At 36.7% G+C, this 112,404-nt stretch overlaps 1 protein-coding gene across 1 annotated transcript; it reads right to left on the reverse strand.

Moving 5' to 3' along the window:
* Nucleotides 1-4,157: 4,157 nt before the first annotated feature.
* On the reverse strand, nucleotides 4,158-62,400 carry LOC118197684 (uncharacterized). The gene is made up of 5 exons (XM_085814228.1): nucleotides 62,115-62,400; nucleotides 44,680-44,766; nucleotides 34,152-34,343; nucleotides 29,613-29,822; nucleotides 4,158-4,399 (listed from the first exon to the last, which is right to left on the reverse strand). Exons 1-5 carry the CDS (start codon nucleotides 62,398-62,400, stop codon nucleotides 4,386-4,388), a joined length of 789 nt encoding a protein of 262 aa, XP_085670354.1. The 3' UTR covers nucleotides 4,158-4,385.
* Nucleotides 62,401-112,404: the final 50,004 nt, after the last annotated feature.

Consider the following 112,404-nt stretch of genomic DNA (forward strand, 5'->3'; position numbering starts at 1 on the left):
TACTGGGAAACTTGGATGAGAACTAGATATGCATATAAAAATGGCAAATACACCTGCGTCATATGCGTACCAAAAGAGAAGACGTGTTGACTCAAGCATATCAGACAAATTATAAGGAACGCAAGCAGTTAGATAAAAACAGAATTACAAAATATGTAAGTATTAAAACAAATCGTAGTTAATATAATAATTAAAAATACATGTACTATTTATTTTAATTTTGTTTTTTGACAATCTTCTAAAATGCTATACCTAAATTGCTTAATATTTTGCTTAATTCTTACAGTCTGTTACTCACCGTCTGTAAGAATGAAAACGATAGATTTCTGTCCTCTCCCACCAAGAGACTCTCGTGTAACAGGAATGAAGGTAAATATTAGGTCTTCTAAAGAAGACACAAGTGTCGCTGTTCCATTACCTACAAAGAGACATAAATACAACAGATTAAGAAATTGAGACACTGCGAAGAAACGTACTTTGAGTTATGCAACAAAGCTTTAGAAAGACGCGCTACCATCAAATTAGAAATAATTTAAACGCTGAAATATAATAAAAATCATAAAAGGCTTAAAAATTATCAATAGGCTGCCAGGGCTGAACTTCACAATCCACTGCAGTGAAACTTCCTTACCATTCGGATGGAAACTCAGCATGCCAGCGGATAGTCCAAAGTACTCCTCAATAATGCCTTTTAGAGTTCCTCACTCTTATTCTACTAAAGTAAATACCGATGAACCTAGTGAGCTGTTAAGCGACTTATTTCAAACAACAGAAATTGTAAAATCAAGAAGGGTTAACTATCCTGGGCTCACAGCAAAGCCTCCACTCGGCTTGAAGTCAAAATAGCAAATGAGAGCTAGCTGTGATGAGCTAAGAGACTTAGCCGAAGCTAAAACAAATCTAACTTAGTTGGCCCTAAATCTAAACTAACTCGCGAATATCAAAAGGCACGTAATATACCGGCAGAGCTTCTAGCAAAGAAAGTCTATATTCTTTGCTTCAAGCGAGACCAAACTCATTAGCATTCAACGCGATTCTAAAAACTCATTCTTGTAGAGAGTTGTAAGTGAGGAACAAGAATTGATAGGAAAGGTTATGTAAATTAAAATAACTGTTATAAAATTCAAGTACGCCTTAAAATCCAGCTAAGCGCAGAAGAGACCAACAATGAGAATCTTCTGTTGCTAATCTCCAGCTAACAAGCGGCGATAACGGAACCCACTTGCGAATGGTCTACATTTGCGTAACCTTCTCTTCCGAGGGAATATTTGAGCCAAAAGTAAGCGAAAATAAGACTAGGCCTGACTGTTAATAAAATTTAAAAGTAATTCCAACAGACATGAAACATTTTTACTTCACCAGTATACTTGATCTCGTCCAGGGCGCGGAGAACATCTTCCGTACTCTTGTAGCTGGTAGGTAAGAATGCTGTTTCCGCATTAGAACCGAACGTCAAAACTCCAATTCTTGCCCCATGCTCGCTTACGCCAACCTTAAAGAAAAAAAAAAGAAAAAAAGAAAAAAAAAATAGAAATTAGAAGGAAATACTTATTTGTGTTCTTAGTCTGCGGGCTTTAAATACACTCATGTCCATAAATTAAGGATAATTCGGAGTCACGCGGAAATCGAACTCTAAAATAAATATATCACCTGTAAAATCACTACACATATCTTCAAGAATTATATGCAAATTTCAGGAAGTAACCAGATGACACCGATGGTACGTCACAATGACGAGAGTGTAAGAGAGTGATATATAAGGAATACAGGCAAAGAAGTAAAATTGTTCGCAGGCGCTTTATAAGCATTTCAGTGCAATAACCGAATAGTTATGACCCAAAGGACGCATTTGGATGATTTTTTACGTGGTAGAATTATCGGCCGTCTGGAATGTGGGCGTACACAACGGTAAGTATCAGACGAACTTGGAATTGCCCAGAGTGTCATCTCCAGGCTTTGGCAATGATTCCAAGATGAGAGTAATGTGAGTAGACGTTACAGCACAGGTCGCCCCAGAGTTACAACGCCGAATGAGAACCGGTATTTGGCATTTACTCCCAAAAGAAACAGGCGGAGTACAGTCTCAGACCTGTTTCGTCAACTCTTTTTAGCCACTGGTACGACAATTTCAAGGCAGACCGTGTACAGACGCTTAGAGCAGATTGATCTATATGCTCGTAGACCTGTCAGATGCGTTCCACTTACTGCAACTCACTGTCGCCTGCGGTTAGCCTGGAGTAGAGAGCATGCATTGTGGACACCGCAACAGTGGGCTTGTGTGATGTTTTCCGACGAGTACAGGTTTAGCTTGCAGTCTGATTCTCGCCGGACGTTCATATGGAGAGCTCCAGGTACCCGTTACCACCAAGAAAACATCATTGAACGACACCGTTACGGTGGTGCAGGAGTGCTCGTTTGGGGTGGAATTATTCTGGTTTCCAAAACTGACTTGCACATTCAAAGTGGAATCATGAAAAGCTAAATTTCATCTTCCCGATTTAAAAAATCGGGACGTCATTCTGGAACAACATGTACGTTTGTTTCGGGGCGCCACGGGCGCACAATTTGTGTTTATGGATGACAACGCCTGTCCTCACAGTGCAAACATCATAAGCGAATGCCTTCAGTCGGAGGATATCCCCCGTATGGACTGGCCAGCATTCTCACCGGACTTGAATCCAGTAGAGCATGTGTGGGACATGCTTGGCCGACGAGTTGCAGCCCGTCAACCTCCTCCTAGATGTCTACCGGAACTTCGGAGAGCATTGCTTTTTGAGTGGTGTAATGTCCCCCAAGATCAGATGGATAATTTGATACTCAAGCATGCCTAGGCGTTGTACGGACTGTATTGCATCGTCTGGGAGACATACAATGTATTAACAATCATACCAACCATATAATATTGGTTTTTTGTAAATAGGTTTTTTTTGTAATTTGCACCAGGGAGAAAAAATCGCTAATTTTTTTAATAATATCAAACATATAGCATCTTTTTTTTTTTTTTTTTTTTTTTTTTTTTTTTTCTTTGCCTTTTGTTTAATAAATAAGCTTTACAAATAAGTTAAATGTGTTTTGCTTATTACTCTTCTTTGCCTGATTTTGCATTATCCTTAATTTATGGACATGAGTATAAATGCCGAACTGTTAAGCGACTTATTGCTTATTTCAAACAACAGAAATCGTAAACTCAAGAAGGGTTAACTACCCTCTCTTTCGCTCGAAATAAGATGAACAATCGGCCCCTTTCTTCGGGCTCACGGCAAAGCCTCCACTCGGCTTGAAATCAAAATAGCAAATGAGAGCTAGCTATGATGAACTAAGAGACTTAGCCGAAGCTAAAACAAATCTAACGTAGTTGGCCCTAAATCTAAACTAGCTCGCGAATACCAAAAGGGGCGTAATATACCGGAAGAGCTTCTAGTGAGACCAAACACATTAGCATTCAACGCGATTCTAAAAACTCATTCTGGTAGGGAGTTGTAAGTGAGAAACAAGAATTGATAGGAAAGGTTATGTAAATTAAAATAACTGTTATAAAATTCAAGTATGCCTTAAAACCCAGCTAAGCGCAGAAGAGACCAACAATGAGAATCAAGACTATTCATTATTCCATATACAATATTAAGAAATCATAATGAATGATTATAATGATGCAGAGAACAATGCATTGAATATTAAAATTTATCACCCTGAAATAAAGACACTTACTAGTTTTTGCTCACATATTTAAGAAATAATCAGTGTGCATACCTTTTCTGATGCTGTGTACATGACTGGGATAAACTATTCAATCCCACACACATTTATTAAACGCTGGCAGCAGATGTCCGCACTGCCCAAGATTCAGTAACTATCAAGTAAACTTAATAACTGATTTTCAACGATTTTCGGTTTAATATCGAACAGCTGTTGAGATTACCCAGAATTTACAAAACCAAGCCGATAGGTCAAGAAAATCTACTAGCACAGAACTTCACAAACCACTGCAGTGAAATATACTTACCATTCGGATGCAAACTCAGCACCTCTGTGGACAGTTCACAATATTACTCAAAGATACCTAAACACAGAAGAGACCAACAATAAAAATCTTCTGTTGCTAATCTCCAGCTAACAAGCGGCGATATTGAACCCACTTCCATAACCTTCTCTTCCGAGGGAGTATTTGAGCCAAAGGCAAGTGAAAATAAGACTAGGCAACTTAAAGCCTGACTGTTAATAAAATTTAAAAATAATTGCAACAGACATGAAACATTTTTACTTTACCAGTGTACTTGATTTCGTCTAGGGCGCGGACAATATCTTCCGTACTCTTGTAGCTGGTAGGTAAGAATGCTGTTTCCGCATTAGAACCGAACGTCAGAGCTCCAATTCTTGCCCCACGCTCACTTACTCCAGCCTTAAAAAAATTAATTCAGAATTTTTAATTTACTAAAGAATTTTCTGACGCACAAATGAAAATGTGATAGATGATAATTAGTCACCACCAAGGTTTAACGATTGTTCCCTTCCTCCTAAGTTACATTTTAAGCGAGAAAAATATAAGGTCTTTTCTCCTTCCTCACTACATGCTTTTGTGAAGTAATTTAAAAAAGCCTTGCCAAAGCATCGCAAACCTAATAGCCTCTAGAAATTCTCTAAAAAAATGAAGACATTTACATTTCTTAGTATAAAGGCATCTTGTACTCTTATAATATGAAATATCTCTACCATAAAATTAACTATTATTTTTTTTTACTTAATTTTTTTGGTTCTATTAGCTCGTTACTTCATAACGAAATGGCGTCTGAGAATTTTGGACCAATGTCGTTTAAGAAGAATCTGATGTTGAAAGAATCGATTGATAAGTAAATGTGATGTATTTCTTATTTTCCGGAAGTTATCAAATGTTAAAAATATTTTCGTATTGTAACATTAAACCTCTAGTGTTATTTTAAATTTAAAAACTGTACATTTAGTTAAAACTTAACAATTTGCATACACTTGTGAAAAGAAAGGAAAATAAATATTTGCGCGAGATGAGATTTTGTGGGGTATTAACTAAACTAGCCATATGGACTGTTGCATTTCGTGCATTTGATGTCTAGTAAGTTTGTAAGGATTATGTTAATTTTATTAACAGTTAAATTTTAAGTTACAGTTCCTTTCCTGTCAAATTCTTAACTTCAACTTACTACGTTTCGGCCAGAACGTAGTTTTGGAATCTTTCTGAATACTTAATGAGGAGAAGCGGTATTTAAACCGCAAAGTCTACTTACAGAGTTTTACTTTGACCGCGTCTGGCATGAGGGGCTCGTCTTCAAGCTTATCAACTTGGGACTTCCTAGAGAACTTATTCTTCTGATCTTCTCCTTTTATGCAGAACCGCACTTTCTTCGTCGCTCAAGGAAATGAAAAATCCAATTCAAGACCTATAAGATCCAGCGTCCCACAAGGAAGTATTCTCAGTTCAGTGCTATATGTTTTCTACATATCAGATTTTCTTCACCCCGGTTTGGACAATTACTCTCTTTTAGCAAGTTATGCCAACGATACGGCGTTTGCAATTAAATCCGTCCGAGCTAATCATGCAACAGACAAAATGCAAAATTACCTCTATGCCGTAGAAGACTGATGCACAAATTGGCGCGTAAAAATCAATGCTAGCAAGTCACAACTTTTAATTCTTAGCAAAACTAAGAAAAACATTGCTTTTAAAGATCTCTCTATCTTTTTCAGGAAGCTGTTCCTCTGGTCACAAAAGCCAAATACTTAGGAATTATTTTGAACCAAAGGCTCACATGGTCTAACCACATTAATAGTGTCAAGAGCAAAGCCATGGGCATAATATGCAGATTTCTCCCGGTCATTGGAAAATATTCAAATCTTAGCTTGTGTACCAAAAAACATATATATACCACTTGCATTCGACCGATACTTTGTTATGCTGCTCCTGCTTGGAACACGGTCACTCAAACTCAACTGCATCAATTACAAGTAGTGCAAAACAAATTTCTGCGCATTATTACTGATTCACACTATCTTATCCGCAATAAACTTTTACACAGAGACTTAAACTTTGAGACGATTCCAGATTACATCAGAAGATCTAATGAAAAATTCTTCAACAAAGTTGTGCAATGTGACTTTGTTAATTACTCCCAAGTCTTTATTAATTATGAAATTCTTAATTATGAAATTATCTTCGAAGATAGAAGCGTCAGACCACTTGCAGCTCACACCTTCATGGGAGGAGACGACAACTTTTTCACTTAGCTCCTCAATTGGTAGTTGTTTATACTTCCAATGCATCTGATTTTGATTGAGCCCACCAGCGGCCGGGCGGTAAAGTCGCTGAACACTGGTAGTTCGGTCCGAGGTTCGAATCCCGCGAACGGGCTGGCTGCATGGGCGTTTTCGTGGTTTTCCCCATGTGTAACGTGTATACGAGCCAGTTTCCCTTAGAAAGTCCTCCACAAAGGCATCCCTCCTCTTAGGCAGATAGCCCTCGAGGCTTTGCCATAATCACACACACACACTGATTTTGATTGAAGTTTTTCTGTAGCTTGAATATTATTCTTGGTGAATTATAAAACTAATGCTGTGAGATTTTTCGCATTGTGATGATATAGTAGTGTTGTAAATAGGTTGATACAGTAGTGTTGTAAATAGGTCAACAACGCACGTTGTTAAATTTGTTAGGTTGTAAGTTGCTTCATTACTTAGAGTGTAAATATCAATTGTAAACTACGCAAATTTTCATTTAAGAAGTATTACAAAAAAGGATATGTTACAAGATATATTAGCTGAATGTTTATGGATTATACTTCTGAGAAAGGAAAGCAATTGAATATTAACCATACTTTCCATTCGTATATACTTTCACAAATTAAGGAATAAATCTAGTAGTTTAAACTACTGAATTAACGTCAAATAAATGATATAAAATGTAATGTTTATGAACAAAATAAACCAAAATGAAATGAAACAGAAGCACATGCAATAAGCACACAACAAATTTCCGTAGTATTGCAATTGTAAAAACAGTAAAACCAGCATGACTAACTTGTGTAATGTTGTTTATTCCCCCTTAGTCGCCAGTATTTCCTCCCACACCAACGGTACACCATTGAACATGCGCAGTAAGCGAAATTCGTTAACACTGATCAACTCAATGTGCGGTTTGCCATTACGCTTCCCTGATCAATTGCGGCTAACAAACCTAAAGTCAGTTCAAGTAAATACAGACGCCATACAAAATAGTAGAGAAACTGTCAACGATAGCTATCGGAAACTTTTATACTTAATAACTTTTAGCTTAAATATATTAACTAATTGGCCTCTTGGTATGACTGGTTGAACTTTCTGTGCCGCCATTAGAGGCTTAACAGGGCTTAGTCGAGCTATTTAATTAAAGAAACATTGAGATCTAAAACAAGGCCTAAATCAAGCCCATTAAGCAGTAGAACTACCACCTTACTACCTGAAATAACTTAAAATAGAATAAACAACTAAAATATGAACTTACAGTCTAGGAGCTGGTGAGATTTACCAGCTATACCAACAAAAGCACATTATTGCATACTTTCTAAAATATAACACACGTTACTTGCATGCTACTTAAAATAGAATAAACAACTAAAATATGAACTTACAGTCTAGGAGCTGGTGAGATTTACCAGCTATACCAACAAAAGCACATTATTGCATACTTTCTAAAATATAACACACGTTACTTGCATGCATAAAAATATGTTACTTACATATACAAAGAAATAACATAACAGAATATCATAAACATTCTAGTTTTCCTTTAAACAGACAGGTAAATTTTAAAAACAATCAATATATATAAATTCATTTCATTTGCAGATACATATTTTATGAAATTTGTCAATTTAGTCACTGTATTTTTACATAGATCCTTTAGGGCAGTGGTTCTCAACCGGGGATGCCCGCACCCCTGGTGGTGCGGGAATGTATTTTTGGGGGTGCAGGAGAAGCCCCTACCTAGCCATAAGAATTATTAAATATCATTTATTAAATTTCTTATAACAAAATATTTGAAATCTGCAATAGTGTCCCCAATATTGAAGCTCATAAAAATTGGTAGCACGTAGCTCACTTATCGGCAAAAGACACAGGAAAGAGCCGGTGCCGATGGGCGTATACACTACGCTACGAAAAGGCATGAAACGCTACAAACGAACGCGAACAGGCAGCTAGTCGACGGAGAAAAGAACAAAAATGTGGGAATACAAGCGGAGAACGTTATCCCAGCTTGTGCATACGCTAAGTTCAATATGTGCTACTCCAATGGAATCTACGGATTCACAGATATGTATCTGCATTTTCTGCGCCTGTGTTAGGCTAAGTCAAGTTGAGTCAACTATTGTGTCTGCGACATGTGTATTGTGTATTCTGACTTGTCCAGAAACCTCTTGAGACTAATATATTCTTAATTGCCCGTTCAAGCCGAATAGGATTCAATGATATTACAAACGTAAGAAAATTATATATTTTATATTACATTATTTCTAAATAATTAAATCGACTATAGTGAACCCCACTATGTCAAGAAAACGACAACGGAACGATAAGTATCTCGGTTATGGATTTACCACCACAACCGAAAAAGATGGCATGCAACGACCAAAATGCATCTTGTGTTCCAAGATACTTTCAAACAGCAATTTCAAACCATCAAAGTTATTAGAGCATTTCAACAATCTACATGGTGGCGAAAAAGCGCATAGCATGAACAGCTTTGAAGTCAAAGAAGGCTTGGTTTGATACCAGTGGAACTATCCTAAAACTGGGCGGACCAGCAATTCAAAAACCATTATTAGAAGCGTCATATCAAGTGGCATATTTATGTGCAAAAAAAAGAGACCTCACACGATCGCTGAAGAGTTGATTAAACCTTCTGCTTTAATTATTGCTAAAATAGTTTTAGATTCGGAAGCACGTATAAAAATCCAACAGGTTCCATTATCGAATGATATTATACGATCGCTCAGTGAAGATATTTTAATGCAAGTAATTGAAGACATAAAAATCAGTCCACTAAAAATAAGCATGCACCTGGATGAGTCAACTGATGTTGATAATTGTAGCCAACTTTTGGTATTTGTCAGGCATGTGAAGAAAAAAGAGGTGATAGAAGAATTTCTATTTTGTGAGCCACTGGAAGTGAATACGAGAGGAATTGATGTTTTCAATCGCATCAAAGTTTTTTTACTAAATATCAATTACCAATCAATGTGATTGGCTCAATATGCACTGATGGAGCCCCAGCAATGTTAGGCAAAAATTCAGGATTTTTTTCACACATTAAAAGAGAATTATCGGAAGTTATAATAACGCATTGCATGTTGCATCGTCATGCACTTGCGTCGAAAGCATTGCCAGAAAGTTTAAAACAACATCTGACTACAGCAGTAAATGTAGTAAAATACATCCGAGGGCGAGCGCTTAATCATCGCATTTTTCGTGCATTTTGCGAAGAAATTGGTGCTGATCATACCTTGCTCCTATATCACATCGAAATACGATGGTTATCTAAGGGTCGCATGTTTAAGAGTTTTTGAATTGCGTAAGGAAATTATTTAATTACTGACTAGTCAAAACTGTTATTTAGCAAAAGATTTTGAGAGTAATGATGCAGTGCTGAGGCTGGCCTACTTAGCAGACATGTTTAGCCATTTAAATGAATTGAATCTATCAATGCAAGGATTTGGTATAAATATAATAATATCTAGTGAAAAATTATCTTCATTTATCGCAAAATTAGAAATTTGGATACTTCGAGTAGAAAAGGGGAATTTTGCAAACTTTTCCTTGCTTGATTCTGTTATTGCGAAAAATGAAAAGAATACAATTATACCCGACATTGCAATACATTTGAGACGATTAAGGGAATCATTCTATGGATATTTTTCTACCGAAAATATTACCAAAACTCAGAGATGGATACTGGATCCATTTCTATTTGACTTAAATTTGATGGATGGTAGTGATCTGAAAAAAGATCAACTTATTGAAATGCGAGCAAGTGGACATGTTCAAATGGAATTCGAACAATTAGAATTGCAACACTTCTGGTGTTCACAGTTACAACGTTATCCAGAGTTGGTGAACGGAGCACTGCAGTTACTCTTACTTTTTGATACCACCCACTTGTGCGAAATGGGATTTTCATCGCTTTTGCATATAAAAACTAAAGCGAGAAATCGCTTAAATGCAAGAGATGACCTACGCGTATGTCTTTCAAAAAAGGAACCTCGCTTCGCCAGTATAATAATGAACAAACAACAACAGACTAGTCATTTAATAAAAATAATATTGTTTTGTATTTATATAAAATGTACAATGTTTTTCAATAAACAATAAGTTTCGCAAAAGATATATTTTTCTAGACTAAAAAAATTAAAACACATTTTTCAATGGGGTGCGGAAATATATTTTCAGATTCAATGGGGTGCGACTCGCTAGAAAGGTTAAGAAACACTGTTTTAGGGTATTAAATTTAGCAATATCTGGAATAAATCTAAGAACAATATTTTTCATAGAAGAGCATCTAAACAACAGGTGTTCACTATCGACATTACTCCTGCCACATGGACAGGCACAATATTTAATGGAAAACCTACTATAATAAAAGGGAAAATGCCCATGATTTGTTAAAGCTTGGTTTCGATACTTGTCACTTAGGCATCTTTTCTCAATTACAATTGAGATTAAATTATAAGTGAATCTTCCTTTAGAATCTGGGTCATTCCATTTTGCTTGCCATAGAGTCAAACTTTTTCTTTTCAACAAGGATTTCAAACTGTAAAGGAAGTCTTTACTTCAAAATCAATAATTTGATTTTCATTGCCAGCTTTTGACAATCTATCTGCTAACTCGTTAGTAGCATGATAATGGGGGTTCTGCGACAGGTCGATCAGTGGATCAGGGGGCGTGGTCAATGACATCACAGAGGGCGGGGCCAAAGGCAACGCCATCACACTAGGAGGCGTGGTCTCAAGCGGAGTTGAGGTGTTGGTAGATTGCTGATTGAGTTGTAGATCTCCTGCTTTTCATTTAAAGTTAGTTTTTTTATATTGGCAACGGGAAATATTTTCTGCATCTTAATTTTGATGATATAGCGATGCTGCCCTCTATTAATGAAAAAGTGAATTATATGTTTTAGAAATATATTTTTTAATTAGTTTTTTTATATTGGCAACGGGAAATATTTTCTGCATCTTAATTTTGATGATATAGCGATGCTGCCCTCTATTAATGAAAAAGTGAATTATATGTTTTAGAAATATATTTTTTAAGTCTGGTGTTAAAATGATTCAATGCGCGACTCTGAAAACAATGTAAAAGAAACAAATATAAAAAAGACTTTCCTTTAATGATAGTTCATCATGTCATGAAAATGAAATTACAAGATAATTTGTTTTTATTACTCAATTTTATTCTGATACTTTTATCCTTTCTAGTTTTAAATGAAACTTTAAGTTATTTCTTAGGTTTTCTGTTCATAATAACATATTCATTTACTGTCATATTTTTTTAATACTTAACGTTTCTAATTTGTAATATTTTATTTAATTTCCAAATACTATTTTTTTTTCCATACCTTTCATAAATTTCAGCATACCCTGATTTTTAACTTATATGTTATATTTCACAAACGTTCCCGCACATGCTGTTTATTTATATTTGTTACACTACTTAATTTTAGATGCAATTTCACACTTTTTTTTAACGTTATAATGTTCAATATATTCTGAATTTTAACTTCATTTACTTTTTTTAAACCATTCTAGTATTCTATACACATTTTAACTTAGTGGTATGAAATTGTATTTAAAAAGAAACGTTTATTTTTCGTGATCTTAGTTCTTTTACTAAATTTTCTACAGAATTTCTAATTTCTTTCACGTGTTTAACAATATCTTCCTTACATTACCGAATATTTTTAAAAAAAACTTATGTCTATAACTGTTAATTGCTTTTCTTACGTTCATGATTTCCCTTCTGTGTTTATATTTCTTAATTCTAGCTTAACTTATTTATTATAATGTTTTTATTTCTGTCTCATCACTCGTAATTCCAACATTTTATCCCTTTTTATTCATTTTAACGATATGGATTGTTTTCATTTACTCCATATTCAAATATTTCCTTACAATTTTTATAATACTTGTTTTATTCCTCGATCATAATAGATCATCTACAGGTTTTACTCAGAAATTTCCAGTCACAACTTTACAGTTTAATACCATTTATATCTAAATGTATTTCTTTCTCATATAGTTTTATGGTCTTCAAAGTTTCTAACATCATATTTAGGTTTAAATCCCGATTACCTTTAAGTGTGTTGATAATTTTCATTTCTAATTTTACAACCACGTTCAGTGTTTCATCCACACATACCAAAATATTTCTTACATTTTCTGATATTTAGTCTATGTCATATTTCAGTACTTCAAATGAATTTACACTGCTCACACTATTATTTTTTCATGTTTTAGAGACACTAACTATACTAATTTTACTATTTTTCTGCACTAATTGCATCTATGTCAGCACTCATGCTAAACTAGCAATTGTTTTGCATCACATGCATAAAGAAATTCTTAAACCAACTTTTTCAATATCGTACTCAAATTACTGTTTTCCAGATGGGAATTACCAGTATTCTTTGGTTTTACTCTGTTACATCTTTTTAAATTTTAACATCTTACTTTTAATTCTAACATACATCTTTTAAACAGTTTTTTCTTTTAATGATAGCCTTACCTTATTTGTTCAAATTAATTCTTTCATTCACCTTCTTTACTACCTTTCAGTACCTTCATAATTCACTATGCAAACGCAATGTCTTTCACTGACATTCTGTTTAATAATACCACAAGTTTCCTTAATTGACAAAAAGCGAATTATTTCTCATTTCAAAATAGAACTACTATATTTTTGCACAAACATTACCTTTATCCATTCAAGCCACCCCTTAACCTGTAACTGACGTAGCGATAGGAAAGGAGATTCTTATCTTATGGTCTTTCGACATTTGAGGTTTCTAGAACTTCTTTGACAAGTATATCAATACCATCAGAAAATATACTTAACACTTTTACCCAGTTTAAAGGCAACATACTGTTATAAGAATGGTTTTAGTTAAATTTATAACACAAATAAACGCATTTTGTGCTAAATAGGCATAAACATTTAGATTCAGAATATTTCTTTTTAATCCGATGTAAGACTTGAATTTCATTCATGATACGGATTGTCTCTTGATTTTCTTTTTGTTTACCTTACACTAATAGAAAATTTTTATTTTACAAGTTCAGCTTTTAATGAAATAGAAATAAAAACTACGATACACCTGCTGTTTTTAAGAAAAGGAACTTTGATATATTTCTGGAAATGTAAATGCTTTTAGAGTTTTCTTTCAATAACGTTGATTTTCATTACTTTACTAACTTCAATAATTCTCTTATTAGCTAATATGAATGAAAGAAGATTGTCAAAAATGTGACACAGTATAATTCTTACGAACATATGTACCTTTACCAGCATACAGATATTACCGATTGAAATGAAGAAAGATACAGATCTTTTACTCCAATCTACATTAAATTAAAAAAAAAAATATTTAAACTTTCATACATTCCAAAGAATAAACGAAAACTCAATAGATATTGTCATGTTTGTATATATGAGATAAAAGTTTTATGAATGGTATCTAAAGTAATGCTTAGAACTTCATAAAAGCGAACATTCACTATGTTAATACACATATCATCAGTTATTTACATTAATCAATGTAATATTAATCATTACATGTACTATATGCATATATATTTAAAGTTTAGTTGTCTTACAATTAAATAATTAACTATTGAGAGAAAGAGGTTCATATCTTACACTATTTAATTCACATGGAACAAATTTTTCCATCAACCACATTGAACCACGTTTATTAAATTCGCCAAAGCTCTTTTATTTCTGCATTTTCACACTCACGACACATTTTAAATGTAACTATTGATTACCATTTCAAACACCGATATCATAACTCAGTGTTAACTCAGTGTAACTACATCATGACTCATTTTTTCCCTACTAACTACAATTTTATGTATTCAAGAAGTACATTTAAGACATGATCATTTTCTATGTTCTAGCAAATCGATTCAATTGCGAACATACTATTAAGACTTGCGATTTTAGAAGACTTGCATGTATTAACGATGTCAACGTTTCTTCGTTTTTGTAAGATTCGTATCAAACCATGTCGCATTCGAATGTGGTGTAAGAGATCACTTTTTCTTTTAAACACTTGTAAACAATGGATGCAATTTATAAGAAGAGAAGTATCATGCTGTTTCAAAACATCATCATCAGCATATTTCTGTTTCTTTTGACACCGGCAACATTGAAAAAAAAAAAAAAAAGGTTCGTGAGATTTTCTTCAAATTCTGTTTTACTTGAAAAAATGTCCGAACATTCAATACGATGTAAAGATTCATATTGTTTTAAATTCTTATGCTCACTAAATATTTTTTATCACGATTTACTCTTAAAAGTAACTTTATAAGTTTTCATATCCTTTTTACATGAAAAGAACTTGTGATTATTCACTACAAAATTCTAAGACGAGAAGCTTCGCGACTTTTCAAACTACAAACTTAAATTTCTTAGGACATACACTACATCTGATGTTTCTTTCAAGAGATTTCAAATATCTCTTCAGATTACTCGTATTCAAGAAACCTCGCAAATATATCACATAAGTTCAGCGAATAATCGCTTCATAAACTGGCTGCAACATGGCAAGAATTTTCCTCAAAAATGTATGAATTTAATCTTGTCTATACGAGTTCCAGCATCATTTGCAATAATGAGTTGGTAGTTTTCAACAAAGAAGGTGAGTGTATTTTTCAACAAGTTTTTAAACAAGATGAAAATTCTTTTAAGCTAAAACCTACATACCTAAAAGTAAACTGTGATATTTTAAAAAAATTGAAAAAATTATTCCTGATGTATCTAATACTTTATATAAAAGTATTTTTGAAATTATTTTACCGTTGCAAATCAAATGTAAAAACAATTGTTCGGATATGGTAAGTGATGATGATGAACATTTTAAAGAACTCATAAACTCTATCAAAACTGAATTAAATTCAGTGATAAAAAAGCTATATAAATGCGAAGGTTGCATTGTAAATCATCCTTCACAAACAAGACATGATTGCATTATAATAAGTGTTGAGGATAGAATTAAATATATTGGTGAAGATATATTTTTATGTATTAATTTTAAAAATATAAGAGATTCTTTAAGGCAGAAAAAAATGTTTCATTTATTTTGTAATAGGTTTTTTGAATCAAAATGTTATGAAGATTATAAAAATGCACTAATATAAGTACAGCTATTGTATTTAAATTTCTGTCTTTGGTTGATGTTATGAGTATTTTTTTTCCTTATGTTTTTTTAATAGAAATATATTGAAATTTTAGTTTTAATTTTAAAGCAAACATGTATATCAAATATCACTAAATGGATATTGTTGTTAATTTGATATTAACTAATGAAAGAAAATTCTAAGTATATTTTATGTATAATACAGAAACTTGTTCTTTGGAAATAAATAAATGTATTTAAATAGAAAAGCTTCTTGGTGAAATGAATGTATTTTTATTTTTTATAACAATTTTTTTAAGTATTGTATGTTTACAGTGCAGTATATGCTTCAAGTGATTCACTCGTGTTGAAAATTTAAGAGTTTATGAAGCGATTATTCGCTGAACTTATGTGATATATTTGCGAGGTTTCTTGAATACGAGTAATCTGAAGAGATATTTGAAATCTCATGAAAGAAACATCAGATGTAGTGTATGTCCTAAGAAATTTAAGTTTGTAGTTTGAAAAGTCGCGAAGCTTCTGGTCTTAGAATTTTGTAGTGAATAATCACAAGTTCTTTTCATGTAAAAAGAATATGAAAACTTATAAAGTTACTTTTAAGAGTAAATCGTGATAAAAAATATTTAGTGAGCATAAGAATTTAAAACAATATGAATCTTTACATCGTATTGAATGTTCGGACATTTTTTCAAGTAAAACAGAATTTGAAGAAAATCTCACGAACCTTTTTTTTTTCAATGTTGCCGGTGTCAAAAGAAACAGAAATATGCTGATGATGATGTTTTGAAACAGCATGATACTTCTCTTCTTATAAATTGCATCCATTGTTTACAAGTGTTTAAAAGAAAAAGTGATCTCTTACACCACATTCGAATGCGACATGGTTTGATACGAATCTTACAAAAACGAAGAAACGTTGACATCGTTAATACATGCAAGTCTTCTAAAATCGCAAGTCTTAATAGTATGTTCGCAATTGAATCGATTTGCTAGAACATAAATGATCATGTCTTAGATGTACTTCTTGAATATATAAAATTGTAGTTAGTAGGGAAAAAATGAGTTATGATGTAGTTTTACACTGAGTTATGATATCGGTGTTTGAAATGGTAATCAATAGTTACATTTAAAATGTGTCGTGAGTGTGAAAATGCAGAAATAAAAGAGCTTTGGCGAATTTAATAAACGTGGTTCAATGTGGTTGATGGAAAAATTTGTTCCATGTGAATTAAATAGTGTAAGATATGAACCTCTTTCTCTCAATAGTTAATTATTTAATTGTAAGACAACTAAACTTTAAATATATATGCATATAGTACATGTAATAATTAATATTACATTGATTAATGTAAATAACTGATGATATGTGTATTAACATAGTGAATGTTCGCTTTTATGAAGTTCTAAGCATTACTTTAGATACCATTCATAAAACTTTTATCTCATATATACAAACATGACAATATCTATTGAGTTTTCGTTTATTCTTTGGAATGTATGAAAGTTTAAATATTTTTTTTTTAATTTAATGTAGATTGGAGTAAAAGATCTGTATCTTTCTTCATTTCAATCGGTAATATCTGTATGCTGGTAAAGGTACATATGTTCGTAAGAATTATACTGTGTCACATTTTTGACAATCTTCTTTCATTCATATTAGCTAATAAGAGAATTATTGAAGTTAGTAAAGTAATGAAAATCAACGTTATTGAAAGAAAACTCTAAAAGCATTTACATTTCCAGAAATATATCAAAGTTCCTTTTCTTAAAAACAGCAGGTGTATCGTAGTTTTTATTTCTATTTCATTAAAAGCTGAACTTGTAAAATAAAAATTTTCTATTAGTGTAAGGTAAACAAAAAGAAAATCAAGAGACAATCCGTATCATGAATGAAATTCAAGTCTTACATCGGATTAAAAAGAAATATTCTGAATCTAAATGTTTATGCCTATTTAGCACAAAATGCGTTTATTTGTGTTATAAATTTAACTAAAACCATTCTTATAACAGTATGTTGCCTTTAAACTGGGTAAAAGTGTTAAGTATATTTTCTGATGGTATTGATATACTTGTCAAAGAAGTTCTAGAAACCTCAAATGTCGAAAGACCATAAGATAAGAATCTCCTTTCCTATCGCTACGTCAGTTACAGGTTAAGGGGTGGCTTGAATGGATAAAGGTAATGTTTGTGCAAAAATATAGTAGTTCTATTTTGAAATGAGAAATAATTCGCTTTTTGTCAATTAAGGAAACTTGTGGTATTATTAAACAGAATGTCAGTGAAAAACATTGCGTTTGCATAGTGAATTATGAAGGTACTGAAAGGTAGTAAAGAAGGTGAATGAAAGAATTAATTTGAACAAATAAGGTAAGGCTATCATTAAAAGAAAAAACTGTTTAAAAGATGTATGATAGAATTAAAAGTAAGATGTTAAAATTTAAAAAGATGTAACAGAGTAAAACCAAAGAATACTGGTAATTCCCATCTGGAAAACAGTAATTTGAGTACGATATTGAAAAAGTTGGTTTTAAGAATTTCTTTATGCATGTGATGCAAAACAATTGCTAGTTTAGCATGAGTGCTGACATAGATGCAATTAGTGCAGAAAAATAGTAAAATTAGTATAGTTAGTGTCTCTAAAACATGAAAAAATAATAGTGTGAGCAGTGTAAATTCATTTGAAGTACTGAAATATGACATAGACTAAATATCAGAAAATGTAAGAAATATTTTGGTATGTGTGGATGAAACACTGAACGTGATTGTAAACTTAGAAATGAAAATTATCAACACACTTAAAGGTAATCGGGATTTAAACCTAAATATGATGTTAGAAACTTTGAAGACCATAAAACTATATGAGAAAGAAATACATTTAGATATAAATGGTATTAAACTGTAAAGTTGTGAATGGAAATTTCTGAGTAAAACCTGTAGATGATCTATTATGATCGAGGAATAAAACAAGTATTATAAAAATTGTAAGGAAATATTTGAATATGGAGTAAATGAAAACAATCCATATCGTTAAAATGAATAAAAAGGGATAAAATGTTGGAATTACGAGTGATGAGACAGTAATAAAAACATTATAATAAATAAGTTAAGCTAGAATTAAGAAATATAAACACAGAAGGGAAATCATGAACGTAAGAAAAGCAATTAACAGTTATAGACTTAAGTTTTTTTTTAAAATATTCGGTAATGTAAGGAAGATATTGTTAAACACGTGAAAGAAATTAGAAATTCTGTAGAAAATTTAGTAAAAGAACTAAGATCACGAAAAATAAACGTTTCTTTTTAAATACAATTTCATACCACTAAGTTAAAATGTGTATAGAATACTAGAATGGTTTAAAAAAAGTAAATGAAGTTAAAATTCAGAATATATTGAACATTATAACGTTAAAAAAAAGTGTGAAATTGCATCTAAAATTAAGTAGTGTAACAAATATAAATAAACAGCATGTGCGGGAACGTTTGTGAAATATAACATATAAGTTAAAAATCAGGGTATGCTGAAATTTATGAAAGGTATGGAAAAAAAAATAGTATTTGGAAATTAAATAAAATATTACAAATTAGAAACGTTAAGTATTAAAAAAATATGACAGTAAATGAATATGTTATTATGAACAGAAAACCTAAGAAATAACTTAAAGTTTCATTTAAAACTAGAAAGGATAAAAGTATCAGAATAAAATTGAGTAATAAAAACAAATTATCTTGTAATTTCATTTTCATGACATGATGAACTATCATTAAAGGAAAGTCTTTTTTATATTTGTTTCTTTTACATTGTTTTCAGAGTCGCGCATTGAATCATTTTAACACCAGACTTAAAAAATATATTTCTAAAACATATAATTCACTTTTTCATTAATAGAGGGCAGCATCGCTATATCATCAAAATTAAGATGCAGAAAATATTTCCCGTTGCCAATATAAAAAAACTAATTTTAAATGAAAAGCAGGAGATCTACAACTCAATCAGCAATCTACCAACACCTCAACTCCACTTGAGACCACGCCTCCTAGTGTGATGACGTTGCCTTTGGCCCCGCCCTCTCTGATGTCATTGACCACGCCCACTGATCCACTGATCCACCTGTCGCAGAACCCCCATTATCATGCTACTCTCGTTACCAATGGTACCAATAGGACTCTTCTTCTAAAAGAGTTTAATATCTCTGAATGCGCTAAGAAAAAAGAGCATGTCTTTTATCTGTTTAATTAGATCGTTATTTGGACAAACACCCGTAATTAAAACAATTACACTTTCGCAGTCACTATAGATTTCTACAGGATCTATTGCAGAATTAGAAATAAGCCAATACAAGGCCTCTCGCAGGGCCACTAACTCTGCCCGATAGACAGAGGCATTGTCAGAAAGTCTCTATTTCCTTTGTAAGTTTAGTTTCTCATCTCAAAACACACAAAAGTCTGCCCCCACATGACCATTTAATTTAGATTCATCTGTAAAAATCGTGTAACCTGCCATATTGGGGAGGCCTTTATGCCAATTCAACCGTTTCAACAAAGATGGATGAATGGCTAAACCTTTTTCAAAGTCAAAATCTTTAGCTGAGAAGATCTCACTGAAACATTCGACAGTTTTATTACCAGCTTTTAATTTAAAGACAGCATATTCTTTTTCCGCTAAAATATCGATCGGAGGACATCCAGCCAAAATCTGAAGAGCTACTGTGGAAACAGTTCTAAAACACTTAGTAATCCTCAGTAAAGCAATTCTTTGAATTTACAAAAGTTTGTTACTGATTCGGACTGTTCCAGTCCACTATGTGCCACATGCATACAAGATCTTTCTCTCAAGAGCATTTTTATATAAACTCTTAAGAACTTTACTTTGCAGATTCATTTTACTAAGTCTATTAAGAATATGGGTGCATTCGATCTTTATTTGATCTAGGTGAGGTATAAAATGGAGCAGTTCATCGATCGTAATGCCCAAATATTTGATATGCTTTGAAACTCTAATTGGTTGTCCATACAGTTTGTACCTAGGATGTATTGATCTAGTATTAGGTTCGGCAATACCCAAAAGAAAGCTCTTCTTTGGATCAAATCTGAGTTTAACATGGAAAGACCACCTCTCCAATTCTTGAGTGGCGAAACTTAAAGCTTTATCAATATTATGGCGACCACTTCCCGTGGCCAATAAAACAAAATCGTCAGCATAAGCTTATGTGCTAACATTTTGTGGTAAGGTTTAAAGCTATATTAGCAATAATATTCCACAAAAGTGGACCAGATATTAAGCCTTGGGGACAACCTCTTTGGTAATTTCTGTGATACCACTTATTACCATCATATAATGAAACTTTTCTTTCATTCAGAAAATCACATATTAATAAAAAGATACGGCTAATTTTTGGAATATGGTAACAGGTAGTTTGGTATAGTATTCAGTCCTCCCGATTATTTACCGGAAGAATTTTACTGACTACTTTAAAGACATTTGGCGACATTTTGGTAAGGCGATAAAGGTTACTAGGTAGGCCTTTAGCAATAATTTGAGAAGTACACAGTTCGAATCACAGATTATTTTGTCTCAGAGAAATGAGAGATCATGAGACATGTCATGTGACATTTTCCGGAAAATTCCGATCGTGATTTTAGCTAATAAGCACTTAGAAACAATTTCGCTGCTAAAGTGCAGAATCGCCAATTATTTGTTTGGCGCTTTTTACAAGAGTAAGAAGAATTGGATTTTTGCCAAATTTCTTTGACTTTTTAAGTGAAAATAGGTCGATGTGTACATGGATAAAGTCAAGCGTGCGCTCAATGCCATTTTTGTGCAATTGTGGGATTTTTTTTTAGTGAAAATAGGTCGGCGTGTACATGGATACCGCGTATGTGCAATTCTTAAAAACTCGCGAAGCAGTGGGCGATTCTGCACTTTCTCCTAATTTCGTACCTAATCTTCGTCATGATTAAGCACTTTTGTTCCATAAAAGTTCTAACATAAACGTAATTCGGCTAGCAGATTGTTGGGGGAAAAAATGCCTTTACTTCGTGAAAACAAAATGGCCTCAAAAAAAAAAAATAACTAGCAGGATGCTGTAGCAGGGTTGGTCGCCAAATTTTCGACAAAAAATCGCCAAGTTATCATAATCCGAAGATTCACCGAAGATATTTCTTGGACATTTAATATTTTTTAATTCCTTTAATAAGATTGATCACCAAACATTGTTGAAAGCGCTCTTTACATCTAAGGATAAAATTGCAGTATGTTTACCATTCCTTCTATTTCGAAGGATGTCAGAAATTAAATTATCTATAGCCTGGGTAGTACTTTTACCCGGCATAAAATGGCCTCTTGGTATAAATTAATTAGGTAATGGAAGCCAAGCAAATGTTAAGTGACAGTAGAGGCAAAAATAATAACTAGTAAATAACTGTAAATTCCTGCAGTCAAATCGTCATTAGACTTTACTGAATGGGATACGGTCTCAATGGCCTTGGCAGATAATTTTAGAAACCTAGAACTCATACCGAGTTAAAATTTGCGCACATCTTTTTATGTCAAAGAAGAAAACGTTTTTCATTTTTCGTTCAAATCAGAAAATTCAGTTTGGCATACTTGGACCCTGGAAGGTAAAAATGTTTTAAGAAAATATACAAAAACTTTAATCGCACAAATAGTGCACATAGCTATTACTAGAAAGCCTGGCGGTCATACGAAATGACCGCTGTTCTAGATATTATAAATTGTAATTAAAATGATTTGTGGAAAGGTGCCTGCTAATTTTAACTGAATTACCCATGGCAGGCGGCGAGGATGCGAGTTTCGCCCTTCTACTTGCTTAATTGCTTAAAGTAGAGTGCAGTGACGGAAACCACTGGCGGTACATTTCTTAGGAGCCCACCGCCAGCTCAATCAGTAAAGTTAATTTAAATAATGAAATGTTAATTCACATGTCAAAGATCTCTTTGTACACAACATTTCTTGTAAGTTGAGCGTCTTCAAATGCAGGCTCAGGTAAAAAAATGCCAACGCGCTTAAGCGTTTGACCCTGAGATATATGGATGGTCATAGCAAAGGCAGGTTTTACAGGAAATTATCTACGTCTCAATTGAAACGGCAACCCTGTGCCGTGGCAACTTCACCCCATTGGCTAATACAGTTACGCAAGCAAGCAATAAACGATCGGCGACAAATAGACACTTAAGCCGCATATATATATATATATATAATGGGGTGAAATAACATCATCTCCTCCGAAACGGCTGGCTTCCGGGCTTAGCGAAGCAGACCGTTGGATTTCGCAGGTCCGAGGCAAGTCATTTTGACCATTAGCGTTTTCGTGGGATTTTATTTAGCCAAGAAATTAACTAAAAACTAATTTTACCCTACGTTTACCCTATCTTTTCCACTTTCTTTCTTGTTTTTTCCCTATTAGAGGTATTTGGCTATGGGCCAAATTTGGTTTTCTCGAATATCTACGGAACGGCGCCGAGCAGAAATTCGAGATGCGTATCCTCGGATTCCAAAATATTCTCCGAATCCATCGATACCGTTCTCGTCTTCGTACGACTTTAATCGGCCGGAATATTAATTAAAAACTGCGTAAACGTTAATTTCCGAGCTCATTTTTCCGAGTTGCGACAATAAACTATCGACGACACACACTTTAGCCGCTTATATATTACCTATTATATGCACAACAGTTTACTTAAGGTCATCTGAATCCTCTCGCTCTCAACTCATAAAGTTATGAGGTTTACTTAGAAGCAAGAAACAGAAGACACCAGCAGTCCCGTCTCCAAAATTTGAAATACAGTCCTCCCGATTATTTACCGGAAGAATTTTACTAACTACTTTAAAGTTCTTAAACAAAAGATGTTCCAGGTACTATTTAAAATTCCAAAGTTTCACTTATTACGAAACAAAGATGAAGTACTGGCATAAAAAAGTGCCATTTGAATAGAAAAAAAAAAAATACATTTTCCTTACCGTTGGTTTTTAGCTATTCTGATTCTCATTGTTGTGCTCAGCCATTCATTTGGCTAAATTCGCCCCAAGTTGACCACCGCAGCTCGTAAATTGTTATCCTGAGCTTTTGCGTCGTTGCAGCTCATCCTCATGGAATTCACAGAAGTGCGAAGTATGTGTGTGTGTGTGTGATAATGGCAAAGCCTCGAGGGCTATCTGCTTAAGGGGAGGGATGCCTTCGTGGAGGACTTTCTAAGGTAAACTGGCTCGTATACACGTTACACATGGGGAAAACCACGAAAACGCCCATGTGCCAGCCCGTTCGCGGGATTCGAACCTCGGACCGAACTACCAGTGTTCAGCGACTTTACCGCTCGGCCGCTGGTGGGCCGCGAAGTAAGAGGAGAGGACTTAACTGGTTTTCCCCATTAATTGCTTTGAAGCAGTGGCGATCCCTTCGTGAAGACCAAAACATTTTGTAATTACGTCATAAATATGCGTATTTTAGCGTATATATTTTCTTTTCTGCAATATTTTAGAATTTTAAGTATGTGAGAAGTACTCATTTTTAAACAAAATTTCATTCTGAACGGAATTCAATATTATAGATTTTCCAGAACAGTTTAATTTGAATGAAATATTTTCACAAGTTACATTAGGAAAACAAATGTTAAAGTAATTCGATTTTATTCGGAGCAGGACTACGAAAATTAAGATCAAGGTTCATTGCATTATTAATATTTAAATTACGCATTATTTCTTTACTATTTATAGAGCTTATTCTTAAAATATTTCCTCAAATATGTGATGATTTTTTACCTTCTGAGGCATTTTTTTTGAAATCGAAAATCTGAGTCAACTTATAATTAATTTTCTGTTTGGTTCATTTCAAATTCCAAACAGAAACACCTTCTACGTATTTTAATAGTGAAATATGTTAAATATTGGTGCTTATTTCCATGTACTTAACTTTCTATAAGTATTTATGAAAGGGATTAAAATAAGCCTTTTTTTTAATATTATTTTAAACTTGTAATTCAGTTATCATAAAATGTAGGGAAATAATTCTTTTAATACTTATCAAATTTTTTCCACACTTAATTTCAACAATATATATTCTAAAAACTCTTCCTTATCTATCGGTTACTAATTTTGACACAATAATAGCAAAAAGAAACTCAGCATGGCTATATAGTTCGTGATTTCGGGATATGCAAGTTTATTGGTCGACAGCTATCATAGCGTTAAGTCGACGACAGCTATTTTGTTTTTCGGCGTGCTGATGGTCACTCTTCCCTGCGCAGGCGCTGGCAGCATATTCCTGTACACCGATAAAATAGTTCCATTTGTAAAGAGAATGAGATAGGCACCCAAGACATCCGGAGAAACATATTCGGATGTACTGCTAAATATAATGTAATTCTGCAAATCAGTAACAGCAAAAACATACGTAACAGCACATCATAAATCGTCAAAATTGAGTTGCTAAAGTATCAATACAACTATACAATAATAGCTCACCGCTAGCTCAATCAGTAAAGGTAATTTAAATAATGAAATGTTAATTCACATGTCAAAGATCTCTTTGTACACAACATTTCTTGTAAGTTGAGCGTCTTCAAATGCAGGCTCAGGTAAAAAAATGCCAACGCGCTTAAGCGTTTGACCCTGAGATATATGGATGGTCATAGCAAAGGCAGGTTTTACAGGAAATTATCTACGTCTCAATTGAAACGGCAACCCTGTGCCGTGGCAACTTCACCCCATTGGCTAATACAGTTACGCAAGCAAGCAATAAACGATCGGCGACAAATAGACACTTAAGCCGCATATATATATATATATATATATATAATGGGGTGAAATAACATCATCTCCTCCGAAACGGCTGGCTTCCGGGCTTAGCGAAGCAGACCGTTGGATTTCGCAGGTCCGAGGCAAGTCATTTTGACCATTAGCGTTTTCGTGGGATTTTATTTAGCCAAGAAATTAACTAAAAACTAATTTTGCCCTACGTTTACCCTATATTATCGTCAAAATTGAGTTGCTAAAGTATCAATACAACTATACAATAATACTTAAATTTGAAGCTTTGTGAACAATTTCTAACTTAATTCTGATAGTAAACACTGGTGCAAACAGATAATGTTTGCAAAAATTATCTGTAACGTGGAAACATAACGCCTGTATCCACTGCAATGTATAATGTCCTGAAGATTGGTTGGAGTCACAATTCATCCCGACTCTAGGATGTTGCCGGAATGTTGTAGGTTTTCTAGAAAAAGGCTCATGCTATTGAGTAAAAGCTCATGCTGGTACTCAGGGCAATGAGCGAGCAAATGTCTTGGCTAAAGAGACGGCACAAAGTATCAACACAACCCATAGTGCGTGCAATTCCGCTTCCTAAATCCTATCTGAAATAAAACAATAACGACAGCTGCAGTCCTAAAGGTGTGGCAAGAGGACTGGGCAATGACACAGAAAAGCCGAAGGACCTACGAATTTCTTCATAAAGTTAGCACGGATTGGTTTATTTCAGCAACTTTTCTTACGAGATTCATAACGGGACACGGGCCTTTCCCATCCTACTTTGCGGAAAGAAGCATAAGCACAACAGACATACATCTGCATATGTGACAATTCAGGACTTCCAGACCACTATCTCCCCAAGTACCCCCTGACTAAGGACTGGCACATTAAGTTGCTTACAATGGAGGTAGCCGCTTTCAAAATCTTCCTGATTTAGCAGCCCTCATTGCTTCAAAAACTGCATAGCATCATAACGAAGCTTGAGACGCTGAAGCAGGACCTTCGTCGTCCAGAATAATAGTAGTATCTTTGTCTTGGAATCTGCTGACATTCTTCTATGCTGGTAATCCCCACAAATTAAGATTAACACAATAGGTGCTAGCCGTTCAGAAGTGTGCACGATGAATAATGTCATGAATTCAGTGCAAAGTATCATTTACCATTATTACAATGTATCATACTCTTATCAAGTAGAACTGTTGAACTCTTTAACTCTAGTACAGCTGTGCGCAGATTTAAAATTAATACATGCCACTGTGTAATTCTTGTGAATTCTTGCCACCTATGAACTACTATAAAAGCTCATACTGTAGAACTGTAAAGCGGCCAATGCATATTTATTCCAGTAATCAGTTTCGAATGCTCATATAGTAACTCCACTAGTAGGGTTTAGTCGAATGCTACGAGAAGGGTTGTTTTCCTTATTTTGGAAAAATAAATTTATTTTAAGTTTGATTCCTATTCTGAACTTCTTAACTTTCCCTCACATTCTCTCTCCAGGATGTAAATTTAAAGTGAAGTGAAGTGCTTATTTAAACTGGTGAATCTCTGAGACTACTCAGAGCGTGTTTCGCTAGCCAATCGTACGTTTCGTTGTTGTTTCGCCGTCACGCTAGTAAGCCTCCTCGCCCTATCGGATTAATCCTCACTCCGGTTAGGTTTTTCTGAGTCCACCTGTTACGCGTAACTTAAGTTCTATCTAGCACTATTTATTTTAGGTTTGATTTAAATTATATTCTACGTTTTAGTGGTGCTACTTTGGTAGACGATCGCACGGATTTTGGTGATTTTTCTTTTGGCGAGTAATGCGACTTATAGTAAACCCCTTGCTGGATAAGTTATTTATGGTAACCGATACTTTGTTGTCATTTTATTTAAAAAATAATGCGTTTTATTATGCGTAAATTCCGTGTTTTAAATATTATTTACGCCTTCTAAATATTAAAAATCAATTTAATTTTGCATTTTTATTTGAAATAAAAATTTTATTGTTTATGATATTTTATGAAATTATATGTTGTGGATGATGTAATCAATGACGTCACCTTACTTTAAAACACAACCAAAAGTAATTAGTTTTAATATCTATAAATTTAATCTAATGTTTTAAACATTATTTACGCTGTTAAATATTAAAATACAATTTATTTTGCATTTTTTAAATGATTTTATTATGTATGATTATTTAAATAATTTTAATTCTAGGCGTGATGTAATCAGCTCTCTGATTGGTTATAGAATATTTGTGCATTAACGAGCTGTAATTAGCTCTCTGATTGGTTACTGAAAATTTGTGCATTACCGCGCCATTTTAAAATTTAATTCCTATCTTCGAATTCCTTCAAAGATAATTGTTTCAAAGATGAATGCAGTTATTGGTAAGTACCAAGAATTATTGGTATCGGAATAAAAAAATTGTCCTTTGTACTTCAGGGAGGGGCGGTTAAAGGATCTTCGAAATCTTAAAAACAATACATATTATTTGAGTTTTTTTTTTTTTTTTTAATCTTCATGATCTATTGATTTGGCTCTAAATTGCTTTATCTATTTATAATTTAATTTTTTTATTCCTGCCCTTGATATTACATTTTTCAAATTTTTTTCATTGATATCTAAATTATAATTCCAATTTTGTGGTACTTATCAGTAAACGACAGGTTGAATGACTAAAAAAAAATGTAAGTACATATTTTTTTTTTATTTTATAATTGCATACTTCAATTTTCGTTAAAAAAATTAATACTCTATTTTCAAAAATTGTTGAGATAATTATTGTCACATATGTTTTAATGTTAATTATATTCTATATAACGTATTTTAAAGTATTTGAAGTTAGTAATATTTTAAATCTTTTAAATGTTGGTATAATGTTTTTAATTCGATATTCAATTTAAGTAATATTTTAATCTAATTAAACGTTGGCATAATGTTTTTATTATCTTTCTTTGCTATATGAAAGTAATAATAACCTTACTTTAGTATTTTATACTCATAGTAAATGTATTTATTTACACCTGGCTGCCATCTTAAAAAACGACATTTTCAACAAAAAATTAATCCATTACTTTTAACGATACTTACTTTTTTTTAAAGTTTCGAATACTTTACTACGCGTAAAAACAGCGTTTTTCAAGATGGCTGACGATTATAAAAACCGCGCCAACGTAAATCGCCAAAAATCCGTGCAACCGTCTACCAAAGTAGCACCGTTTTAGTTTTCATCCCAAATTGGACGGTGTCTTTGTAACTCACGAAGGTCGTGTCTTTCTGTTCACTGTTTTGGATTAATAAAGGGTTAATGCTCACCCTTTTTCTGAGTCGGCAATTTTCTTTACACCTGTGCGAGAATTCGCCAGATCATTTTAGGATCTACTCTAGTTTATGTGTAACAAGAGAAAAAGACCCTATACACTCGCTTAACAAGCGGGAACAATATAGCCTTAGATATGTAAAACTGCCGTTAAGCCTCTTCACGGCAACACCTGGCGTTGCATTCCGGTATATGTTACAGTTACTCCCCCTGTCTGTCTTTTAAACTCTCCTAACTGTCTTCTACCTTTCTTCTGTTACCTATATATCTTTTAAACTATCTTCTGTACTGTTCAATTTCATAACCTTCTAGTCTGAACGAATTTGTAGGACATGAACAGAGAGAAGATAATAGTGTTTAGCTTAAAGTAAAATTTAGTAAAACCAAAATAATTATCACACGCTTATCAGTATAGAATATGGAAGAAAAGCGTGTGATAAAGACTCCTGCATTAAATGTGATAAATACTTTGTTCTATCAATTTAATTTATCGAATATGGAAGAAAAGCGTGTGGTAAAGATTCCTGCATTAAATATGATAAATACTTTGTTATCTTCTGTAGTGTTCATTTTCATAACCTTCTAGTCTGAGCGAATATGTAGGACATGAACCGAGAGAATATAGTAGTGTTTAGCTTAAAGTAAAATTTAGTAAAGCCAAAGTAATTAGCACACGCTTATCAGTATAGAATATGGAAAAAAAGGATGTGATAAAGACTCCTGCATTAAATGTGATAAATACTTTGTTACATCAATTTAATTTATAGAATATGGGAAAAAAGCGTGTGATAAAGACTCCTGCATTAAATGTGATAAATACTTTGTTATATCAATTTAATTTATAGAATATGGAAGAAAAGCATGTGATAAAGACTCCTGCATTAAATATGATAAATACTTTGTTATCTTCTCTACTGTTCATTTTCATAACCTTCTAGTCTGAACGAATATGTAGGACATGAACCGAGAGAAGATAGTAGTGTTTAGCTTAAAGTAAAATTTAGTAAAGCCAAAATAATTATCATACGCTTATCAGTATAGAATATGGAAGAAAAGCGTGTGATAAAGACTCCTGCATTAAATATGATAAATACTTTGTTACATCAAATTAATTTAATGTATCTTACTTTTGCACCTCGGAGTTGGATTGCTCCATTGAATGTCATTCGTCTTCATATCCAATTCACATGCTAAAACGTCTGAAGTATCGTTTTCTATTTCGAACCCTGCATCACATGTATATGTAGCGGTTGATCCGATTACCTTCCTGCCACCCTCGCCTGTTTTCACTGTATATTTGCCATTACAGATAGACGGGGGCTCTTCACATTCCATCTCTGGTCAATCCCGAGAAACAGAAAAATGTGCAGTATAAGAAACTATGTCTTTTCCAGTACTGAAAGTTTTGTTACTTACCTTAAACATTCCAGAAATGTTAAATATACAGTTAAAAATGTACTTCTTCAGCTTTATATTTCATTGAAAAACCTAAATCTCTGTAACTCCGAAAAAATATCAAGTGACTCATAATTAAGAGTTATTATTCAAATAGTGAATATTTTTTTTTTCTTTTTAGGATAGTATAGTTAATACGAACGATATTATGATAGAAAGTTACACTAGCAGATGAAAGACTAGAACTGTTCAGTTTTACTTTGAAAATTAATACTCGGTTACTTAGACTCAAAGAGCATACCGCAACATGCTTAATGTTCCGAAATAGCCTAGCTCTTCAACTAATTTGTTAAACTTAGAGCTCCTACTAATGTGTTGGAGTATTGAATTCAACTTTTCAGCTACAAATAATAGCTATCTCAAGTAGATGAATAGTGACAAACAAGTGATTCTTAAATGCATGGATCGGATTGTGTAACTGGAAGCACACTTAATACGTGTTCAGTGTTCGAGACCCGGAAAGGGCATTGCATAATTTTCCTGTCTCCTGCTTAAAAAAAAAATCTGATGTGTACACCACATGACTTCCTTGTACGGAATATTAAATTATACGCATTTTTTCTTGCATTTCATTTAAACTTATTGGATTGAATTAAATCTACTTCGTCGACAGCGTATAAACCACAATAGAAAAAATGCACTCTTTAAAATTCACTCTATTTGCTTACCATAGCGACACTCTGGCGCTCGATTCACTTAATATTTCGTTCATATTATAACTCAGAATGCACAAAATTTATATCTTTTGAAGAATTATCTTATCGTTGCCACATGTTATATTCAAATACTATAATAATGCTAGAACGATGTATAAAAGAAATTAAGCAAGCAAAACAAGAAAGAAACAGTTTTCACAGACGATTGAGTATTTCTCAATGCCGCCGTGCCGAAGGGTCCGGGTTCGAATCCCGGAGAAGGCATGGATGTTTGTATATGTTTAATAAAAATTTGTAAAAACGTTTGTTGTTAATTTCAATATTAACCCTCACGAATTGGAGGAAACGGTGTTCGCCAAAGTCCTCATCATCTTTCTTCTTGTCTAAAAGGCAAGATTGATACTGATACTGATACTGAGTATTTCTCATTCAATTAATTCAGTTCTCACTTCGCGAGATGGCAAAAATACATAAAAACTCAAAATATCTGCATTAAAAATTACGAAGTAAATCTTAAACACTTATTTCTTCGAAAAAATTTCATAAAGGATTAAGCATGATTTAATTCCCAATAATAAATCAAGGCGTTATTTTTGTTGTTGCGATGCTTAGTCTCTCTAGATTGGCAACAAATCTACTGTTCCGCTATTTCAAATGTAAATAAATATATCCGACATGTTATTTAAAACTTAACCGCACTTAAACAGCTTTTAAATTGCTGATAATTGTACAAATAACAGAATTGATTCTTCCAGATTTACGAAAGGCATAAAACCCTTAACCGGAAGATAAGAACAACATAATTAAATCATTTTTAAAGCAAAAAATGTACAATTTACAAACATATAAGAGTAAAGAAACTGAGATCACTGAGCCGAGTAAAAGAGTAGATATATATATATATATATATACGCTTGGTGCGGCCGATTGCAATCAAAATACGCGGTGCACATCTACATGTTATAGCATTCCTATATACAAAATTCCAACGTTCTGAGGCTACTCGTTTTTGAGTTATGCGAGATACATACGTTCGTACAGACGCCACGAAAAATTCTCTTCAGAACTCATTTTAAAGCAGTTTTATAATTTTTTAGGAGGAAAAAAGTCTTTTATTCTGTCCTTACGTACAGATGTCACGCAAAAACATCGTTAAATTGCATTCCATAGCGGTCAAAATGGATATTTTCGTTGAAATATGCTGCCTGAAACATTTCGCGATTACAATACTTCCATTTTACTTCGTACAAGGAAGTAAAAAATAGTCACTCTACATCTTGAGTGGATGAATCTTAACAAAAAATAGCTCAAGTGATTTAAACGTGACAAACAATAGCTCTTTTAAGTGAATGAATTGTGACAAACAATGGCTCTCTTCAAGAAAATATTTGGAAAAGGCATATTTTTTCTCCTCTTCGGATTTTCAAAATGAATGTGGATGCACGAACCATACAACAGCTTCAAACTGGTACTCGGACAGCAATTCACGAATTAGAACAGAGAAAAGTACGGAAAATGTGTTGGACAGAACACCTCAGTTCGAGGCTAATAATGCCCGCCTTTTGCCATACATTATTTTTTTAACATAATGTAACCATATATCTATACATTGCATTTAATTTTATAATGGCAAAAAATAAATAATATTGAAATAAAATACTACTCATTGTTTAAATTATATTGTTAATTATCTGTCACTTCCTATTAAAAAATAGTTTGTGAAACATTTTCAGAGCAATAACTTACAAAATCGTGGCAGTATCTATTTGCATTCCTTCTGTATTGAACTGTGATACTAAAAATCTTGAATAAGGCTATAGATCTAAAGGAAATATTACCGTCAAAAATAAAACAGGATCCATTAACAAAGAAATGGCCATATGAAGAAAATATTTCGTGGAACTAATACTAAGAACTTACAAAGAGCTTGATTCCGAAAATGAAAATATTTCTCATTATAATTTAGCATACAGAAAGTTGATGTTATTCTAATTCGAGTTACAGTCTTCTTTTTTAATTTGAAGAAATTTGCCAACTCGAAAAGTACAGCTGAAATCCATTTAGTTAACTAAAAGCTATTTTAGTTAACTAAAAGCTAATTTAGTTGACTAAAAGCTGTTCACATTGTCAAAGTACAGCAAAGCTATTCTAAATACATTAAGTTTCGAAATATGATCATGTTTACAATATATAACTTAGTATAGAATTTAAGAAGAGGTATTCGAGTTCCAGTTCATGAAATCAATCTTTATACCTCACAGCTGAATTGGAAGTGGATGGAATAAAGCTTTATTCCAGGACTTGAGTAGATTCATAGTGTAATGTTTATTAATCAAATGAAATTGCTTCCAATCGAATCGTTATCCTGGTGGGTGCAATGGAACTGCCTCTAACCAACTATAATCTTGAGGAGATGAAAACAATTTAGTCTTTATCAAGCAGCGGTTTTACTTCCTTGCACGAAGTAGAAAGGAAGTATTGTAATCGCGAAAAGTTTCAGGCAGTATATTTCAACGAAAATATCCATTTTGACCGCTATCGAATGCAATTTAACGATATTTTTGCGTGATATCTGTACGTAAGAGCAGAATAAAAGACTCTTTTCCCGCAAAAAAATTATAAAACTGCTTTAAAATGAATTCTGAAGAGAATTTTTGGGGGCGTCTGTACGAACGTATGTACGTACGTATCTCGCATAACTCAAAAACGAGTAGCCTCAGAACGTTGAAATTTTGTATATAGGACTGCTATAACATGTAGATGTGCACCTCGTATTTTGGTTGCAATCGGCCGCATCAAACGTATATAAATATATTTGTATATATATCCACTCTGCTACCCGGCTCAGTAATCTCAGTGTCTTTACTCTTATATGTTTGTAAATTGTACATTTTTTGCTTTAAATATGATTGAATTATGTTGTTCTTATCTTCCGGTTAAGGTTTTTATGCCTTTAGTAAATCTGTATGCAATATTTTTAGAATTATCAACAATTTTAAAGTTGTTTAAGCGACGCTAAGCCTAATAATGTTTTTGATGGCGGCCATTGCTTGTTTACAGTTGAAACAGCAGAATAGTGGATTCCTTGCCAATATAGAGAAACTTAGCTTCGCAACAACAAAGATAACGCCTTCATTTCTTATTGCGAATTAAATCATGCTTAATCGTTTCTGGAATTTTTTCGAGGAAATAAGTGTTTAAGATTCCGTTAATAAATGTTAATATTCCGTAGAAGACTTCCTTGTACGGAATATTAACACTTATGTGGTGTACACATCAGATTTTTTATTGCTGTAATGATAAATCAAACATTGCTACATCTTCCTTTCATATCGAATAAAATTGTTTAAAAGTAAATAATTAATTGAATAATTTAAACAATTTCCAGTTTACGAGTACACGAGAAGTATTAATTAACTAAGTCATTGAATGAATACGTTCTTTCAGGTCTAAAGTCAGAAATTATGTCTGCTTTAGTTCACTCGTCGTTTTCGCAGCCGCTTTATATATGTACCACAAAATCACAAAGTTTTCATTCGCAAATAAACTACTTACTAACACATTCTGGGAATTGCGCCGTCCATTCGTCATTTTTGCAGAATATTACTTTTGGTCCTACTCTCGTATATCCACGGTTGCATCTGAAGCTCAGAATGTGTGCTTCCTGATCCTGTGTGGACTTCAAGGCTCTTCGTTTCTGGTACCGGATGCTGCCGTTGAGAACTGCCCTCTTCGGAAAGATGCAAGCTGTAGTAGATATGATGCAGTTCAGGCATAGCGTTTTAAAAACAGAGAAACTCTTAATGAGAGATTATTGACAACATCTCTTAAAGAGAGGTTATTGACAACATCTCTTAATGAAAGATAATTGACAACATCTCTTAATGAGAGATCATTGACAACATCTCTTAATGAGAGATTATGACGACAAACTTTGATTCATAATATCTTTACACTTTACGCTCCACAAGTATACAATGGAAACACAAATATTACGTATCGCAATTTCACTGGTAATTCTAAAACGACAAACTAATCAGTCTGGAACTCAGATCGCTGATTTCAAAATTTGACACTAGGAACCAGAACCTTAAAATGTCGAAATGAGTTCCGAAAAAAAATTTCTAATATCCAGTAAGTCATTGCCACTAAACAGTCGCTATGATGAATGATATTACATTACTAAATATTAAGGTATAAAATTATCTGATACTAGCAGAACATCTTAAGAGTCTCGGAGTGCAAAGAGTTACATTTTTAAAGTATGGCAAGAATAGCATTCCCAAAGTCGTATGAGAAACATATGCTTAGAAAAATTAAATTAAAGAAATGGCAAGCTGAATGGGGAAATGTAGAAGAAAGAAGCCCGCATATGATTCAATCTCATACATCTTTCCCCACACACTACTTTGCAGGAAATCTGAGCGACTCAGACAAGTGCGTACGTGGAGAAAAGAGAGACCCAGAGCACTTTATTTTCAAGTGCCAGCGTATAAAAAAGCTGCACTGCAAAGAAAGGACACAAACTACGCCGCAGTACATTAAATGCTTACTGACGATCCCTCAATAATAAAAAAGATTCCGCTTTACGCATGCGCGCGTTGAAAGAAATATTTAATAAAGTAAACAAATAAATATTAAGCTTTTCTTTTGTAAAATTTGATATCCTTTATATCATAATTGCTCTTTATTTCATAAATTACGGTTTCATATTTTTAATTGTATAATTTCTGCATACCATCTTACCAGATTTATATTGATGATCTATAATCCGGAAAAACCCCTAATCCGGAATCGCAGAAGTCCCGACGAGTCCCGATTACGGACTTTGTACTGTATCCCACAATTTACAAAAAATAATGAAAGTTCAGAAATTTTACAAACGCCTGGAACAGGCTAAATATGGCTGGTTTCTGATGCAGGCCAAACGAACATCCAACGGGTACAGTAGTGTGGAGGAGCAATTACCTGTAAAAGTCACTGACGAAGTACTGGTGCTCCGTCCACTTTTCCCTGCTCCAGTCTCTGTACCCGGCACTTATTGTAATTTTTCACATTTTGCTTCATTTCATTTTGGGGCTGCTATGGGGGATAATGTTGTCCATCATTTGCATTTGCCCAACCATGTATTTGGGAAAATTACTCATTATAAAATGTTTGACTCTCGTACAATAAAAATCGGACAGGGTATTTAATTTCTGTTTTCCGATAGTCGATGCCGTACTGAACTTGCCTTGAGGGATCAGGTATTCAAGTTAAAATAATTCGAGGAAACGAGTTTCAATGAATTGCAGCAAAAAATTTTTGTAATTAAATAGGCCATATAAGATTTCTTTAACATAAGAACCGTAATCCTAATAATTTAACTAATCAATAATCGTTCATGGGAAATACTAAGGTAACAAAAATCAGAGCAATGTTTATAAATTTGCAGGACTAGTTTCGTAGGTTTAAATTTAGAAACGCCGTCAGCTTTTTTACGCGTTTATGAGCAAATAAGTGAAAATTATGCTGATTCTTGTTCTCTTAGCACCTTTATAAAATCGTTATTTAGTGTGTTGTTTTATCTCAGCTAATCAATAATCTTTCAAAGGTTTCTGAACTAACCAGATAAACTATAGCTCTGTTATTTTACAGGATAATAAAATATTGAAAAAAAGTCGGCTCCAAGCACAGGCGACACTGGCAGCCGTGTACAACGGCAATTTTTCAAAGACGTAAAGCTGAGCTGTCTTTCCAGGACGCAAGCTGAACAGTTTATTTAGTTGCCACATTAGCGGCAAATAATGTAGTCTAGTCTAGTCTGCACGGCTATTGCCGAAGTGTCGCGCAGCTGCGCAACTTATCTGGCTCTTGAAAATTAAGCCCAAAGGGCGCATGACTTTGAATTTTTCATGACAAGTTTTTAGGAGGTCAAAGGTGGTTACAGGGGGCGACCATGAGTCGCAAGGCCAAAGAGTGGCGCGCGCATCAAGAAATTCGTAAAGCAGGAGCCGTGAGGATCTGTATGATATGTTTGTGTTGTATCATCAAAGAAGACACAGACAGAATCCAATAGTTTCAATCATGACATCTGAATTAAAACACTTCATAATAAATTAAACATACTCATACATTATTACATAAATACAAAGTGAAAGAACATACAAATTAAACATACAAATTACAAATGAGAAATAAAATTATATACACTATATACAATATATATAAGCACTATGCATCCCCTTCATGATTATTTTTACGTGGGAAAATTTAAGTCCCTGGCGAGGTGGGCCGCGAGTGGTCTTAGCGAAGCATCTTCTTCAAGAATTACATATCTAAAACATTGAGATCGGTCATATGGTTGCATTCTTGTGCCTTGTTGAAGAATTTGTTATTTGCTTTGTGTAGATATGTTTCTACAGATTCCATTTTCAGGTCACGGTGCAGGGTGTGATTCGAGACATAATAGTGAGCATTTGTTATCATCCTAAGTACTTTATTTTGAATAATTTGCAGCGTGTTTAACTCCTTTTTCTGAACTGTTGCCCAGGCTGGAGAAGCATACGCAAAAATAGGACGTATAATGGAGTTATAAATATGTCTCTTCCTCTTGATATCTAATTTGGAGGTCGCAGACAGGAGTGGCTTAAGACTTTGAACTACCCCGATAGTCTTACCTCTGACACATTTTATATGCTCTTTCCAGAGGAAATTAGCACTATATTTTAATCCTAAGTATGTAGCAGTTTTTACAACTGGTACGACAGTATCAAATAGCAACAGTTGTGCAGTTAAGGGGTGGTTCATTTTATTCTTTTTAAAAATCAGAAGCTTGGATTTATCAGCATTAATTGCGATTTTCCAGTTGGCACACCAGGTTTCAAGTTTCGGCATAAATCGTTGAAGTTTCTTAATCGCAAAATTTGGCGACCCAGACTTCACTGCAAATGCTGTGTCGTCTGCGTAGCAGCCCATGAAAAAATTTTGATCTAAATGTTCTGCAGGTTGGTCTGCCACGTAGAATAAATAGAGCCCGGGCCCTAAAATAGATCCTTGAGGGACCCCGGCCTGAACTTGCTTCTTATTTGAAGTGCTATCACCAATGTGAATACTGAATGTTCTGTTTGAAAGAAACGAGTGGATAATTTTGATTAACTCAGTGCTGAACTGCAAACTGATTAATTTATAAATTAACCCCTCATGCCAGACGCGGTCGAACGTCCAGCATGAGTAAGGCAACATATCTTTTGTTGTGCAGTGCACTACCTATGTATTCATTCAGCCTAACCAGCTGCTTCGTCGTGGATAGGGCTTTCCTGAAGCCAAACTGTTCAAGTGGTAACTTATCCAGATGAGGTTGTATTCTGCTAAGGACAATTCTTTCAAGTATTTTTCCCATACTGGGCAGCAGGCTAATGGGCCTGTACCCATCCGTTTTTGTCAGGTTCTTTCCCGGCTTTGGGATCACTATCATTTTAGCAGACTTCCATATATTCGGAAAGTAGCTATTGTACAGGCAAGCATTCAGAATACCTGTAAGACGATTGATCATATTTATTGGCAGCCATTTCAGTGCTACATTATTAACATTATCCTGCCCGGGGGCCTTTTTATGATTTCCTGTGGTGAGGTAAGCTCTAAGTGATTTTGCAGGTTGTTTTTGTAAAGCCATTCTGACACTGTGAAGTTCACATGAGTTGTAAAATCCTGATTGCATGGGTAAGTGTTTGTGATGAATTGCTTTTCAAAGTGCTCAGCGAGCGTATTGCACTTTTCAATATTTGTGAGCGCAATGCCATGCTCATGGTAAATCGGCCTATTAACTGTGGGTTTATTTTTAAGACGTTTAACAAACGACCAGAATGAGCTACTAGGGTCGTTAAAACTCTCAATTTTCTCATCCCAGAGCTCTTTGCGGTGGGAGTTTATCTGTTTTTTAATTTCCCTACCAAGTCTATTCATCTCTTTTTTGTTATCAGGATTGCAAGTGAGATGATACCTTTTTCTAAGCTTTGATGAGACTTTTAATCCTATGCGGTAACTTATTAGTAACCTGTCTTCTAGGAATTTTTCTCGTGGCCGCAGTGGTAGGCACTTTGTATGTCCATTGTAAGATGTTTGGCCGCAAGCTCAATGTCCTCCGGAGTGCGAAGTTTACTGTTGGTTTTACATTCTAAGAGAATTTCATTGAAAACTTTCCAGTTGGTTGTATTAATGTGTTCATCCATAACATCTTTGGTTGTACCTAGGGTCGCAATGACCGGGCAGTGGTCAGAATCTAAATCTTGAATCACCTCTAGATTGAAAGAGAGGGAGATGGTCGAAATAAAAATATCCAAAATGTCACCTGTATTGGGATTATTAGGCAAATATGTGTACTCACTTGGTACATGAAAATAGACTGGGTGATTATTAATGAATTCGGAAAGCTTGATTCCATTTTTATTTGTCCTCCTGCAATTCCATTCCTGATTCTTGGCATTTAAATCCCCTGCAAGAATGACCTGTTTATTTGTATCAAGTATTTTCGCGAGATAATTTATATCTAGAATATTCTTCGGTGGATTGTACATAGAAGTGAAGTATACGTTACCATATTGCGGCAGAAATACAGACACAGTTACAATTTCATGTCCATTAAAGCGCTCTTCGCTGATCAGACAGGATTGGAGAGAGTTGCGTACAAAAATCGCGACCCCCCCACCTCGGTGACTTAGACGGTCGCATCTATAGCATAAATAATTAGGAATCTTCATTGGAGTACTTGGCGTAGCGAAGGTTTCGGTAATGAGAGCCACGTCGATATTATGACACGTGAGGAAGTTTGATAGCTCTGTGAGCTTATAATGAATGCTACGGGCATTCCAAGTCATGATAGAGATGGGAACTTTTGTTGGTCTAGCTTGACCCAGTATCTACAGTAGAAGAAGTATTTTTCTCTTGGTTATTTTCTTTTATTTCTTTGACTTGTTGCGAAATCTGAAATCCCGCATTTTTTATTACGGAAACAAGTTCCGCAAGGTCCGTGAAAACCTGTTTGGCTTCACTTAATATGTCAGAGTATAGGCCTGTGGAGAGCGCCTGTGAATAAGATTTATTTTCAATCACCCTACTGGGGAAACTGTTTGGTTTCTCAGATTTTCTTTTAGGGAATTTCTCACACCCCCTGAAACTGGAGGTGTGGGAACCTCCGCAATTAGCACAGAGTGGAGGTTTGTCATTGTTATTCTTGTCAGGGCATTCATTAACAAAATGTCCTTTGCCACATCTGACACATTTGGGTGCATAATTGCAACCCGCTTGTGTACGATTAAACCCCTGGCAACGGAAACATTGCAGGGGTCCTTGTCGACCTAAATATTCTTTAATCTTAATTTTCATGTGACATAGAAATCTCTCATTGTATATTTTCTTGGACTTGTCATTTTTTGGTAGCGAAATTAAAAACAGAGGGAGTTTGGTAACCTCTCCGTTACGCCGTCTTGTCATTTGTTTTACATCTTTGATATGATAATCAAGTTGTTCAAGTTCAGATTTGATATCCTCGATCAGAGTATGTTCAGTAAGTCCTCTAAGGACAACTTTTAAATATCGGTCTTCCGGTAGGATGTACGAATGGTGTTCGACTTGTTTAAGTATTTGGACTACAGTCCGGTAATCGTCAGGTGTTTCGGTGATAACTTTGATGCTTCCCATAGGAATATGCTCCCCGTGAAATTTGATATTTCTGTGAAGGAAGATAGATCTAATTTCACTCCATTTCAATTTATTTTCTTTGAGAGTAATTGGCGGAATTTTTGAATTCCTACTATTTTGTTTTTGTTTATTTGCATTCGTGTCAGTGGGGTTTTCGTTGTCCGGTGAGGTGGTATCCATTGTCTCATTATTTTGTGTATGAGTATTTTTATTGACTGCTACCGCGGTAGCTGGTGTATCTGAGGTACTATCCTGATTTTGTTGCTTTTGTGTAGTACTTTTAGGGGGACTACTAAGCTTAATTTTCTTAAAATTTTGTCTTTGAGATCTTATTCTGACTGTTTGATCACCTTTAGTCTTTGGTAAATCATCATCTGAACTCGTGGGCTGATCCAATGATATTTCATTTAGAGTGTTAAAGTTTTATTGTGTAACTTAATAGGACTTCTGTCCCTATCATTATCTACATTTTTACCTTGTGATGATTTATCCTGAGATTTATCCTGTTGTGTTAACTGTGTGTTAACAGAAACTAGCATTTCGATCATACTTTGTAAGAAATTGTACATCTTATTTTCAGTATCAGTGAGTGTACCATTCTGCTGGCGGATGGTATCAAGTTCACTAATTTTTACCCTCGCGGCATCCAAAATCGTGTCCATAATCGCAATACAGAATCAAGAAATCCTGCGCCCAATCAGCAGTCCAGAGTCCCGCGCCCCGGAACCGGACCCACTCGACGGTGTTCCGGCAGACGGATGAGCGGGCGAAAGTCTACTAGGCCCCTATCTCACACCTGACAGCGTGAGCCTTGGGGAAGGGAAACTAAGCAGACACAACGACCAAAATCCGAAAAAATTTAATTACGCGCACGCAATTAATTTAAAATCTGATAATTTAATTTAAATTGCAAAATTAATACGCAAAAATAAGCGCCGGAAAATCAGTATCAATAGCGCGGTATCACTCGTACCAGCAATTAAGCTAATTCGCAAGAAAAGGCAAAAATAATATATAAATTCTTAAAATAATACAAAATAATAAAATAATAAAAGCATCCAGGCTTTTAAAAATAAATACAAACCGAGGATTAGCATTTAAAAATGCTGATGCATGCGGATAGTAAATTTGCACGTGGTCGCACTCCGCAACACACGCAGAATCGGACAGGGCGTACACGTGGTAACAGGACCGGAAGCAGGCACAATATCTACGACGAACCTTCTCCTATGGCGTCCACCCCTCGAATGATGAATTATGCAACTAATGTACGTGTTTCGCTTTTAATTTATACCCCCGCCAACTGTGCTATTATCCTAAGGAGCAAAATGTGTTGCAGCGTGCCTGTTGCAGAACCAACACTTAAAAAATCTTTAGATATATCAGGTATAGCAGAATTGATTACCACAAGTTTACGATGTGGTAGAATACACTACAAGCAAACAGCAAACAGTTTTTGCGTGGGTAGAACAAAGTTGCTCTTTTGCTTGTTCTTTACGGTTCTTCTTTACGGAGAATAAAATTGGGGCTGACAAATAATAACACACCAAGTAAAGCTATGTAAACGCAAAGCTAATTTACCTGCCTGAATGATGTGCATGCTTACTCTTAGACCTACGTGAGGTGTTTCAAGATCAAAGAACATTTATCAAAATATAGTTCCTACTACACATTTAGCACACGACAGTGCTTTAATCTTGACAGGTGTTTTTCCATTGCACTTGTATTTTCGTTGCATTGTACTGTTCCTCGCCCTTTTATCTGTTAGCTAAGTGTTGAGGAACCTAGTGAACTACTAAGCGAATAATCATTCAAATCCCAACTCAGGAAGCGTTAATTACCTTTTATTGCTCAAAATAAAGATTCACAAACGAATCGCTTCTCAGGACGTACAACAAAGCCTCCACTTGGGCTGAAAAAAGAAAGAAAGAAGAACATAACTAATGACTAACTAAAGAGATTTAGCCGAAGCTAACACAATTTCTAAACCAGTGGGCACTTAATATTAAATTAGCTAGCGAAGCTATCAAGGGCACTTAATACGGCCGAGCGTAGTAAGAGCTTAGAGAGATGTCGCCAAAAAGGCAAACGCGCGCTATTCAGGAATTCTAATTCTCTCTCTCGAAGTCTTAGGTCTTAGGTTATAGTCATAAAAGTGGTGTACGATCCAGAGGTCTTTACCTTGTCCTATTTTGTCCTTTTGAAATCCAAAATGAAAAAAAAAATCGAAATCCAGAAATTTCGAATACCTGTACACAGCCTTGTTGATCTCCAAGTCTCTCTCGAAGTCAGTGAACCTTGATACAAATCCGCTCCTCATTTACATTTAACGCGATGCTTGAAACTCATTCTGGAAAGGAATTGTAAGATGAAGCTAGAAGAGATAGGAAAGTGCTATAAACTTAAAATAAGTGTTATGAAATTGGGATATACCTTTCAACATAACAGCATTTCTAACAGCATATCATAAAAGAGTTATTTTCTATTTGAATTGGTCAGTAAAGTATACTAAAACTCTGAAACAGAAGTGACTTAAATCTGCATTCCTTCGCGCCTGCAAAATGCCTCCTCGCTAAGGTATCGCTACCTGTATACACTGGTACATCTAAATTTTTCCGAGCTCACATATAAGAAATTATTTGGCAATAAATTTCTTTTTCAAACATGTAATGGCAATACTAAATGAATTTTAAAACTTTGTTAGTGTAGCCATTTGCTGGTCTTTTTTATTGTTTATTGAATGAATGATGTGCTAGATTTTTTAGAAAATGTTTAAAACTGAGTATACATTCTGTGATTAAATTTTCAGTTAGAAGAGATATTACTCTCAAAGAAGTCAAACAACATGTGATTCCGTACGTTGATTTGCCTTTTTTTTTTTTTTTTTTTTTTTTTGGTTGTATAGTCAAAGAATGTGTAAAACAATATCGAATAGGCGAGAATCCGTTCAAACTGATTCTCGTGAAGATTAACTATTAGGCTCATTATCATCAAAAAGTACTGCTGTTGTCTAGAAGGAAATATTTAGAGATAAAAGATTCAAAGTAAAGGAGATAGCAGCAAGATCGGATTTATCTAAAATAACTTTTTTGAGCCTTCGACATGAAGATCTCTGCAAGGAAAAGTCTCTACACGATGTGTACCCAGACTTTTCTAAGAATTCAAAGCAGCGAAATGATGTTTTCTATGAACAGTGTTTTGCAATTATACAATGCGCGCAAGTGAAGTGTTCTGCAGTCCATTGTAGCTGGGATTAAACATTGGTCCTATGTTACGATCCTCAATCGAAATGGGAATTACTGGAGTGCAAGAGACCTGGTGAAGCTCTACGAATAAAGGATATGCTTCAATAATCAGTAAAACGGTAAATTGTAACCATTCGTTTCCGGAACACCGAATTCATGTTCTCCATGATAACATTCCTGCAAATTTAGCTGTCATTTCCAAAAAAAAGTATAGAAATGTGGATTGAAAGATCTTCATTATCCCCTTTGCTGTCCAGATTTTGCTTCAAGAGATTATTAGCTATTCTCGAAATTAAAATCTGATCTTCGTGGAAAAAGCACTCTGATTAATTTTTCGGGGTAACCACAGGATTGTTATTCAAGAGATGTGGAAAACGCATCGAAGTACAACTGGACGATATTGAAAAATAAATTATTAAAATTTTTTGTATTTCCCCACAAAAATATATCAGGCAAAAACCTTTTGGACCTGCCTATGTCTGTATTCCTTCCTGCCTGTATATTTCTGCGTACAACTAGTAAAGGCTCTAGTGTAGAACTGGGTGCCCCTCCGATTAGCGATTTTTTTTTTTTTTTTTTTAATTTTGGCGATGAAACCTCATTTCTGGTTACCTTGATAGTTTTAACGTTGTTTCAGCTTCCTTATTTTTTTTTTTTTTTTTTTTTTTTTTTTATGAAAATAGATTGATGTGTACATGGACAAATTTAAGGCAGTGCGCAATGCCTAGTTTGTGCAATTCTAGGATTTTTTTTTAAGTGAAATTACATCGATGAGTACATGGACACAGAGTTTGTGCAATTCTTTGACTTTTTATTTTGGTTTTGTGTAGCGGCCATCTTGAAATTTTGCCTTCCTGGCGCCAATCTTGGCGTAAAAAAAGAATCGCCAATAAACAAGGGACACCCAATTGTAAACTTTTACCCTAGTAAATACACAAAAATTTCATGGTCGTTGTCATGAAAGTTTTTAACTAAATAATTTGCGTATATAACGTCATAAGTTAATATCACCATTGTAAAATAAAACAATATATTAAAGAACGGAAGAGAAAAAGCATTTTCTTTTATACAAAACAATTAAAAAATCGCGCAATTTTAAATCAAGATATAAAGAAATTTATAGTTGGAAGTTCCTTACGGAATTAAATATAAATTCATACCGCTTAAGGCCATGTGCAGCAGAACTATGCCCACACAGATCTCAAACACCAAGTGATGCATACGATCTTGCGACATTATAACTCCATCTAAAAAAAATTTTCGAGAGTTTAAATATTTTAGAAATATGTATTTAATATTGCACTGTAGTGAAATATCAAGCATATATTTTTATAGTGAACTTTTTATATTTATAACCCATGGTAAGAAAGAAACTGAATTTTATTGTTACGAAATGTACAAACGCGGTAAGATGGCTTCCCCGCAAAGCAGTTTTCGGGTTGCCATAAAATGGCAAAGGAAGGCATGGTTGCCACATTTGGCGAGAAATCGTTCATTTGGCGGTCCTTAGCAAGAAAATCTTATGGCAACCCTAAAACTGCTTTGCGGGGAAGCCATCTTACCGCGCCTGTTCATTTCGTAACAATATTTTTACCCTGAACAGTAACAGGATTGAATAATCGCATGGAATATTTGGGCAAACTTTAATAACGAATGAAACTCGCACACTTATTTTTCATCAGTCATAGCTTTATTTTGCAAGTAAGAATAAATAACAAATTTTCTCTAAAAAAATCTTGAATTCTTGAGTTACACCTTAGTCAAAATGTACGAAGTTGTATTCTTCGAATGCAACTAAAATTGATGTTACATTAAAATGCGATAAATAAGCTTGGATAAGATACAGAACAGGGAATGCTACTTAATTACAAAAACTATAATTAGTTTATAAAGAAGTTGCAAGAAATTTAACATGAAAAAGAAAAGGCAAATAACATGAATATAATAAAATACTGAAATAAAATTTTAATTAAAACAAAACAAATAAATAACAAAAGTTGACAATTCTTTGATATTTGTTGTGGAGACTCAAGGAAATCGGAAACATAACTGGATGACCTGCGGTAAGGGAAGCGTAAAAGAACAATAAGCTTAAGTATAAAACAGAAGTTTAATTTTTAATGAAAACTTAGCATTAAAGCTATATATATAAAAGCGCTCATCAAGATCTAACCTCTGCCGATTTGACGCGAGAGCAAGATATGTATTTTACGCCTTGAAATCAATTATAAATCATAAATACACAGGTAAAATGAGTAAACACAGGGTTGCCAATGAAGTGCGGAATTTTAAAGCACCCAAATTTTTCGTCAAATTTACGTCAGTTTTCAAATTACGTTTCCAATATTAAATATACTGTTTATTAGCACGAGAATCGCAATTAAGTGGCAGTAGAGCTGAACTTTGGTCATGTTTGCCGTATTCAGTGTAAGAAATCAAGTTAACCTGAATACTTAACGTATAAAAAAGACTACATTCGCAAATGGATGTATCGTTTATCTGGCGGATAACGAGTTACTGTAACAGTAACACGTTTTAATTTGATAAGGAGAAACGGCATCTTATATCCTAGCAGCTTATATCTTATATCTTAGCACCATTAATTTTACGCCTGATAGAGTTTCTAATTTAGATTCATACTCTTAATCTGATAGGGCAATACGAGTACAGAACAGATTTTTAAAATAAATAAAAGCAGGCTAATTAAAATAAAGCTTACGATATAAAAAAGGTGTGAACGATTTTTGGGAAACATAAATTAGGACGAGACTGAAGCTGAACCTAAACGACTTATCGTTATGTCCGATTATCAGAAAAAGAAAGTAAGAAGGGTGTAAAATAATCTCTTATCAAAACTCAGTAAATTAACATAAAACACTTCTTGTGCTTACAGAGCCAGCCATCATTAATTGCGTAACTCTAAAAGTAATGTCGTAAGTTAGCAAAATGCTACGCAGCATAAATAACGAGCGTGAGTTGTATCAAATTTAATACCGGGGTGACAAATTTGATGGGAATAACGCAATGCCGCAGACGAACAGCTATCGAAGAAATTCAACTAGTAATGTGTCAATCAGTCTGAGAAACACGCTGCGATTAAACCTGATGAAGTTGGCACCCTGATTATCAACAAATATGCTTTGTGGAAAGTTTAAAAAATGTTCTCCCACAATTTCTTTAAAAAAATTTTGGAACCACAGTACTTCCTTGGCTGCGTGGCACATTGAGAGGTACTCAGCTTCAACTGTTGACAATGCAGTCGTCTGTTGTTTCTGATTACTCCATGAGACAGCTCCACCTGCTCGTAGCACCACATAGCCACTAAATGATCGTCTGTCAATCTTATCACCAGCCCAATCAGAATCACAAAACACTTCCAAATTCTTTCCTGTCTTTTGGTAAGTCAGCTTTAATTCCTTGGTCTGTTTTAGGTAACGAAGGATATGTTGTACACCATCTCAATATTCCTTGCTTGGGCAATTATTGAATTGGCTCATGTAAGTAGTAGCAAAAGCTAAATCTGGCCTTGTTCCTCCTGCTAGGTACAAGAGCCCTCCAAAAGCCTGCCTATATTTTAATGCTCCTTCAGCATTCAACATGTTATCCTTAGTGGCTGTTGTATATTTCATACCTGGATCTAATGGTGTTGATGCTCCTTTAGCATCTTGCATATTAGTTGTTTCCAAGAGTTCACTAGCATAGACACTTTGGTCAAGAGTCACACAGCTATCTTCCCTTCTGCTTATCCTAATTAAAAGAAGGTGATGTATTTCTCCCAAGTCCTTGATTTTAAATGTAGCTGCAATATTATCCTTAAATTCCTGAATGATGAATTCTTTGCTGGACATCACAAGAAGATCATCCACATACACACCTACAATTAACTCCTTTTCTTTATTGAAGTAAACACAAGGATCTGCTCTGGGCTCTGGATCTTGTTAGGCTCGTTGATTTCAGAAATTTATCGAGGCACATATTCCATTCTCTCCCAGACTGATGAAGTCCATAAAGGCTTCTCTTTAGCAAGCAAACTTCTCTGTGTGTTTTCTCATGCAGACTCACGCGTGGCTGTTCCATGAAAATTGTCTCACTCAGTCTTCCATTTAAATAGCCTGCAGTAATATTAAGTTGATGAACCTGCCAGTCTTGCTCAACTGAGAATGCTAATAAAGTTCTAATTGATTTTGTTTTTATTACAGGAGAAAACATCTCTTTGTAGTCAATTCCTTCGACTTGGGTGTAGCCACGAGCAACTAAACGAGCTTTATATCTTTCCACTTGTCCATCTTTGTTAAGTTTTCTCTTGAAGACCCACTTACATTTCACAACTTTCCTTTCCTCTGGCGTAGGCCCTATGTCCCAAGTTTCATTTCGTTTTAAATTTTCCAACTCTTCTTCCATGGCTAACTTCCATTTTTCTGCATCTGGACTAGTTAATCTCCTTTTCTGGTATATCCTCCACCTCCTTCTTTTCCTGTTGAGGGCCTTCGTCTATTACTTTATTTTCAACTTCAACATCTTGAGATGAATTTCTTCCAGAAACTTGTTGTGGGTGCAATGTTATAATGTTTCCAGTCATGGAAGGTTTCTCTTCAAATATGACATCTCGGGAACAGATTACTGTACTGGTTTCTTTGATGTAAATGCGTAACCTTTCATCTCCATCACACCCAAGGAGATAGCCTTTAGTTTCCCTTTTGTCCATCTTTCTCCTCTTCTGAACTGGGATATGAGTATAGCAAGTCAATCCAATGATGCGCATGTGTTTTATTCTGGGTTTCTTTCCCATCCATAATTCATAAGGGCTTGAATTAGGAACTGAAGACTTGCCTGTCCTATTCAATATATAAATTGAAGTACTGACGAACTCTGCCCATAGGAAAGCTGGAAAGTCCACTTCCTCATTCGAGTATTTGAGAGTTCTGGCCATTTCTGGGACTGTTCTGTTCTCTCGTTCAGCACTGCCATTTTGTTCTGGTGTATATGGAGCTGTGAGCCTCTGGGAGATTCCATGCTTGTTCAAGATCTTGCGAACGGCTTGGTTGTCAAATTCTCCACCATTGTCACTGAGCATTTCTTTAACCGTATGCCCTAAGTTCTTAGCGTGATCTTTGAAATTTTCAAGCACATCTTTTACTTCTGATTTGTGCTTTAAGAAAAAACAGTATCGAAATTTGGTGTAGGCATCTTTGAAGATTGCAAAGTAAGGTATTTCCTAAATGACTGATCAAATGGCCCACAAATATCTGTCGAGAACAATTCTCCAGCTTTTGTAACCGCTTTCCTGGTTCCAAACTTTAAACGGTGGGATTTTCCGTATACACAAGCTTCACATAATTTCATATTAGATTTAATCTTAATATTCAACTCTTTCTCTACAATGGCCTTTACATGCTTTTTATCTTGGTGACCCCATCGTTCATGATAAAGTTGGAGAGTTGATTCATTATTCTCAGTCATGTTGATGTCAGTGTGAGTTTCAGGAACTAAGGTCTTCATCACGGCTTTGAAGAGACCCCACCAGCATTTCTTGTTCCATGCAGAACTATTTCACCATCTATTTTTAAATAGCAGTCCTTAAATGTTGATTCAAACACACTGTTTTGATTTCTATCTTGAGATGCTAACACAGAAAATAGATTTTTACTTATTTCTGGAACATAACAGACATTTTCAAGATTTTTGATTTGATTCATCCCATTTACAATGGTCATTATCTTGATGGTGCCTTTTCCAATTGCTGGTAATGACTTTCCATTTGCCACAGTGATGCTATGAGGAAGCTTAAATCTTTTGAAGTCTATAAAGTAGTGACTGTTGTTGACGACATGCTTCGAGGCCCCATTATCAATAAACCAATCATCAGAATTCGTTTCTGCAGAAAATATTGTGTCATCTACAGCTAGAAGTGTCATATTTGCAGCAACACTGTTTTTACTTCCCTTGTTTGGCCCTATATGTGGACTGGGTTTCGGCGGTTTTCCATCAGCTATCCATTTCTTGCATGTTCTGACCCAGTGTCCTCTCTGGTGGCAATAATTACACTTGCCATTGTTTTTCTTGTTAATAGATGATTTCCGCTTAAATTCCGGATTTGCTATCAATGCTTCCTGATCTAAAGTTTCTAAAAAATATGGATCTTTCCTTAATTCTCTTTCATGGGTGCACAATTGTGTGGTTAATTCATCTAAAGTTCTCTTTTCATCACTAAGAAGTAACCAACTCGATTTGAATGTACGATAACTGGGAGAAAAAGTATCCAATATTTTACAAATCAACAGCATTTCTGGCAGTCTGTTTTCTTCCTTATTTTCAAGCCCACTGTTCAGTTCATTCCATAGATTTTTCAATTTTGACAAATGAGCTGCCATATCATCATTTGACCAACTGAATTTGAAGAACTGTAAACATATGTTATAAAGTTGGTTATCGGACGAATCTTCGAATACTTTGTGAAGTTCCAGCCAAATGTCTCTTGCGCTGTCAAATCTCATTACCTTTTGTAAAGTGTCTTCAGTCATGGAGTTCGTAAGAACCATCATAGCGCAATTATTTGCTTTATTAAAAATCTTCATATAATCATCCTAACTCCCTTCATATAATCATATGGTATAACCTTCATATAATCGTTCTTCATATATTCATCCTAAATCAGTATATATAACCTTCATATAATCATCCTTCATATATTCATCCTAAATCTCTTTCGAATCTCTTCGGCGGCCGCATGATCAGGCTTCTCTGGCTTCTTCAGTTTTCCTTTCACGACTTCTAAAACGTTTTCGTGATAATTTAATACGAACTTAATTCTATATTTCTAAATAGGCCAATCACTTTTTTCGTATAACGGCTGAACCAATATCTTTGCAGCTTCCATTTTTGCGTACTAATTTGCCGACTCACGTAAAGCTTAAGAACTGCCGTGTTAGGCTTACGAACTGCCGGTAATGTTTATCTCCACTTCGCTCATAAATTTCCCCGCACAGTTATATCATGCTGGTACCCATAACCTGATGAAGTCTAACGTTAGGAATGGAGACAAATAAATAAGCAGAGATTCATCTAAATTAACATATATTGAAACACAAAATGGCACAAGTACAGTAAATTCTACATGGTAAAGTAAAACAGTAACAACAACAAAAAAAACGTTGCCAAGAGAAAAATATAAAAAGCGTGTTGCCACACATGTTGTAAAATACAAATGGGAAATATAATCACAAATAAAAGTTATTTGCAACAAAACCTTCCTTTAAATATTATCTCTTTCTACCTGGTTTGAATACAAGCTAACTAAAATTTGTATACTGGCAGGAAAACGGAAAGCGAGAACGACAGTAAAGGTATTGAACGTAAAATGACTGATTTTAAATATAAATAAATCTTTGAAACTTCTTGACATGAACTTTCGCTAAAAAATGCACTTCCGTTGTTTCAGTGGACTTAGAGCTCCAACTCCAACCCCCCCACCCCACCCCCGCGATAGCCCTCAGAGCATCATTGCTAATTTCTCGGAGAAAACTGAGTTTCCATGTTTAAATGGTTACTTTAAATTTTGAAATAATTATTATAATAAATTTAATGCAGTTAGACAACAGCAGTTCCATATAAATGAACATAAAAAAGGGTACAGAAAAAATCAATGAATTGGGTACGTCTTTAGAAAGTGTTTGTTCAATTCAACGATAGATGGCGTACAAATTTCAGAAAGCAGCTTTCGTTCGAATGTAGAGATAAGTTCATTTTCCTTTCCCTTTCCTTAGAGCCAAACTTGAGCGTTAAGTATTTCTGCGTAGCCTTTGGCTTACTTACTTAGATTTAATTCAAATTTGAATTCTTTACTTTTTCATTACTTTCAACTATTTGATATCTTAATAAAAGAGTCTTTTACATCCTTCCAATGAGCCTATTAATTGTAATCTCTTTCCTATCTGCTTTTTGCTTTAGTGTTTGTATTGTGTATAAAAATTTAAAAAAAAAAGGATAAATTATAAAAGTACAAAAAAATTACAAAATCCTAAAAACTTATTAAAATATTAACGATGTTTAAGTTTCGTATTTCTCGCTATCCCTAACCTTTCTTGACCCTGTGGCTCCCTCTATTGAGCATCAAGTTAAAGACTTATGCATTTTTCCTATTTCTGCTCACTTTTTATTAATTAGGCTTAAGTTTCTGCTTGATTAACTAGACATAGCGATAAGTCGGTTATATCTATTCAAGTGTCTAGACTTATTGTATGCTACAAAAAGACTGAGACTCTACAAGCTTTTTGGTATATCTAAGGGAAGAAAAAAACTTTTCAGAGTTATTGTTCAAATGTGTCTGCACTAAAAACTTATTTGTGCATGCCAATCTAAAATTGATTTACTCAGTCTGTAGCTTGAACTAAACGAAGTCTTTCAATTCTAAAAGTAATAAAAAGTTATTTACGATCTTCAACATATGAAAGCCGATTAAAACCGCTTGCCTGATTATCCCGAGTTATCTCGGGTTCGTATATATTGCAGTTAATTATTATCCCGAGTACGATTTCTTTTATCACGGTTTTACTGGGTATGGAGGAAATGAAAGGAAATATATAGCTTTGACTGGCAGTTTGCCAAATTTTGTTGATTGCGCGGTTCTTTTGGAGGGACTGGTCGCATGTTTCCCTATTGTATACTATACGTTGGCTTGTGGATTAGTAATGTATATCAGTATATCTTTTTGGGGTCCATCTCCGACGCTTCTCTGGTTTTAACCACGTGAATTTTTCGAAGTACGTCCCTTGCCTCGTGCGTTATCGCTATGCCTAACGAACATCGTTCGGTCCTTGTGGACCAGTCGTATGCTGTATTAAAGAATTTTGGTCATGTTTTGGATGATCCTGCAATATACGAAGCTCTTAACAAAGTGGATGTTCTGCAAGAACAATTACGAAACGGCAGGCCGTCTAAGTCAGCGCTAAGGAAAGCGGAGAAGATTTTCCTTGCCCTTATGGAGAAGGAAACCTTTCGTTGGATCAATTCTGTGATAAAGATTTCATGAAAGAATTTCCGAAAAAGCATCCGATTGTGATTGAATTTCACCGAAGGCAAGCTGAAAGGAAGAGAAAGCAGTTTCTCATATCAGATAAAACTACAGATGATGAATGGCAAACGCCTACGAAGACTGCTAAAATTTTCGCTCCTCCTGTTAAGGAACCGTTGAAAACCCCTACGAAGAAGACTCCCGCTGCTCCTGAGATTTCCAAAGTAGTAACGTCGAATTGTTTTGAAGCTCTCGTTACAGTTCCTGATCCAGTGGCTATGGACTGTGCTGATAATTCCGTGAAAGCTGATAAAGATCTTATGTTTGTTTCTAACGCTAAGACTGATCATAAAAGTGAACGACTTTCACCGATTTTCTGCCCAAGACCGGATGTGAAATGGAGCGAATTGAGAGGACAATTTAACAAATTTCATGTCAAGGATTACGTTGGTGTTTTGACTAACGATAAAATCACTCTGATTTTTAATACAGCCGATCAAATAGATAGAGCACTAGCTGTGCTAATGAAAGATGAAGTGCAATTTAGCACCTTTCGCCCCAAGAAAGATACACCGTTGAAAGTGGTTATTCGTGGATTGTCTGACGACTCGTCTGTGGAAGAAATCAAGGTTGAGTTGGTTAAAGATGGATTCCCTGTATTAAACGTAACGCAGTTTACCAAGAAAATTGATGGTAAAGAAATAAAGTTACCAGTTTTCTTTGCATCATTCAAGAGGAACGAAGTGAGTAGAAACATCTACAGAAAGAAAACTGCTGGACCTTAGAGTCAAGTTTAGAAGATACAGATGCAATCTAAGCAATATGATTTGCTTCAGATGTCGATATGGACACGGTCAGATGTTTTGTATCAATCAATCAATCAGACAAATTATTGCTGGGATAGCGCGCGAAGCGCGCTGTTTCCAGCTCATGAAGAGTTGCGTATAAGCACATGACTTTAAAAATTCTGAAGTTGTAGCTAAACTATTGAAAAGATGAAAAAGAAGGCCTAAAACATGGCAGGCGTAGAGGGAGGTGTCAGTCATGAGAAGTAGGCGTGTCTACGAACCAGAGCAGGAACGCAGAGTCCGGAGGGCGGTGCTATTCCCTGAAACCCGAGCAAACTCGAAATTAAGCAAAGTTAATATCAAATTCATCATGCAAAAGAATAATAGAAAAGTTACAAGTCTATTTTTATCATCTGTTCAACCATTCCTAGGGCAAGTAATACTTTGTCCTGCGGCGAATCAATTTTCTTACATTTTTCAACAAATTCTAGGAATTTGATTGCAATCTTCTGAAGGTTTTTAACCATCGCAAAATGCACTTTAGCTGGAGTACTAGCATCTGAGTGGGAGTTTGATGGCATACTTTTATCTTTCTGTAATGGTATTCCAGTCAACGGAGACATATTCATAGACTGCGACTTCCGCGCTGAAATCCTTTTCCTCCTGTCAGAGACAACACGAATTTTTGGTTTAAATTCGCATAACTTCGAAGTAGCAATATTATCCTTTTTACAGTTCGCGCAAGGAAGTTTCAGTTCTTTGGCTAATTTGCATGTGTAGGTCAGGTGTCCCTGCCCACACTTGAGACATCTTGGCGAATTGTTACAAAACATCTGACCGTGTCCATATCGTTGACATCTGAAGCAAGTCATGTTGATTAGATTGCATCTGTATCTTCTAAACTTGACTCTAAGGTCCAGCAGAATTTTCTTTCTGTAGATGTTTCTACTCACTTCGTTCCTTTTGAATGATGCAAAGAAAACTGGTAACTTTATTTCTTTACCATCAATTTTCTTGGTAAACTGCGTTACGTTTAATACAGGGAATCCATCTTTAACCAACTCAACCTTGATTTCTTCCACAGACGAGTCGTCAGACAATCCACGAATAACCACTTTCAACGGTGTATCTTTCTTGGGGCGAAAGGTGCTTAATTGCACTTAATCTTTCATTAGCACAGCTAGTGCTCTATCTCTTTGATCGGCTGTATTAACCAACGTAATCCTTGACATGAAATTTGTTAAATTGTCCTCTCAATTCGCTCCATTTCACATCCGGTCTTGGGCAGAAAATCGGTGGAAGTCGTTCACTTTTATGATAAGTCTTAGCGTTAGAAACAAACATAAGATCTTTATCAGCTTTCTCAGAATTATCAGCACAATCCATAGCAACTGGATCAGGAACTGTAGCGAGAGCTTCAAAACAATTCGACGTTGCTACTTTGGAAATCTCAGTAGCAGCGGAAGTCTTCTTCGTAGGGGTTTTCAACGGTTCCTTAACAGGAGGTGCGAAAATCTTAGCAGTCTTCGTAGGCTTTTGCCATTCATCATCTGTAGTTTTATCTGATATGAGAAACTGCTTTCTCTTCCTTTCAGCTTGCCGTCGGTGAAATTTAATCACAATCGGATGCTTTTTGGGAAATTCTTTCATGAAATCTTTATCACAGAATTGATCCAATGAAAGGCTTTCCTTCTCCATAAGGGCAAGGAAAATCTTCTCCGCTTTCCTTAGCAGGCCTGCCGTTCCGTAATTGTTCTTGCAGAACATCCACTTTGTTAAGAGCTTCGTATATCTCTTTATTTGCAGGATCATCCAAAGCATGACCAAAATTCTTTAATAATACAGCATACGACTGGTCCACGAGGACCGAACGATGTTCGTTAGGCATAGCGATAATGCATGAGGCAAGGGACGTACTTCGAAAAATTCACGTGGTTAAAACCAGAGAAGCGTCGGATATAGACAATCTTCACGTATGAAAACCACACCTCGAATGAGATATGATATACTGTAGATGTTTTGTAACAATTCGCCGAGATGTCTCAAGTGTGGGCGGGGACACCTGACCTACACATGCAAGTTAGCCAAAGAACTGAAACCTACTTGCGCGAACTGTAAAAAGGATAATATTGCTACTTCGAAGTTATGCGAATTTAAACCAAAAATTCGTGTTGTCTCTGACAGGATGAAAAGGATTTCAGCGCGGAAATCGCAGTCTATGAATATGTCTCCGTTGACTGAAATACCATTACAGAAAGAAAATAGTATGCCATCAGACTCCCACTCAGATGCTAGTACTCCAGCTAAAGTGGATTTTGCGATGGATAAAAACCTTCAGAAGATTGCAGTCAAATTCCTAGAATTTGTTGAAAAATGTAAGAAAATTGATTCGCCGCAGGACAAAGTATTACTTGCCCTAGGAATGGTTGAACAGATGATAAAAATGGACTTGTAAATTTTCTCTTATTCTTTTGCATGAGGAATTTGATGTTAACTTTGCTTAATTTCGAGTTTGCTCGGGTTTCAGGGGATAGCACCGCCCTCCAGACTCTGCGTTCCTGCTCTGGTTAGTAGACACGCCTACTTCTCATGATTCAGATCGATGATTCTTTTTTTAGTGAAGTAAACTGCTTCGGATTTTTCCACATTCGTTTTAATTTTCCATTTTATCATCCAGGACTCTAATGCATGGATGTGTTCTTGTAGTGTATGTACGACTGTGGCCATGGACGCATCTTGGTATAGGATCGCAGCATCGTCTGCATAAAGTGCGAGTGTAGTGTTGGGGTGGTGTGGGATGTCGTTCGTATAAATTGAAAATAATGTGGGCGAAAGTAAACTTCCTTGAGGTGTTCCTTGAGGTCCTGAATAACCCCCTAATTGCCCGAAACTCTGTTTTATCTATTCATAACAAACTTCATGTATTCAGATCCATGCTGCGACCAATTGTTACTTACGCCTGTCCCGTCTGGGGTTATGTTTGTAAAACGCATATGCAAAAAATCCAACAATGCCAGAATATTACTTTAAGAAGAATTACTAAAAGTCCCTGGTATTTCAGAAACGAAGCCATCCACAACGAACTGAATATCGATAGCATAAGTATTTGTATTGCTAAAATTGCAAAAAAAATGTTCAACAATATAGAAAAAGTTAACAATAGCTCCATTCCCAGGCTGACCTACGACTATACGATCGAGGAAAACAAAAAGAGACCAGGAGCTGTTCTCCGGCTTTTATTGTAGTTTGTTATCCAAATTTTAATTTAACTTCGCACACTATATTTCATAAAATCTCAATTATATTGTAATACTTCTTCTATGAATTTTTAGGACACGCATAATTTTAGGTCGCCATCTATATGCGCACACACGAATTTCAATTTATATTTTCCCACTATTACGACCGTATACAATAGTTATTTAGGCCACATATTATCTCAGCACATGGTCCTTTCACTTTATTGCATTCTACATAATTTTAGTCTTATATTTTTATTCTAATTATTTTGTATCCTGATATCTTATTCCTAGTTCTGACTTTAAAGCATACCCTCAATAAGTTTCAACTTTAGCTTAGCCCCTCGCCCCAACCAATGCCTGACAAGGATCAAGGATCAAAGAAGTGCAATTTACGGAGTTCATAGGCAATTACGCCTTTACCTCCACATCTTCAAAGGAAATTTAATCGTCCGAAAGAGGGTATTGTCAAATAAGGTAAAAATTTTGATAAGCCGAATGACTTGGAGTAAGTGCCTTCACACTGAGTCAAAAAAAAAAGGCAAAAAACTCAGAAGGTCTTAATTTTGTGCCGAAAAAGGGCCAGAATAATTTAGATAGGGGCAGCCAGAAAAATTTTGACTAGAAAAATAAAAGGTGAAGTTTCCTTGAACCTTGATAATCATTTTCTTTGCATACGTCAGATGAAGGACACGCAGGGGAATTCCGATGCGTGCTCTTCGAGGTGGGGGGGAGGGGGGAACCTGTTTACAGGTCGAAAAAGTGGTTCTGTCAGTGATCAGCTGGGAGGGAGAAGTTTCATTTTTTGACCGCTATTCATTGCGGTTTTTAAAAGCCAAAAAGGACGCTGTTAAGCGCCTAAGAAAGTTCCTTCTTAAAGGAAGAGAGAACTTAAAGTTAAAAGAATCTTTTTCAGTTTTTAAGAGATCTTTTCCAGTTTTATTGTAGTTGAAAGATTAGAGTGTGTTAAATCAGTCCTATTTGACTGTGGTGTTTCTTGTTAAAGAAACGTTAAGGAGGTTCCTCGAGTTAATGCCGTGTGCATTAAAGAACTTTAGAGGCGGGGGGGGGTTAAGGAACGAGAGGTAGTTATTCACGTGGTTATCAGTATGCTCATATCTAGCCCGTTTAAATGGCAGAGCCGAATATTCCCTATTAAGTACCGCTCTGGGTCTTTTTCGGGAAGAAGCAACTGCAGGATCGTATACGGGTAGCATATGAAGCACCGGATTTGCGACACGTTGAATATTTTTGAAAAATTTTTCCGAAAGTCGCTGTATATAGCGATTAATGGGCATAATTTTGAGGTCGTTATGAATCTCTTCGTTCCGTACAAACCACGGAGCTTTTAGAATTTGCCGAAGCATTTTAGATTGAAAAATTTGGACATGTTTTCTGTTAGTCAGTGCGCATGGGCCCCATACGGGACACGCATACGTAAGAACCGGCCTAATCATTGATTTGTAGAGCAAGATTTTGTTATCAGTTGACAGGTCGCTATGACTAGCTAAGAGGGGGCGTAGGGCGGTTTTGACAGCTGTCGCACCCGCTATGATTTTGCGGATGTGAGGCTGCCAAGTTAATTTTGAGTCTAGTAAAACACCTAGATATTTGTAAGAAGAGACCCAGGAAATGGGTTCACCGAAGAGCATTAAGTTGGGTAAATTTGGGATATTTCTTCGGATGAACATGGTGGCAGCACATTTTGCGACATTAATTTTGATTTTATACAGACCGAGCCAGAGTTCTAAGGTCGAAAGGTAACTCTGCAATTGTGAGATTACCTGGAGGGTGTTGGAGTGTTGAGAAATGATGGCTGTATCGTCTGCGTATAATGCAAGATCGATATTTGGGGCCTTAGGAATATCATTTACATAAAGGTTAAAGATTGCGGGGGCGAGGAGACTTCCTTGAGCCACCCCAGCATAGATTGGGCGGGGAGAGGAGAATTCGTGGTTAACTCGCACGCGGAAACTGCGTCCGGTCAAGTACGAGTTAATAATTTTAATGAGATGAGCCGAAAAACCAAGCCGCATGAGCTTGTAAATAATCCCGTCATGCCAAGTCCTGTCAAAGGCTTTGGCAACGTCTAGATAGACAATTCCAGTTCTCTCTCGCTTACGAAAGCCTTCATGAATGAATTCCACTACACGGAGTAACTGGTGTACCGTGGAGTGTTTAGGTCGGAAGCCGAATTGTTCCGGGATTAGTAAATTTTGATCCCGACAGAATTCATTCAGGCGATTAAGTAAGACAAATTCGTAGATCTTAGAGAGAGAGGATAACAGACTGATGGGTCTGTAATTGACGGGCAGGTTTAAATTTTGTCCCGGTTTTGGAATGGGGATGACTGCTGCAGTTTTCCAGCAGTCGGGGAAATAGCTTCTCCTGAGCATTAAATTTATGAGTACCGTGATCCATACGATAAACGTAGGGGGGGAAGTTTTTGATCATGCGATTCGAAATAGAATCTATGCCAGGTGCCTTGTCAGGTTTCAGTTTGTCAATGAAAACCATGACTTCAGAAGGGTCCGTCGGCCTGAGTTCAGATGTGATAGGTTGTGTTAAAAAATCTTTAACCCGTGCTTGTATGCGCCCCTGTGTAACCGGGCGGTTACAATAGGAGTCGTGGTTTGTTGTGAATTGGGTTGCAAGGCTGTCTGCTATGACATTTGGCTTTTCTGAGTCAGTGTAGGCCATCTGCGCGCCATCGGTCGTTTGAAGGGGCGGAATGTGTGTTTTATGTTTGCGTAATCGGGCGGCTGCGCGCCAAATCGATTTGTCTTCAGTCGTTAGGGACTCAATGAATGTTTTCCACTCCGCTTGTTTTAATAAGCGGGTTTCGGTCCTTATCTCGTTCTGTATCTTGCGAAATTGGGCACGGATATTGGGATCTCGTGACCTTTGCCAAATTCTTCGCAAGTAATTTCGCTGCTTAATTTTGAATTTAGTCTCAGGTGGGAGCCTAGCACCTGGATGTTTACGTGGTTTTGAAGCCGCAGCTCTCGCTTCTTTCAGTAAAGACTCCAAACTTTTGATATGCCTGTCAAAGTCCGAATTGCTGGAAATTTTGATGGGAGGGAGTGAAGTTTTTTCCAAAATAAATCTAAAGTCGTCCCAATTTGTTGAGACTTGCTCCTCTAATTTTGAGTATCGATTTTGAATATCTAGGGATATCAAAACAGGGTAGTGATCAGAGTCCAATTCCTGAATCACTTTTATCTCATGCCGAAAGAATATGTTATAAAAGGCAGCCAGATCAAGAACTGCAGGGGACCCTCTATGAGGGTAAAAAGTCGGGAGGGTAGGAGCTATGATCTGTACATGGTTACTCTGGCACCATGAATTTAGACTAATACCATACCTGTTCCTGTTTGAACAAAACCATGCGGTATGGCGTGAATTTAGGTCACCAGCAATTATTAGGTGATTTGAAATATTCAAAATTTTATCAAAATCACTGACAGGAAAAGCTGGCCTTCCACGTGCTGTAGACAGTGGAGGTAAATATGCTGAGACTATTGTCAGCGGGGGGGAATTTTGAAGGAAAATTTTGACGATTGTCGCTTCCAAAAAACTTAAATCAGGGGGCGGTATCATGTGGTGCTTTAACGAACGCTTCACATAGATACAAGTGCCGCCACAGGGATTTCTGCCCTGTGACACCCTGTCAGTACAATAAATGTCATAATTCCCAATTTTGGGAGTATTCCCTGGGGTAAGGTGAGTCTCTTGGACTAAAAACACGTCAATATCGTGCTCTACTACAAAATCACGAACTTCGTGAATTTTTGGAGTTAAACCATTGGCGTTCCACGTGCAAATGATCAGTTCTCTGGTGGTATTTGAACTGTTATTCATACAATTGAATTTTAAGCCGTTATTAAAGGTTCGTCACTGAAAAACAGAAGACATGGGTCTAAAAAAGCCGAATTAGGTTGAAAGCTCAACATAGCTTTCATAAATATAAAATGCCCTCATTAAAGCATCTGCTTGCCTGAGTTTAGGCATTGCTTTTTTGAAGGCAAGGAGCAGAATATGCTTGTCTACCGCTGGGTCGCGGGAGAATTCAATTAAGCATTTTAGTGTAGATGAGAAGACATCGTCTGAATCATTGCTACACTCTGCTGTGGCTGACACCGCTGGGGCTGCAGGGGCTTCTGCAACCGGCAGTCTTGGATTCGTGGATTTGAATCCGTGCTCAGTGGTGTTCTTCACCATCTGTGCATAAGATGGTGAACTGACGTTGCTCGGGGGAGCAGGCATGGGACGTCTTGTCTCAGCATTTGCTGGAGGCTTAGAAGAACCCTGAGGGGGGCTGTTTGAGCAGCTGCCCTAGTCCTAGGCGCGGAATTTTTACCGCGAGCCCGTTTGTTGCCTGGGTATCGGGGACAAGATTTGTACGAAGCTGGGTGATCTCCACCGCAGTTGCAGCAAGTGGCTGGTACATCTAATCCTTTGGTACACTCACGTGCCCAATGGGGTCCAGAGCATCTGACACAACGGATTGGAAGGGTGCAGAGTTCCGAAGAATGGAAAAAGCCCTGGCACCGAAAGCACTGAGTAGGGCCCTTGCGGCCGCGGTAACGCTCAATGCTGATCTCTGTGCCCCACATGTCAGTGACGGCAAACAGATGATCGAGGAAGGGGTGAGGGATAACTTCTAAATATACAAGTGGCATTGGATGTCTGGAGCCAGGCTGAGTAAGCCGAAAGATGCGATGCACTTTAAATCCCATCGCCTCAACTTCCTCTTTGATATCCCCGATTTCAGTTTCAACAGGGAGGCCTCTGATGACAATTTTGACTGGCCGGTCCTGCTTTAAGTCGAAAGTTTTGAACTGGATGCCGGCTTGTTTCATCCAGCGGGTAACCTCCCTGAACTCCAGCTCTGTCTGAACAAAAATTTTGAGGTAAGGTCCAGTCAGGATGCTCCGTAAGTTTGGGGCAATTTCTCTCATGAAAGACACTTGCGTCTTCCAGTTTTTGCTGCTTTTGAGATGTATTGCCGGAATCTCAGACTGCGGTGGGGGGGGGTACGTTCCGTGCCTGCTCGGGATTAACTCCCTCACTTTTACTTGCAGTAACAATTTCTGCTTCATTAGATTGCTCATTGATTAATGAGTTTTTGATTTTCTCATACTTGTTAGTATTCCTCTCCTTTTTAGGAGTAGCATTTTTTTCCGTGGCTGTCAATTTAGAATTTGGAATAGTACTATTTGTATCTTTAGCGTTCAAAGCCAAATCATCTATTGTGAGATCCACAATAGGCGCCTTCCCTTGCTTTCGAGCCGCGGGGGTGATAAACCCGTCTGAGTCAATTGTCTGTGTCTTTCGCTTCCGCGATGACGTCGACTGGACTGGTTTCCCCCGCACCTCGTGCGTGGGAATAGATGCCTCGTGCTTACAAGGATCTTCTGCGGATTGAGCGGCGGCCATCTTGGCTAAGCGCTCGCTCTCCAATATATTTAAAAATTCCTCTCTGGTTGAGGGAAGATGAAAAATTGGTACATCTAGAGCGTTAGCAATGTCATTAATCTTATGAAAAAGAGACTTACCCGCCCGGTCGAGCTGATCGTATCCATTTGTATCCAACGGAGAAGGAGTCCGCTTCATGAAGCTCTTCTGCCTCTGTATAGCTTCAAACTGCTGTTTCAAGTCGTAAAACTGTATAACGAGGTTCATGCGCTCGTCATCTGGCGACGCCGATTGCACAGAGGGAGCCTGATCCCTTAATTCATTCATTTCCTGGTCAATAACAATATTGTTTTCACCAAAACTCTGAGAATTACCCTGCGTTGGCGGGAGCTCGTTACACGAGCGACCGTCACCCTCGCCGTCCATCCTCGGAATCCAATGCCTGACAAACAAGATTGTGCACTTTCTTTACAGACCAACCATTGGCGCACGTGACCAGTAGCTCCTCCCTTCACCTCCTCGACCATCTCTATGCCACTCCATCGACATATGAGCGCCGGACACCGTAGAAGTAGCATCACCTAGGCCTTACTCGCAACTCCTGCCATGAACGCGACTAACTGCCCGTGCCGTTTATGCGAAAGGCTCATCCATCGACTATCACGCCCACTGCTTATCATGAGGAATTCTCCTCTCCTAAGTAATTTGCCATGATATGCCAACTTTCACGGGATAAACACAGGATACGGCTTTCCAGCCGAGGAGCCTGAAGAAGTGCACAGCACCTGAGCCTTCAATAGTTCAGCTTCAACTTCAGAATTTTTAAAGTCATGTGCTTATACGCAACTCTTCATGAGCTGGAAACAGCTATCCCATGAGCTATTCATTAGCTATCCCAGCAATAATTTGTCTGATTGATTGATTGATAGTAATGTATAAAGAAGGATACATGCGTTGGAAAAAAATAAAATCATGGCAATGATGGAAGATAGCGAAAGCAATGATTTTTCGGATAGTGATTATGAAAAGGTGGGGGGGGGGAAATCAAATCCAACGAGACAGTGTACTCTGTGCTCCCGTGAAAGAGATTCCAGCGGTAAGCCAGTAAGAAAAGAGACCAGATACCAGTGTAGAACATCAGGTATCACTATATGTTGCCCCTTGTTTCAAAAACTAGCATACAAAGATTAATATTTAACTTTTTTTCGTTTGCCCGAGATAACTCGGGATAGTAAACTAATATTAAAAATAAATGCTTTTACACCTTCAAAAAATTAAAAATTCAACTTAAAACCTACATATTTTGATTTGTTTCGTTTTGTCGTATTTAATAATAAAATTTTAAAAATGTGATGATTCTTTGCAAATTTTTTCAAAAAAAAAAATTTGTAAGGGAAGCGGTTAAGAGGTCTTTTTATAATAACAAAAGAATAGCATCGCACTTTCATTGTGCATTGAAAAATTAGTTAAAAGCATTTGGTGATCAAAAAGCAAGAAATGTGAAGATTTAATTGTGTTATGCTGAAAAAAGTATTCTACATTGGATAAAAGGTCGAAAATAGATAGACAAAAATTATTCACATAATTTTAAAATATAGAATTACGAGAGCCCCGAAAAAATTTCTGAAAAGTGATAAAGAAATTTAAGAAATAAATCAAGTTATTTACTTTAACTGAAAGTTAACAGCAATGGATTATAAAATACGGAAAGGATTAGAAAAAATATGCTGTAAAATACGGTAAATTATTCTAGCCCTTTTGTCATAGGTTTTAAAATTCTTCATGTTTAAATTACCACTTGCATCGTAATTTTGAATTTAGTGAAAATATGCTACATATTTCAGATTCCCCCCCCCTGAAAATATTATCATTTTTAATTGGTATTATGCAAATGCCATATTTCCGTTTCTTACCGCGCTTTTATTCCATTTGACTATTGAAAAGTACATAACTTTGAAAGTTATTAATATGCAAAATACATTACATAAGTATATATAATTTTTGTTTTCGAAATAAAATAATTAGGGGGAATAAATTGTACGATACTCTGAACTTGTTATAGAAAATATAATTTTAAATGCAGCCCCGTTCGAAAGCACTCATATCACAACCTTGGTGTGTGGGGGGGGGGAAGCACTATTCTGTCGTACTCAGTTTCGTAAGGAATTGCGACGTTATTATCATAATTTATTAAAAAATAAAGCTTAGCTAAAAACGCAAATAATTTTGACCTTTGGTATCTGCAGCGATTTACTTATTATATCGGCGTTACTTGAATTTATGACGTTATTAGAATATTACCAATGCCAATGATTAAAAATTACGGAGTGCCTATGGTTCAAAACCATGTACCTCCCCATCATAATTAATAAATAGCGAGCAGAAATATTAAAAATGCATAAGTGTTTAACTTGATGCTCAATAGAAGGAGCCACAGGCTCAAGAAGGGTTAAGGATAGCGAGAAAAACAAAACTTAAACATCGTTAGTATTTTTATAAGTTTTTAGGATTTTGTAATTTTTTTGTACTTTTATATTTTATACTTTTTTTTTTTTTTTTTGGTTTTTTAAAATTTTTTATACACAATACAAACACTAAAGCAAAAAGCAGATAGGAAAGAGATTACAATTAATAGACTCATTGGCATATGGCGCGTGTTGGTAGTGCAAATAAAAATATTAAATCGCGGTGAATTAGAATATTATTAGAATCAGACACGGAATATAATGTACAATGTGTCGTTATACTCCGTCGAAGCAGAGCTTAAATTGCGCCGGAGCCCGACTCCAGTACCTCTTAGCTTTTGGGATAAATTCTAATTCTATCAGCAACGCACCGGAGTCCTAAACAAGGGGGGTTCGGCACTTCTTATATGTAACTGAACAACAATTTCAATAGAAATTTGATCTCGAAAATTATATTTTTAGTAAAATAATTATATTAAAAATCGCTTATTAAATTTTAATTTATCTCGTTGCACTTTATTTAATTTTAATCATTCAATTATTTTAATCTTTAATTATTCAATTGTTTTAATAAATAATAATTCATTAATTATGAACTAAATAATAATTATCAATAAAATAATAATTAATAAATATTAATTATTAACAGCAATTAAGTAATTATGAATTGATTTGATAACCATTAACTATTTATATTTTTTAATTATTAATCATTTTAATAGTCATTTTATTTATTTATTTACTCTTGTTCCTCTTGTGATGTATATTTAAATTAACTACAACTGTAACTGTAACTGAAAATAACTTTAACTTAGCATTCCGTTGTTGTGATGCACGTGTTACTGTGCTAGCTGAATGTCATATGAACTGTTTAAAAATGTAATAATAAAAATTTTGAATTCTTGAGTTATACTCATTAGTTGAGTCTTCTTTTAAAGTACAGAAGTAATTAAATTCAACAAACTACACAAGAAGTTACATGGTGTCAGGAGCAAAATGGATTTCAGACCACCTGCTCCGCTAACATTCTCCGTCGGAAATGTTAAAGAAAAGTGGAAAAAATGGAAACAAGAGTTAGAAAACTATTTACTTGCAACGGAAAAAGATGCCAAGCCAGATAAGACTAAAATTGCAATCCTTTTGAATTTACTCGGTACTGAAGAACTCGAAATTTATAACACGTTTCGATTTGAACCACCTGAGAATAAGGAGAAATACGAAGAGGTCTTGAAGTCTTTTGAAGATTATTGTTCACCACGGCAGAATGTCGTATATGAACGTTACAAATTCTTTTCGTGTAGCCAGCAAGAAGGACAAACAATTGAATGTTATGTCACTCAGTTAAAGACTTTAGCGTCAACTTGTGAGTTTGCTGAACAAGAAAATGGATTGATTCGCGACCGTATTGTATTAGGCATTCGGGATAGGAGCCTGACCGAACGTTTGCTCCGAGAATCTAACCTAGGATTAGAAAAAGCTATAGAAATAGTCCGTGCCGCTGAAACAAGCAAAGAGCAACTCCGGAATATGAAAGATGATCCAGCGACTGTGAACAGCGTGAAGAAATATAGAAAACAGCAGCATCAATCAAAACAGTCAGTGCCACCGAAATTATCGTCTCAGCAGAAGCAATCAGCACTAGAATATGACTGCAAGAAGTGCGGAAGAAGGCACAAATATCGGGACTGTCCAGCTTTCGGAAAAACGTGTGCGAAATGCAAAGTAAAGAACCATTTTGCCGCGAGGTGTCCCAAGAACATTTATGAAGTTGGAATACCAAATAATGAACTTAGTATATATAATGAACATAGTGTATTTGTTGACTCTGTAATGATGAATCCACCAGTAAACGGGCATACTGAATTTAAAATAAGTGCAAAATCAATTAAAGATCTAACAAATTCTATTGATGAAGTAAATAAGGATATTCACAAGGTAAGTGAAACATGGATCAAAAGTATTACAATGTATGTATGTAAATAATAAGTATTTCAAGGTTGATTTTAAGTTAGATACTGGTGCAGAAGTAAATATTTTGCCTTTGTATGTTTTAAATAATGTTAAACTTAAGCCTAAACTTAATGAAACTGATTTGTTCTTAACTGCATATGGTAATTTTAAGTTAAAACCAGAAGGTACTCTTATAATTAATTGTTCAACTGAAAGGCTTAAGAATGTACCTTTACAATTTTATATTCTTGATGTAAGATCTAAGCCTATATTAGGGTTAACAGCTTGTTCTGCATTAAGGCTAATTGAAAGGATTGATTCATTAAAGTGCAATATCATTAATAAAAATGATTTAATCGCTCAGTATCAAGATGTATTTACAGGCACAGGGCAATTTCCTGACGAACCATATCATATAACCCTTAAAGATGATGCAATACCAGTAATACACCCCCAAGACGTGTTCCTCAGGCTTTACAGCCTAAATTAAAAGATACTTTAGATAAACTTGAAAGAGAAGGGATAGTATCGAAAGTAAATAAACCAACTGATTGGGTTCAAAGTTTGGTTATAGTTGAAAAACCTAATGGGAGTCTGAGATTATGCTTGGACCCTAGAGAAATTAAAAGGGAGCACTATCAAATTCCTTCTCCAGATGATATAATTAGTAGGTTAGAAGGTAAAAAAGTATTTTCAGTTGTAGATTTAAAAGATGGATTTTGGCATGTACCACTAGATGAAGCTAGTTCTGAACTATGTACATTTAATACGCCTTATGGAAGATATAAATTTAATAAAATGCCATTTGGAATATCCTCCGCCCCAGAAATATTTCAGAAAAGAAACCAAAAATTATTTGGTGATATTGAGGGTGTGGAAGTTTATTTTGATGATATCATAATTGCAGGATCTGATGAGGTTACTCATGATATAATTTTCTCTAAGGTTCTTGAAAGAGCTAGGTCTCTAAATATAAAATTTAATCCTGATAAATTACAATATAGGGTACCGGAAGTCAAATATGTAGGCCAAATTATTTCTGAGTCAGGTGTAAAAGCCGATCCTAGTCATATTAAAGCAATTATTGATATGCCAACACCAAAATCAAAAACTGAAGTAAGGAGGTTGTTAGGAATGTTAAATTTTCTGTCGAAATTTATACCTAATGTATCTAAAGTTACTGCTCCTGTAAGAGAAATCATTCAAGAAAAGGTAAAATTTAATTGGGGAGAAACTCAGAAAGAGTCATTTAACAACATCAAACAACTGCTAACCAAAGCTCCAATTTTAAAAGTTTTCAGTGGTAATGAAGATATAATTATACAGTGTGATAGTTCGAAGGACGGCCTAGGATCGTGTCTAATTCAAAAAGGTAAGCCTGTATCATTTGTGTCTCGCAGCTTAACAGTGAAAAAACCTATGCACAGATCGAAAAAGAGCTATTGGCCAGAGTATTTTCTTTTGAAAAGTACCACAATTTTGTTTATGGACGGAAAGTCACAGTACAAAGTGATCATAAACCGTTAATGGCAATTGTTAAGAAACCATTGCATAAAATTTCGTCTAGAATGCAAAGGATGATCTTAAAGTTACTAATGTATGATTTTGAGATAAATTATGTTCCAGGTAATCAAATGCTTTTTGCTGACACTTTCTCACGAGCATATCCTGTGAATGAAACTATTAGTGATGATCCTGAAATGCTAAATGTTGTTCACATTATTTCAAAATATTTGCCTATGAGTGAAAGCAGAGTGGTGCAATTTAGGAAAGAAACTGAATCAGATCCAGATTTGCAAATAGTTATGAAATATTTTAAAGAGGGTTGGCCTAAATGTTACAAAAAAGTAGATAGTAGTGTAAAAACATACTTTAAAGTTAAAAATGATCTTTATATTAATGACGACTTGTTATTTATTAATGAAAAATTAGTTGTACCTTATGGTTTGAGAAAAGATATGTTGCAATTAATTCATGAAGCGCACTTTGGAATTGAGAAATGTAAAAGTAGAGCCCGTGAAATTTTTTACTGGCCTGGTATGACAAATGACATTGAGCAGCTTGTTTCCAAATGTGAAATATGTGAAAAATTCAGAAATAGAAATCAAAAAGAACCTCTAATGCAACATGAAATTCCAACTAAACCATTCGAAAAAATTGCCCTTGATATCTTGCAATTTGGTAATCAAAATTACTTAGTAGTTATCGATTATTATTCTAAATGGATTGAGGTTTCTAGCATAAAAGATAAGACAGCAAATGAAATTATGATAAAGTGCATTTTTGCCAGGTATGGTATTGCAAATGAAGTCGTTTGCGACAATAATCCCTGTAATAGCTACTTATTTAAGAAATTTGCTGAAGATTGGGATTTCGAACTTAAATTTAGTAGCCGCAGATATCCTCAAAGTAATGGATTGGCTGAAAAAGCTGTAGGAATAGTGAAAAATATCATGAGGAAAGTGCAAGATATAAGTGTAGGCTTAATGGAATATCGAAATACTCCAATTAGTGGAATAAATTTGTCTCCTGCACAACTGTTACTTAATAGAAGATTAAGGACAAAATTACCTATCAGTAATAAATTGTTAATTACTAAGATAAACAAACCTTATTCTAAATTTCATGCACTTCAAGCTAGGCAAAAATATTATTATGATAGAACCGCACAGAAACTACCTGAGTTAAAACCTGGAGATAGTATAACCTTGTTCAACTTTAGAACTGGGCAATGGGATAAAGGTGAAATAATTTCAAAACATAAAGCTCCTAGATCCTATATTGTAAGAAATTCAAATGGGCAAATATTGAGAAGAAACAGACGCCACATAAAATTTTCAAAATCACCTTACAAAGTTAATAATGATTATGATGATATAGTATTAGATAAAGAGGAAAATTCAAATGGAAGCCCTGAGAATGTTTCTGTGCCTGTTAATATAGGAAATCAACAGAATAATCTATCCAATAGTACAATAACAAGAAGTGGACGGTTGATTAGACAACCTTCAAGATATAGAGACTTTGTCATGGAATAAAATAATGTAACGTATTGCATATATAATTTTTATGTAACTTTTTTGTTATTGTATGTCATATTGTAAATATACTTGTATTGATATTATTTGGTATTTTTATATTGTTTATAAACTGGAGGAAGGGATGTGATGTATATTTAAATTAACTACAACTGTAACTGTAACTGAAAATAACTTTAACTTAGCATTCCGTTGTTGTGATGCACGTGTTACTGTGCTAGCTGAATGTCATATGAACTGTTTAAAAATGTAATAATAAAAATTTTGAATTCTTGAGTTATACTCATTAGTTGAATCTTCTTTTAAAGTACAGAAGTAATTAAATTCAACAAACTACACAAGAAGCTACACCTCTTTCCTGAAAGTCTTCCATTTTGCTCCAGCCCTTCTACTTTTAGAAATTAAGCCCTGATTAGAATATTATTACACTGACAGAATGCTGTACTGAAAGGTATCGAACGTTAAAAATGAAATAAACGTGAAACTCACCGGCGTTTGCAATTTGTGATTTTCTCCGAATATATGTCTTCGTCTTCTCTTTGAAAAAGGAACGTTGCCAGTAGCAATGAGCAGCAAACTTTTCCGGAAACCAGTTTGACTTTATATTATTTAAATCTTATCGGATGGGAGATTTCTTTTCTGAAGTCAAAAGTAGGAGGTCAAGAGATGAGATGTGCGATATAACATCACTTAACACTTCAGGAAAATATTTCCCGTCGATCATCTGATAGCCTCGGAATCAAAGGAAGCAAACATATTGCGAAATTTCGCTTTCACATTGACTCTCAAATACTAAGTTTAATTAAAATATTTATTCTTTATGGGAGGCTCTACTCTGCTAGACGAAATTCGGTATTAGTCTCCTGAATGAATTAAACTCTTCTAACCGAAAGTGAAAGTATCTCACTAATATTTAAAGATAGTACGAATCCTATTTTTTTACTTCCTTGTACGAAGTATAAAGGAAGTATTGTAATCGCGAAAAGTTTCAGGCAGCATATTTCAACAAATATATTGTTGCGTGCGTACGGGTTCGTTACGAAATGAATGCACAAGTCCGATGAAAAAAATGAACAAAAATTTATTATTATCACAACAAAAATGCTTAAATTTTCTCAAATTATCACGCAGTATTACAATATCTCTCAGTAGTTTTCTTTTAACTACTCAAATGTCCAATAGAACGTAATTCAAAACAGCTAAAGAACGCGAATTCGCTACAATCAACAACAGTAGTTTTCTAAACAACAAACTAAGCAACTGCTACAAACTGAGATGTTTTCCTCCTTTTATAAGATTTTTAAAATCACGCGCTAGAATTTTCCAGTACTTTCTCGAAATCAAAAACAGATATTTATTTATTTAATGCACGCGCTCTTCTATTTTCAATTTTCCGGCTTAGCTTTCTTTTAATATTCGTCACGCGCTGCACTGCGCGAGAAATAAAACCATTTAATTTATAATTGAACTAACATTAGCTTTTTAAATACCAAATTCGTAACACTGCCCCCTTCCCAAGGACTGCACGTCCCGGGCAGTACAATCCCTGGACAGGAAGCTAAACTTACAACTGTGGCATAAACATTACATTACAATATCAAACAACATGAACAATAAATGCAATAACTAACTTAAACAAATCAAATGCTATCAAATACTAAATACAAAACAAATACTAAATACAAATCAAATATTAAATGCAAATCAAATACTAAATACAAATCAAATCAAATACACATTTATAAGCACACAATAATAAGCATTACATTACAATAATAAACAACATGAACAATAAATACAATAAATAAAACAAATCAAATGCTATCAAATACAAATCAAATACAAAATACACATTTAAAAACATAAAGGACCATAGTCTGATACTATTTACAATTATTTACATTACGTACTATGGCCATAGTAATGAGTTAACCTGTCGTAATGACCAACTTTACGTTTAGAGTTCGAAGACTTACGGAGACGTCATTCAGTCTGTTCCGCACTGTACATGGACCATCCGAAGGTGACTGTAGTTTAGGACTGAGACCTTTTCGTTGAATCCGGTTCCACAACCTCACCTTGTCTCCTTCGTTGGATCTATGTCCAGTAGCTCTCGTGTTGTATCTGGTCTTCACTTTCTCCGTCGCCAAGTTCACTCGCTTTCGTGCGAAACGGGGCATCACTTCAAAACGGGCCTGGACATCTTGGATGTGTTCCTCAGGCGATGAAGGCGCATCCGTACGGCGATCAAACTGGCGGTCACAAGGCAGACGAAGGTCTCGACCAAAGAGCATCTGGGCTGGAGAAGAGCTGGTAGTCTTGCGTTTCTTTTCGACCCTAGTATGATTTCGGCAGCTTCCCAAGCTGGATCTTTCGGACAAGGCGTCGGCATTTCCAGGCGAGGATCATTTTTGAGGATGGATAGTCATGCCATCAGATGCTGAAAGCAGTTTGTTGTTTTTCAAGTCTAAGGAAAAATTGTATTTCCTTAAAAAGTCCAATCCGAGTATGCATGGATCTGTGATATCCGCCACATAAGCCGTGTGATGGTAGGCGGCATTTCCAAACGTGATGCTTACGTTTAACTTCCCAGTTATGTCGATCTTATTACCAGACGCAGTCTGAAGGGTAACACAGGATGGCGTCCAAATAAGTTTATCTTTAAACTGTTCAGCTAAATCTTTCCTAATGATGGTAACATTAGCTCCTGTGTCAATGATCATATTGCAAGGAACTCCATCGATATTCCCATTAATGGACAGTCCGTTACTGTTGCCACTCACTGTATACATTTTAAGCGCTTTAAAACAAGGTTTTTCATTATCTGGCAACCTCCGTTCCTCGATATGGTCACTAATTTGTTTACTGCGTCGTTTCTGGGAAATGGTCTTATTTTCCGTACCTCGGGGTGTTTTGCAGTTTCTTCGTATGTGGCCTTCAACTCCGCAGTTCCAGCACTTTAGAACTAGTTTCTTTTCACTTCTGTTCCGTCTCAAGCCACTGACTTGTCTGGTAAAATCATCTGCTTTATATTCCGTACCCTGGGGCGTTCTGCAATTCCGTCTTAGGTGACCTTCACTACCACATCTCCAGCACCTTAGAGCCATTTTCTTCTCGCTCCTACTCCGTATCAAATCGTCGACTTGTCTGGCTAAATCATCTAAACGAGCCATCACTTGATCCACTGGCTCATGGACTCGCACAGCTCTAACTGGGTAGCGATATCTACTAGTTGCTTGCTGGGCTGCCTCGAACTTCATGGCGTACAACAGAGCTCTTTTTATGTCCTTTACATCTGCCATTCGAAGAGCTTTCTGTATTTCAGGATCCCGGATGCCGTCGATGAAATATTGCAGCGACAGGATTTCTCTTGTTTCTGTCGGGCACTCCGAAAAGGCGTGATGTGACAGCCTTTCAACATCCGTGGCGAGCTCCTGAAGTGTTTCGGTGGGCTTCTGCTGACGGGATTTTAGTTGAAGCCTGCTGTAGTCTTTCAAACACTTTTCACCAAAGCGCAGCTCCAATGCGCCGGATAGAGCTTCAAAGTCTAGCCTCTGATTTTCGGGAAGCGTCTGCAGGATATCCGCTGCATCTGCTCTCAGAGAAGCGACGAGATAACAGGCCTTAGCTTGGGAATCCCATCCATTCGCATCCGCAACGATAGAAAACTGGGTCTTATACACTTCCCAGGATGTCTTCCCATCATATGTGGATAGCTTCAGAGATGGACGAGCAGGCATCGGTAAGAATTTAAAATCATCACTCTTGCTTCCTGCCGTCGCTACGAATTTCTTTAAAGTATCCATTTCTTTGGCAACTGCAGAAACTCTCTCATCAATTTATTGTTCGATTTGGTGTTGGACGGCACAAACTCTTCCTTCAATTCGTTCCTCCACAGCAGAAACTCTCCCTTCTATATGTTCTTTTACAGAAGAAACTCTTTCTTCTTTTTCTTCTTTCATCGAAGAAATTCTTTCTTCAATTTGATCTTTTACGGAAGAAACATTTTCTTCAATTTGTCCAACTTTATTTTCAACTGCGTCAATTCTGCCTTCCATAGCTTCAAATTTATTTTCTATTTTGCAAGTAATTTCTCTTTTCATTTCTTCTTGACCAGCTTGAACGGCTTTCATTTCGTCCTTAACGGAGTTGACGGCCCCTTCCATCTTTCCTTGGCTAGATTTCATCTCCTCTTTCATTTCTTCTTTAAACGAGGCAAAGGCTGTTATCAATTGCCTTAACTGCTCTTCCATCGCTCTTGTTATTGGCATTCAAATCCCACTTCTGACACCAAAATTTGTTGCGTGCGTACGGGTTCGTTACGAAATGAATGCACAAGTCCGATGAAAAAATGAACAAAAATTTATTATTATCACAACAAAAATGCTTAAATTTTCTCAAATTATCACGCAGTATTACAATATCTCTCAGTAGTTTTCTTTTAACTACTCAAATGTCCAATAGAACGTAATTCAAAACAGCTAAAGAACGCGAATTCGCTACAATCAACAACAGTAGTTTTCTAAACAACAAACTAAGCAACTGCTACAAACTTAGATGTTTTCCTCCTTTTATAAGATTTTTAAAATCACGCGCTAGAATTTTCCAGTACTTTCTCGAAATCAAAAACAGATATTTATTTATTTAATGCACGCGCTCTTGTACTTTCAATTTTCCGGCTTAGCTTTCTTTTAATATTCGTCACGCGCTGCACTGCGCGAGAAATAAAACCATTTAATTTATAATTGAACTAACATTAGCTTTTTAAATACCAAATTCGTAACAATATCCATTTTGACCGCTTTCGAATGCAGTTTAACGATGTTTTTGCGTGATATCTGTACATAAGGACAGAATAAAAGACTCTTTTCCTCCTAAAAAGTTATAAAACTGCTTTAAAATGAATTCTGAAGAGAATTTTTCGTGGCAGACGTACATACGTACATATTACCTACATACGTACGTATCTCGCATAACTCAAAAACGAGTAGCTTCCTCAGAACGTAGTAGTCTTCTTTACTCTTATATGTTTGTAAATTGTACATTTTTTGCTTTAAAAATGATTGAATTATGTTGTTCTTATCTTCCGCTTAAGGTTTTTATGCCTTTAGTAAATCTGTATGCAATATTTTTAGAATTATCGACAATTTTAAAGTTGCTTAAGTGTCGCTAAGCCTAATAATGTTTTTGATGGAGGCCATTGCTTGTTTACATTTGAAACAGCAGAGTAGTGGATTTGTTGCCAATCTAGAGAAACGTAGCTTCGCAACAACAAAAATAACGCCTTCATTTATTATTGCGAATTAAATCATGCTGGACCCTTTCTGGAATTTTTTCAAGGAAATAAGTGTTTAAGATTTACTTCGTAATTTTTAATACAGATATTTTGAGTTTTTATTTTATTTTTTTTTTTTTTTTCCCCTTGTCGCGAAGTGAGAACTGAATTAATTGAATGAGAAATACTCAGTCGTCTGTGAAAAACTGTTTCTTTTTTGTTTTGTTTGTTTAATTTCTTTTATACATTGTTCTAGCTTTATTATAGTATTTGAATAGAACATGTAGCAACGATTAGATAATTCTTCAAAAGATATAAATTTTGTGCATTCTGAGTTATAATATGAACGAAATATTAAGTGAATCTAGCGCCAGAGTGTCGCTATGGTAAACAAAGTGAATTTTAAAGAATGCATTTATTCTATTGTGGTTTTTGCGCTGTCGGCGAAGTAGGTTTAATTCAATCTAATAAGTTTAAATGAAATGCAAGAAAAAATGCGTATAATTTAATATTCCGTACAAGGAAGTCATGTCGTGTACACATCAGATTTTTGTTTTAATCCTCCGGATGATAATAAAAATAAGAAGTTTTCTTAAAGTTTTTAATGAATACAAAATTCAAAACCTCTGGTGAAATACCCAGTTAGAAAGCAGGTTTTAAAAATGTACTTGTATTTATTAAAAAACATAAATTAAATTGATTAAATAAAATATAAGTCTATTCTGGGTTTTTTGAAACATTTTGACAAATAAAATCTGCTTGAGTAGCAGTTTAGATTATTTATATTTTCCAGAAGATTTTAATTAAAAAGAAATGGAGAGGTGAAAGAATTATTTCAAAAGTAAACACAAATGCATTTAACTCTTCATTAGCCGAGGCCGGGTCAACCGGGCTGGGAGTTAATTGGCCATTTCCGAAAAAAATAAACTTTAATTTGTTTATTTATTGTATAATAGTGAAAACAATTATTATCGCAAACCATCAGAATTAGATGAATTCTACCGGACATGTAAAAAAAGATAAGAATATGTGTTGGATAACAGCAAGGGTAACAGATAACGTCGCAGTACTTAGTAAACATATTTATGCAGAACAATACGTAATTTAACTACACATAATAGCGTATTTCCTCGCGCATGCTATCCCCTAGCTTTTAAACGTGAAGTTCTGAAAATTTTAAAAATATTCGGTAATATTCCCCTTCCTAAATGCGTTTAGTTAGCAAGCTCCCCTAAATTTTAAAATGGATTCGTCCACAAAGTAATTGCTTTCGTTTCACTAACAAAAACAAACCTTCGTAAACTACCTGTGAAAGTCACGTCGAACCTTTCCCTCCTAACTGCTGATAAGCCAGCCTAATATAAGAACCAATTCATCACAGCGAAGCAAAGGAGAACTGGCATTAAGTCTCCGGTTTCGCTCAATCAGCCTCACATTCACCTTCTCTATTAATTTGTGAATGATTTAAAGGAGTGGCAAAGACACAGCAAGAACGGATGTGATTCAGGTTGCAGGATATATATATATAAAGCAGAATGTACATTTAAAATAGAAATGAAAATATCTTTAATGTAAATGCGTCTTTAGAAATGGAATTATTCGCAAAATTTTCTTCTTTCGATTTTCGGAAGGTAAAATGAATTAAAAATATTTCATGTAGGCGTCACATGACTTCCGCGTACGACTTGTTAAATCAAACGTATTTTTGGCTGCATTCCATTTAAACTTTTTATTTCCTCGAATTTCATTATAGATATACTTCTTATTTAATCAATTCAATTGTCACTTCGCGGCAAGGACAAAATACATAAAAACTCAAAGCATCTTCATTAAAAATTCTCAAATACAGAAAATCCTAAAACATTAAATAAAACTAAACAGGGATAAAACGAAATTATAGACAATCTAGAGTTTCTACGCAAAAACAAGTAATTCTGCCAGTGGGCACAAAGACACAGTTTTTGATGCACAAAACTGAAAGTTAACTTTTGGCCCCACTGGGGTAAAAATGCACTGAAATGGGTGCACAAACTGATTTAATTCGCTATTCTACTATGAGTTTCAAATGTAAGCAAATGACGGCTTCGATAGGCTTAGCGTCACTTTAAATTTTTTATAATTCTACAACTATTGTATGCAGATTAACTAAAGGCATAAAAACCTTAACCATAACTTAAAAGTAATATAATTCAACCATTTTTAAAGCAAAATATCCACAATTCACCAATATATATGTATAAAAACCCCGAGTTTACGGAGCTGGGTAATAGACTGAGTATGTGTATATATATAATAACACATTTTGCTTTTGGGGTAAAAAAAAAAAAAAAAAAAAAAAAAAAAAAAAAAGAGTCCTTTATTCTATCTGTACGTACAGATATCACACAAAAATATCATTCAAATGGATTCAAGAGTGGGGAAAATGGATATTTTCGTTGAAATACGATAAGTGATGAATATATTTTAAGCTCCCCACCTTTTTGACCTTCTTGACTAAAATTAACTCAAAAGTTTAAATTAACTCAAAAGTTAACTGGGTTTTCTCATACCTGCATAGTGCATAAGTGCAGAGGGACCGGGAAGGGGAGAACGAATTGAATTCTACTTTTTTCCAATGTCGCAATCAGTTGGCAAGGGAATTTGTGGGTGTAAACCTCGTGACTGGTTGGCGATAAGCAGTGTTTTTACAGTTGATTTAAATTAAATGTAGCTTATACTTGTTTCCAATTCTGATGCTACAATAAAATTCCGCCTCTTAAAGGCCCTACGAGGATTCACTACACCGAAACTGAGAAAGCAGCATTGTTAGCACAGCCGCTGGAATCTCAGTTTCCAGCAACAGAAAATCTTGTCAACACCTTTCATAACAGCCTCACAACAGAAACAAACATAAACAACATCCCTCCAGTTATGCCCTTCGGCCCAAGGCCCAAGGCGTTTGACTTCCGGAGTACCTTTGCAACTTAATGCAATTACCTCCACAACATCGATAAGGAAACTGAGTTGGATAAGAAAAAGCAATGGCTAAAGGAGAGATGAACAAACCATTAAGGGTTTAAATAGAAAGAGATGAATAAGGAGTCCGCATATGGGACGAGCAATTCTCTCTGCTTTCAGCTTGTAATTTAAGATTGAAAGAGAGAAAGGAGTTAGTTGAGGCGAATTCCGGAACGCATTGCGTTTATGGAATCGGAAAGGTTGGAAGACAATCAGCCGGGAAACATAATTTTCCAGGGCTTGGGAAAGGTAATATTAGGTAATACGGACAGCCGCAGTGATAGCTAATGCCTTGGGGATGAGCGAGGGGGGGAAGTGTCTTACGACTAAAACTGAATCCAGGGAAGAAGGAGCGAAGGGGAGGGGGGGGGAGAGTCTATTCAGGAAGGCGAAAAGTTCTCCGACCGCCCGTGGCGAGAAGAGAATAGGAGCAGCTACTGGAGCGGAAAAGAACCGTGAGGAAGGTTAACTGTGAAAAAGACGGAGAAATTATTAGATGAGGAATTAAAGGGACAGAAATAGAGCAAAGGAAGGGAGTAAGGGGAATTAAGGAAGCGAGATTAAAATCTAATTATTGAAGAAGGTCTTGTAGTGATGAAATGCAAGCTTGTGATACCTGTGCGAAAATAAAGAATTGATAAGTTGTATTTAGGTAAGAGGGAGCACTGCAGGAATGATTATAGAGTAGCGTAGCTATTGCAATATTATTTAAGTCTAAATTTTTAATGGATTTAATAGTAGTTAAATAATTAAACTATTGCTGCTATTTTTTAATAATTTAGTTTAATGTTAAAAGTCTGGTCCGTGATATGTGAAAAGAGGAGGTCCTGATAAATGGGGGGAGGTCATGTTTAGTGGTACAGATGTGGGTCGCGGTAAACGAGGCCAGATTAGGTCTAGCGGGCAGTGATGTAAAAAAGAGAGTTAATTAAGGGTCGCCGGGTTAGGCCCGTGAAGTGCTGGTTAAAGTTTAGTTTTAAGAATTAGAAAGAATTCCTAGTCAAGTAAGCACCTCCGCTTAGGCTTCCTAGGAAAGATGTTAAATGTTCTATCAAGAACGCTCCTAGGTCGCTTAGCAGAGCTAGGCTCTGCTGAATTATAAGCAGGAAGTGAGTGCAAGACTGGGTTTTCAATCTGAGATAGTCTATTGAAAAACTTTGCCGAATTTTGCCGAAAAAAGGCATCCAGGGGTAAAATTTTGAGGTCATTATGTAGCACTTCATTCCGGACGAAATAATGAGCATTGGTGAGTATGCGGAGCGTAACACTCTGGAATACTTGGAGTTTCTTTAGGTGACTGTTGGCTGCGGTTGACCAGATGATAGCTGCATAGGTGAGGATGGGGAAGATGGTACTGCGATAAAGTAGGATCTTGTTGCTGAGGGAGAGGTTGCTGGTACGGTTGATCAGTGACATTAGTTGAGTTCTGACAGTTCGTGCTTTGGCTATTGTATAGTTGATATGACTACTCCAGAGTAGTTTCGCATCCAGATAAACTCCGAGATATTTATAGGATTCCACCCACGGTATCTCCTCATCAAATAACCTGAGTGGTTGGAGTTGACTATGGACATTCCTCTTTCTGGAAAAGAAAACGGTGGCGGCACTTTTTGCGACGTTGATTTTGATTTTCCAGGTAATGAGCCAGGACTCCAAGTCTGTTAAATAAAGTTGGAGGTGGTTAAGAGTGGCGTTAAGTGTTGGGTGCTGAGAAATGATGGCTGTGTCGTCTGCGTAAAGGGCTAGATCGACACTTGGTGATTGTGGTATGTCATTTACATACAAGTTGAAGAGCGTAGCGCTAAGAATTCCTCCCTGAGGCACCCCCGCCAGGATAGGGCGAGGAGAAGAGACAGAATATTTTACTTTAACAGAAAAGGTGCGATTATTGAGGTAAGAGTGCATGATGTGCACAAAATTAGCCAAAATTTCAAGTCGCATGAGCTTGAATAAAATTCCGATGTGCCAACATCTGTCGAAAGCCTTTGCTACGTCTAAATAGACTATAGTTGTAGGCTTTCCACTGCGAGATCCTGTGCGAATGATTTCTACTACCCTCAGTAGCTGGGTCTGAGTTGAGTGTTTTGCGCGAAAGCCGAATTGTTGAGGAATAATGATATTTCGACTTCGGCAGAAATCATTCAGGTATCTAAGCAGTATAGCTTCGTAGATTTTACTAAGTGAAGACAGAAGGCTGATCGGTCTATAATTTTGAGGGACCTTAGGGTCCATGCCAGGTTTTAGAATAGGAATGACTAAAGCATTCTTCCAGCTAGTAGGATAATATTTTAACCTTAGCATTGAGTTAATCAAAACTGCTAGGTAAAATATGAATTTAATAGGCAAATTTTTAATCATGCGATTAGAAATCCTATCAAGGCCGGGGGCTTTTGCAGGGGTGAGATTTTTGACAATTGCAGAAATCTCAGTCATGGTTGTGGTGATGGGTTCCTCAGAGTGTGTATCTGAGGAGAGAAATTCTTCAACTTGGTGTTGGACTTCATGCGTGTGCGGTGCACAGGTATCGAACATGGGTCCAGTGTTTAATGAGAATTGTGTTTGAAGACTGTCCGCAATGCGTTCAGCCTTCTCAGTGTCTGTTAATGCCATCCGGTCATTGACCGTGCCCATTAGGGGGGGAATGTCATGTTTGGGTTTGCGAAGCCGTGCGCTGGCAACCCAGAGGCTATTGTCAGAAGTCTTTAAGGACTTAAGGTAATTCGAATATTTTTCGTCTGCAAATTTTTTAATGTCTGACTTGATCTCATTCTGGATTCTTCGCAGTTGCACTCGAATGGATTCTAAACGGGTGTTTTGCCAATCTCTGCGAAGACGGTTTTTAATTTTGATTTTATTCTTGATGAAGTCAGGTAATTTATAGTGATTAGGTCTGAATTTGGGTTTGGAAGCAGCTGTGAACGCACTTCCCAGGGTTTGGTTGAGCCTGTCAAGGGCTAAATCAACCTCCTGATTATCGTTAATTTTGATAGGGGGGAGAATACCATTTTCCAAAACATACCGAAAGTTGTCCCAGTTAGTCGAGACTTGCGCCGGTAAATTTTGATTGATTTTGGTTGTTTTAAGGGTGAGGTGAACCGGGTAATGGTCAGAGGACAATTCCGGAATCACTTTGATCGAATAATCTAATGGGATATTTTTAAATAAGGCCAAATCAATAATGGAAGGAGCACCTAACCCCCCAGGAAACTGGTAATGGGTAGGTGAGTTCGGCGCTATAATTTGGATTCGGGCGTCCTGAGCCCAAATTTTGAGTTTATCGCCATAATTGTTGGCAGTGACAGAGTCCCAACTTTTATGACGGGCATTTAAATCTCCTGCGATAATCAGGTTATTTGCAACACCACTTAGTTTTCTGAGATCAGAGAGAAATGCCGGTCCCTGTCTCGGAGGCATGTAGCAGGACGCTACTGCTATTGGGGGGGAATTTTGAATATGAATTTGGATAATTGTCGCTTCTAGGGCCTCCAGTGGTGGCGTGGGTATTCTAGAATGCTTCAATGAGCGTTTTACATAGATGCTAGTACCGCCACTAGCACGAACAGTGTCACTGATGCATACCTCTCTATCATTTCGGTAGCAGAAATAATTCGCGATGTTCGCGCTAAGTCCCTCAACCAGATGTGTCTCCTGAACGAGGAAGAGGTCCATGTGATGCTCATTAATAAAATCCCGGACATCGTGGATCTTGTTTTTTATTCCGTTGGCATTCCAGAACGAGATCAGGAGGTTTTCTTCTCTGTTGGAGCTGTTGAACTTGATGCTTTAGTTGAGGAGTCCAACGTAGGCTTCATAAATGAAAAATGCTCTCTCAGGTCCGGTGGAGACTGTCCGTAGCTGAGGCAGGGCATTTTTGAAGGCTTTCAGTAGTGTTTTATGTTCAATTCCGAACTCTGAAGAGATCTGGAATACACAACGGAGGGTATCAGTGCAGCTGTAGTCCTCTGGGGTTGGGGCTAAAGCCTGGGCCGGTGGTGCTGGCTGTGGTGCAGGATGCAGTGCCGGGGCTTGCTTGAGGGCTTGCTTCTGACCTTGCTTCTGCTCCGAAGTCGTATTAAGTCCGGGATTTTTTCGTCCGGAAGCGATTTCACTAAATAGGGGATCTGTACCACTAAGGAGAGGTTTAGCTGGCGCCGGTATAAATTTTGATTTCCCGCTATCCTTACGAATATTGGGGTTTTTGCCCTTGTTCATGGGATTCCTGGGACAGTGGAACCAGTTGGCCGCATGCTGACCAAGGCAGTTCGCACATGTGTTTGGTTCCTCAGGGTCTTTGGTACACTGGTACGCAAAATGCGGGCCAGCGCACCGTAGGCATTTGATGGGGAGCGTGCACACTGCTGAACTGTGGAAGTATCCTTGGCAGCGCCAACACTGACTGGGTCCCTTTTCTCCATGGTGTTTTTCCACTTTTATTTCGACTCCGAACATGAGAGTCTCCTCGAAGATGTCGTAAACATTCAACGAGGGGTTCAATTGAATTAAGAACAAGGGCATTGGATAGCGGGATTTATGCCGACGCAATAGCCAAGAAGCTGAAGTTCTGCTTTGATTTTTTCGGGCTTTGCATTACTTGGCAGTCCCCTTAACATGGCCTTTACAGGGCGATCTTGCTTGAGGTTGAATGATTTATACTCGGCCCCCTGGTTATTTAAAATTTGGGCGACCGAGCGGTAATCATTTTCGTTTTGCATCTCTATTCGGAGATATTTGCCTTTCATGCGGCATATGGCTGTTGGAACTTCCGACTGCACTAGTGAAGTGAGGAATTCAAAGTCTTTAGGGTCGACGAAAAAATAGGGAATTCTCTTTTTCGACCCTTCGGACGAGCTATTGCTTGGGGGGGGGAGTACCGGTTTCAGCGCTCTCCTCGTTGATCTGAGTGACTGGTTGCCTAGGCAACGAGCTTTGCTCTGTGGGTTGGGTGGGGGGGAGATCGTCAGAGTTTTCGCTCCAAAATGGAGGCAGGCTATTGTTATCGGCATTACGTGCGATGAGATGGCGGGGTGGCTGTTGAAAGCCATCTTTGTCCACTTTCCTGATTTTTTTGTTTTTGGGCGAGGTAGGAGTAATTTCTCGTTTACTGATGGTTAATTTTTCTAATTTCTGGCTATTGCTAGCAATGATTTTGTCGGCTTGTAATTTTGCCGGTTTTAGGAGGTATTTTTTGACTGGGGAGTTTTTCCCGACATTTTTGTCCTGGTATCTGACTTTAACGTCAGTTTTAGAATTATTACTAGTAGTTTTAGTGACATTTACCAGCTTTTGGATGCATTCCTCCTCTGTAGGAGGGATGCTGAATAGAGGCAAGTTTAGGCGCTTCGCAAGAGAGGTTAAGGAAGAGAGAGTTACCTGCGACTCTTGCTTGATGCACTTGAGGTCAAATGAAGCACATGGCGTCGATCTTCTGGCTCTCGATAGATGCTGTTCTAGTTCTGATGCCCTTCGGAGATTGTTGGCTATGTCAACAAACTCAAAAAGAGGAAAAGTCCAGGACTGAATGGCATCACGAACAACATGCTCAAAAGACTTCCTATCAAAATGATATTTCTGCTCTCTAAAGTATTCAACAAGATGCTCCACCTACAATCCAAGTTCATGGAAAACTGCAAAAGTTATCCCAATTCTTAAACCTGAAAAGCAAGAAATGGATCCAGAAGCATACTGCCCCATCAGTCTGCTATCCTCTCTCAGCAAACTCTTCGAGGCCATTATACTTCAAAGAATCAACAACCACCTTGATAACAATAACATAATCATCCCAAGCCAGTTTGGATTCAGGAAAGGACTTGGCACTACCAACCAGCTCTACAGGGTTGTGGAGATGATATCTGATGGACTCGCAACCAACAAAGTCACTGGAAGACTGTTTATTGACATAGCTAAAGCCTTCGACAGAGTCTGGCTGGAAGCACTCATTTACAAAATACACAATCTGGGATTCCCAGGTTACATCACTAACATCACAAAGTCCTACCTAACAGGTAGAAATTTTTTCGTTCATGTCTCTGGTACAAATTCCACCAAACATCCCATTAGAACCGGGGTCTCCCAGGGGTCCTTATTAGGGCCCACCTACTTCAACATCTACGTGAACGACATCCCTACAACACACAACACAACACTTGCTATGTATGCAGATGATACAGCAATCCTCACACAAAGTGCATTTGCTGGTTCAGCTATTCAACATCTACAAAATTACATACAAGCATTAGAGGCTTGGCTAGTGCAATGGAAAATACAAGTCAACATCAACAAGACGCAAGCTATACTCTTCACCAGGAAGAAAAAATTCAAAAAGAACCTACTGCTCTACGGAAACTCAATTCCCTGGGCCAAGCAAGTCCCTTACCTTGGGGTGATCCTCAGTAAAACTTTGTCATGGAACCCACACATAACAGAAATTATTATGAGGTTTCGAGCACGTAAAGCTAGACTCTTCCCCTTAATTGCTCGAAACAGTGTTTTATCCATAGATAACAAGTTACTTATTTACAAATCCATTTTGCGTCCATTACTATGCTATGCATGCCCTGTATGGGCCTATTCATGTAATCGATACAGAGGCAAACTGCAAATTGCACAAAATTCTACTCTGAGGCAGATTACTAATGCACCCTGGTACATACGCAATAACAGAATACATGAGGAACTGGATGTTCGCCCCTCAAATCCTTTTACTATAGAATTGCGAAGAGATTTCACAATAGGCAGCTCATGATCAACAACCCAACCATCAAAATAGCTACGTATGACCAGTATGACCTAGATAACAAAAACAGACCACTGGCCATTCTCAATGAATGGATAATGTAATTTTTTATCCTTTCTTTTGTAAGCATAGCATAGTAATGCATTCCTTTTATGTTCTGTATAATGTTATACATTGAGTATTGCACTATTTTTGTTATTAATTTTACTTCTGCACTGCATAATGATTTCATATGAAAATTGATTACCTTCACCAGTATCCTCTCTGCCTTGTTTCTCTGATCAAGGGCACTTATAATACTTTGCACTTGCTTGTATTTTCTTGTATTTAACTTGCTTGTATTTAACCACTTGCTTTTCAGCATACCGTCACCAGCTCGGTAGCTTTCTGATCTTTACAGCTACACAAAAGAAATAAATAATTACTTTAAAAAAAATTTTTAATAATAATAAGGGGAAAAATAAATAAATAAATATATGTATATTTAGAAGCATATATGCAAACCAATGCTATTAGCTATCTTCTTAAAATAAGCTAACAACTATTACAAGTAAATAGTAAAAAAAAAATTACATCCTATTAAGAGGATACCTGGCTAATTATTCGAATATTTTAATCTTTCTACAAGGGGTAGGGCCTTCGGCTTAGGTACCCTGGTGTACCAAAGCACCGTTCTACCATGAACCTACTTCCATGACAGAGGCATGTGCCCCACGGATCTCTGCATATGTGGCGAAAGAGGTGACCCTGATCATTACATTTTTGACTGTAATCTAACAGACGGCAAACATCTGATTAAGCCTAACAACAATCTAATACCATTTAAGAAATATGCAATAAAGAATAGACACTTTAGGGCCAAAATCAGAGACTTTCTTATACATATCCAAAGACTCGGACTGGATATTTGTTATATCTAATGCTTATTCATCTCCATATGCTACTAAACTATATTTGTCTATTTTTTATTTTTTTATTTCCTTTTAACGTTCCAACAATTTCATTTATCTACGCAATGCTGATGGACGGGAGCTCCAAAGACTTGCTTATTACATCTCTCGCCTTAGAAAAGACATTTATTCTTACATTTAGGCTTTTGGAAGCATCAGTTGTTGAACTTTTCAAGGAGAGTATTTTTCCAATATGATTTGTGTACACTATTAATACCAGAACTCAGTTATTTCAGAAAGTCCTCTCAAGTGGTTGATGGTAAAAAAAGAGAGGGGCGAGAGAACCTCAGACCACCCCCCGGGGTGTTCTCCCTCAAAATTGGGGTGGAAAGCTTAACAGTTAGCTAGGTTCAGCAATACCTCAATTACCTGTGTTACTACGGAGGTGCTGGCCCAGATTCTACCTGTACCTGTACCTGATGTTTATCATTTAGAGCAGTGCGAATTCGTCTGAATCATTGCGCAGCTCCTCAACGTGCGCTTATTGTATTAGATAGACGTTCCTCTGTAATTAGAAACATTGTGTCGCTCCTCAACTTGCATTTCAGGTGAAGTGCATCAATTAGAGCAGTGAGAACGCTTCAGAAACATTGTGCAGCTCCTCAAATTGCACCCATTGTATTAGATAGAGGCTCCTCTATAACCAGAAATATTGTGTAGCTCCTCAGCTTGCCACTAAAATATCCTCACTTGAAGCAGAAACTAGTAGCAAATGTTGCACTTTAGACATAATTAAAAGCTGAATACTTGAAGAAAATTAAATTTCATTTATCTTTTGCTTCCTGATAGTCGCTCATCCGTTTGGCGAGAAATTATTCCAAGATAGATAGATTGTTATATTTTCCTCCGTCTCCACAGCCATGCATCCAATGTCTGTGTGACCTGCGTTTCTGCGATCGTTCCTCAAACCTCTTGAGTTTCGCCTGGTGTTGGGGTAAATCTAAAACTAAGTATCGCTGAAATGGCTTCCCATGAGTTTTGGGGATCTGTGGGTACCTCTTTTGAAACTCAACTGCCTGTCCTTCCGGAGGAGGTAATTTCACAGACAGACAGACGCGCACAAATTTTCATAGCATAGATTTTTTTTCACCCACTCTGCTATATTCTACTGCGGGAATCATTTTTGATGTAGGGTAACCGATAGGGAATCGTTTTTAGATGTCGTATGCCAAGCCTTGCACATAATTCCTCAAAAATATGTCTAGCAAATTGCTTTCCATTATCCGAAATTATCGTTAGTGGGGCACCATATTTCAAAATAAATTTATTTAGCAAAGAATCTTTTGAGCGAAATTATTTCTACCCGCTTTGAAGAATGATTCGCGATAACCAGTAAACAAACACCTATTATTGTTAACTTCACTACATTAGTATGCGCTTAATAAATCAATTCCTATTAATTCATTTGCGAATGTAACTTTTATGCTATTTAGATACCAGACCGTCTTATAACTAACGTCGTTAAATAATTGAGTATGGCAAGACGTGGCACATTTCGTAACATGAAATTGGTGAATCATACAATTCATGCAAAATATTAAATGTTAAAATATCTGGGATAACCGGTCTTTATACGTTATTTTGATTTGTTGCTTTAACGTAAAAGAAAAAGATTGTCAATAATCTTATAATTTGCAGCTCTATTCCTGATAGCCGTTATATCGTGGTGTTCGAAATCGTCAGGATCTTTCTGATGACTTTTTTTTTTTTTTTTTTTTTTTTTTTTTTTTTTTGAAAACATACAGAATCCCCGTGCACCACATATGTACAACACGGGGCTTACAGAAGTAAGTTAACTAAACCATTAAATGTTACATGCATAAATAAAACTAACAAAAGCAGAGAACAGCAGTCTGGACTTCACGAAAACAGATAAGTTCACTCCGAATATTTTGAAATCGTTCTGTAAGCATAATCTAGGGCCATCAAATGTAGGGCATGAGAAAATCAAATGTTCCACATCCTGAGGCACTCTTTTTGAACATTCTCATAAATTGTTTGATCTTAGGTTAAAACGAAACACGTAACTTGCAAATTTACCGTGATCAGATAAAAAACTGAGACACTTTAAAACTTATAGACACGAAATACTCGGAATGCAGTCTATGGTAAATAGAAGGAAAGAACTTTTGGGTGACCTCAGCATTACAAGATGAAATATATTCCTCATTCCACTTAGCTAAAAGCTTCTTATTATGAAAGGACTTCCAATAGTTGTTTGGAATGCTCATGTTGATATCAATGGGCAAACTGAAGGCATCTTTAGGTAAGAAATCAGCTCTTTCATTTCCATAGAAACCATGATGAGCACGCACATAAGCAAAGCGGATATCAATTCCTCTAAGTGAACTAACAGTTACTAGGGTTTCGATAACTAATTTGTCGCAGCGGGTAATACTGCTCAAAAGTTGAAGAGAAGAAAGAGAATCAGAACAAATAAGGTACCTTGAGGATGTTGTCCCATTACCCTTGATCCATTTGAGGGCAAGATAAATGCACAGTTCTGATTGAAAAACTGTGCAATCATACGGTGTCAAAAAAAAAAAAAAAAAAAAAAAAAAAAAACCATGGGGATGGCCTTCAAAAAGAACAAATGCGAGGCCAACCTTGTTGTTCATCTTGCTGCCATCTGTAAAGAAAACCATATGAAAACTCATTTCAGCAGTCTCTTTGTAATCGCAGAAATTTATGGGTTCTAAAGTAGCATGATGAGGAACTATCAGTGAAGGGGACAATTCCATTAGCACAGTCTTCCAAATTATCAGTTGCCAATGACTCGAAAATATTATTCTTTTTTACAGTTTCAAAATCAATAGGCGGAACTCCTGCAATAACAAAGGTAGCCTCATAGCTTTAGGTTCTATAACCACTAATAATACGAAGAATTCTCCGTTGAATTTTCCTTAAATTTCTTTTGTTAACCTTCTTGGCAAGAACATGTCCCCAAGCACGGCCCCCCCCTTCCACCCCTCGCCCCACGAAAAAAGTTCTCCAGTTATTTTCGCAGTTAAGCGACTAACGGTTCCCCTTCGGGCGGTCGGAGTGCAAACTCCCCCCCACCTACCTTTTCGCTCCTCTCTTCTCTCCTCTCCTCCGCCATCTTTGGCCCCTTCTCTGCCATCTTTGGTCCTCTGACCGCTGCGCAAAATTTCTCCAATTATTTTCGCAGTTAAGCCCCTAACGGTTTCTCCACGGGAGGTCGGAGTGAAAACTCCCCCCCGCCCACCCCTTCGCTCCTCGTTTCTCCCCTCTCCTCTGCCATTTTTGTCCCCCATTAGCCATCTTTGGTCTTCGGACCGGCACTCCTCCCATGCTCATCCCAAGGCATTAGCGATTCCGCTGCTTTTCAGAGTAGCCAAAACATAACCTTTCCCGGGGCCAGAGGCAAGTTCCTCTCACCCCAGTTCTCATCCAACTGCCTTGATTTCCTTGAAATCGACAGCTATCTCTTCATACTTTCTTATCGCTCAGGTCTCTGACCCTTCCTTAGCGAAATTGAAAGTTGAAGGAATTCCTCGTCCCTTGAGTGGACTCCTCAATCATTACTGGTTCTTAAACCCTTAACGGTCCTCACTCCTCTCTTTAGCTATGCTTTATCTAAATTATTCAATATTTCTCTTAACGAAGTTGTGGAGGTTATTGCATTTATTTGCAAAGGTACTCCGTAAGCAAAACGCCTTGGGCCTTGGGCCAAGCACGGCAGCCGTACGAAATGAAAGGTACAATACACTGATTATACATGAGTTTCTTAACATCTTAGCTAACTTCAAATGTCAATGCCAATGATTTGAAAATTACGGAGTTCCTATGGTTCAAAACCATTTACCTCCTCATCAGAATTACTAAAAGCGAGCAGAAATGAGAAAAAATTTTGCATAAGTGAATTACTTGATGCACACTAGAGGGAGCCACTGGCTCAAGAAAGTTTAGGGATAGAGATGAGATAATAAAAACTCAAGAATCATAATATTTTTTAAAAGTTTTTAGGTTTTATAATTTTTTTTTGTATTTTATATTTTATACTTTTTTTGGTTTTTATAAATTTTTTATACACAATACAACACTAAAGCAGAAAGCGGAGAGGAAAGATTTTAAGATTAATAGGCTCATTGGCATGTGGCTTGTGTAGGATAGTGCAAATAATAAATATGAACGCGTTGAAAATATTCATAGGCAGATTTTAAAAATCTGCGGGAGATGTGACTCTATGCGAACAGATTGATAACTTTGCTTGAAGATCTTGGTTGCAGGTAGAGATGGTAATAAGCAATTATATGGCAGCTCGCTGAAGAGACTTCCTTCCTTCATGGCGCGGGAGCTGGAACTGATGTTGAGTCAAGTCAAGTCGTCATTCTAACTCTTGGTATTTACTGCAAAGAGTATTGACCAATTGACCAATATTTATCCGGCCTCAGCCATTAGCATTTATTAAAAATAGGGTGCGTAAGCACCGTGCCCTTAGGTAAGAGAAACTTTTGGTGGCAAAGCAGGGTAATCTTAGGTATGAAAAACTATTTAAAGTTCCATTAAAACGTAGCATACAGGAGTGGTGCCTGGAGCTTTAATCTAGTGCAGTTGAGAGGCGGTAATGAGCAGGGATACGTGGGAGTAAGTCATGTGACCAGAGGTCTTGAATCTGATTCGTTGATGCGGATTGCAATTGCATTCCATAAAATTGAGATGACACGCGAACGAGTTATAAACGTAAAAAAATCAATAATTCTGTAAAAAGCACTTAATTCAAAGTAAAATGCAAAGTCCAACGGCAATTGTGTACAAAGTCCTTTCTTTGACAAGTCCGTCTTTGCAGTGGAAGGTCACAGATCGCTGCGTGCTTGGGTGGTCACCCTCCCAAGTACTGACCGGCGATACTGCTGCTTCAAAATAAACATTGAGCTAATGTAAACAACACGAAATGTAAACAGTGAAACAAGGAGTGAAATCTTGATTAAATGAAGAGATGATGAAATAAAATTATATATACAATATTTACAGTTACCATTTTGTATTATGGTGTATCGTTCGCGGTCTTTTCACTACGTTTTCCTCTGTGGGGTCGTAGTTTATGAGAGATCTGATGTTATCATGCTGCGAGTTTGCAACATTTCCAAAGAAGTTATGCGTAGATCTTAGAATGGCATCTTGAAATTCAGGGATGTTTAGATCTTCATAAAGTTGATTATTACGAACGAACCAAGGTGCGTTTGTCATTGCCCGGAGGATTTTATTTTGGAGAACGCTGAGTTTCTTCCTGTTAGTTTTGTTTGCCGTAGCCCAAGCAGGGGCGGCGTAGAGAAGAATTGGTCTTATTAAAGTGAGGAAAAGAGTCCTTTTAGTATTGAGGTTTAGTTTGGATTTCCTTCCAATGATTGGGTAAATAGCCATAAAGGCGGCATTTGCTTTATTGCAAATGTAATTTATGTGTTCTTTGAAGGTGAGTTTGCTGTCAATATAAACTCCAAGGTATTTGTAGCTATTGGCTTGTGGGATCAAATTATTGTCAATTTTAATATTAATATTGATTGGGTAGTTTTTCTTATATCGGCGATAAAGGACGATACAGCACTTTGAAGGGTTTAAATTAATTTTCCAGAATTTGCACCAGTTAGATATTCTTTGAACATGAGAGTCAAGTTTATCAATGGCATACTGCGGGTTTATTGAATTACATAGAATCACTGTGTCATCTGCATATTTGAGGATTTTAGCAGAGGTTGGACTTGGCATGTCATAAGCGTAAATATTGAAATTTGTAGGAGAGAGGACAGAGCCTTGAGGGAGTCCTCTGTAGATATTTTTTATATTAGAGAGAGTATCTCCACATCTCACCTGAAAAGTTCTATCTTCTAAATAAGAAATGATGATTTTAATAAGATTTGTAGGAATTTGAAGTTTAGATAGCTTGTAAATAAGGCCAGCATGCCACACTCGATCGAAAGCTTTTTCGAAATCGAGGTAGCATGCCGCAACAGTATTCCTCTTTTGGAATTCAACTGCAACATGTTCAATTAAATTTAGTATTTGGTGCGAAGTTGAGTGTCCTTTCTTAAATCCAAATTGCTGATTATCAATTTGGTTTAAATTTATTGTGTAATCCTTTAGTCTTCTTAGAATAATTCTTTCATATATTTTACTAATTGTAGGGAGCAGACTGATAGGTCGGTAGCTAGTGACTTCTTTTGGGCTTTTTCCAGGTTTTAAGATCATTATTACCAGGGAGTGTTTCCAAATTTTTGGAAAGTAAGAGAGCCGAATGCAGGCGTTGAAAATATTGCAAAGTAAGGTAATGCAGTTTTGAGGAAGTGCTTGGATAGCTTCATTATTAATGTTATCAAAGCCCCGTGCTTTCTTCTTTTTAAGATTTTTGATAATTTCTGTGACTTCATCTGTGGAAGTGAAATTTATATAGGATCTGGTGCGCTGAAGTTTAACTTCTTCGGCTTCATTGTTGATGGTGTAATCTTGGTGGGTATCTTCAGTATGATGGTCGAAAATCTTGCTTAGATCATCTGCCATAGCTTCAGCTATTTCAGCTTCGGAATAGGCGATGTTACCTTGATAGTTGATAGGGTATTTATAGTTTGGGTTTTTATTGCGTAGAGAATTTGCTATTTTCCAGACAGTATTTGGCTGAATTTCAATATTTTCTAGTAGAGCATCCCATTTTTCAGATCTATGATGTTTAATTTCTTGCGAGATTCTGCGTGTTAGATAATTCACTTCTCTTTTGTCCCGGGGGTCTCTAGAGAGATGCCAATATTTTCTTTTCCTATTTCTATGTTTGATTAGGTCGATGATATTTTGTGGGAGGTTGGAGTAGTTATTTTTCCTTTGGATATATGCTGCAGAATTCATAGCCTGTTGAATATTGTCAGTTAAGTATTTTATGCAGTTTTCAATTTCTTCAGTGGTATTCATGCTATTGTTATTTGATATCTGATGTTGAGAGGGCGTGTCTTGCCCTTTTAGATGGAGGGTAGATGCCGAACTCTCGGCCAATCATGGCTCAAGGATCAAGGATCAAGGAAGTGCAATTTACGGAGTTCATAGGCAATTACGCCTTTACCTCCACATCTTCAAAGGAAATTTAATCATCCGAAAGAGGGTATTGTCAAATAGGGTAAAAATTTTGATAAGCCGAATGACTTGGAGTAAGTGCCTTCACACTGAGTCAAAAAAAGGCAAAAAAACTCAGAAGGTCTTAATTTTGCGCCGAAAAAGGGCCAGAATAATTTAGATAGGGGCAGCCATAAAAATTTTGACTAGAAATATAAAAGGTGAAGTTTCCTTGAACCTTGAACAGCATTCAGCCGCTGAGCCCCTAGGGACTAGGTTGAATTTTTCCGCTCTCTTTGCTTCTTGAAATTTTCGTAAGTATGTATCTTATTGCTCTCGCATACGACAGCCAGCTCGAATAGGCAGTGACTACTACTTTCGCTTGATCAAAATTTATCTTCAATCACCGACCGGAACCCATACCGACCATGAATAAGAAAACGGACAAAGATGATGAAAAAATTAGGGCTAGCCAAATGATTACTAAAAGTTTAGAATTAGAACGTGAAATCAAATTATTAACCTATGCCAACAATGAAAAACCATCAGATGAAAACATAAAGAAACTAAATGATTTAAACACAGAATTAGCAAAATTATTTTCCGAATTGCCCAAACACGAAACTTCATTATATGAAGCCATCAGTAGGATTTGTCAAACCAATAATGATACCTGGACCGCTCCCAGAAAAAGAGCACGAAATCTTTCTAACGACAACACCCCTCCAACACAACTTTCAAATCAATTCGACGCGCTCACAATAGATCAAAACTTAGATAACCAAGATATGGAAGATAACGATACTAATAATGATTCAAACAATACATTTCCCTTCAAACAACCACAACAAACGGCCAACAAAATACCACCCCTTGTCATAACCCAGGACATCAATTGGAAAGAAATCAGAAAAGATTTTATAGAAACCCTCAAATTTGGAAAATTCGAAGCCAAACTCGAAGGTGAAAACTTCGTTATAAAAGTTACCAGCATAGAAGATTACAAAGCAGCACAAAATTACCTTGAAACCAAGCATATACCTTACCACACCTATCTTCTACATTCGGATAAAGCATTGAAAGGAGTACTAAAAGGATTTTCTACCAATTACACAATAGAAGAGATTAAAGAAGAAATTAAGAAATTACAAATCCCTATCATTAAAGTTATACGCATGGTGCGCATGCGCGACGGAATCCCCACAGAGCTTCCAATGTATTACATCGAAACTCCTAACAATCCCTCAGGCAAACGTATGTTCGATATCAAATACCTCATGGATATGAAGGTCAGAATTGTTCCTTATAAAGGTAGGCCCGGACCGACACAATGCTTCCAGTGTCAACGGTACGGGCATACCCAAAAAGCATGCCACAACCCGCCAAGATGCGTCAGATGTTTAGAACAACATCAATCTTTTGAATGCCCGCATAAGGGAAAAAACTTCACGCCTCAATGCGTACTATGCCAAGGCTCACATGCATCTTGCGACAAAAAATGCCCGGAGCACCCTCTTAACAAAATAGATCCTAAACAAAAAAATATCAAAGAATCAACCATAATTCCAAGTGCTATGACTGAAATCAAAACCACCAGTACTAGCAACCAATCAAAAATTAGAGAGCCAATATACAACAGCCAATCATACGCCGCAATACTCTCTGGGTCAAAAAACCCGACAAGCCCTCCTTCAGAAACTCCTATTAAAAATATCAACAATAATGAAGAAAAATCTTTCGAAGAGTTCAGTGTTTTCATTAAATCTCTACACACCCTTTATTTAGAATACAGGAATTCCAGCAACTCAAACTCTAAATTGGATATCGCCTTAAAGGCGCTACAGGTCTTCGAAAAACACAATGTTTAATTCTCAAAATAGCACATCACCAATATATCGACATATCAACTATGCTAAATTTGTTTCTTTCAACTGCAATGGATTAAAAAGGCAACTCTTAGAAATCAAAAACTACCTCATCCTCCACAGCATTGATATTCTTCTTCTAAACGAAACTCACCTTAAAGCAACAGACAATATCAAACTCCCCAACTACGATGTATTCCGATCTGATCGACTGCATAACAGAGGCGGAGGCACTCTTATTGCAACAAAAAAATATTTAAATTGCTACCCAGCCACTCTTCCTCCACTCCAAAGCATTGAAGCTTGCGGCTGCATTATAAAAAGCAACAACATTAATTATTTAATAGTCTCTATCTACAAACCACCTAACAACCTGCTTAATATCACGGATCTCAATAATATCTTCAACCTAGGCTATCCCACCATCATGTCAGGCGATTTCAACTGTAAACATCCAAACTGGAACAGTTCAACCACTAACGCAAACGGAATCATCCTCAATAATTACCTCCTTAATAGCCAAATCAATATCTATGCACCGAATGAACCTACTTATATTCCCACAAATCTACGTGGAAGACCAGATATCTTAGATATTATCATTACCTACCAAATACCACAAGCTCCTTTTGTATACGTAGCAAATGACCTTTCATCAGATCATTTACCTCTTCACTTTACCCTTTATGGGCTAAAGCATGGATTACCTCCTTTAAAAACCAAAATAAACTGGAGCAACTTTAAATATATAATGCAGAAAAATGTGAATGCGGCTCCCAACCTCAGCAACACCTCAGATATTAACGAAGCGATCAACCACCTCAACAATCAAATCCATAATGCTATTAATAATTCTAAAATGCACAAAAAAGAAGACACAATCACCCTTCCTCTCCATATCAGACAAAAAATCAGGGATAAAAACAGACTCAGGAAAATTGCGCAACGGACCCAACACCCTAACGATAGAAGGAACTTCAACAAATGCCATAAAGAACTTAAGAAAATCATCCGTGAATATACGGACCAAGCCTGGAAAAACTTTGTGCAAAGCCTTTCACACGACGACCACTCTGTCTGGCGCATCGCCAAGACGCTCAAACATACCAACAATAGCATTGGACCTATCAAAATTAATAACTCTATCATCAATAAACCAGAAGAAATTGCTGAAATCTTTGCAGATAACTATGAAGATCAATTCTCCAACAACCTCTACCCTTGTCCAAACGATTGCAATATCTCAAATCATGTTAATAGTTTTATCCAAGAAAACTCTAGGAACTTCAACCCCCCTACCAGCCCCAGAGAAGTTCAATCCATCATTAAACATCTAAATATCAAGAAAGCCACTGGTTACGACCAAATTTCTAACAAAGCTTTGAAGAATCTTCCCTCCAAAACAATAGTTTTAATTACTAATATCTTCAACGCTTGCCTGAGGAATAATTACTTCCCTGATGCATGGAAACATGCCATCATCTTCGTACTCAAAAAACCCGGGAAAAACCTAGCTGAACCTTCAAGCTATAGACCAATCTCCCTGCTACCTACAATAGGAAAAATTTTTGAAAAAATCCTTGCTGAAAGAATCAAAACCTGTGTTTTCTCCAACAATATTCTCAACAATAATGAATTCGGATTCAGACCAGGCTATTCAACTACTCATCAAGTCTCACGCATCGTGGAATATATCGGCGAAAGTTTCAATAAAAATGAAACCGTAGCTGGTATATTCCTCGACATCGAAAAAGCTTTTGACAAGGTTTGGATTGATGGATTGCTGATCAAACTCATCAACTACAACTTTAGACCCAGCCTTATAATTCTTCTTTCTAATTTTCTACGAAATCGTTCTTTTCAAGTTCGAATTAAAAATATCCTTTCTTCCACCAGAATTTCAAAAGCAGGTGTAGCTCAAGGTTCGGTCGTCTCGCCAATTCTCTTCAGCCTTTATATCAATGATATCCCTCCTTGCACCAAAACAATTATTGCAAGCTATGCAGACGACACTGCACTCCTCAGCAAGTCTATGAATCCTACTCACGCTAGAAATAATCTCCAAGACCGCATCAATACAATAGCACAATATTTTAGAGCATGGAAAATTAAAATTAATACCTCCAAATCTGCACTCATTTACTTCAGAAGAACAATAATTAAAAAAGACATCGGAAACATACAAATTGAAGGACAGAATATCCCAAGAACTAATATAATCAAGTACCTAGGAGTTTACATCGATTATCGACTAACTTTCCGCAACCATATCAACAATATTCGGAACAAAGCCTATCAGGCATTCATGGCCATATACGCATTAATAGGAAGGAATTCTACATTAAATCTAAATACAAAACGTATCATTTATTTACAAGCTATCCGCCCTATTCTTCTTTACGCAGCACCGGCCTGGGCAGCCACTTCTAGAAATAATCGTCAATCATTGCAAAGAATGCAAAACAAATTACTTAGAATCTTAATAGACGCACCATGGTATGTACGCAACTCGGCAATCCATAGAGACCTAAATATCAAGCCTTTAGACAGCGAAATTCTCAAACACAGCCATAACTTCTTCTCCCGCTGCAATAGTCATCCTAATGAAAATATCCAACAACTCAACAACTATGATAACACTCTTATTCAAAAACACAAAAGACCGCGAAACATTTTTCACGATGGAAACTGGTAGATTTACATTTTGTATATATTTTATTTTATTTCAATTATTTAACTCGTATTTAATCAAGATTTACCTATTTACCAATGAACTATGAACTCTACTGTTGAGATTAATTACCGTTTCCAAAGTGCAAAATTGACCAATCGCAACGAATGCTACTACTCTTATAAAAGGATCCGACCGCCCATCACATCATTCAGCCACGAACTTCCAAGAGAGAAGCACTTGCTATCCAAAAAAATCTGATCTTAAACCAAACGGTTCAGGTCACTCCTGATATCTTCAACAATCTTTGTGACACCTATGATCGGCTGATTGCCAAAAAAATCCTTCTAGATGGCCAATACGAGCAGGCTATTACCGAAAATATTCCCAATAAAGACAACAATGAAAATAGTAACTCTCAAAACTCCAACCTACCCACAAATGATAGCACAAATAATTGGTGCATTCCTAGGAAAACACATAAAAGAACGCTGAGTGACGGAAGTAATTCCTCACTAACATCTGTTAAAAATCGATACACAGCCCTAAGACTTGAAGATGATATGGAAACAACAGACAATACGCAAATTTTGAACTCACAGATCACCGATGAAGACGGTTTTATCAAACCTTACAAAACAACAAAGAGAATCCCGCCTATAATCATATCAGACGTTATTGAATGGAAACCCATAAGGGACGAGCTCAAAAAACTCGTCGAAAAATTTGATAGTAATTTAAAAGGAGGAGATATATATCCACATCAAAGTCCGTGACTCCGATGACTACAGATCAATAACCAAATTCCTTGATACCAAAGCCATACCTTACCATACTTTTCCACTTCCCCATGAAAAACCTATCAGAGCTGTTATCAAAAAACTACCGGGACATACCAGCACCGAAGATATCATACAAGAGTTAAAAGAATTAGGGATCCCTGTCACTAATGTCAGACAAATCACCAAAAAAGTAGAAAACGAAATAATCAAACTACCCACATACGTTGCAGAAGTCGCCAGGAACAGCAATGGCAAAAAAATTTTCGAAATCACCCACATATTAGACTTAGGTGTGCAAATTTGCCCCTTTAGACCCACACCAGGGCACAAACAATGCCATAAATGTCAACGTTACGGACACAGTAAGGCACACTGTAAACATAATCCTAGATGCCTCAAATGCGGAGACAAACATTTCACGTATCTTTGTAAGAAGGACAAGAATCTGCCTGGAAAATGCTGCCTCTGCGGGGGACCTCACGTCTCGTCATATCGAGGATGTGAAAAACATCCAGACAACATAAAAAAGTCCATAGAACAACAGAGAATACAAAAATCTAATACTACAGCAGCACCCGTACCCATCAACAATACCGCTAATTTCCCACCATTGCCTAGTAGACACTCCACCCCAGCCAGTAACATTGAAAACACAAATAATAATAATAATAGTCAAACTACCAACACTAACGAAGAAAACGTCAACACATCCACCTCTGACATGCTTATGTGGATTAAAAATCTGTTCCATAAAGGAAAAAAACTCCTAGAGAGATTTTTCAATGCCAAAACAATTATGGACAAGATCCAAATAGGCTTGGAAGCCTTTGAACTTTTAGTCAGCTGTAATAATTAATTACAATAGCAGCATCAACAATATTCACACTGCTGCCCCCAGCAGCCTAAATATAGCATTTTTTAATGCCAATGGAGTTGCGCACCAGCGCACAGAAATCGAAGACTTCTTATCAAAACATAATATTGACATATTTTTAATTAATGAAACTCACTTACGTGCCGCGAATAAATTCAAACTTCAAGGATATAACACCTTCAGATCAGACAGAAGACACAACCGAGGAGGGGGCACCCTCATCCTCACTAAAAAACACCTGCAAGCTACCAGCTACAATATTAATGGCATAAACAGCTTGGAATACTGTGCAGTTATTGTGCACTCGCACATAGACGAGCCTACCATCTTCATTTCCATTTACAGTGCACCCAACAATATTATTACATATAACGACCTCTATCAACTCACCAATAGCAACAAGCCCATCATCATTGCAGGAGACCTAAACGCAAAACACAGATCTTGGAACTCAAGCACCATTAACCCAAATGGAAACTTTCTCTACAATTTTGCCATCAATAATGACCTAAAAATCCAAGGACCGAATGAACCTACTAGGTACCACCACACCGGCACTTCTGAAGTTCTTGATATCCTCATCACCAAGAATATCCACCAAACTCCTTACCTAGAAGTCACCCACGAACTTACCTCTGACCACCTCCCAGTGCGTTTCATCTACTATGGTTTTGACAACAGAATCCCAATGAAAAAAATAATTAACTGGGACATATTCAATAATTACTTAGAAAAACTTCCAGCCAGACCTGCTCTATCCAACTCCGCTGACATAGAATATAATATCACCAAAATCAATAGAAGCATAAATACAGCACTGCATCAAGCTACCTGGTATGAAGAATATAAAAAACCCAAATTACCCGAAGAAATCCGCAATAAAATTAAAGATAAAAATAGAACTGCAAAACTTTGGAGACTCACAGCTGATCCTAGAATTAAAAACATACTTAATAGAAAAATTAGAAACATCAAAAACCTCATGAACGAATATAAATCCAATAATTGGGAGCTCCTACTTGATTCAATGGATACAAATCAGGACACTGTCTGGAAAATCGCCAAAACTCTCAGGAATAGTAATAGCAGCTTTGGTCCCATCAACACAGTAACCGGAACGGCTTACACAGACAGTGATATGGCAGAAGCGTTAGCTGACCACTTTGAAAATACCTTTATCACCAATAATTATCAAGATGAAGACACTGAAACCGAAGTTAATAATTTTATCAACCAACTCAACTATTATACTGACACTGAAAGCATGCCCTTTACTACTCCAAAAGAAATCAAAATTATAATTAACAACCTTAAAAAACGCAAAGCCCCTGGTTTTGACGGAATCACCAACAAAATACTGGATATTCTCCCTCATAGTTACATAGTCCTGCTTACAAATATAATTAACGCCTGCATTCGTCTTAACTACTTCCCAGGGCAATGGAAGCATGCCATTATCACTGTCTTAGTCAAGCCAGGAAAAAATCCAGCAGAATTAAACTCTTACAGACCTATTAGCCTGCTACCTTGTATGGGCAAAGTCTTCGAACGGGTTATGAAAAAGCATCTCTCCTACCACCTCGAAAACAATAATATTATTAAAAAAGAGCAATTTGGATTTAGAAAAGATCATAGCACCACCCATCAACTACTTAACGTCACAGAATATATGGCAGAGGCCATCACCAAAAAAAATACTATTGCAAGCTGCTTTATTGATCTTGAAAAGGCTTTCGACAAGGTATGGCATGAGGGTTTACTCTACAAGCTATACCTTGCTCGTCTGCCTATCAATTTCATTAAATTAATCTACTCATACCTTAAAGGGAGATGGTTCCAAGTCCGAATCAACAATCGCTTATCCAAAAAGAAAAAAATCAAAAGTGGAGTGGTACAAGGAAGTGTTCTTGGCCCTATACTCTTCAACATCTACACCAATGACATGCCCATTCCCTTTAATTCGGAAATCTTCAAATTCGCAGATGACACAGCTATAGTCACCAAATCCCTAAAACCGCAACTTGCAGCTGATAAACTAGAAATCGCAGTTAATCAAATCGCCCACTACTTCAATATCTGGAAGCTCAAAATTAATCCTACCAAAAGCCAAGTAATTTTCATCAGAAGACACCATAAAAACACTCCCATTCATAATAATATCAAAATTAACAAACAACAAGTCAATGAAGTTACCACCATCAAATACCTAGGAGTCTACTTCGACCAGCAACTACAATTTAAAACCCATGTTGACTACTCCATTAGAAAAGCCACCGCTGCTAAAATGGCATTACGACCACTCCTTAATAGAAAATCCAACCTTAGCATTAATCTAAAAAGAAGAATTTACCTCACTCTTATCAGGCCAATGCTCCTGTACGCTGTTCCAGTCTGGGCCACCGTATGTAAATCTTACAGGAAGAAAATTCAAATATATCAAAATAAAATTATTAGAGAAATCCTAAATGCTCCTTGGTTTACAAGAAACATCCAACTCCACAAAGATATAAAGATAAATGCCATTGAAGACGAAATTTTAAAAACTAGCCATAATCTTTACTCTAAAATTACGCATTCAAGATATGAACACATCAGAAAACTTACAGATTACGACCCAACAGTCATCGCACCAACTAAAAGACCGAGGAACATTTTCCACGATACCAAGTGGTAACTGTAAATAGTGTACATAAAGACTTTATAAAATGGACTTGGTCCGGTACCCGACCGCACATTACTATTGTTATCTTACTCATCAACTTTATAATCAAGTTTTATTTTCATTTTATCATTTACTATTTAACCAAGATTTTTTACTAGTGTATTATATTTACAATATATTGTAAATAGTGTTTATTGTGTAAATACCTAGTGAAAACTACTAACGAACTTAGTTTACTGTGAAATGACTTTTTTACTATTTACTCAAACTCTCTGTGTACCGAGATAGCTTTTCCCTCACTCACGAGTGCCTTTTCACCGAGAGAACATTCATAGGAACCAGTTTCAGTCAAAAGAGCGTTTAAAGACGCTACGTATGGGGTCATTGACCGATCCCGCCATTCACGCATCACCGAACAGCTTTCTTGCCTTTCCAGTTTAGCGTTGTCACGCAACGGAGCTTCGCCCTTAACGGCGCGGCGATTTTTTCGCCTTCTCCTTCTAACTCCATCGCCTTAGGGCAAACAACTACAAAAGAATCAGTTAAAGTCGGGATCGACTAACACTGCTACGTTCATGAAACGATTTGATTTGATCACATCATTCAGCCACGAACTTCCAAGAGAGAAGCACGCACGCCGCATCGCATCTTTATGCCATAAAATTCAAACTGCCATTATTGCTTTACAATCAAGTCTTCATTTATGCCATAGTCTCTAATTATGCCAATTCAAATAATATGCCAACTTTATGCCATTTCATCATTTGTTTTTCAACTTTATGCCTTTCACTTATGCCATTGCAAAAATTTTTTCCCACAACCGCCAAAGGATGGCGCCACTTATGCCATAATCTCAAGAAAACCATCTTTAGATGGATATGCTTTTATTTGGAGCCCTTATCAGGGTATGATAAATATGTATTGGTAAAGGCCCTTTTTAGGGCCGAATACCAATCAGCTAGGATCAGGATATGGATATGGATATGGATATGAACCTTGATAATCATTTTCTTGGCATACGTCAGATGAAGGGCACGCAGGGGAATTCCGATGCGCGCTCTTCGAGGTGGGGGGGGAGGGGGGAACCTGTTTACAGGTCGATCCATATCCATATCCTGATCCTAGCTGATTGGTATTCGGCCCTAAAAAGGGCCTTTACCAATACATATTTATCATACCCTGATAAGGGCTCCAAATAAAAACATATCCATCTAAAGATGGTTTTCTTGAGATTATGGCATAAGTGGCGCCATCCTTTGGCGGTTGTGTGAAAAATTTTTGCAATGGCATAAGTGAAAGGCATAGTTGAAAAACAAATGAAAATGGCATAAAGTTGGCATATTATTTGAGTTGGCATAATTAGAGACTATGGCATAAATGAGGACTTGATTGTAAAGCAATAATGGCAGTTTGAATATTATGGCATGAAGATGCGATGCGGCGTGCGTGCTTCTCTCTTGGAAGTTCGCGGCTGAATGATGTGATGGGCGGTCGGATCCTTTTATGAGAGTAGTAGCATTCGTTGCGATTGGTCAATTTTGCACTTTGGAAACGGTAATTAATCTCAACAGTAGAGTTCATAGTTCATTGGTAAATAGGTAAATCTTGATTAAATACGAGTTAAATAATTGAAATAAAATAAAATATATACAAAATGTAAATCTACCAGTTTCCATCGTGAAAAATGTTTCGCGGTCTTTTGTGTTTTTGAATAAGAGTGTTATCATAGTTGTTGAGTTGTTGGATATTTTCATTAGGATGACTATTGCAGCGGGAGAAGAAGTTATGGCTGTGTTTGAGAATTTCGCTGTCTAAAGGCTTGATATTTAGGTCTCTATGGATTGCCGAGTTGCGTACATACCATGGTGCGTCTATTAAGATTCTAAGTAATTTGTTTTGCATTCTTTGCAATGATTGACGATTATTTCTAGAAGTGGCTGCCCAGGCCGGTGCTGCGTAAAGAAGAATAGGGCGGATAGCTTGTAAATAAATGATACGTTTTGTATTTAGATTTAATGTAGAATTCCTTCCTATTAATGCGTATATGGCCATGAATGCCTGATAGGCTTTGTTCCGAATATTGTTGATATGGTTGCGGAAAGTTAGTCGATAATCGATGTAAACTCCTAGGTACTTGATTATATTAGTTCTTGGGATATTCTGTCCTTCAATTTGTATGTTTCCGATGTCTTTTTTAATTATTGTTCTTCTGAAGTAAATGAGTGCAGATTTGGAGGTATTAATTTTAATTTTCCATGCTCTAAAATATTGTGCTATTGTATTGATGCGGTCTTGGAGATTATTTCTAGCGTGAATAGGATTCATAGACTTGCTGAGGAGTGCAGTGTCGTCTGCATAGCTTGCAATAATTGTTTTGGTGCAAGGAGGGATATCATTGATATAAAGGCTGAAGAGAATTGGCGAGATGACCGAACCTTGAGCTACACCTGCTTTTGAAATTCTGGTGGAAGAAAGGATATTTTTAATTCGAACTTGAAAAGAACGATTTCGTAGGAAATTAGAAAGAAGAATTATAAGGCTGGGTCTAAAGTTGTAGTTGATGAGTTTGATCAGCAATCCATCAATCCAAACCTTGTCAAAAGCTTTTTCGATGTCGAGGAATATACCAGCTACGGTTTCATTTTTATTGAAACTTTCGCCGATATATTCCACGATGCGTGAGACTTGATGAGTAGTTGAATAGCCTGGTCTGAATCCGAATTGATTATTGTTGAGAATATTGTTAGAAAAAACATAGGTTTTGATTCTTTCAGCAAGGATTTTTTCAAAAATTTTTCCTATTGTAGGTAGCAGGGAGATTGGTCTATAGCTTGAAGGTTCAGCTAGGTTTTTCCCGGGTTTTTTGAGTACGAAGATGATGGCATGTTTCCATACATCAGGGAAGTAATTATTCCTCAGGCAAGCGTTGAAGATGTTAGTAATTAAAACTATTGTTTTGGAGGGAAGATTCTTTAATGCTTTGTTAGAAATTTGGTCGTAACCAGTGGCTTTCTTGATATTTAGATGTTTAATGATGGATTGAACTTCTCTGGGGCTGGTAGGGGGGTTGAAGTTCCTAGAGTTTTCTTGGATAAAACTATTTACATGATTTGAGATATTGCAATCGTTTGGACAAGGGTAGAGGTTGTTGGAGAATTGATCTTCATAGTTATCTGCAAAGATTTCAGCAATTTCTTCTGGTTTATTGATGATAGAGTTATTAATTTTGATAGGTCCAATGCTATTGTTGGTATGTTTGAGCGCCTTGGCGATGCGCCAGACAGAGTGGTCGTCGTGTGAAAGGCTTTGCACAAAGTTTTTCCAGGCTTGGTCCGTATATTCACGGATGATTTTCTTAAGTTCTTTATGGCATTTGTTGAAGTTCCTTCTATCGTTAGGGTGTTGGGTCCGTTGCGCTATTTTCCTGAGTCTGTTTTTATCCCTGATTTTTTGTCTGATATGGAGAGGAAGGGTGATTGTGTCTTCTTTTTTGTGCATTTTAGAATTATTAATAGCATTATGGATTTGATTGTTGAGGTGGTTGATCGCTTCGTTAATATCTGAGGTGTTGCTGAGGTTGGGAGCCGCATTCACATTTTTCTGCATTATATATTTAAAGTTGCTCCAGTTTATTTTGGTTTTTAAAGGAGGTAATCCATGCTTTAGCCCATAAAGGGTAAAGTGAAGAGGTAAATGATCTGATGAAAGATCATTTGCTACGTATACAAAAGGAGCTTGAGGTATTTGATAGGTAATGATAATATCTAAGATATCTGGTCTTCCACGTAGATTTGTGGGAATATAAGTAGGTTCATTCGGTGCATAGATATTGATTTGGCTATTAAGGAGGTAATTATTGAGGATGATTCCGTTTGCGTTAGTGGTTGAACTGTTCCAGTTTGGATGTTTACAGTTGAAATCGCCTGACATGATGGTGGGATAGCCTAGGTTGAAGATATTATTGAGATCCGTGATATTAAGCAGGTTGTTAGGTGGTTTGTAGATAGAGACTATTAAATAATTAATGTTGTTGCTTTTTATAATGCAGCCGCAAGCTTCAATGCTTTGGAGTGGAGGAAGAGTGGCTGGGTAACAATTTAAATATTTTTTTGTAGCAATAAGAGTGCCTCCGCCTCTGTTATGCAGTCGATCAGATCGGAATACATCGTAGTTGGGGAGTTTGATATTGTCTGTTGCTTTAAGGTGAGTTTCGTTTAGAAGAAGAATATCAATGCTGTGGAGGATGAGGTAGTTTTTGATTTCTAAGAGTTGCCTTTTTAATCCATTGCAGTTGAAGGAAACAAATTTAGCATAGTTGATATGTCGATATATTGGTGATGTGCTATTTTGAGAATTAAACATTGTGTTTTTCGAAGACCTGTAGCGCCTTTAAGGCGATATCCAATTTAGAGTTTGAGTTGCTGGAATTCCTGTATTCTAAATAAAGGGTGTGTAGAGATTTAATGAAAACACTGAACTCTTCGAAAGATTTTTCTTCATTATTGTTGATATTTTTAATAGGAGTTTCTGAAGGAGGGCTTGTCGGGTTTTTTGACCCAGAGAGTATTGCGGCGTATGATTGGCTGTTGTATATTGGCTCTCTAATTTTTGATTGGTTGCTAGTACTGGTGGTTTTGATTTCAGTTATAGCACTTGGAATTATGGTTGATTCTTTGATATTTTTTAGTTTAGGATCTATTTTGTTAAGAGGGTGCTCCGGGCATTTTTTGTCGCAAGATGCATGTGAGCCTTGGCATAGTACGCATTGAGGCGTGAAGTTTTTTCCCTTATGCGGGCATTCAAAAGATTGATGTTGTTCTAAACATCTGACGCATCTTGGCGGGTTGTGGCATGCTTTTTGGGTATGCCCGTACCGTTGACACTGGAAGCATTGTGTCGGTCCGGGCCTACCTTTATAAGGAACAATTCTGACCTTCATATCCATGAGGTATTTGATATCGAACATACGTTTGCCTGAGGGATTGTTAGGAGTTTCGATGTAATACATTGGAAGCTCTGTGGGGATTCCATCGCGCATGCGCACCATGCGTATAACTTTAATGATAGGGATTTGTAATTTCTGAATTTCTTCTTTAATCTCTTCTATTGTGTAATTGGTAGAAAATCCTTTTAGTACTCCTTTCAATGCTTTATCCGAATGTAGAAGATAGGTGTGGTAAGGTATATGTTTGGTTTCAAGGTAATTTTGTGCTGCTTTGTAATCTTCTATGCTGGTAACTTTTATAACGAAGTTTTCACCTTCGAGTTTGGCTTCGAATTTTCCAAATTTGAGGGTTTCTATAAAATCTTTTCTGATTTCTTTCCAATTGATGTCCTGGGTTATGACAAGGGGTGGTATTTTGTTGGCCGTTTGTTGCGGTTGTTTGAAGGGTAATGTATTGTTTGAATCATTATTAGTATCGTTATCTTCCATATCTTGGTTATCTAAGTTTTGATCTATTGTGAGCGCGTCGAATTGATTTGAAAGTTGTGTTGGAGGGGTGTTGTCGTTAGAAAGATTTCGTGCTCTTTTTCTGGGAGCAGTCCAGGTATCATTATTGGTTTGACAAATCCTACTGATGGCTTCATATAATGAAGTTTCGTGTTTGGGCAATTCGGAAAATAATTTTGCTAATTCTGTGTTTAAATCATTTAGTTTCTTTATGTTTTCATCTGATGGTTTTTCATTGTTGGCATAGGTTAATAATTTGATTTCACGTTCTAATTCTAAACTTTTAGTAATCATTTGGCTAGCCCTAATTTTTTCATCATCTTTGTCCGTTTTCTTATTCATGGTCGATATTGAGGTTCCGGTCGGTGATTGAAGATAAATTTTGATCAAGCGAAAGTAGTAGTCACTGCCTATTCGAGCTGGCTGTCGTATGCGAGAGCAATAAGATACATACTTACGAAAAATTCAAGAAGCAAAGAGAGCGGAAAAATTCAACCTAGTCCCTAGGGGCTCAGCGGCTGAATCTGTGTGAATGTGTGAGATATACTGGTGACAGGTCGAAAAAGTGGTTCAGTCAGTGATCAGCTGGGAGGGAGAAGTTTCATTTTATTTTTGACCGCTAGTCATTGCGGTTTTTAAAAGCCAAAAAGGATGCTGTTAAGCGCCTAGGAAAGTTCCTTCTTAAAAGAAGAGAGAAGTTAAAATTTAAAGAATATTTTTCAGTTTTAGAGGGAACTTTTTCAGTTTTATTTTAGTTGAAAGATGATAGTAAGTTAAAGCAGTCCTATTTGACTGTGATGTTTCTTGTTAAAGAAACGTTAAAGAGGTTCCTCGAGTTAATGCCGTGTGCATTAAAGAACTTTAGAGGCGGAGGGGGGTTAAGGAACGAGAGGTAATTATTCACGTGGTTATCGGTGTGCTCATATCTAGCCCGTTTAAAAGGCAGAGTCGAATATTCCCTATTGAGTACCGCTCTGGGTCTCTTTCGGGAAGAAGCAACTGCAGGATCGTATACGGGTAGCATATGAAGCACAGGATTAGCGACACGTTGAATATTTTTGAAAAATTTTTCCGAAAGTCGCTGTATATAGCGATTAATGGGCATAATTTTGAGGTCGTTATGAATCTCTTCGTTCCGTACATACCACGGAGCTTTTAGAATTTTCCGAAGCATTTTAGATTGAAAAATTTGGACATGTTTTCTGTTAGTCAGTGCGCATGGGCCCCATACGGGACATGCATACGTAAGAACCGGCCTAATCATTGATTTGTAGAGCAAGATTTTGTTATCCGTTGACAGGTCGCTATGACTAGCTAAGAGGGGGCGTAGGGCGGTCTTGACAGCTGTCGCACCCGCTATGATTTTGCGGATGTGAGGCTGCCAAGTTAATTTTGAGTCTAGTAAAACACCTAGATATTTGTAAGAAGAGACCCAGGGAATAGGTTCACCGAAGAGCATTAAATTGGGTAAATTTGGGATATTTCTTCGGATGAACATGGTGGCAGCACATTTTGCGACATTAATTTTGATTTTATACAGACCGAGCCAGAGTTTTAAGGTCGAAAGGTAACTCTGCAATTGTGAGATTACCTGGAGGGTGTTGGAGTGTTGAGAAATGATGGCTGTATCGTCTGCGTATAATGCAAGATCGATATTTGGGGCCTTAGGAATATCATTTACATAAAGGTTAAAGATTGCGGGGGCGAGGAGACTTCCTTGAGCCACCCCAGCATAGATTGGGCGGGGAGAGGAGAATTCGTGGTTAACTCGCACGCGGAAACTGCGTCCGGTCAAGTACGAGTTAATAATTTTAATGAGATGAGCCGAAAAACCAAGCCGCATGAGCTTGTAAATAATCCCGTCATGCCAAGTCCTGTCAAAGGCTTTGGCAACGTCGAGATAGACAATTCCAGTTCTCTCTCGCTTACGAAAGCCTTCATGAATGAATTCCACTACACGGAGTAACTGGTGTACCGTGGAGTGTTTAGGTCGGAAGCCGAATTGTTCCGGGATTAGTAAATTTTTATCCCGACAGAATTCATTCAGGCGATTAAGTAAGACAAATTCATAGATCTTAGAGAGAGAAGATAACAGACTGATGGGTCTGTAATTGACGGGCAGGTTTAAATTTTGTCCCGGTTTTGGAATGGGAACGACTGCTGCAATTTTCCAACAGTCGGGGAAATAGCTTCTCCTGAGCATTAAATTTATGAGGACCGTGATCCATACGATAAACATAGGGGGGAAGTTTTTGATCATGCGATTCGAAATAGAATCTATGCCAGGTGCCTTGTCAGGTTTCAGTTTGTCAATGAAAACCATGACTTCAGAAGGGTCCGTCGGCCTGAGTTCTGGTGTGGTAGGTTGTGATAGAAAATCTTTAACCCGTGCTTGTATGCGCCCCTGTGTAACCGGACGGTTACAGTAGGAGTCGTGGTTTGTTGTGAATTGAGTTGCAAGGCTGTCAGCTATGACATTTGCCTTTTCTGAGTCAGTGTAGGCCATCTGCGCGCCATCGGCCGTTTGTAGGGGCGGAATGTATGTTTTATGTTTGCGTAATCGGGCGGCTGCGCGCCAAATCGATTTGTCTTCAGTCGTTAGGGACTCAATGAATGTTTTCCACTCCGCTTGTTTTAATAAGCGGGTTTCGGTCCTTATCTCGTTCTGTATCTTGCGAAATTGGGCACGGATATTGGGATCTCGTGACCTTTGCCAAATTCTTCGCAAGTAATTTCGCTGCTTAATTTTGAATTTAGTCTCAGGTGGGAGCCTAGCACCTGGATGTTTACGTGGCTTTGAAGCCGCAGCTCTCGCTTCTTTCAGTAAAGACTCCAAACTTTTGATATGCCTGTCAAAGTCCGAATTGCTGGAAATTTTGATGGGAGGGAGTGAAGTTTTTTCCAAAATAAATCTAAAGTCGTCCCAATTTGTTGAGACTTGCTCCTCTAATTTTGAGTATCGATTTTGAATATCTAGGGATATCAAAACGGGGTAGTGATCAGAGTCCAATTCCTGAATCACTTTTATCTCATGCCGAAAGAATATGTTATAAAAGGCAGCCAGATCAAGAACTGCAGGGGACCCTCTATGAGGGTAAAAGGTCGGGAGGGTAGGAGCAATGATCTGTACATGGTTACTCTGGCACCATGAATTTAGACTAATACCATACCTGTTCCTGTTAGAACAAAACCATGCGGTATGGCGTGAATTTAGATCACCAGCAATTATTAGGTGATTTGAAATATTCAAAATTTTATCAAAATCACTGACAGGAAAAGCTGGCCTTCCACGCGCTGTAGACAGTGGAGGTAAATAAGCTGAGACTATTGTTAGCGGGGAGGAATTTTGAAGGAAAATTTTGATGATTGTCGCTTCCAAAAAATTTAAATCAGGGGTCGGTATCATGTGGTGCTTTAACGAACGCTTCACATAGATACAAGTGCCGCCACAGGGATTTCTGCCCTGTGACACCCTGTCAGTACAATAAATGTCATAATTCCCAATTTTGGGAGTATTCCCTGGGGTAAGGTGAGTCTCTTGGACTAAAAACACGTCAATATCGTGCTCTACAACAAAATCACGAACTTCGTGAATTTTTGAAGTTAAACCATTGGCATTCCATGTGCAAATGGTCAGTTCTCTGATGGTGTTTGAACTGTTATTTATACAATTGAATTTTATGCCGTTGTTAAAGGTTCATCACTGAAAAAACAGAAGACATGGGTCTAAAAAAGCCTAATTAGGTTGAAAGCTCAACATAGCTTTCATAAATATAAAATGCCCTCATTAAAGCATCTGCTTGCCTGAGTTTAGGCATTGCTTTTTTGAAGGCAAGGAGCAGAATATGCTTGTCTACCGCTGGGTTGCGGGAGATTTCAATTAAGCATTTTAGTGTAGATGAGAAGACGTCGTCTGAATCATTGCTACACTCTGCTGTGGCTGACACTGCTGGGGCTGCAGGGGCTTCTGCAACCGGCAGTCTTGGATTCGTGGATTTGAATCCGTGCTCGGTGGTGTTCTTCACCATCTGTGCATAAGATGGTGAACTGACGTTGCTCGGGGGAGCAGGCATGGGACGTCTTGTCTCAGCGTTTGCTGGGGGTTTAGAAGAACCCTGAGGGGGGGCTGTTTGAGCAGCTGCCCTAGTCCTAGGCGCGGAATTTTTACCGCGAGCCCGTTTGTTGCCTGGGTATCGGGGACAAGATTTGTACGATGCTGGGTGATCTCCACCGCAGTTGCAGCAAGTGGCTGGTACATCTAATCCTTTGGTACACTCACGTGCCCAATGGGGTCCAGAGCATCTGACACAACGGATTGGAAGAGTGCAGAGTTCCGAAGAATGGAAAAAGCCCTGGCACCGAAAGCATTGAGTAGGGCCCTTGCGGCCGCGGTAACGCTCAATGCTGATCTCTGTGCCCCACATGTCAGTGACGGCAAACAGATGATCGAGGAAGGGGTGTGGGATAACTTGTAAATATACAAGTGGCATTGGGTGTCTGGAGCCAGGCTGAGTAAGCCGAACGATGCGATGCACTTTAAATCCCATCGCCTCAACTTCCTCTTTGATATCCCCGATTTCAGTTTCAACAGGGAGGCCTCTGATAACAATTTTAACTGGCCGGTCCTGCTTTAAGTCGAAAGTTTTGAACTGGATGCCGGCTTGCTTCATCCAGCGGGTAACCTCCCTGAACTCCAGCTCTGTCTGAACAAAAATTTTGAGATAAGGTCCAGTCAGTATGCTCCGTAAGTTTGGGGCAATTTCTCTCATGAAAGACACTTGCGTCTTCCAGTTTTTGCTGCTTTTGAGATGTATTGCCGGAATCTCAGACTGCGGTGGTGGTGGGGGGGGGAACGTTCCGTGCCTGCTCGGAATTAACTCTCTCACTATTACTAGCAGTAACAATTTCTGCTTCATTAGAAGGCTCATTGATTAATGAATTTTTGATTTTCTCATACTTGTTAGTACTCCTCTCCTTTTTAGGAGTAGCATTTTTTTCGATGGCTGTCAATTTAGAATTTGGAATAGAGCTATTTTTACCAATCAGCGTAGCGCCTGCTCTGTAGCGGGCAACTGATCCTTCGGCGACCTTTCTTACAACAATCCGTTCATCTATAATGTTCGGGCATGTTATTTTCGGCCCATCTTTTGTTCTCTGTACCACATGTTTTGTATTTTCTCTACATTTCAGGAACATTCTATGCTCAGTAAAAATCACAAGTTCGAAAATCGCCAACATTGGTTATCCCGGGATAGCGCAACCGCGCGGGAGCCCGCTTTAGCGAACTGCGTTCGCCTGAGTCGCCAAAAGAAGTCTGCTCTGGTCAATACCAGGTTGGTTTGAAATTTGAATAATTGCCAATAGGATTTCGGTGCAATTTAGCGTCGAATTAGCTCCTAAGGGGACCGATAAATTTGGAAGAATTTGGGGTGCAGCTTGTTGCATACCCGTAAGGGCAGCAGAGTATGATACTCCAGGGCGAGTATTATTTGCACTGGGAGTGTGTGCAGCCGGCAGAACTGGAAATGTATTATGTTGTAAGTTAAATTTGTTTGTGTTGTCAACGGTCTGACTGGGTTTGGTGCTTGGCCTTGGAGGTTGTCTGTTTTTGGAGCCTGGGAACTTCGGGCAGGAACGCCAGTTAGCAGCATGGTTTCCCG

Source organism: Stegodyphus dumicola, chromosome 4, assembly GCF_044657685.1.
Source record: "Stegodyphus dumicola isolate Sdum_Otavi_A_Nest chromosome 4, ASM4465768v1".
In the NCBI taxonomy this organism is placed as follows: domain Eukaryota; kingdom Metazoa; phylum Arthropoda; class Arachnida; order Araneae; family Eresidae; genus Stegodyphus; species Stegodyphus dumicola.

Bases quoted from the DNA above. Each gene is read 5' to 3' on its own strand.
- LOC118197684 (XM_085814228.1), bottom strand. From the start codon at position 62,400: ATGGACGGCGAGGGTGACGGTCGCTCGTGTAACGAGCTCCCGCCAACG. The intron at 44,767-62,114 runs GTAAGTCTCTTT...AATTTTTTTTAG, and splicing joins CGATCAGCTCGACCGGGCGG to ATGGAGTTATAATGTCGCAA. The intron at 29,823-34,151 runs GTAAGTAGTTTA...GGGATTGACCAG, and splicing joins GCAATTCCCAGAATGTGTTA to AGATGGAATGTGAAGAGCCC.